The sequence below is a fragment of the Ruditapes philippinarum genome, unplaced genomic scaffold (genome assembly GCF_026571515.1).
Source record: "Ruditapes philippinarum isolate M1 unplaced genomic scaffold, ASM2657151v2 ctg4842_1_1_1_1, whole genome shotgun sequence".
NCBI classification, from domain to species: domain Eukaryota; kingdom Metazoa; phylum Mollusca; class Bivalvia; order Venerida; family Veneridae; genus Ruditapes; species Ruditapes philippinarum.
This window is the reverse complement of record NW_026854363.1, coordinates 86601-230779: the sequence shown is the minus strand read 5'-3', so window position 1 is coordinate 230779 and position 144179 is coordinate 86601. Positions and strand designations below refer to the sequence as shown.

At 31.2% G+C, this 144179-nt stretch overlaps 8 protein-coding genes and 3 long non-coding RNA genes across 18 annotated transcripts in view; 10 read left to right on the top strand and 1 right to left on the bottom strand.

The window, feature by feature from the left end:
- Positions 1–2526, top strand: part of LOC132739966 (heterogeneous nuclear ribonucleoprotein A1-like) — a gene marked incomplete at its 5' end in the record, with an annotated part of 3931 nt that extends 1405 nt beyond the window's left edge. Inside the window, 3 exons of the mRNA XM_060727818.1 lie at positions 1–136; positions 667–738; positions 2459–2526. The exon at positions 1–136 is cut by the window's left edge and continues 84 nt beyond it. Coding sequence (XP_060583801.1) covers positions 1–136; positions 667–738; positions 2459–2526 — 276 coding nt within the window. The remainder of the gene's footprint in view (positions 137–666; positions 739–2458) is intronic.
- Positions 2527–3456: 930 nt separating this feature from the next.
- LOC132739963 (keratin, type II cytoskeletal I-like) lies at positions 3457–3851 on the top strand (the record flags this gene model as incomplete). The annotated part of the gene is given in 1 exon segment (XM_060727815.1): positions 3457–3851. A coding segment is annotated over 1 exon segment (384 nt), but the record flags the coding sequence as incomplete, so codon positions are not given.
- Positions 3852–3897: 46 nt separating this feature from the next.
- LOC132739965 (mediator of RNA polymerase II transcription subunit 15-like) lies at positions 3898–4214 on the top strand (the record flags this gene model as incomplete). The annotated part of the gene is given in 1 exon segment (XM_060727817.1): positions 3898–4214. A coding segment is annotated over 1 exon segment (317 nt), but the record flags the coding sequence as incomplete, so codon positions are not given.
- A 5495-nt stretch (positions 4215–9709) lies between these two features.
- Positions 9710–14038, top strand: LOC132739962 (uncharacterized). The gene is made up of 3 exons (XR_009627082.1): positions 9710–11742; positions 13096–13204; positions 13549–14038. It is a non-coding gene; the product is annotated as an uncharacterized LOC132739962 (long non-coding RNA).
- Positions 14039–17265: 3227 nt separating this feature from the next.
- Positions 17266–21408, top strand: LOC132739956 (uncharacterized). The gene is made up of 4 exons (XM_060727802.1): positions 17266–17761; positions 19426–19857; positions 20117–20527; positions 21065–21408. The coding sequence occupies exons 1-4, from the start codon at positions 17710–17712 to the stop codon at positions 21160–21162; spliced, it is 993 nt and encodes a 330-aa protein (XP_060583785.1). The 5' UTR covers positions 17266–17709; the 3' UTR covers positions 21163–21408.
- Positions 21409–25934: 4526 nt separating this feature from the next.
- On the top strand, positions 25935–82540 carry LOC132739958 (uncharacterized). Of its 7 annotated transcripts, none has more exons than XM_060727807.1 (9): positions 25935–26121; positions 31035–31466; positions 35581–35991; positions 53801–53845; positions 54326–54436; positions 54756–54828; positions 55280–55347; positions 81357–81381; positions 81758–82540. In XM_060727807.1, exons 1-9 carry the CDS (start codon positions 26070–26072, stop codon positions 81822–81824), a joined length of 1284 nt encoding a protein of 427 aa, XP_060583790.1. In that variant the 5' UTR covers positions 25935–26069; the 3' UTR covers positions 81825–82540. The 7 variants fall into 7 exon arrangements, with proteins under 7 accessions (XP_060583790.1, XP_060583789.1, XP_060583794.1 ...); XM_060727806.1 differs by lacking the exons at positions 81357–81381; positions 81758–82540 and adding exons at positions 56534–56558; positions 56933–57121 and having other exon boundaries at positions 25937–26121; XM_060727811.1 differs by lacking the exons at positions 53801–53845; positions 54326–54436; positions 54756–54828 and adding exons at positions 36672–36707; positions 37196–37306; positions 37638–37710 and having other exon boundaries at positions 25940–26121.
- Positions 82541–87200: 4660 nt separating this feature from the next.
- LOC132739959 (uncharacterized) lies at positions 87201–99502 on the top strand. Of its 2 annotated transcripts, none has more exons than XM_060727813.1 (9): positions 87201–87392; positions 87806–88237; positions 95280–95642; positions 96149–96193; positions 96588–96698; positions 97056–97128; positions 98087–98154; positions 98704–98728; positions 99082–99502. In XM_060727813.1, the coding sequence occupies exons 2-9, from the start codon at positions 87871–87873 to the stop codon at positions 99110–99112; spliced, it is 1083 nt and encodes a 360-aa protein (XP_060583796.1). In that variant the 5' UTR covers positions 87201–87392; positions 87806–87870; the 3' UTR covers positions 99113–99502. The 2 variants fall into 2 exon arrangements, with proteins under 2 accessions (XP_060583796.1, XP_060583795.1); XM_060727812.1 differs by having other exon boundaries at positions 87203–87392; positions 95232–95642.
- Positions 99503–110955: 11453 nt separating this feature from the next.
- Positions 110956–121786, top strand: LOC132739955 (uncharacterized). Its single transcript, XM_060727801.1, has 2 exons — positions 110956–111085; positions 120390–121786. The coding sequence occupies exons 1-2, from the start codon at positions 111034–111036 to the stop codon at positions 120836–120838; spliced, it is 501 nt and encodes a 166-aa protein (XP_060583784.1). The 5' UTR covers positions 110956–111033; the 3' UTR covers positions 120839–121786.
- Positions 121787–124362: 2576 nt separating this feature from the next.
- On the top strand, positions 124363–128181 carry LOC132739961 (uncharacterized). The gene is made up of 5 exons (XR_009627081.1): positions 124363–125961; positions 126644–126679; positions 127151–127282; positions 127597–127669; positions 128120–128181. It is a non-coding gene; the product is annotated as an uncharacterized LOC132739961 (long non-coding RNA).
- Positions 128182–140298: 12117 nt separating this feature from the next.
- LOC132739954 (uncharacterized) lies at positions 140299–141998 on the top strand. The gene is made up of 3 exons (XR_009627080.1): positions 140299–140379; positions 141150–141217; positions 141787–141998. It is a non-coding gene; the product is annotated as an uncharacterized LOC132739954 (long non-coding RNA).
- An 883-nt stretch (positions 141999–142881) lies between these two features.
- LOC132739964 (uncharacterized) overlaps positions 142882–144179 on the bottom strand; it is a 6506-nt gene continuing 5208 nt past the window's right edge. The window contains exons 3-5 of the mRNA XM_060727816.1: positions 144123–144179; positions 143495–143551; positions 142882–142964 (exon numbers count right to left, since the gene is read on the bottom strand). The exon at positions 144123–144179 is cut by the window's right edge and continues 363 nt beyond it. Coding sequence (XP_060583799.1) covers positions 142882–142964; positions 143495–143551; positions 144123–144179 — 197 coding nt within the window. The remainder of the gene's footprint in view (positions 142965–143494; positions 143552–144122) is intronic.

Here is a 144179-nt window from a genome sequence, read left to right as displayed (position 1 = left end):
GACACTTTACGGGAAGAGTTTTCACAGTTTGGTACAGTGAAACATGTGGAACTTATGATGGACAAATTGACTGGCCGTCATCGAGGATTCGCATTTGTCACATATGAAGATTTTGATTCTGTTGACAAAGCTGTTAGTAAGTAAAATAGGGCGACACTGATTCCCTAACCCCCACAATACATTTCATGATGGGGATTGTAAAAATTATTATAAATATTTGATAAATGGTTTGAGTTTTATGCAAGTGTGTAGAAAAATGGATGGCAATTAGTTGTGCTTACTTTCTCTAGAAAGAACAGATGTTCCAAAAGATATTGTTCTGTATGTCAGCATTAACGTTTTACAGTAGTTCTACTTCTAATTGATATTTTATAAAATCTGAAGTTTGATGTGTAAGATTCAAAATGATGGTACCGATATGTTTAAAACTTTTGAATATAAGCAGCAAAAGTGACTTTGCTCAATGTTCACTACCTATTTGCAGCTAATGCTAACATGGCAGAGCCAGGCCAGTTTGTGCAGTCTGACCAGGCTTTAAACTGTTGCTACCTTAATATTACCTTCTGGTATCAAAGCAGAGGATTAATTTAGCTTTGTGAAGAATACATTTAATCTTAATTAAGATATGTTTTCTATAGTACCATGTTTATTTTATTCTTGTTACAGTAAAGAAACATTTAGAGATTGATGGGAAGATGGTAGAAGTCAAGAAAGCCGAGTCCATCTCTAGCAGGAAAAGTAAGTACTCATTTTATTTATAGTTTTATTTGAACTTTTATAGTCTCACTGCATTGTTTTTTTCCACATCATATAGAGAAAGCCTTCCAAAGACATTGCTCAAATTTAATATTGCATAATGTCATTAAAAATGAAAAATGTGAGTGCTTTTATAAATACTCTCAGAAATGCAATAAAAATGTTAATAACATAAACAAAGTAGAAGTGTAATAAAGCCATTTAATACAAATGATATCACCCTAATGTAATAACACTGAGAAGTGACATCATTTGTGTAGTGCCTAACTAACACAGTAAGGGCTTTTTTGGCAAACATTGTATTATGACCTCTTTGGAATGTGTAAACAACTTTCTTTGTTCACTTCATAATATTTTATTTTTAACATACATTTTCAAATTTTTCATGAAAATTGGCATGTATCTGGAGGCATGGTGCTGTAATATACAGTTTTACAACCAAATGTTGCAGGCTAAAATGTTAAACAGGGCTCACGCTGTCGGTCGCCATAGTCGCCATTTGCGATTATTTTATAAGATTGGCGATTATTTTTGCATTTTGGCTACAAAATCTGGCGATTATATTTTACTTCCAACAGTGTTTATATAAGGTGTAAAAATCGATAATGAATGCAATAGACCCAATTAACACCAAGCGGGGTGGCATTTAATTGAGTGTCAACTTTTTACCGACTATATTGCCCGAGGTGATTAAATACATGCGAGATATGTATATTTGTATAAGTACTTTAAAGATATTGTCCAGCATTTATAATAGCCATCAAATATCGCGTCAATTAGCCACAAAAAGCGTTTTAAAATTGATAAACTGGATATTGACTTACCCAAAATTTACCGTGAATTGCAGTAATTGCAATTTTGATTTTTTTTTTGTTTTAAGCTACTTGACTAAATCGCCAGTGGAAAACAATGGTAAAAATATTTAAAAAGTATTTAACTTCCAAACAACTATTTGCACAGCAACCAAAATTGTGAATATTTCTTCAGAAAACAGGAAAAATCCGATTGTAACATATTTTCGCGACACCGATAATTTTGATATTTATTTAAAGGTGAAATAAGCTATGTTCTGTTTTAAAATCTTTACTACTATGGCAGAAAATTTGTATTACATTGGTGATGATGATATTTTTTAGTAAATTATTCAGAAAAAAGGCTGCATTCTGTGAATGAGTTTGCAAACTTGTGTTATTTCTATAGGCTAATATGACTTAGATCTACTCCAGTTCTATGTGAAATGTGGAAAATTGACAGTGGTTATAGCTGACAAAATTTGATTAGAACAAACAAAAAAAGTTGTCTGATAACAGCATTATGTAATGTTATAATGAATCTTTAATATTATTGTTATACAGTAATTATACTAATTATAACGTTTTTATTCTGTTCTATAATAACAATTAAAGTTATGGTTCTATTTAAAAAAAAAGGTAGTTATCAATATACACAAATGTATCAGTTTTTTTTGAGAATCCTTATAAAACTAAAAGATATAAATGAATGTTTATTTAATCAACTGCTTATGTTGTTTAATCGCTAATTCTGTGAATATGTCCGCTGAACTTATGGCTATTATTTTTTTAAGTTGAAATTATTGGCTATTATTTTATTTGAAGCCAGTGTGAGGCCCTGGTTAATATACAATGTATTCAATGCTTGCTCAATTCCTCATATGCTTACAATTGTTGTGTTTTTTTTTCAGGTAAAAGGGATCATATGGATATGAGAATGATAAAGGTATGCATTGCTTGTTTTATTAGAGCTCCCTGAGGCCCCAAAGGGGCATTAAAAATATAAAATTATTTTATTAGATCGGACTTGGCATTATTAGATCACTTGAACACTTTAAATGCAAAAAAATATAAGATAATAAAGAACGATTTATTATTGAAAAATTTAAATTGAGCATTATGCAACCTTTTTATTTGAATTTAAAAAGCTTTTTTAAGTGCTTTTCATTTTTGGGGTATTTTTGCACAATTAAAATTATTATTTATGAAAACCGATTTGCCGCGAATGTTTTTTCATACATGTTATTATCCAGTACATAAAAAGGTGTTTTAAAATTTCGCAAATAAAATTCCCCTTTGTTTTGTCCAAATCATTTGGAGTCCTCTTTAATGAATGGTTTCTTTATAGAAAAATGATATATTCATTTAACAACCCTTACCCTCCCCTTTTTAATACAGGTTTGCCCGAAATTTCTTATGCATTTTAGTAGTTACTGTGCTAAAAAATTCTTATGAGTTGCTGCAAAACAAGCAAACAAAAAATCATTAGCCCACATCTATTTGACTGAAATTAGATAAACTGGTTTAACAAGTGCTTAGTTTAAACAAAGTCACTATATTGAGTATGTTAGCAATTTATAAACTATAAAAACTCAAGTGCCGTATGGATTCTATGTTTTGTTACAATTTGAACTGTCTTATGTTATAGGAATAATTATTATTTGTTTGTATTTTTGAATTTTGTTGGAACAAAAAAAGTGGTTTGAATGCTCAAGACTTCTTAATATATTATCTCGGTATTTCAAGGAGTATTGCATTCATCAGAAATTTGTATTCTTTTGTAGGAAATATGGGAAAAGGTGGCATGGGAATGAACAGTAATATGGGAAATATGGGTGGTGGAATGGGAATGAATAGTAATATGGGAATGGGGAATATGGGCATGGGTGGAAATATGGGAATGGGTGGCAACATGGGAATGGGTGGCAACATGGGAATGGGAGGTAATATGGGAAATATGGGTATGGGTGGTAACATGGGAAATATGGGAGGAAATATGGGCAACATGGGAAATATGGGAATGGGAGGCAATATGGGAAATATGGGGATGGGTGGCAACATGAGTAATATGGGTATGGGTGGTAATATGGGAAATATGGGGATGGGAGGCAACATGGGAAATATGGGTATGGGAAACATGGGAATGGGTATGGGAAATATGGGAATGGGGATGGGAAACATGGGCATGGGGATGGGGAATATGGGCAACATGGGAATGGGCAACATGGGAATGGGCAACATGCAAGGTGTTGGAAATAACCCACAGCCTTCAAACACTGGTTACAGATGCTAGTAACAAAGATAAATCTGAGATCATACAAAAATTTCAGTCATCTACAGGTCAGCGTTGGTAACCAGCAAGGTCAAACTGGCGCCCAAGGTCAAATGGGTCAAGGTCAGATGGGGAATATGGGTGGAATGATGGGAAATCCTATGGGTATGATGGGAATGATGAATCCAATGATGGCAAATCAGATGGCTATGATGGGTATGGGTAACTATGGTTACGGGAACATGATGGGAATGGGAGGAAACAATCAGATGCAAGGTCAGATGGGTAATCAGATGCAAGGTCAAATGCAGCAAGGTCAGATGGGAGGTCAAGGTCAAGGAAGTGGCCAAATGGGCCAGATGAAAGGCCCAAGGGGAGGTAAAGGAAACTGGTAATGGGGACGATGAAAGGGTCAAATACACAAGGTAAAACCCAAAAAATAGATGAAGGGACAGTTGGTGTATAAAGGGGAACTATGGTGGACAAAAAGGGAGCCTGGGCAGATGGGAAGTCGGACGGTGTATGGGCATTGGCTTACAAGGATTTCATACAGTTTCCAGAGTGGTAGGAACTTTTATACGTTAACAACTATTGGTAGTTTTACGGCAAAAAAATGAGTATCCGTTAGGAAATTTTGATTGTTTGGCATGTTGGGAAATTTTTTATAAGTGTTTATTATTCAACAAATAAATTTGAACAGATGCTAAGTCCCTATTTGTTGTTAGTTTGAAAATAAATTATTAATCTTTTAATTCAGAATCTAAGATTTGTTTCATGACATATCTTTTTTACCAATTTCTTTTTGTCTTTACTAACTAACAGGTTTTCTAAAGCACTGTCATTTATTAAATGATGTAATGAACTAGATTGAGACATAGTTTTTATGACCCCTTGCATAAGTTAAAATTGACATTCCTGTGGTGGTTTACTTTACTAGTGGCCAAAAAGCGAAGGATGGTTTTACATTATTTATATGGCGCAATGGGTATCATTTTTGCATTTGTAACAAGAAAATGAAAAAGGAAAACGGTTTTTTTAAGGATGTAAAAATAGATTTATGGGACTTAATGAATCTTAAGAAAAAAAATATTTATAAAGAAAATTGAAATAGGGACACAGAAATTGTAAAAATTAGTTTATTTAGGAAAAAAAAGAAAACAAAATTTGTTGTTGTGGGTTTCATTGATAAGCAGATTTCATTTAATTGCATTTTTGTTGACCAGATAAGGATGGTCTGATATGGGGGATTATTCATCAGCTGGTGGCAATAAAAGGAGACAAAAGGTCAGCGTATGTGAAAAATGTTTAGTTTAATGGCTTAAGTTACTATATTCTCTTATCTGTTATCTGACTATATATGGGTTAAAATGGACTTGTTTTTCATTTTTCAATCTGGACAAAAAAATTCATGTTTTTAAAGGAAAAATTTACAAAATTGTACTGACAGGAAACAGTACAGACCTTGACGCAACGCCAGCTCAGATTAAGTAATTTTCTTTTGAAAATTTAGGTAATTTAAATAGGGGGGGGCTGGGGAAAAAATTCCCTTTATTAGATAACCCAGTTTTACATTATTCATTTTCAGATGCCAGTTTTGTTATATTTTTTTTTTTTATGAAAATAAAAATCATTGGGGAATTTAAGATAATGTAAAACACAACCCCAAAAAAAACGGCCCAGATTTTGGGAGATGCCTTACTGTGGCTCAAAAAACAGAAAAGCACATTGGGCAGTAACAAAGTCCTTTTGTGTAATGATTCTGTACCCGGGAATATGTTTGTATGAACAAGTAGTAATAATTAGTATAATGATACCAGCAAATGTAATAATTAATTATTTTCATATTTAAAGGGGGCAAAGGGGAACCCTTTTAAAATAAGTAAATTTTTCAGTGGGTATCTTTTAAAATAAAAAAATGAAAATAAATTTTAACTGGGATTTCTTAACTCAAAAATATAGGCATTTATTTAAAAACCCCCTAAAATTGGAAATGTTTCCCCTTTTTAAATTTGGGTGGTTTTGGGAAATGGTATTTTTGGGTAGGAAAATGATAATTTTTGACAAAATATGTTTTTGAAAATATATTGAAAAATTGGTAGATTTGGGTTTGGTTTTTTGTATATTAAAAAAGGGTTGTTTATATTTAAAAAACAATTTTTTGCTTCACTTTGGGGTTTTTTTTTTGAAAACAGTTGATTAGATTGGTTATGTTCTTTTTGCCCTTTCAAACAAGTTTGATAAACCCAAAATTTGGGTTAAAGGGCTAAATTTAAGCCTGTAGTTGATTCACCTTTTGAAGCAGTTTTTAATTTATTTAAAAATTTATGAATAAGAGTACAGGGAAATATAGGAAAAACTGATTTTTTGTATCATTTCCCTATTAAAAACTAAAAAAGACCAAATTTTTTTTAGGGGTTTTTTCCAAAAACTGTAAGTATGTTATTTGAAGGGATGTGTTTGCAAAAGGGAAACAAACTTTTGATGGGGTGCTTTGTTTGTCATACAGTGGGGGACCCCTAGATTTCTGGAACCAATTTGGGGTATTTGTAAATTTAAAAGTATGTAAAAAGGGAAAAGGTCCCGAAGTTTTAAGTTTCCAAGTTGAGTGTTTTTTTATTAATTTTTTGTCATGTTTTTCCCTTTTCCCTTTTTTTAAACCTGTTTTAAGGGTTTATTTTTACCTCTGTGCCAGTAATGGGGTTAAATTTTTATTAAAATTCAATAGGACTTGCCCATTAGCACTTCTAGGTGCCGTTATAGAATGCTACAAAAGTTTAAAAACAAAGTCTTTAGAGAAAAGGCTTTTGGTAGAGTTCTTACCCCCCCCCCTCCCTCTATTAGAAGTCGATGTAAATACAAAATCTTTGCTGTTGTAGGTTTTAAATTATTTTGTGTATTTTATAAATGATGTTGTAGGTAATGGATTTAAACTGTGTAAAACTTTATTTTGTGTAGGGCACCCAGTTTGGTAAAATGTTGAGTTTGGCAGTTGGGTTGCTAGAAGCATGGTTGGAAATAGTGTCTTAATGTAATAATGTTATAATACAAGGATGGCAAAAATGTTGAGAAGCTTCTAAGTGTATTAACTATACGACAATTTAGTATATGTAGGTGTATATTTATATATATGAACAATTCAATGCTGGGGATATCCCGCGCAGCATGTAAATTATTTTCGAAAATGATTTTTTGGGGTAAAGTATATTTTAGATTTTGATATTTTGGGAGTTTTAATTTGGGTTTAGTGTAAATATTGGGAGAGGGAAAAGTAAGGGGGCTCCCCTGACTTCAAAAAACATTCAAACCCTTAAAATTTTCCAAATTTATGCTTATTAAATTAAAATTTTTATTTTTTAACAATTTTTTTTCCCGGGTTTTAGTTTAATAAAGTTGCGGGGGTTTTTTATTTTTTTGGGTTATTTTGCTTTTTTAAAGTTAATTAAATTCCCGGGAACCCTTTTTGAAAAAAGAAATATCAAAACCTTTTAAAAATTTAGTTTGGAGTCCCTTTAAAATTTTTTTTAATTGTGATTATTTTTTAGATTTGGGAGTATTGAGTGGGTTTCCCCAGGGTTTTAATTAAAAGATTTTTGGGTTGGTTTGATTGGTGTTTATATTTTATTACAGGCATCGGGTTCATTTTATGTACATGTAATGAATGACTTGAATGTAATGCATTTTAATTTCATGCAGTTTACATTGTAGCAAAATTAAAGATAAGCTTACTTTATGTTTCCTTAGGTATGTGTATTAGTAAGAATTAAAGCTTTTTTTTCAAAGCTGACTATAGGTGTGAAACTCACCTTGCACATGTTGTTAATGTAATTTGTCATCAAGGAATATGTTATTTTGTAAAGTAAAAGATGAAATTATAGCTTTTGTAATTGTATAGTCAACTTATATGCTAATTAGCCAGGCTATTTGGTAGGATTGAACAGGGATTTTGAAGTAGATATCTCTTTCAGTAATTTTTAGAAAGGCACTAGTTTTAAGATAAAAGTCCTTGTTTTAAATCATTTATTTTCTTTTCTATAATCATGTTCATTTAATATTTTTCACTCATCATTTAAGATTTAGATTAAATCAGATTACAGAGGAATCGTACACAGTTCTGTACCCTTTTTAAATAGACTTCATCTAAATATAACATGGTTGGTTTTATTTTGAGCATTATTGTTTTACAATGTTTTAAATAGTGTTGTTTATCTTTTAATATTTTGCTTGATAAAACATCAATACATACATTATTTCATATGTCTAAAAAAATGTTTTTCTCTCTCGCATTTTAGTTATGAATTTTCACCATTTTGAATAATAAATAATAAATTAACATCACCTTAGTGCAGTAACAGGTTAAATCCTTTTAAGTTTGACAGGAGTTAACCAGTTATTGTACTAAGATGACAATATAATACCAATCTCATTTACTACATGGATTTATTTCTGTTATTATGCATGATTGACTGTCATTTATAGCATATATTCCGGAGGTCTTCCTCCACCAGTAAAACTGGAATGTCATTATATGAACTAAAATGTGTTGGTGTGGTGTAAAACCCAATTTAACAAACAAGCAAACAGCATATATTCAATCATAAAAAATGTAGTGTAAAATTGAGATCAGTAAATTCCTGATTAGCAGTAAAAGTGTCATTTCTGTTGTTTTAGAACTTAGATTGTTTATAGCTTTGGTTACTTTAGTTACCACATTTTGACACACTTTTTTTGAAAAAAAACAAAAACAAAAACAAAACAAAAAAACACAATCAAGAATACAGTACTAAGCTTATTGGAAAATAATGTGTCAGAAATAATGAACAAAATTTTAAAATCATAACATGCCCTCCCCCCGTGAATGTTTTGGCTAGGAATATTTTCTTTCCAGGTTAAGTTATGAAATATCTTGTTGTGTACTAGGATTTAAAACCCACAAAATATATTTGAGCAGGAAATGAGTTATTTTAATGGGTTTTCATTGGGACCAATTTGCATTTATTTCTTTTAACAGTAGAATATAATAGACAGGAAATTAGACAGGAAGCTTCTCTTTCCGATTGTCTCTGAAAATCGATAACTAATCGGACCACCCCAAAATCGGCAACAATCGATAGTCATTTTTAACAATTGATTATTCTAATGTTCTACCACCACTGAATTGCCTAGGGCGTAACTTTTTACACACTGTCAAATAGAAGTTTCCCGACCAAATCTCTTTAATTCCAGAGGATCCTATAGTCTTTTTTGTTTGCCTTATCAAAAAAGATATACAGAAAAAACATGGCTAGTGAATAACTGGGCAATTTGAACGACTTTGTTTCCTGAACACAAAAGCAAATTCATCTTTGCGTCTCACAAAGTAGTAGTATTAGGTATTTGTGATGTTTGTTTTGAATTCAAAGAGTAAATCTTACTTTAATCAAGGAGACAAGAGCTTATTTATTCTCAAAATATGGTCACTACTGTATAAAAAATACATACAAGGATTGGTACCTTGAAGGAAAAAGGGCCAAAAAATGCATAATTCGATTATACTATCGGGAGACAATCGATTGTGGTCATCCGATTATCGATAGTGATTTTCGAGTCCGATACCCAACACTACTTCTCTTACTGCTGTATTGAGATCTTAATTGTCAACTTACATTTGTAACGTTCACTATAGATTATATAGAGGATATTTGTTTAGTTCAGTGTAAGATCGGAATATATTTCACCGAGTGAGCACCAAAAGGTATATTTCACGAGTGGCGCAGCCACGAGTGAAATATGAACTTTTGGTGTTCACAAGGTGAAATATATTTCGATATTACACTGAATTAAACAAATTTTCTTTTTATTACATGCAAAGAAACGTTTTAAAAAGACATTAAACCTAATGTAATGAAATGTTATATTTTTGATATTTTACTGAACATTGATATGATACTATGTTCTTGCAAATGTGTTAAATTTTTGTAGTGTTTATAATTATGTTTAATTTGCCAGTTTCATTCAGATCTGTACCAGTATTTGTTTAGATAAACTGTAAAACCAGTTATATGTAGCTTACAGCACATCAGAGGTTCTACTCAGGTTCCCTTATGTTCCTGAAATAATGTATCTACATTTAAGCCTGTTTGTGCCTGAAATAAAGTACAGAGTGGCACCTGAGGTCTATCTCAACCAGTTAAGCTGGAAAGTTGTCATATGACATACAGTGTTGGTGCGACATAAAAACCCAACAAAAAACAAAACAAATGTAGATATGCATCTATAGAAGAATAGCAAATAGATCTTAAGGTGTCATTTAGTTACAATGTGTAAATTTTGCTAGAACCTGTTCTATTTTGAGAAACATTTAGGAACAAAGTCAAGTATTTCTTAGTTATTTTGAAACAGAAAATGGACTTTGTATTTTTATTATGCATAGAAAGTATCATATGTATGTTTTATCATAGATAAAAATAGACTGATAATATGCCGTTAGAAGTCTATAGAAAATAAGTTAAATAACTGATTTGTTTTGGATAAAATGTATTTTGTATTTGTTGTAAGATGATGTTTATGTAGTATGAAAGTACATTTTGGAAATAATAGACTTTTTTGTGTTTTGTTATATTTACACAATGTAGAAAGTATGTGATAATTAAAAACTCATTTGGAATGAAATATCATAGTGAAAATGAATAATTATTATTAGTAGGTCAGTGGTTGAAATATACAGTACTAGATATATTTATGAAAGAAGATACTGCACTACAAAGGGAAGATAATTCAACTGTTTCCAATTTTTTTATGCATCTTGTTTGTCAAGTACAGAAAAGGTTAAGATATTTAGGACAACTCACTCTGAACCTGCCTGATTTTATGTAATGGATTTGCCTTGTTATGAATTTAGAAAAGTCCACTCATAGTTTAAGGTATTTTAATATCAAGATAAAAAATGGGCTAGCAACAGTACATAGCCTAATCAGGCTGCACAGATTTGTAGGATGTTTTGGTTCAATACAGATGCCTTAGTCTGATCATTTTTTGTTTACTGCCTAATTGATCATGTGCCAATGTTCATAGAAGAAAAAGTTTTTCTCTAAAGTAGGACATGTGTATGTTTTACTGTATATAACTTGTAAGTGACTGAAATGTTTTTAACCCTTAACCTGCTGAATAGACTTGCCTATCTTTGAAATTGGAACAGTCCGTTCAAAGTTTAAGGGTTTCAGTATCAAAATACAAAAAATTAAGCAACCACCAGTAAAGAGTCTGGTCAGATAGGTGGGCCTGGCTCCATACTGATGGCAAAGGCTAGGCAAGAAGGTTCCAGCAAGTTAAGGGTTAACTGCAGCTTAAATTCGAAACAGTTCTAGTTTGTTCTTTCTAATGCAGACTTACTGTCAGATAATAACAAAGGTAAATATGATTAAATTTAGTTCTATTGTTTGTAGACTATATCATTATGTTAATTTTTAATGAGTAGATATCTTTAGTTTTTGTATGATATATAAAGTATTTTATAGGTGGTGGTAGTTCAGTTGAGTAAGATAATGTAAAAATTGAGATTTTCAATTACAATAAAAATATGTAGACAATACCTGGTGATAGCTGTCTCTGATTTATGAGTTCCGACCCAATCTAAGCTTGCAGTCGCATTTGAAATGTTTACAAAATATTTGTACATTTGTACTTAATTAACCACGAAGGGATTATAAAAGTAATGTGATTTATATCTTATCTAAATATGATTCTAATTCATTGTTAAGAAGTCAGTTTTGCATCAAATCATATGATTTTACTGTTATAGTCAAGAATTTTTGATATACATAGTAGAGTTTATATATTAGTATACATGTTCTTCATATTCTTTACAGGTAGTTGAAAACCCTGTCGGCAAACAATGTGTTGGCACAGATGGTACATAGAATCATTTGAATCTCTAAAAGACTGTTGGTAGGTATTAGAATGTAGCTGTTATTATTTAACACTTAAAGCAGCATACCTTCAGATTCATGCTTAGTTTTATGAAAATAAGGAAAATGTATTTTTAAAGTGTAATGTTGTGAAGTGAACAAAGAAAGTAATTTACACATTGCAAACGGCACTAGCAATCCATGTTAATTACCAGACAGTGGTCAAAATATGCAAAAATAGTCTTGTTGGTCACCCAGTAGAAATATGTTGATAAATACTGCAAAATCAGTATCATGTTAGTTATTACTTTAATCTTGAAAATTTTACTTTTCGTAAAAGTTTAGTATGTTTTTAAGTTTGATTTCATAAAATATTTTGGCTCATCTGGAGGCATGCAGCTTTAACCTGCTGAAACTGACTGTAATTGTCTGGAGTCATGCAGCTTTAACCTGCTGAAACTGACAGTAATTGTCTGGAGTCATGCAGCTTTAACCTGCTGAAACTGACAGTAATTGTCTGGAGTCATGCAGCTTTAACCTGCTGAAACTGACAGTAATTGTCTGGAGTCATGCAGCTTTAACCTGCTGAAACTAACAGTAATTGTCTGGAGTCATGCAGCTTTAACCTGCTGAAACTGACAGTAATTGTCTGGAGTCATGCAGCTTTACTCTGCTGAAACTAACAGTAATTGTCTGGAGTCATGCAGCTTTAACCTGCTGAAACTGACTGTAATTGTCTGGAGTCATGCAGCTTTAACCTGCTGAAACTGACAGTAGTTGTCTGGAGTCATGCAGCTTTAACCTGCTGAAACTGACAGTAATTGTCTGGAGTCATGCAGCTTTAACCTGCTGAAACTAACAGTAATTGTCTGGAGTCATGCAGCTTTAACCTGCTGAAACTAACAGTAATTGTCTGGAGTCATGCAGCTTTAACCTGCTGAAACTGACAGTAATTGTCTGGAGTCATGCAGCTTTAACCTGCTGAAACTAACAGTATTTGTCTGGAGGCATGCAGCTTTAATCTGCTGAAACTGACAGTAATTGCCTGTGCCATAAGTATATAGTTAGGCCAGCCTGACCATCTGTGCCGTCTGACCAGGCTGTTGGCTGATATAAATTAAATCAACATCTTGGCATGCCAAAAATTAATAATACTGGACAGTTAAAAATGGTAGGGTGGCAAGTCCTATTAAGAAAATCAGCAGTTTATGGGTTAATTGAAGTAAATATTTGTGGTATATACATCATTACCTTCTGACATTTCCAATTTATGTCTGTGAATAATTTAAAATTAGAATAATTTAAACTTTTGTAAGCCAGACTTTTTATAAGAAGGGGAACCATTTGCTTAACTGTTTCCATTTACTGTATATTTCTTTTTGTGTATTTCCAGACAACGTGGTGCAAAAGATGTCAACATAACCTGTCCAATAGAGCAATTTACAGACCAATAATGCCTTCAAAGGGTCTCTTTCGGAGTAAATTCAGCAAAATATTGGAAGGTAAACCAATGTTTCAGAGAGCATTAATAAGCTATAGTAGATAGGCTTAGTAAGTTTTAATAATAATAGATCTTCTCATCATTACTGCTGTGTTCGTATAAGTCTTATCAGCATAGGTAATTCTGTCAAACTTATTTCAAACAAAATTTAGTTACAAATGCTGTTTATATATCTTGGTCTTATGTCTTAGTTCTAAAATTGTTGGGGGGGGGGGTACTTTTGATGAAAGAGTTCATTTCAAGGAATATTTTGTTAATTTATTTAGACAAACTGAGTTTTACATATATTGCACAAAAAAATCACCAAAACAATCATCACTTATTGTGTAATTATTTCTATTACAGTAGAAGGTCCTGCATGATGTTGTAGTGCGTTGTTTTCTGGAACAGATTCAATGGTCTACGGTGAAGATTTACCAGTTTGCTATCAACTTACAATACAATTTAAAAGGATAAACACCATTGTGCTATTTGATAATGGGAATAAGTCGACATTTTTATTGTGTAGACAATAAAAATACCAGCTTTTAATCACGTGCATAAAAATTGTATTTTGTTGATAATTTCTTTGGTCTATAGTGAAGTCTCTGACTATTATCGGAATATTCTTTATTTATTACATTGTCAATTGAGCGGATATGCTTCTATCAACTAGCTTTTATCTGAATATTATCTAATAAAGATTTGTTCCGCGTAGATAGGAGAAAGTAGCTAATATACAGAGAGACGCTGTTTAAAAATAGTTGCCAATGGTTGACAAATCAAACATAAACTGTTCTTGACACAGCTTTCAAGTTATCATTACATTGCACTGAAAGAATTGCAAATAAAAAGGGATCCAATTACACTTTTCTTGTTTATTTTATTGAAGAAATCCCCCATATTGATAACTACATTAAACATCCCATTGTCTGCACAAAACCCAGTCCCACCTCACACTTTACACTCAGGGCTTTAAAAGAGTCCTTAATAAAACTCTGAGTGATTTACACAATAAAACATAATTCAGATATTTTGAGATTGATGGAGGAATAGCAGCTGGTGTATGCATGTACTATTACAATTACGATATTGCAATATGATTTATGAATAACAATATCGCCAACTATCATACGTCCCACCTAATGGATTAGCTCGTTCAGGGTGATCTGAATTCCCTCTTTCGTCGTTAAAATGTTTTTTTTTATGAAACTATTTGTCATATTTTCTACTGTATCTTAGTGGTCTTTAAATTTTTTTAATAATTTCCAGAATCAATGGATATATCCTCAGTTAAATTTGTCTGATCCTAAGTATGTAATTATCAAGTTTACTGTTAACTTAATAAACTTGAAAGGCCCATTTTAATGGTTAGAGAAAGCAAAACATTATTTTATTAAACCAGATGAGATGTAGTCAAACTTTCTCGGCAGCACCCATGTATGGTCATCTATCGAATTTGCAAAAACGGTAATAATGATGATCTTCATTTCATGGGTCACTAATTTCAATAAAGATCACCTATTGCAATAAAGGCCATTTTTCAACAACCATTCATTAATTGAAGTAGAAAGACACTGTTGATACCTACTTTTCAAAAAAGAAATACGATGTTAGTACCTTTGAACGAAACCAAAAAAAAAAAAACAATTGTAATTTAAATATGCCCACTGATGTTCAATTTTAAACAAATCCGACTAAATGTCACAGGTTGGTTTTTTAGCTCACCTGTCACAAAGTGACAGGGTGAGCTTTTGTGATCGCTTTTCGTCCGGCGTCCGTCCGTCGTCCGTCCGTCCGTAAACTTTTACTTGAAATGACATCTCATAAACAACTAAGCCTATTTCATCCAAACTTCACAGGAATGTTCCTTTGGTGGTCACCTTTAAAAATTGTTCAAAGAATTTAATTCCATGCAGAACTCTGGTTGCCATGGCAACCGAAAGAAAAAACTTTAAATATCTTCTTTTAAGAAATCATAAGAGCTAGAGCTAAGATATTTGGCATGAAACATCTTCTAGTGAGTGTCTACCAAGTTTGTTCAAATAAAAGCCCTGGGGTCAAAATTGGCCCCGCCCCGGGGGGTCATTGATTTTCCCTATATGCATATAGTAAAAACTTAAAAAATCTCTCTTAAAGAACCCAAAGAGCTAGAGCTAAGATATTTAGCATGAAACATGTTCTAATAGGTGTCTACCAAGTTTGTTCAAATAAAAGCCCTGGGGTCAAAATTGGCCCCGCCCCGGGGGTCATTGATTTTCTCTATATGCATATAGTAAAAACTTAAAAAATCTTCTTTCAAAGAACTCAAAGAGCTATGGCTAAGATATTTAGCATCAAACATGTTCTAATAGGTGTCTACCAAGTTTGTTCAAATAAAAGCCCTGGGGTCAAAATTGGCCCCGCCCCAGGGGGTCATTGATTTTCCCTATATGCATATAGTAAAAACTTAAAAACTCTTCTTTTAAAGAACCAAAAGAGTTAGAGCTAAGATATTTAGCATGAAACATGTTCTAATAAGTGTCTACCAAGTTTGTTCAAATAAAAGCCCTGGGGTCAAAATTGGCCCTGCCCCAGGGGGTCATTGATTTTCCCTATATGCATATAGTAAACTTAAAAAATTTTCTTTTAAAGAACTCAAAGAGCTATGGCTAAGATATTTAGCATCAAACATGTTCTAATAGGTGTCTACCAAGTTTGTTCAAATAAAAGCCCTGGGGTCAAAATTGGCACCGCTCCGGGGGTCATTGACTTTCCTTATATGTGTATAGCAAAAACTTAAAAAATCTTCTTTGAAAAAACCCAAATAGCTAGAGTTTAGATATTAAGCATGAAATATCTTCTAGTAAGTGTCTACAAAGTTTGTTCAAATAAAAGCCCTTGGGTCAAAACTGGCCCGGCCCCAGGGGTGTCATTGTTTTTAACTATATGTGTATAGTAAAAACTTTAAAAAAATCTTCTTTTAAAAAGCCCAATGAGCTAGAGCTTAGATGTTTAGCATGAAACATCTTCTTATGGGTGTCTACCAAGTTTGTGCAAATAAAAAGCCCTTGGGTTAAATTGGCCCTGCAATGTTGGGGGGGGGGGGGGTGGTGGGGGTTGGGGGCCTATATACAGGTGAGCGACCTCAGGGCCATCATGGCCCTCTTGTTGTTCTTTCGGTTTCTACAACCATAATAATAAATAAATGAATAATGTATTGTTTGCCTTTGTACCTATGAATTCACCTATTTTAGGTGGACTTTTACTACATATATTGGAAATAAACTTGTCAACAACTCCCAGCATTAAATTACTATTTGTTTACATGTTTAGTTTCTTAGCGTAGGTTAGACCGGAATACCGGAAGACTGACTGAAAGGGCCGAGTAGTTGCGATTGCTATTGTATCTATATATGTTACTATAAATATACCAAAACGTCACTTGCACAATGAAATGAAATGCATTGCGTTTCATGTTACAAAACATGAATGTAACAACAAAATATAAAAAGTATAAAAAAAACAAACTAATTATGACTTTAAAATGAAATCTTAGGACTAGTGATAAGAAGACAAACAATAACACGGAAATAATAATAATTTTGAAAGTCTTTATATAAAAGATATCAAATACCTACAGGTTATTAATAAAAGACATAAAATGTCTAGCTGTTTATTAACATAAGAAGGAAATTTTATATCCGTAGAATACAACTTGACCCGAGGGAAGCCGACACCCCTCTGTCGTGGCAGAAAAAAATTTAACGTAATGATAAATATCCGCAGTGCAATATTTAACAAATGTAACTGGCATGCATTCGTTAGGTATTTTTAAGATACTACGAGAACAGCTTGGGCTCTGAAAAGTCGGTGCGCTCTGGTGATCATATGCTCCTTGAGTAGCGGACTTGAACTCAAGTTAGGTTAATCTAACACATATATGTAATTTGTGATCAGATTTAGTTTCTGGTGATAGAACTGATACATTACTGCACATATTATAAAGTCGTTTGAAAGATTTAGTTACTGGTAATGAAACCTGGCTCTATCATTCTATCTGTAGACGAAGCCTAAATTTCTTCTGACAGTTAAAGAGTTATTAACGCTCCCAAAATGACACCTGAAGTCGCCTATTGAGCAAAATAGAGTTAATATAAATTCTGAAGTAAATACATTGTAAAAACCAGCACCTAAAGGCTTGAGAAAGTTATAAAATGACATGGATAAATGTAAATAATATTGATTCATACATAAATTAAACGTTGATTGGTGACAACTGCTCTTCCTTGTACAAGAAAATGTCATTTCGTTACCTTAACCATCTTTGAAAAAGACTATGCAATTTAATCACTTATGTTATCTATATGAAACTTAGTATATAGCCCTTGACTTTTTGTCAAGTAATGGTTTAGATATCAGTCAAAGTTACGTAATGTTTTATAGGTATAGATGGCTACTTGCATGAATATTCAAGCGGAGATATACTTGCCAATGAATATATAATCCTTTTTATCTTACCTAATTCTAACTCGATGACGATGCACGATGGAGTACATAAGTTTTTTAGTTATGGCTATCATTCTTTCATCAACTTCAGGTACTCCTTCTCTGTTTGATTGTTTATTTTTAAACATATTATTTCTTCTATGAATTTATATATATCATGTGAACAGAAAATTAATGTTTAATTGTTTCGTCTTTAATTGTAAACATTGTTTTTAAATAATAATATTTTTATTTGATTATCTTAAATCAATCACATTAAAAGTATTTATTTTACGATAGTTTATGTGATTTGAGGTGTTAGGAGACCCCGTACAGCATGATTGATTAATTTGATGAGAAATTCCTTTAGGGTTAAATTCCTTTATGTTATTTGAGTTTAAACTCATTCGCACCAACCCATCGAAATAACATTCTTAACAGTTAGGTTGAGAAAGGATTGTAGGTTTTACCCTGTTTTCATTTTCGGATAATTAAAGATTCTGATGTTGATTCAGCTATATTTTAATATATACCCACATATTAAAATTACACTGAACTTTAATCTAAGTATGCATAATTTATCTATTTTAATAGACTATAAATTGATAAAAAACAACATTTTTCAGACTTCAGCTAGACAGTAATAAAATTCGAAAAAGTACGACCCAGTTTTATGTTTACGATTTCAATAGTGTAGTTATCAATATATTGCTATAAGATTTTTATAATCTTTGCGTAAGAAGCGTTATATATATGGACATAAATGCAGTTTATCTCTGACTTGTATATACAATGACTTATACTATGAACGACAAGAGAGAGGGAAAGATCGATCGTAAATTGTTTTATGGACTCTTTACATACTGGTTTGATTTATTGAAACTAACGTACCCTTATAAATTCAAACATGTTTAAAATGAAAAAAAAAAATGACGTTCTTTTAAAACTTTGATCTAGTAATTAAACTGCGTGAGAACAATAATAACAATAAATAGCTCAGTGAAAAGTAGCAATGAAAAAAAAAAAAAAAAAAAAAAAAAAACAACGACAACAAAAGACAACCCATAACCCCCCCCCCCCCCCCCCAAAGAAAAAAGAACTGGCATTAAAATCTTTAAAAACGAACAACATAATTGATGCGCACTGACAGTGTTAAAGACACATTATGTCCCTGAAATTAATATTTTTTATTATTTAGAAATGTCAAAAATGTGTTGAATAATATTTAAATAATGGATTTAAAGCATTTTAAATGTTTTATAGTTGAAGAAAGTAGCATTGAACATATAGTTATATGTTTTAAAGGTAGCAAAATGTAAACAAAGTAGTATTTTGACTTCCATTCATAATAATGATTCACTATAATTATACCAGTTGCCAACTGAGAAAACTGAGAAAAAGTAGCACTGATAGTTCATGACTATAGCTTATATTTTTTTTGTAGAAACTGTACCAAGATACCAAATAACGAAAAGGTTTACAGAAGTAAAATTGATAGCATTTCTGTGTAATAATGGGTATTAATAATTCAAGAAAAATAAGTTGTGATGCAGTGTATGCAAATAATATTGAAATTGTTTAAATATTAAATGAATTTATATGTCAATAGCTTTTCTAAAATCTAAACTTTTCGTGTCTCAACAACTGAATGTATAATGTATTCACTGTTTCATTACTTAGAACAAAATAATGTAGCACAATTCTCTAACTGTCATGCGCGCTAATATAACTCTTTGGATTTAGGATAGAAATATTTATATCATTCCTTTTTTCCAGTTTCGTCCGTAGATTTTACCATTTCTAGGGAAAAGGTTTTGATAAGTAGTACAGGGACTTTGACAATGTCTTGTGAAATCACTGAAACAGATGTCGATATTACTTACCTCATACAGATACGAAGACTTAAATCAACCACACTTTCTGGATCAGATCCTAATGATTGGCAGACATTAACATTAATGGAAGCAGGACTTAATGAAACTCCAACATTAGGAGAAGATATTGTAGCTGTAGCAGGTACTAAAGACTTTGTTGCTGGAGGATCATGGAATTCTACAACACCTGCTAACACGTATCTTACATTGTCTATGAACATGGAGAAGTTAGTTTGCGATGATGCCAGGTATTATAGATGTGAATTGACATATAAAAGCTCCACAACAACGGCTGAAGCATCAGTTGCAAAAAATGCAACATTCTTAGCTTTTGGTAAGATTTACATTTTTCAGTTTGTCATTGCATTTGCACTGGTCAATAAGATTATATATCAAAAATAACATAGCATCCCGCACTATCACGAACTTCAAGATCAATCAATTATAAATTGATCAAGTTTCCTCGCCAGTTTATACATACTAAATATTCAAACATGTATTGAATACTTAACATGTTAAACTTCGTTACCTCAATGACCATTAAGGTTTAAATTATGTGAAACAAATAATACCCGGTATTGTATATTTACCAGTAAAACCCAAAGTGACTTCACTGATTGCAAGGAAGAATGGTTTTATTGTACAAGGGTCATCATCAAATGAAGTTGCCCCGTTTAAAGTTGGAGACGGACTGGAACTCAGCTGTACCTCTAATATAGGCAGCCTCTCAAGCACGATTATCAAATGGCAGAGAACATCAGAAACAGCATCAAATGATGAATTTATTGAGTACCAACCAGCGCCTGGTACATTCAATGATGGCACAGCAACTAGCGACAATCAATGTGGGTATATCAGAGTGGCGACCATAAAATACAACGCAACAACTGCTGATGCCAGTAGAGAAAACCATCTTGCATTTGAGTGTTATGTTACTGTAAGTGGAGATCCTTATGGGACATCATATATATCGGAAAACAATCCAAGATATTATGCTGATGTCAGTAAGTGATGCCCCGATATTTTGCAAAATGTCAGATAATTGCAAAATCAAACGGAATTAGTTCAACAGGATAATATGTTTTTTTTTTCATTTTGTTATTGAAGGATTTTTTTTATAGATATTATAAGTACAAGATTATTGATTAAAAACACGAATATTATTAAGCTTATCAGCACGCATAAATAAAAAGCCACAATTCAATTGATTTCCCCCAATTCTTTTATTGTATACCCGAGGAAGAGGTTCGAAATGACATCGAATTATGAATATCATGGTTGTTTGTTTGATGAATAACACTATAAGACTTGTTTCATTTGATTTTTATTATCATTTTATGAATTGAATTCCTCACTTACATTTATTTTCACAGACAAATGTGACGCATCAAAAATAAATTGTGTTTCTTTTCTTTTTAAGGGTAGATAAAGTTTTGTGTATTAGAAATAAAGACTTATAAAATTTAGTGCTGAACAATCTCACGTAATTTTGAAATATTATAACATTTGTGAAAATTAATATATTTTTTTATTTATTTCAGCGGAATCATCGTGGAATGATGGAACAAGAACTTCAGCAATCAGTCTAACATTATTGGCCTGTATAAGCATTTGTGCGATCTTGGCAAATGGCATTTAAACTTTGCTGTACAAACTCAAATAGTGCAAAATATATTTGGAATAAGTTGAAAAACCACATTATCTGAAATAACAGTGGTATAATATGATTGACAGATTGAAGTCAGAGAAAGATTAATAGTTCATTGCTGAAAGAAAAACAAATGCTATATAGTGTCAAAACTACTTTTGGTATGTTTTGAACAGATTTACTAAATTAAGATATACAATATTTTGTTTTGTTTACTATAGTATTTCTTGTCAACAATAAAAATATTATTATTAAACATTATTTTAAATATTAACAAATCAGCCTAACGGAATCATGAAATTATTTCACGACAATATCAGTTGTTGTAGCCTTCATCCCATGTATTCTTGAACACAATAGCAAAGTTTTGTTATTTGTAACAAAGTCAACAATATTTGATAATTGAACAATATTTGATAATTGAAAATCTTAGACAGCTTGCTTCCATGCCTCTTTTAAAGTATTTAAAAGCTTCAAATCGCAATGCTGTAGAAGGTGCGAGGCAAGTACTTATAATCAATAGAGCCCAATGTTATGTGATGTGCTTTGCACAAATCACTGACATGGAGATTCAAATAAGAAGCAAGCCCGGCAACGAAAAAAAACACAATATGTTACTTAACTCCCCGAGACTCAACAGCTGGAATACAAATGTCCTAACCCCACGTATAAAACAGCTCAGAGTCCATCCAGCCGTTTTCACTTCTCCCTAAATCAGCATCAGGGAAATTTTCAAGAGAATTTTGATGAAAGCTTCGGCCTGAAAAAAAAACTATCATCGGATGAATATAATGTCTAGTTGTACTCATGCACACAAACACAGTGATTTGCGTTTTTCTTTTGGACAACTTAAAGTTATACACAATTGTTGAACCCTTTTGTGCTAGGACCTTGCCTGACCGAGGACATAATGGAAATAACAAACCCAGATTAGTCTGCACTGTATACACAAACAGAATAGGGTCCTTTTCCTAGTCTGAAATATACACCCTATACCCAGTTCACAGTTTTTGAGCCTTTGACGGAGATATAACGGCCTATTACTTTCCAAATGGCTGCAATTTTAGAATGTCGTTTAACAAATGCATACCACCAATGTCACCAATGTCTTTATAACCATGTCCTGAAATTCATTTCTGGTCCGTCCAAAGCCAAAACGAGCTAGTCAACTCAGCTGCAGTAAGTATTCTCGTTGACGGAGGTAACGAAGTCCTATTGTTGAGTTTGTGAAACAAAATCGACCGAGGGACTTCATAAGCTCTTGTTGCTCCACAAAGTGACATTGAAATTGACTTGGCTTCCGCAACAGCGTTGTTTATGGCAATCTGATCGTAGGTTTTCTTACTTTTACCAATTTGGCGGCTCATATCTAAACTGAATATGAATTAAAATGCAATGTAGTATACACATCATATTCAATTAAATATCAATATTTATTTATTAATCTACTCATTGATCCATTTTTATTCATTTTTTTATTTATACATATATATTATATTTTCTTTTATTCAAACAAGTGATTTACATGTATATTATTTCTCAGTTCCTTCATTCCTTCCTTCCTTCCTTCCTTTAAATAATAATAATAATAATAATAACTGATAGATTCGCGCATTACAGAGTCTTTGAATATATAGTCTGATTTTATTGACCTGTCAATTATGCATACATTATAGAACTCATTTAAATATTCGATCCCACTTCGGTTTGGTCCGTGAAGTTTACGAGAATTAATGTGGAGTATATTAGTCATGGATTGAAAGTCACGCCAGCTTAATGTGAAGGTTTTCGTTAATTCACAATAGTACAGTCGGTTAAGAGAATGCCTGATAAATTAGAGGTCTGTGGTTCGATCCTTGCTGTTGCCATTGTTTTAGTACTCTTTCTTTATTTTTGCCGTATATTTTAATGGAACAGTTTGTAGTGTGTTTTACAGCATTGAAAAGACATTTATTGATTTAAATCCGTTTTAATTTTAAACATGAATTCTTAAAACATGTTATTTAAAAAGAATATAGATATAACAAAATTAAGTAAAACATAATAAAACAAAACGAACATATATAGCTCCAATATTGTTGAAAGTATTAATAAGAAAATAAAAACATAGACCTACGCGGTCTCGAACTTAAAACACGTGTGGCACTTAGAGTATAAACTCGTGCTTTACCCTATTGCGCTATAACGCTGAGTACTTTTTGTTGAGAGATACAAATTAAATTAAATTCCATCGTACAGCGTACATCTCACGGAACTTACCGAAAATCTACCGAAGATTAATATACTGTGTGCATCGACCGTGTAATCAGTATGTAATTGACAGGTTAATAAAACCAAACAATACCCGAATATTTAAATCTTTATTCGCCAAGTATCAGACACGACGTTTGTAAATAATCAAGCCATGTAAACGCTTTATTAAAGCTTCCAAGTGACCATCATGGTCGTAAAATGGTCAGTGGGGGAAACTGTTTATCTTAGAGCATACATAACGAACTAGAATTTCATAATCATGTAAATCTTACTTGCTCAATGTAATGTTCAGTGATGCGATTTGTTATTGAAAATACGTCAGAACGTGTTAGCATAGAATACATTAATTGGCGCGTTTCAAACTACCTGCTTTTGGCGGGAAAGTTTATATTTCACGATGTTAAACAGGAAAAAAGAGACACCGTCCGAATATATATTCGAACATATTAGGCCCGAACACGCTCTAGATACATTCATAATTGTTTATGCTTCAATTTCGGTTTCATGTTACTGAATCAGGTAAAATAAGATATTATTTCAAACACGTGAGAGTTATAATTTAGTATATTTTAACGCTTGTTTTAATGTCTTTAAAAGCAAGAAAAATTTAAAAAATTCTTTCTTACGTATCGATGCACCAGGAAACACTGATACTATTAATGGTAGGATATATTTATCGGACTTTCAATGAAATTTTTACATGTAAACAACTTATTTGGTACATACAAATTAGTCAGACATATAACATGTGTTTTTTCTTTTTATTTTACTTCATTCATCTTTAAAGGTAACTTTCATACACCTGTATTTAAGCATTACAATTTGTGATGTGCTCGTGTACAAGCGGTACATTTGATCAATATGATATACCAGACTAAGTTGTCTTCTTGTGTGTGAAATTATTGTTGAAAGCGTATCACGTCGTTTTTTCATTTAACAATGTATATTTGCCTTATTACCGTTAGCAATTCCATTTGTTTTGTTTTGGAAAACAATAAGGAGCACATTGTATTATACTGTGTTTTACTTGTGAGTAGAGAATTCTTTCATAGTCTACAACTGAATATTTGCATTAGCAATTTTCAAATTTGATTTCAATTCATTCTGTTTTAAATAGTTAAAACTGATAGTGAACCAAAATGTGATTCTTTTTCTTGAACTTAATTTTATAGGAAGAAGTTTATACATGATTACCAATGTTCTAAACATTAAAGATCCTGTAACACAATTTTTATGGTTTTATATCATAAATATGATGCTCAAATTACGATTTATCAATTTTATAAGTTCCAAAAAGCATTATTTATAAAGACATTACCGAATTTGATATTTCATGCAAATAAATAGAGGATATTTGTTTAGTTCAGTGTAAGATCGGAATATATTTCACCGAGTGAGCACCAAAAGGTATATTTCACGAGTTCACTGAACTAAATAAATTTTCTTTTTATTATTTGCAAAAAACGTTGTAAAAAGGCATTAAACCTAACACTGAATGAAAAGTGCGCCAAATAATAATACAACGTGACGTCATTTACGACGTCACGGCATTAATGTGGTACCCAGTACTGTGTACGCTGGTATTTCACTGAAACAACGTAAGGGGCTTAAATTCAAAACAGTGAAATTATCAAAGTGGTAATTTCACTGTTTCAAACAGTGAAATTACCAGTTTTATATCACTGATATATTTCTATAAACCACCGAAAAGCATGTAATAAAGGGAAGTAATAAAAAATATTTTCTATAAAGTCTAGGTCAATTTTTTCAATAAGAAATGAATGCATATATTTAAATTAAAAATTTAATGATTACATATGATATGTACAAATATGTGCAGTACATATTTTACATATTCTTCGAAGTTTAAAAAAATGTTTTATAAGCATAATTATATACATACATACATGTATAATTTCACTCAAGTGTGGTATGCAACCTCAATTACAACATAAAGGATCTTTATCACACACCCGTGCCGATTTTGCGACTCCGTAAATATGGTATTGCACGGCCGTGCATATATTATGACGTGACGTCATGAGCGTTATACAAACGTATAGTGTAAAGACGCGCTAAATGTTAGCGTTATACTATAGGCGCGTCAATGAAAAATGACTCTTATTTCACTTTAAACGGTCTTTTTTTTTGGGTATGTGATAAATAGAATATTAAATTCGTGTAAGTTCATTACAGAATTTATTGCACTCGTTGAATAAAATAATATTATGCTCGCCAGAGGCTCGCATAATATAATTTTATTCAACTCGTGCAATAAATTTAGTATTGAACTTACACTCATTCAATATCCTCTATTTAAAAGATCCAAGGGTATCGCATTACCCATTTTTCGTTGTTAGTTGTCTTATGTCACGAAAACACAATATTGACCAAATGGATACTTATCCTGTTAAATTCTATCTGAGCACGGATCCATGACAAAACCTTTGTGAATCGACAGGTAGTTACTGAATGATTTCATGTAATCAGATAGAACCTAACAACGATCTATGCTTCTTATTAACAATATACTATTTATGGCTCTATTTCATTTCGTTTAACGTATGTTTACACTATACACTGTTGAAGGATATACATTTTTACACGTTGTTTAGTCAGTTTTTAACAGGAAGTTAGTATTCATAATGAAGTGTTTACGGTATTCCAGTATCATTGTAATAATTTTACAAAACTTAGGTATGATTTCTTTACTTATTATTTCTTATTTGATTTACAATGATATACACAGTAATTGATTAACATGTTATAATCATGGTATTTCACTTAAAATATGTAAATTGATACCCGGGTTGATATTTTAATTGTCCCTGAAGTACAGACCTGTTTTGATTTAATGAATTGAAGATACGTACACTCGATTGTTTAAAATGTTAAGATAAAAATATGCGAGTAAATATTGAAATGATTATTTAGGATTTAGGCAATGTACTAGTATGTCAATGTTTCTTTTAAATGACAGGTATATTTTTAGCAATTACATATCTAATTTTTTTGACTTTATAGGACTATCTAGCACCTCGTCAAATATAGGTTTGACAGCTGTCTGTTCGCCAAATATAATTAAGTATTGTACTCAAGAATGTCTAAAAACCTTATTATATCAGACAATTATTTTCTATTGCTTCATTGGTGACTTTATTTGAAACAATTGTATTCCAAACAGATCTATGGTATAACATAATAAAATGACCACCCATTGATATCTAAAACGATTCCTTTATTTGGCAAGTTTTACTAAATACATAAAGTCCTGTACTTTTTATACCAAATTATTCCTTATGTATTACACAATGTGTCGCTGGATTTTGAAACCTTATGTTGGTCAAACTGAGACTGAGGGCTTAAATACCATTTTCTCATATTATATATTCATTAGGACACAACCTATCGATCTTTAATCAATAATCATAGTGTTTTCAATGACAATATGGCATAAGGACGACAAGAATTCGTTTTCAATACACGAACATATATTAATAAAACTGTTACAGAATATATCCATAAACCGAGGAACTTAATTACTTTTTCCCCGTTTGAATTTGAATATCGGTAAAAAACTATGGTCGGACAGCTGAATACACTTGTAGATATGTCATTTCTTAGACTGAAACCCATTAAACTAACAGTTTAAAAAGTAAATCAACGTAGATGATATCCAAATTATAGGAAACATGAATTGAATCCGCAGAATTTAAATCAAGTATTTTGTCACTATTTTATTAGTACACTTTTGTGATTAAAAGAACTCTCTCAACTGAGGTCCAGAAGCCTAAAAACATAAAATTCTAATGACTGGAACACTTGAAACAGAAATATATAGACCTTTTTACAATACGATTTTGCGTAGGGCAAAAGCGCAATAAAATTCACAACAGTATATGATACTTTAAGGCTTTAATAGTCGTGATTTCATGTTATATCAACCAGAAAACAGTAATTTTGGGATGACTTAAAGCGGTAGAAACTTAAAAACGTTAATTGATATTTATAACAGATATATATATTGGACTAATAATCCAATGGTCAAAAGGCGCATACAAAAGTCGTCTGTTTAAGGTATCACTAGACGACTTTTTCATCCGTAATTTAAATTTATATATATAAACAGCAGGGTGGTAAAGATTAAATTTTATTACCCCTGTATTACACAATATTACACAATGTTTATTGTACACTTGACTTCCTTTGGATTGGCCAGGCGGTTAGTGTCAAACAGATGGAGTCAACACGCGACCGTGGTTATTTGTTTCCAGCTAGTTTATACAATATCATTCAACCGGGACGTTTTAGAACCATGACATAGTTAATCACGTACAATTATGAAAATCGTTTTACATATACCGATCTCATCAATGTTTATTGATGTGTGAAGTGACAATTAGAGTTACTTGCATTAAAAACATATTAACATGTGTTACGAGAAACCGGATAAAATGTGTGTTATTTCACTTTCCTTAAAGATTTTGAAAAATATATTTAACTATGGTGAAGCGTGACAGTACGATGGTGAAGCACGACAGCACGATGGTGAAAAGCAACAGTACGATGTTGACAATACGATGGTGAAGCGCGATATTACGATGGTGAAGCGCGACAGCACGATGGTGAAGCGTGACAGTACGATGGTAAAGCGCGATAGTACGATGGTGAAGCGCGACATCACGATGGTGTAGCGCGACAGTACGATGGTGACAGTACGATGGTGAAGCGCAACAGTACGCTTCGCGTTTTACATTCTCAGGGAGAACGCGCTGGCCCTAACGGAACACTGTATAAAATATATTTATGTGATTTAAAAATTATCTGTTTTAAATCACAGTCAAATGAAGGATGAAATCAGGTAAACTGAACACTAAAAATGCGTTATCACCGGGCCTGTTCTGACTATTTTCAGAATGATAATTAACCTCGATTTCATGTTATAAAATAACAATTTAGTTGACTCCTATTTGAATAATAGATATAATTCCACATTTTTATGCCCCGCCATATAATGGCTGGGGCATATGGTGTTACCCTGTTTCGTCATTCCGTCCTTCCGTCATTCTGTCATTCTGTCATTCCGTCATCATCAGTTTCCGTTCATTTTCTTAGTAACGGTTGCACACATTTAACTCAAATTCAGCATATTGATTTGTCATGAGAACCTACAGGTCAAGTTCAAATTTGGTCATAGTTCCATGGTTTTTGGCAGAGTTATGCCCCTTTTACTTTGAAAAGAATATGAAATTTTCTGTTTCCGTTCATTATCTCCCCAAATGTATTACACATACAACTCAAACTTGACATATGGATATGTCATGAGAAAACACAGGTCAAGTTCAAACTTGGTCATGGTTCGATGATTTTTGGCAGAGTAATGCCCCTTTTACTTTGAAAATAATATGAAATTTTCTGTTTCCGTTCATTATCTCCCCATCTATACATTCAACTCAAACTTGACATATGGATAAGTCGTGAGCAAATAATGGCAAGTTCAAATTTGGTCATGGTTTGATCATTTTTATGCCCCTGCCATATAATGGCTGGGACATATAGTGTTGCCCTGTTTCGTCATTCCGTCCTTCCGCCCTTCCGTCATTCTGTCTTTCCGTCATCATCAGTTTCCGTTCATTACCTTAGTAACGGTTGCACACATTTAACTCAAATTCAGCATATTGATTTGTCATGAGAACATACAGGTCAAGTTCAAATTTGGTCATGGTTCCATGATTTTTGGCAGAGTAATGCCCCTTTTACTTTGAAAAGAATATGAAATTTTCAGTTTCCGTTCATTTTCTCCCCAAAGGTAAAACACATCCATTTAAAACTTGACATATGGATATGTCTTGAGAAAATACAGGTCAAGTTCAAATTTGGTCATAGTTCAATGTATGTCCCTTTTACTTTGAAAATAATATGAATTTTTCTGTTTCTGTTCATTATCTCCCTAACGGTATTACACATTCAACTCAAACTTGACATATGGATATGTCATGAGAAAATACTGGTCAAGTTCAAATTTGGTCATGGTTTGATGATTTTTGGCAGAGTTATGCCCCTTTTACTTTTAAAATAATATGAAATTTTCTGTTTCCGTTCATTATCTCCCCATCGGTATTACACTTTCAACTCAAACTTGACAAATACATATGTCATGAGAAATCGGGTCAAGTTCGAATTTGGTCATGGTTCTATGATTTTTGGCAGAGTTATGCCCCTTTCACTTTGAAAATAATATGAAATTTTCAGTTTCTGTTCATTATCTCTCCAACGGTATTACACATTCAACTCAAACTTGACATATTGATATGTCATGAGAAATCGGGTCAATTTCGAATTTGGTCATAGTTCTATAATTTTTGGCAGAGTTATGCCCCTTTCACTTTGAAAATAATAGGAAATTTTCAGTTTCTGTTCATTATCTCTCCAACGGTATTTCACATTCAACTCAAACTTGACATATTGATATGTCAAAGGAATGCGCAGGGCAAGTTCAAATTTAGTCATGGTTCCATGATTTTTGGCAGAGTTATGCCCCTTTTACTTTGAAAAGAATAGGAAATTTTCTGTTTCCGTCCATTATCTCCCCAACGGTATTACACATTCAACTTAAACTTGACATATGGATATGTCAAAACAATGCGCAGGTCAAGTTCGAATTTGGTCATGGTTCCATGATTTTTGGCAGAGTTATGCCCCTTTCACTATGAAAACAATATGAAATTTTCAGTTTCCGTTCATTATCTCCCCAACAGTATAACATATTCAACTCAAATTTAACATATGGATACGAATTTTCAGTTTCTGTTTATTATCTCCCCAACAGTGTTACATATTCAACTCAAAAATGGTTTGTGTAAACATTGAATAGTTTTAAGGGCTTTGAACTTAAAATAAAAAAAAAATTAATTTGTGCAAACAAATTTGGAACTAAATATTATAACATCTGAAATTTTGGTTGCATGCGGGGGCATCCGTGGCATGATGACACATTTCTAGTCTTTAAAAAATCTCAATGTCGGGTCCGTGACCGTAAGGGGAAATTTTTAAACAATTTCCCTTTCCATGCCTTTTTATGGCAATATTGGCAACAAAGCTATAAAGGAATCTTTTCTATTTTTGTTAAAAGCTATTTTATATAGTTTTCTACCTTTGACCTTAAACTAACTCGGAATTGTCTATGAACTTCTTCTATATTTCTATGTTAGGCTATGCTTTTTACCCCTACGCAGATTGCACATGTGCGGGGAAATACTACTTCCGGTCGATTTTTCAAAGCAACGGACCGCATCGTTAAAATGTCTATACGAAAGGTAAATATGAAATACTCGTATAACTATAAATATACATTGCAGTCCGATTTGTGTGAATAGCGTTGCAACACTTTTCAATTTTGGGTCATTTTTTCAATAAGTAAAATTGTTCTAGAAAAAACGGAACTAGCTTATGATCTGAAATTTTGAATATATGTTGTCGGTTTAGACCTCAATCAAATGAATTAATTATCTCGAAAAAAAATCAAGTCACACATTTCAAAAAAAATCTCAGTGGATTCCTTTTCCCTAATTATCGTCATCATAATAGCTTTTTTATTTGTATATTTGCAGTTACTGGCATAGATTTCTTTTTTTCTAAGGATAAAGTTTTACTAGGTAGTAAAAGAACATTAACTATGAGATGTGATGTCACTGAAACAGATGTTAACAATATTTACCTCATAGAGATACGAAGAATTAAATCAACCGCACTTTCTGGATCAGATCCTAATGATTGGCAAACATTAGCATTAATGGAATTAGGTAGATATGAAAGTCCTACATTAACAGAAGATATTACAGCTGTAGCAGCTAGTAAAGATTATGTTGCTGGAGGATCATGGGATTCTACAACACCTGCTAACACATATCTTACATTGTCTATGAGCATGGAGAAGATGGTTTGTGATGATGCCAGATATTATAGATGTGAATTGTCTTATAAAAGTTCCACAACAAGTTCAGTTACATTAGCTAATAGGAATTCAACTTTCTCAGCATATGGTAAGTTTTATGTGATTTTTAAAATGCCTGGAAAACCTTTTCATAATTAAAGACAGGTTGGAAACAATTTTATTGGGTTGATAAAACTTTAATAGGTAATTTCTAGTATATAAAAATATAAATTATTTCAATAGATTTCAAGAGATTGGTTACACAAGAAAATAGAATAACCATAAGATAATGTTACTATGTAATACAATACATCAATACAACTAACTTGGAAAAATCTGTTGGGAAGTGACTGAAATTTTTGTTTGTGATGATGCTAGAGCTTATAGATGTGAATCGTCGTATAAAAGTTCCACAACAGGAGATGTTGCTGAAACTGAAAAGAATGCAGTGTTCACAGCTTACGGTAAATTCATACATATCGTTTAGGGCTATTAATATGAATAAGGCAAAGCAGCGTTGAAATTAGCTCTTTGGAAGTTATAATGCATAGCTCTATAATAATATATAGTATGTATAAATAAAATCCCCGGCGTTTGTGTAATTTCAACTGAAATTTACTATACACTTCTACACGCTATCGGTCGCATGTTTCACACACTATTTGTCACTTTCGAAGTCTATGTTATATTTGATATTAAAATTTAATAATGCAGTCGGAGAACAAAACAATTCACTTGAAATCAAATTTCGGGTAAAGGGCCCTAATTGATGATTCCATTTCGGGAAAAAGATTTCGTGAAACAGGATCATATCGGGTGTTGATGTTGACACAACGTCTAATTTCATCTGTTCTGTTTTAATGAATAAGTTGCGTAAAAAAGATAATTATTTTGACTGTAATTTATCAAAATATTGTTCATTATACTGGAATCTGTCAAATTTTATGTATTTTACGATCGTATTTATGAAACAATTGTGAACGCGCTAAGAGTTCTAATCCAGGAAAAGTACTTTTGCGAAACTTCATATTAGGATGAAAAGGTGTTCCAAATGTCAATTTAGGCGGGAACCACAATGAGGCAGAGAACAAGATCGCACTGATTCTTTGAATGAGCTTTAAAACATATTAAGTAATTCTGATGACATCTTGACTTACTTGACCTTGATCGTCCAGGTCAAATTAATAAAGCTCTCTTCAGTGTGTCTATAGAAATTTGGACCGTATGCACAGTTTTAGAGGTAAACTTACCTTTGATATCAATTGACCTAGATTTTGACGAAGAAACCTACTTTTGAACGTTGATATCAGCTGACCTAGATAATTTGACGAAGTGACATACGTGCTACGACCTATTTTTTGCCCGTTGATGTACAGTTATAATATTTGGACCTTATGGACAGTTTAAGATGTAAAATTGAAGTTTGATATCAGCTGACCTAGAGCTTCACGAGGTTTCCTTCTTGTGAACTTTGATATCACCTGACCCAGATCATTTCACAAAGTGACATACGTTCTTGTCCTTTGATGTACAGCTATTGACTTAATATCATGTGCAAAGTTTTAGATGTAAAATTGAATTTTTATATCAGCTGACATAGATTTAGATGAAGTGACCTTCATATTGATGTACAGCTATAAAATTTAAAATTTTGCACAGTTTTAGATGTAAAATTAAACTTTGATATCAACTGGCCTAGATTTTGTCAAACTGACATTCTGTTTAGTCCTTTGATACACAGCTATGAGATTCGTACCATGTTCAAAGTTTCAGATGTTAATTTTAGTTTGATCTCAGCTGACCTAAATTTTGATTAGGTGACCTACTGTTATTATTATCTTTGATATACAGCTATATAAAATGGACCAAGTGCACAGTTTCACATGTAAAACTGAACATTGAAAATTATGGAAATTCATACTTGGGAAAAAAAGCAAGTGTGACTAGACATGCTAGACCTATCTATTAAAATTGAAAAAAAAGGAAAAAACTTATTTATTTATGTACTATATTTTTTTAAATAGTTGTTTATGTGTTTAATTTTAGAGAAATTAAATAACAGTCGAGTGTTGCCCCCACCAGGCGGTGGCTCTTGTTAAAGGTAAAGGCTATACATCTTTATTCACCTGACATTAAGATTTAAATGATCCTCATGCTGTATTTTGATTAATCTGAATAAGGGTCTTTTTATGTTTTCCTCGAATCCATTTTGGCTCTAGAATAATTTAATTTAGTTTAGTTTGACAACATGTAAGGCCTGATGAAAACCGGGTACTTGATGAATGAGGAACATAGGACTAAAACATTGCACATTTACATAAAACAACTGGAATATCGGATGAATCCATTAAATCGGTTTGGTGTTGTTTTAAAAGGATATCTTCATGTTGGAGTAAAGGCATGAAAGGTATGTTGTATTTTGGATATAAAATCTATCTAATGTTTCTTTTTTCTATCAATTTGTTCACTTCATCGGTTGAAGATTCATTCCGCACAAGGGCTTGGGATGTCGAGATCGCCATCGGTTTCGAAGCGAAATAGTAATTCTGTCGGTGGCTGTAGTTAAAACATCATCAGTGAAATTTTAATTCAGTTGATCAACAATATGTGCGTAAATGTAAACCATATGAAGAAAAACACTTCAAAATATCGTTTAAATCACATGTGGCAGTATCAGTGTTTGGACACCCCACCCCTATCTGCCCCTGGACCCCTACTACAACCATAAAAAATAATTCAACACTCTAAGGCTTACTATAAGGTACCAAATACAAAACCACCGATGAACTTATATATATAAAAAATTTTACACTATCAAAATTATAGTTATAGAAAGGTGAAAAGCCTACTATATGTCCATTTGCCAAACAATGTTGAACACGGGAAATCGTCGTTTCGGCGACTGAGGCGATTCCGAAGGCATTTTGCTGCATCATTCATTTACATCAATAAAAAGAACTTGAATTCCACAAACTACTTAATTCAAGTTTAACGAATATCAATATTCTATCGATTTTTTCTATTTCACGGTAATTTTTGACTTGTCGCTGCCATTTTGGATTCTGATACCTGTGTGTTATACACGATCTGATTGGACGTCAAATTTGGCTCGTCCAATCAGATTGCGTATTTCAACCCAGGTATCAGACTGCAAAATGGCTACGACAATTCAAAATATACCGTGAAACAGAAAAAATCGGAATGATAGTGATATTCGTTAGATTTGAATTAGATAAGCTGTGGAATTCTAGTTCTTTTTATTAATGTTAATGAATGATGCAGCGAAATCCTTCCGGAATGCGCCTCAGTCGCCGAAACGACGATTTCCCGTGTTCCACATTGTTTGGCAAATGGACATATAGTAGGCTTTTCACCTTTCTATAACTATAATTTTGATAGTGGAAATTTTTTTTTATATAATTTCATCGGTGGTTTCGTATTTGGTACATTATAGTAAGCCTTAGAGTGTTAAATTATTTTTTTTCAGGGTTGTAGTAGGGGATCAGGGGCAGATAGGGGTAGGGTGTCCATTCACTGATACTGCCACCTGTGGTTTAAATGAGGTATCAACATTTTACATAGGGATATATGTACGTCACTTTCGCTTTAAGAAACCACGTGCATAACAATTAACATCCGTTTCATCTGTGTGATTTCATACAAAGTAAGGGTTATACTAAGGCAATTAATGGTAAAACGCGAACATTATGAAAATAAACTTTCTTAATTAATTTTGTTCTATAAGATCAAATATCAAAGTTTGTACATGAATATATTGACCATTGACCTTTAACATAGATTCTCGAAGTATTTGCTCTTTTGTAAATTGAGTAAATTGTATTAACTATGTTAATTTTTCGCCATGACATCTTAAAAATATTAGAATTTGAAATGTAAATAAAATTTTTAAGCATTTGAAATGTTAGCATTGTTTTATTTGAAGTGTCTTAAGCAATGTTTAAATTTAACACACGTATTGTAACAAGTATCTGTAAAGGCATAACACAGACATCATCATTTGATATATCAATTTCGTGTCATCTTTCATAATGCAGCGCGTACACAAATTTGGAATATGTACGGCTTTATATATAGATCTAATCATCTTTTAATGTATAATAATAATATATTGATAATAAGTATGAGTTTATTTGATTCTCTAGTTCTCTAATGTTTTAAAATTAACATTTATGTTGGATGATAGATTTTGGTAAATATTCCAGTAAAACCACAAGTGACATCTTTAATAACAAGGAAGAATGGTTTTATAGTGGAAGGAATGTCACCAACAAACATGGCCACAACTGACGTAGGAGATGAGTTGGAACTGACATGTACTGCTAATATAGGAAGCTTTTCAACAACCATTATTCGCTGGCATAGAACTTCTGAAACTTCACCTAGCGATGAATTTATTGACTATCAACCGCCACAAGGTACCTTTGATGAGGGCACAGCAACCAGTGACAAACATTGTGGATATACTAGAGTTGCTTCAATCAGATACAACGTGACAACAGTCGATGCTTACAGGGATAACAATTTGGCATTCGAATGTTACGTTAGAGTTAGTGGAGATCCATATGGAAACTCTTACACATCTGAAAACAATCCGAGATTCTACACTAATGTCAGTAAGTGATCTATATTAGATCTAAATAGTATAGCTATTTATGTATATAAGTTTAAATGGAGTTGAATATCAAATTGAAATGTAAGTGTCATTATCTGATTCGTTACTACGTTGTACTCAAATAACAAATTTAAAAAGAAAAGGGTCATTATTTGTACTACATATATTATTCTTTATTCTTTTCAGTTGATATAATTTAGATATTAAAGACAGTTTAAAATTGGTAACCATGATTTAGTTGAACAGTCCCAATAATGTCAAAAACCTTGTGGGACGTAGAAACATTTTCCCAAAAATAAATGGATTGTTTCTTACCCGAATTTAAGATTTTTGGATGTAAAACTCTTTGTTGATTCAGGGCGCTATTTTGGACCGACGGACAATATTTTTCGAAACAAATTTTTTTTTAAAAAAATAAATAGATTTACATAGACATTGATTGGTAGTACTTTTGTCAACTAACAAATGATATTTCAATGAAAAATAATACCTCTAGAAAACACTTTTCAACACTTTTCAATGTAAACATAGTTTTAATGATGCAGGATCATAATGCCGCTCTTGTTAAAATCTTTGATGATCACTCGAAAAGCAGTACACACAAACCTATTTGTTGAAAATTTTTAGACCTTTTTTCTGCATGTTAATTGTGTTTTTACGCTTCGTTTGTTTTCATTACAGCTAAACAAGACAATGGAAACACAAGTTCTAAAATTGGTAAAATTTTAGTTCATATATTATGTTTCTGTGTGTTTGAATGTGTACAAAAGTCGGGTTGACAGTCGAGGATGTATTGGTATCAACCGATGTTAAATACAAAGTTATGTCTTTCTTTTGTTTTAGAGATATAAAATAAGATGTTGTGAAACAAAATTAATACTAGACTTACAGGAAATTAAATGTAGTACTGATTTTGAATTACTATTTCTTTTCACTATTTAACTTTATGTATAGTAAATGAATTATTCTATGAATATTTATCGGGATTTTCAAGCTATTGTCACCAATAACGTCTTTAAGTAATGATTTCAAATATTTAATACAACTTGTTAAGCAAGTATTAGCAACCTTTAACAGCGTTTGATTCTAGAAGCAATGATATCAACAAAAAATTTGGCTCAAACGTCTGGCTTTGAAAGGTGAAATAAGGTTGCATAGAAAATATGTTTACGTTCATATTTAAGATGAGAATCCTTTCATTGCAGGTACTGGCGTTTCATCGGCTGCTTTAGTGGGGGCTGTGGTTTCCGCATTAGTTGTTGGGATTCTTTTAGGAGTGGTTTTAACACACTTTTATCAACGTTTTAAAAGAACAGGTAGTCCGTTAGATTTATTGTGATATATGACTGACATTTCACTTGTTTTAAAAAGCGAAACAAAATTGTTGATATTTTGTAGCAAATAATTGATTTTGTTTGAGCAAGGATTCATATTTTCGAAACTAAATGAATTATGTATAAATCGTTTTAATATATGACGAATGCCATTTATAAAAAGTAGCATAATGTAAGACCTGTTTCATTCGTCAAAATGACAGTTCAAATTGCTCTTCAAAAGTCGCTTGTCTTCAAAACTTTATACTGTGAATACAACTACATTCATCAGGTGTATAAAAGTTTATTTTTTATGTATGTAAATAAAATATAGGAGACAGGACGAATTATCAGCCTCAACAAATTGAGTTTCAAGAAACAGAGATAAGTGATGTGGCCCTGCCAGCGTAAGTTATTCTTTATAATTAAGATTTCAAGACTTTTCTCAACCCCTGTACATTTTGTATTTGACAAAGTTAAAGTTAGCTTTTATATCGACAGTTGCGGTATATTAATTGTAAACATATTCAAACGACTATTTTGGTTTCGTATGAATGTACAAGGTAAAGGATGATTTTTTTATAAACATAAATGCATAAATAATAATGATTCGTTTGTTTCTGAGTAAATTTAAAAAAATATATATATCAAAGTGAGAACTAAAGTGACAGCTCCAAAGTAAAATTATGTCTACAATTATGTAATAATTACGATATTCATTCAAAGTTACATTTAAGCGCTGTCAATCAAAAGCAATCTACATTTAGTGCGTATAATGCCAGGAACTATGATTTTTATATATTCAATTTGATATAATGACTATAACACTGCTTGCTCTTTTTTATTAAATGCTTATAGGAATGCGTATGAACAACTTCAAAACAGAACGAATACGGAGGGAAGAATGACCTACGACTCGCTAAATGGCATTGCTTTTCTATTTACACTGAATATAGCAGGCAAGGCATATATTAAGGAAACTTTTTTATGGCATAAAAACTACAACTGTCATGTTTAAAAAAATCCATGACTATTACAATAGACAACTTGATAGTGTAAATAGGTTTACTTTGAAAGAAGCCTAATTGAAACATGCTCCTTAAATATTTACATTAAAAACAACTTTTATCTGAATACAAAAGCAATTTTGATATAAATATGAAGAATATACATGTCTGTATAATTATTAAAAATATAGCAATGTTGCTTGTATTTCTACGAAAGGCCCTCGTACCTACTTGCAAAGCATTTGAACAGAAACAATGGATTGATTGACCATAATGTAAGACAAAAAAGTAAGTTATTTCTCTATTTACATGCTAATATAAAATTGATAAAAGTATGCTGAGACTACACTGAGATCAGGAGTAATTTTCGTCACATTTTTGTTAATTGACCGCAAACATATTGTTTAATATTGATGTATGTGATATATTGTTTCAGTGAGTTCCAGTGAATCACCAATAAGGTAATTAGAAAGCCTGCAAATTATAAATTTATTCCGAATTTAGAGGAACATAGTGTTTAAAGAGCCTTTCAAATATGATGTACTCGAAAGGTAAAAGCCAAAATAAAAATTTAGGACTGCACCATACTGCTTATAAAATGTGAATGCGTCATTTAAGATTAAAGGTTTAAATACACACAAATTGATTATCTAGATTCATTTTATTCAGAAAAAAGTATCTTATAAATTAATTTAAAAGAAATAGGGAAAATCCAATTTGAAGGTGAATTAAAGGCTGATGTCCTATGAGTAAAAGAATGATGCCAACAAGGTTACTAAAAAACTTGCACCGGCATCTTAAGGTATAACGTATTATTAAGTGCACTTTAATGTAATTTAATTCAATATAATTACATTATGTAAATCAATAAATTCACTTGTATGCCTGTCTTTCAGCCCAATAAAATATGAAGATATGGATCATGGATCAGAAATACCCAACACTTATGCCGATGTAAACTAATAAAATGGATACATTTTGAGATGACTCCTGCTGACTTAAAGCATAATGAAAGTTAGCATCATGAACACATTATTTAATGACATTATCTAGATGTATGACAATGAGATTTATAGATTCAACTACTATGAGTTATGTCATTCTTATGCCTATTCTATATGGTCATTGATTTCTGCCATTTTGTGCCTTCGCCTTCGACTTTTTAGATGCAAAAACACGAAGACTCGAAAAATTGGCCAATTATCGTGTCTTCGACTTTCGCATTTTGAGGCGAAGACACGAAACACGACAAATATAGGGCGCCGATACAAAGATTTCTACCCACCTACACGATTTTTATTTCGCTTAAAATATATCTTGTTTTTGTGTCGGCGCACTCAAAAATCGATGGCTAAGACATAATTAGTTAACATATTTTCCTGTTTTCGTGTCTTCGCCTTCGAGCTTTGAGGGACGACGACACGAAGACACGAAATAGAAGAAATCAGCCTCCATAATTTTTAGGACATTAGTAATCTCGAATGCAAATGGTTATAGGGTTTTTGGCTCATTCTAATTTTTTGAAGATATAACAGAATTATGATATCGTTTTATATTTGGCTTTTAAAATAGGTTCCTGCATGTTTTGTCAAACAATCTTATTGCTCTTTAGTTGCTATGCTGTAACAAATATAAAAAATTAAAAAAATCTGAAAAACTTTACATGTTCTTAGTCTATTTACTCATATTTTACATTAAAGGAGGGTCTGAATTTGTTTGCACTTTCATAAACATACTCAATATATTTAATTCTTTTATCTTTTTATTTATGCTCACAGCAGCAGGTGTTGGTACAGGTGCTGACCCTCTTTGACGGTAATTCCAATACTTTTACTGAGTATGCCTTTATCTCTACCTTCATGGTAAAAGTCTAGATGAGCAACGTATAACTATGAATATGGTAATCGGCTTTACATAGGGAAATTGCAATTATAAGGAACTATTAGTTTTCCAGATCAATGGCAGGAAATTTTGGGTGAATATACCTATCAAAACATATAAATACCAATGTTCTATCATGCAAAACATTCTATTACATTCACAGAACATTTGAGGCAAAGAACGGATCACAACTTGTAAATCTGGTTACTTTGAAATCTCTCATATGCTTTTCAAAAAGTTGTAACGCAAATAGATTCCTCTGACATTGGCCTGAAATAATGAACACATATTTTTTTGTTCGTATTAAACCACATAAGTAGCATTTATTCCGTTTAAATGATTTTCAGTCATATGAATTTGACAACGACAACGCAATCATAGTATTTCGTGTAAAACATTTTACTGCCTTGATCGTTAAAGTTTATCGGCCGTGGAAGTTTGTAAACTTACCTGTATCGGTATAGAGTTCTGTAACAGACAAGGTTTATATATGAGTTTTATGAAAGAAATATAGTATTGGAATTTCATTTGTAATTACAAGGCGTGTTTCTTAGCCCTACTTCTTCAACTTTTATATAAGGTTATGCATTTCAGCATCAAAATGTATGTTTCTGTTAACTTAATGATTTGATGAGTCATATATTAATATAGAACTGTGTGGTGGTTAAACAGCTGGCACATAAAATATGTATAGTATGCAGTCAAATTTAGATCGATAACTTCAGATATGTAATCATGTAATTTGTTTATTTTCATTATTTTTAAAATGTATTTTAAGACGTTCAGTCCCTACCATTATAAATAACTGTATGTTGTCCCCTTTTTATTTTAAAGATATTCATATGTTCAGATAACAGTGACTCTTGTTGTGTATATTTGATGGATATTAGTTTGTTTGTTTGACTGGGCTTTACGTCACACCGACACGGTAGAGGTGATATGGCGACGTTCCAGCTATATTGGTGGAGGAAGACCTCGGTTATCCGTCCGTGCATTATTTCAGGCACGAGTGGGCACCTGAGAAGACCCACTAACGTTCCTTAACCTAGCTGGTTAGCTTCCTCACATGAAAGAGTCCAAAATCCCTGTCGGGATTTTAACCCACAGCTGTGAGTGGCAAGTGTTTTGAAGTCACCGACTTATGGGTATAAATACCTACGTGCATTAACAATAATATTTAATGGTACCTGTGGAGATATTCTATTTATTATACCATCAATAGAATTTTACATGAATACAAAGCGTGATGACTGAGAACTGAATATGTTCCTTGGAGTATATTCTCTTTTGTTTATTGGTCAACCTTACGTATCATTTCTTTGCATGATTATTGTGTATCTTTTTAATTTCTTTTTTTAACCAAAAACTTTATTTTTATGGGAACAATGTTTAATCATTTCGACGTCTGAAGTAAATATTTTGGTTTATAATTAATATTGTTATTTGTTTTTTGATAAATCAATTCAAAATTGTTGTATTATTGAATAATGAGAATGATCTAAGCGTGATCCAATACCGCATGATTGAAACATCAATATCAAGCCATGCTGTTTATCTTTTATTTCATATGTCTTACGTAAGTTTTGTTTTTTAATGTTCATGAACTAATGTTTATAATAATTGATTTAAGATGCAAATATTAAATCAAATGCCTCAATTGTTAGATGTATTCATTTGCCATAAAAAGTATTATGACATACGTAAACAAAATAATATACTTACCATACGTTGCAAGAGTTGCATTATTTTAAGCTGACATGATAGCGCCTGCTGTGGAATTTTATATAAAAGTATAAAATATAAAGCATGTTTTTCATTGCATTTATATAATATAGTTTATGCCACAATGAACCTTGAAATATTTGTGAATTCAATTTTAAGTGCTTATGATTTCACTTATGTGGTAATTGATAATCGGTAACATAGTTTTGCGAAAGAAAAAAATAAATAAGACAGCTAAGATTAATACGTGATATAGAACTATTATCAAGATTAATTTGCTTTTCATATTTGATATTCATTTTATCGGTTTTTTGTATTCTTGTTTCAACAGCACGAATCTGATGAGCTTTATTCTTTTAACAGTTTTAGGACATTCAGCAAGGCTTTTATTTGCACTTTATTTTAGTTTGATAGTCTATTTCAACGCAAGTTATAAGCAATTAAGTGCGTTATCATAACAGAAACGCACTAATCAGTCTTTGTTTTATTTTACTGCGACGTCGATTGTTTTGTTACTTCACGTGAATTGTTTTCTACCATGTTCGTGGCGTTGCTAAATATATTGAATGAAATAAAGTAACATGGTGTTCGTTAGTAGAAGATCGGGGAAAAACAACAAAAATCTATTCCTTAAGGACCTTTCATTATTGTCCAAGTGAGATCTGCCGGACGTCAGAGGAAGTAACTGTGAGAAGAGGTGAAGCAAGTCCCAAGAGGTGCTGCAATTCTCCAAGGGTGAAGCAAGACCCCATAAGCGCAGCAAATTGAAAAGCGCAGCAAGTCCAGAAGCGCAGCAAATACTGGAGCGCAGCAAGTCCAAAGTGCAAGAAAAGCATTAGGCCCTCTGTCAAGCAATTCCCTTTCGGTAATAAGACAAAGTCACCTTTAGTAGTGGACCCACACAGACTAACGTCTGACAACAACTGCGCAAACTTAGTTTACAAATAATTATTATTCTGCTATTTTAGTAAGGTTTTATCCGTTTATCAATGATTCGTATAATATTTTAAAAATCTCAGTTTATCTCATAGCTAAACTTTCATTGTATATTAATGTATAATACTGTGTGAGCATGGGCCCAAGACGAAACCTTTAAAAATCAGTAGGTTATAGGTTGTAAAAAGCTACCCACATGATTTCTATTTATAAACAGGAAGTTAATATGCGCAATGGAGCATTTGAGATATTTCAGAATTTATGTAACATTTTTACCAGTTTTAGGTATGTTTTCTAATTTATTTTTCATATTTGTTAAACACATAAGGAATGTACGGATTTTTTAATCCGGTTAGTGAGAATTTTTTCAATATCCTTTCAACGGCCGTAGTGTAAAAAACGTAACCGTGTTTGTGTCACAAATTGGCTTCTGCACAGTCCATGGTAATGTTCCTAATTTGAACTCGGCCTCAATGGTATATCAAAGGATGTAACGTGTTCGAACTCAACAGTTATGACCATTTCAAAACTGTTTTTGCTTCGTTCGAATTGGACGAATTTTGGAAACAGAAGATACACATGTTTCTGAGCATGTAGGTGTGGCGTGTAATTTTTCCTGCTTAAATATTATATTTTTTCGAAGATTTAATATATTCACGTTAGGATAGAGAAACAATGTTTTGCATATAACAGACACCTGTACCAGGCGCCTACTTCTGACGTAACTTTATGAAACTTATGCTCCGAAGAGCCATTGAGCCATACTTCAATTGATTCCCCCCATTCTTTTATTGTATATATTATTATTCGAGAAAGAGGTTCAATAACAGTGGTATAATATGATTGAAAGAATGAAATCAGAGAAAGATTATTTTAACATTTTTTAATGAATTGAATTCCTCACTTACGTATTTTTCACAGACAAAAGTGACGCATAAAAAGATAAATATTTGATAATTGAAAATCATAGACAGCTTGCTTCTATGCCCCTTTTAAAGAATCTAAAAGCTTAAAATCGCAATGCTGCAGAAGGTGCGAGCATGTACTTATAATCAATAGAGCACAATGTCATGTGCTTTGCGCAAGTCACTGAATGGAGATTCAAATACGTAGTAAGCCCGTCAACGAAAAGAACAATAACGTTTCTTTACACTCCGAGAGTCAACATCTGGAATACAAATGCCCTAAACCCACGTATAAAACACTCCAGAGTCCATCCAGCCGTTTTCACTTCTCTCTAAATCAGCTTCAGAGAATTTTTCAAGAGCATTTTGATGAAAGTTTCGACCTGAAAAAAAACTTTCATCGGATGAATATAATGCCAAGTTGTACTCATGCAAGCTAACATAGTGATTTGCGTTTTTCTTTCGGACGACGTAAAGTTAAACATAGTTGTAGAACCCTTTTGTGCTAGGACCTTGCCTGACCGAGGACATAATGGAAAAAAAACAAACCCAGATTAGTCTGCATTGTATAGCCTAGAAGGGTTATTTAACAGAGTAGGTTCCTTTTCCTAGTCAGAAATATACACCCTATACCCAGTTAGCAATTTTTGAACCTTTGACAGAGATATTACGGCCAAGTACTTTCCAAATGGCTGCAATTTCAGAATGTCGTTATACAAATGCATACCACCAATGTTACGTGGTCTGTTATCGGTAAAGGTATTTTTGCGACCATTATCTTTTTAACCATGTCCAGAAATTCATTTCTGGTTGGTCCAAAGCCAAAACGAGCCAGTCAACTCAGCTGCAGTAAGTATAATTTCGAAGAGGGGGCCAACGTAGTGCTATTGACAAAATCGATCGAGGAACTTCATAAGATTTTGTTGCTCGCCAAAGAGACAATGAAATCGACTGGGCTTCCACATCAGCGTTGTTCATGGCAATCTAATAGTAGGTTCTCTTACTTTTTCCACTTTGGCGACTCATATCTAAACTGAATATAAATTAAAATGCAATGTAGCAAGCACATCATATTCAATTAAATATTCAATATTTATTTATTAATCTACTTATTGATTCATTTTTTATTCATTATTTTATTTCTACCTATAAATTATATTTTCTTTTATTCAAACAATTGATTTACATGTATACTATTTCTCTGTTCATTCATTCATGTATTCATTCATTCATGTATTCATGTATTCATTCATTCATTCAATAATAACTGATCGATTCGCGCATTTCAATTCTGATTTATTAATGTTTTTGAATATACCTGAATATTTAAATCTTCATTTGCCATGTATCAGACACGACGTTTGTAAATAATGAAGACATGCAAACGCTTTATTTAAGCTACCAAGTGACCATCATGGTCCTAAAATGGTCGGTGGGGAAAACTGTTTATCTTAAAAGGCTTTCTAAAAAGTATATTTTCCTTACAAATAAAACGAACTAGAATGTCATAATCATGTAAATCTTACCTGCTCAATGTTCAGTGATGCGCTATGTTAGTAAAAATATGTCAGAATAGAATACATTTATTGGCTCGTTGCAAACTACCCGCTTTTGGCTGGAAAGTTTATATTTCACGATGTTAAACAGGAAATAAGAGACACCGTCCGAATAGACACGATAACATATAAGGCCCGAACACGCTCTACATTCATAATTGTTTATGTTTCAATTTCGGTTTCATGTTACTGAATCAGGTTAATTAAGATATTATTTCAAACACATGGGAGTCAAAATTTATTAGATTTCAACGCTTGGTTTAACGTATTTAAAAGCAAGAAAATTAAAACGTATTTAAATAGATGCATCAGGAAACACTGATACTAATGATGGTCGGATGCACTGTATAGCATTTTCAATGACATTTGTACCTGCAAACAATTTATTTGGAACATACATACTAGCCAGGCATATTACATGTGTTTTTTCATTTTATTTTACTTTATTTATCTTTAAAGGTAATTTTCATACATATGTATTTAAGCATAACACTCATATCAGCGGTATATTTTATCATATGATATTCCAGAATTACAGCAAATTGTCTACTTGTGTGTGAAGTTATTGTTGTAAGCGTATCACATCATTTTTTCATTAAACAATCTATATTTGCCTTATTACCGATAGCACTTCAATTTGATTTGTTTGGAAAAAATAAGGATCATTTGTGTAGAATTATAATGTGTTTTATTTGTCAGGTTTGGTAGAGAATTCTTTCATAGTCTACAACTGAATATTTGCATTGGCAGTTTTCAAATTTGATTTCTATTCATTCTGTTTTAAATAGTTAAAACTGATAGTGAACCAAAATGTGATTCTTTTTCTTGCACGTTCTATTAACTATACTTTAATTTTATACATAATTACCAATGTTCTAAACATTAAAGATCCTGTAACACATTTTTTATGGTTTTGTATCATAAATATAATGCTCAAATTACGAATTATCAATTTTGTAAGTTCCAAAAACCATTATTTATAAAGACATTACCGAATTTAACATTTCATGCAAATAAAGGGAAGTAATGAACATTATTTTCTATCAAGTCTAGGTCAAATTTTTCAATAAGAAATGAATGCATATATTTTAATGATTACATATAATATGTACAAATATGTGCAGTACATATTTTACAAATTCTTTGATATTTGAAAATTGTTTTATATGCATAATTATATACATAAATATTATTAAGTGTGGTATTCATTCTCAATTACAACATACATGATCTTTAAAAGATCCAAGGGTATCGCATTAACTTTTTTTCGTTGTTAGTTGTCTAATGTCACGAAAACACAATTTTGACCAATTGGATAATTATCCTGTTAAATTCTTTGTGAGCACGGGTCCATGACAAAACTTTGTGAATCGACAGGTAGTAACTGAATGATTTCATGTAATCAGATAGACCCTAAACGACCTATGCTTCTTATTAACTATATACTATTTATGGTTCTATTTTATTTCGTTTAACGTATATCTACACTGCACACTGTTGAAGGATATACATTTGAATACGTTTTTTTTAGTCAAACAGGAAGTAAATATTCATAATGAAGTGCTTAAAGTATTCCAGTATCATTGTAATAATTTTACAAAACTTAGGTATGATTTCTTTACTTATTATTTCTTATTTGTTTTACAATGATTTACAAAGTAATAATTATTGATATACATGTTATAATCATGGTATTTCACTTAAAATATGTGAATTGAAACCCGGGTTATTTTTTTAATTGTCCCTGAAGTACAGACCTGTTTTGATTTAATGAACTGAAGATACGTACGATTGATTGTTTAAAATGTTGAGATAAAAATATGCGAGTAAAACATTGAAATAGTTATTGGGGATTTAGGCAAATTGCTAGTTTGTCATTGTTATTTTAAATGACAAATATTTTGATCTTTTACATTTCTTAAATCTTTTGACTTTATAGGACTATCTAGCACCTCGTCAAATATAGGTTTGACAACTGTCTGTTCGCCAAATATAATTCAGTATTTTACTCAACGATGTATAATCTTATAATATCAGTGATTTCTATTGTTTCATTGGTGATTTCGTTTGAAACAATTGTATTTCAAACAGATCTATGGTATAACATAATAAAATGACCATCAATTGATATATAAATGATTCTTTTATTTGGTAAGTAGTACTAACTACATGAAATCCTGTACTTTTTAAATCAATTTATTTTTTATGTATTACACAATGTGTCGCTGGATTTTGAAACCTTATGTTGGTCAAACTGAGACTGAGGGCTTAAGTACCATTTTCTCATATAACATATTCATTAGGACACACCCTATGATTATTAATCAATAATCATAGGGCTTACAATGACAATATGACATAAAGATGACAAGCAAGCGTTTTCTGAACACGAAGGTGATGTGCTAATGTGATCATATATTAATAAAATTGTTACAGCAAATTTCCATAAACCGAGGAACTAAATTTTTTGCCGCGCTTGAATATGATTATCGGTAAAAGCTATAGTCGGACAGCTGAATACACTTATAGATATGTCATTTCTTAGACTGAAACTCATTAAACTAACAGTTAAAAAATAAATAAACGTAGATGATGACACTTGAAACATAAATATAAAGAAAAAGTAAATATGAAACTTACCTATAAACATATATTGAAAACCGTATGTTTGTACTAGTATCAGTCCGATTTGAGTGAAAAGCGTTGCAACGCTATTCAATTTTGGGTAATATTTCACAAGTAGAATAATTGTTCGGGAAAAACGAAGAGAGCTAATGATCTGAAATTTTGCATATTTGTTGTTGGTATAAATCTTAATCAAATGAATTAATAATCTCGAAAATAATTATTTCTAGTCCAACATTTCAGAAAAACCCTCAGTGGAGTCTCCTTCAGTACAGATAAATTGAACAAATAAAAACTATTTTATTTGTAATTCCCGATTAGTGACTTGCAGTCCCTGCAATCATTAATTATCTAATTCTAATTAATCGGTACAAGTAAAGTCTGAGGTAAATGTACCGTCTACGAAACAAAATTATTTATGCTGAAAAATTGTCTTATAATTAAAAGTCATCATTTGTATATTTGCAGTTACTGGCATAGATTTCACTATTTCTCAGGATAAAGTTTTACTAGGTAGTACAGGAACAATAACTATGAAATGTGATGTCACTGAAACAGATGTTGATACTATTTACCTCATACAGATAAGAAGACTTAGATCAACTACACTTTCTGGATCAGAACCAAATGATTGGTTGAGATTAGCATTAATGGAATTAGGTAAAAATGAAAGTCCTACGTTAACAGATAATATTGCAGCTGTAGCAGCTAGTTAAGCTTATGATGCTGGTGGATCATGGGATTCTGCAACACCTGCTAACACATATCTTACATTGTCTATGAACATAGAGAAGTTAGTTAGATATTATAGATGTGAATTGACTTATAAAAGTTCAACAGGTTCAATTACATCAGCTGTTAGGAATTCAACTTTCTCAGCATATGGTAAGTACATGTATTATGTGATTTTAAAAATGCATGGAAACCTGTCCATATTTGAGACAGGTTGGAAACATTTTCATTTCATTTCATAAAACTTTGTTTGAATAGGTGGTTAGATAAAAATAAAAAATATTTCAATACATATCAAGAGATGGGTTGCACAAGAAAATTGAATAACCATAAGATAATGTAACTTTGTAATACAATTCATCAATACAACTAACTTGACAAAATGTGTTTGAAAGTGACTGAAATTTTAGTTTGCGATGATGCTAGAGCTTATAGATGTGAATCGTCGTATAAAAATTCCACACGAGGAGGTGTTGCTGAAACTAAAAACACAGCTTACGGTTAATTCATACATATCGTTTAATATGAAAAAGGCAAAGCAGCGTTGAAACTAGCTCTTTGGAATTTATAATGCATAGCTCTATAATAATATATAGTATGTATTAATTAAATCCCCGGCGTTTGCGTAATTTCAACTGCAATTTACTATACACTTTTGCACGATATCTGTCGCATGTTTCACACACTATTTGTCACTTTCGAAATTCATGTTATATTTGATATTGGAATTTAATTATGTAGTCGCAGAACAAAAATTCACTTGAAAGTAAGGGATCCTAATTGATGATTTCATTTCGGGAAAAATATTTCGTGAAACAGGATCATATCGGGAGTTGATATTGACTCAGCGTCTAATTTCATCTATTCTGTTTGAATGAAAAAGTTGCGTAAAAAGGTAATTATTTTGACTGTAATTTATTGAAATATTGTGAATTATACTGGAATCTGTCAAATTTTATGTATTTTACGATCTTATTTATGAAACAATTGTGTACGCGCTAAGAGTTCCAATCCAGGAAAAGTACTTTTGCAAAACTTCGTATTAGAATGAAAACACGGTGCATATCCATTTCGGTACCCTCTTTGCGAAATCTGATGAAACGGTACCCTCTTTGAACATGCACAGGTCATTCTCTGCTAAAAACAAACCAGCGATGGATACCAATCCAGTAAAATTTCATTGTAATAAGGAAAGGAGGTATGTCATGTAGAAAAGATGTATACCACGGAACACTATATAGGTACCATCAAAGCACGGCATATGCTTTTGTGTACGTTAATCGCTAAATAAGTAATATTTACATAAAAGAAAGAAATATTACATATTCATACTTAACGATTAACGCAAATAAAATCATATGTCGTGCTTTGAGGGTACCTATGTGTTCAAAAAATGAGGGTACATGTGATATAAAAAATTAAATGAAGAGAGGTAGCCCGTGCCGCTGCAAAACCGAAAGTAGGGTGTTTTTATGAATTTTACATTTATTTTTGACAATATACTGCCATTTGTCCGAAGATGATATGTATATGAACATATTAAATATGTATGATGCATATATAAACAAGCCACAGGTTCATTTCAGCCCGAAAAATATGTCGAGGTGATGTGCGAGGCAAGACTTGTCGATTTTTTGTAGCTTATTGTGAAGTTGCAGTACATGAAAATCGGGCACATGACATAAATAAAACATTCTAGTGTACCGTGGTATACATGTTTTTTCGTATCATACCTCCTTTCCTTATTACAATAAAATTTTACTGGATTGGTATCCATCGCTGGTTTGTTTTTAGCAGAGAATGACCTGTGCATGTTCAAAGAGGGTACCGTTTCAGCAGATTTCGCAAAGAGGGTACTAATATGGATATGCACCGTGGAAAATGTGTTCCAAATATTAATTTAGGCGTGAACCACAATGAGACAGAGAACAAGATCGTACGGATTCTTTGAATGAGCTTTAAAAACATATTAAAAAAATTTGATGACATTTTGACTTACTTGACCTTGATCGCCCAGGTCAAGTTAATAAAAGCTTCAGTGTGTCTATATAAATTTGGACCGTACGCACAGTTTTAGAGTTAAACTTACTTTGATATCAGCTGACCCAGATTTTGACGAAGAAACCTACTTTTGAACTATGATTAATATCTGCTGACCTTGATAATTTGACGAGGTGACCTACTTTTTCCCGTTGACGTACAGCTATAAAAGTTTGACCTTCTGCACAGTTTTAGATATAAAATTGAACTTTGATATCAGCTGACCTAGAATTGTACGAGGTTACTTACTTGTGAACTTTGATATCACCTGACCCAGATCATTTCACGAAGTGACATACGTTCTTGTCCTTTGATGTACAGCTATTGACTTTGGATCATGTGTACAGTTTTAGATGTAAAATTGAATTTTAATATCAGCTGACATATATTTTGATGAAGTGACCTTCTTTCTGGTCCGTTGATATACAACTATGAAATTTAGACACAGTTTTAGATGTAAAATTAAAATTTGATATCAGCTGGCCTAGATTTTGTCAAACTGACATTCTGTTTGGTCCTTTGATGCACAGCTATGAGATTTGTAGCATGTGCACAGTTTTAGATGTAAATTTGAAGTTTGAATTCAGCTGACCTAAATTTTGATGAGGTGACCTACTGTTATGATTTCCTTTGATCAAAAGCTATGTAAAATGAACCATGTGCACAGTTTCACATGTAAAACTGAACATTGAAAATTATGGAAATTATTCATATTTGAAAAAAAGCAAGTGTGACTAGACCTATTTATTAAAATTGAAGAAAGGAAAAAACTAAATTATTTTTTTACTATATCTTTTTAAATATTTGTTTAAACCATTTATGTGTTTGCTTTTAGAGAAAGTAAACAGTCGAGCATTGCCCCCACCAGGCGAGGTTACGGCTATTTATATTTTTTCACCTGACATTAACTTTTAAATGATACACATGCTGTATTTTCATAAATCTTAAGAAGGGTCTTTTATGTTTTTCTCGAATCGATTTGACTCTAAAATAATTTAATTTAGTTTACTTTGAAAACATTTAAGGCTAACTGTTTAATGAGATGAAAACTGGGTACATGATGACTGACGAACATAGGACTAAAACATTGCACAGTGACATAAAACAACTACATGTAGTATATCGGATGAATCGGTTTCAATCGCTTTGTTGTTGTTTTAAAAGATATATTAATGTTGGAGTAAAGTGATATTGTATGTTGGATATAAAATCTATTTAGTGTTTCCTTATTGAAGATTTATTCCGCACAAGGGCTAGCTAGGGACGTCGAGATTGCCATCGTTTTCGGAGCGAAATGGTAATTCTGTCGGTGGATGTAGTTAAAACATATAACATTAAACTACAAATGGGTCATCATCAGTGCAAGTTTAATAAAGTTCATCAACAATATGTACGTTAATGTAAACCATATAAAGAGAAACACTTCAAAATATCGTTTTCATGAGGTATCAATAGTTTACATAGGGATATATGTACGTCACTTCCGCTTTGAGAAACCACGTGCATAACAATTAACAACCCTTTCATCTGTGTGATTTCATACTTAGTAAGGGTTATACTAAGGTAATTACTGGTAATTGGTAATTTAACGCGTACATTATGAAAATAATCTTTCTTAATTTTGTACTATAAGGTCAAATATCAAAATTTGTACATGAATATGTTGGCCATTGACCTTTAACTTGTTTAACATAGATTTTCGAAGTATTAGAAGTATTATCTCTTTTGTGAATTGAGTAAATGGTAAAAACTTTGTTAGTTTTTTCTCATGACATCTTAAAAATATTAGAATTTGAAATGTAAATAAAATTTTTAAGCATTTGAAATTTTAGCATTGTTTTATCTGAAGTGTCTAAAGCAATGTTTCAATTAAACACACGTATTGTAACATGTATCTGTAAAGGAATAACACAGACATCATCATTTGATATATTAATTTCGTGTCATCTTTCACAATGCAGCGCGTACACAAATTTGGAATAAGTACGGCTTTATATATAGATCTAATCATCTTTTAATAAATAATAATAATATATTGATAATAAATATGAGTTTATTTAATTTTCTCTAGTTCTCTATTGTTTTAAAATTAACATTTATGTTGGAAGATCGGTTTTGGTAAATATTCCAGTAAAACCCCAAGTGACATCATTAATAACAAGGAAGAATGGTTTTATAGTAGAAGGAACGTCACCATCAAACATGGCCACAACTGAGGTAGGAGATGAGTTGGAACTGACATGTACTGCTAATATAGGAAGCTTTTCAACAACCATTATTCGCTGGCATAGAACTTCTGAAACTTCACCTAGCGATGAACTTATTGGCTATCAACCGCCACAAGGTACCTTTGATGAGGGCACAGCAACCAGTGACAAACATTGTGGATATACTAGAGTTGCTTCAATCAGATACAACGTGACAACAGTCGATGCTTACAGGGATAACAATTTGGCATTCGAATGTTACGTTAGAGTTAGTGGAGATCCATATGGAAAATCTTACACATCTGAAAACAATCCGAGATTCTACACTTATGTCAGTAAGTGATCTATATTAGATCTAAATAGTATAGCTATTTATGTACATATATTATTTTTCATTCTTTTCAGTTGATATAATTTAGATATTAAAGACAGTTTAAAATTGGTAACCATGATTTAGTTGAACAGTCCCAATAATGTCAAAAACCTTGTGGGACGTAGAAACATTTTCCCAAAAATAAATGGATAGTTTCTTACCCGAATTTAAGATTTTTGGATGTAAAACTGTTCATTGATTCAGGGCGTTATTTATGACCAACGGGCAATATTTTCCTTAACAAGTTTCTTTTAAAAAATAAATCGATTAACATAGACATTGATTGGTAGTACTTTGTCAACTAAAAAATGATATTTCAATGAAAAAGACAACCTGTAGAAAATATTTTTTCAATATTAGCATAGTTTTAATGATACAAGATCATAATGCCGCTCTTGTTAAAATCTTTGATGATAACTAGGAAAGCAGTACACACAAACCTATTTGTTGAATTTTAGATCTTTTTTCTGCATGTTAGTTGTGTTTTTTACGCTTCGTTTGTTTTCATTACAGCTATTACAGCTAAGCAAGACAATGGAAACACAAGTTCTAAAATTGGTAAAATTTTAGTTCATATATTATGTTTCTGAGTGTTTGAATGTGTACAAAAGTCAGGTTGATAGTCTAGGATGTATTGGTATCAACCGATGTTAAATACAAAGTTATGTCTTTCTTTTGTTTTAGAAATATAAGATAAGATGTTGTGAAACAAAATTAATACAAGACTTACAGGAAATTAGAAGTAGTACCGATTTTGAATTACTATTTCTTTTAACTATTTAACTTTATGTATAGTAAATGAATTATTCTATGAATATTAATCGGGATTTTCAAGCTATTGTCACCAATAACGTCTTTAAGTAATGATATTTAATACAACTTGTTAAGCAAGTATTAGCAACCTTTAACAGCGTTGATTCTAGAAGCAATGATATCAAAAAAAATTTTGGCTCAAACGTCTGGCTTTGAAAGGTGAAATAAGGTTGCATAGAAAATATGTTTACGTTCATATTTAAGATGAGAATCCTTTCATTGCAGGTACTGGCGTTTCTTCGGCTGCTTTAGTGGGGGCTGTGGTTTCCGCATTAGTTGTTGGTATTCTTTTAGGACTGGTTTTAACAAAGTGTTATCAACGTTTTATAAGAACAGGTAGTCCGTTAGATTTATTGTGATATATGACTGACATTTCACTTGTTAAAACTTTGTTGATATTTTGTAGTAAATAATTGATTTTGTTTGAGCAAGGATTCATATTTTCGAAACTAAATAAATTATGTATTAATCGTCTTAATCTATGACGAATGTCTCTTATAAAAAGTAACATAATGTAAGACCTGTTTCATTCGTCAAAATGACAGTTCAAATTGCTCATCAGAAGTCGCTTGTCTTCAAAACTTTATACTGTGAATACACCTACATTCATCAGGTGTATAAAAGTTTATTTTTTATGTATGTAAATAAAATATAGGAGACAGGACGAATTATCAGCCTCAACAAATTGAGTTTCAAGAAACAGAGATAAGTAATGTGGCCCTGCCAGCGTAAGTTATTCTTTATAATTAAGAAATTCAAGACTTTTCTTAACCCCTGTACATTTTGTATTTGACAAAGTTAATGTTAGCTTTTATATCGACAGTTGCAGTATATTAATTGTAAACATATTCAAACGACTATTTTAGTTTCGTATGAATGTACAAGGTAAACGATGAAACATTTTATAAACATAAATGCATAAATAATAATGATTCGTTTATTTCTGAGTAAATTTTAAAAAATATATCTCAAAGTGAGAACTAATGTGACAGCTCCAAAGTAAAATTATGTCTACAATTATGTAATAATTACGATATTCATTCAAAGTTACATTTAAGCGCTGTCAATTAAAAGCAATCTACATTTAGTGCGTATAATGCCAGGAACTATCAATTTTATATATTCAATTTGATATACTGACTATAACACTGCTTGCTCTTTTTAATTAAATGCTTATAGGAATGCGTATGAACAACTTCAAAACAGAACAAATACGGAGGGAAGAATCACCTACGACTCACTAAATGGTATTGCATTTCTTTTTAAAACTGAATATATCAGACAAGGCATATATCAAGGCAACTATTTTATGGCATAAAAACTACAACTGTCATGTTTAAAAAATCCATGACTATTACAATAGACAACTTGACAGTGTAAATAGGTTTACTTTGAAAGAAGCCCAATTGAAACATGCTCCTTAAATATTAACATTAAAAACAACTTTTGTCTGAACTATATCTTTTAAACAGAAGCAATTTTGATATAAATACCTTATCATGCCGAGTAAACTACCACTGCTAACTACCTGCAGTGCAGAATTAATTTATGTAAACAACAGCTGGGTTAAGGTTAATTGGGGTTAGGTGATTTAAACCTCTCGTTCTACCTTATTATTATTATTTGATATTTAAACCTATACATTTTTTAAAAGAAGATTAAAATATCTACGTAATGATATAAAAATATTTTATTTCATTGAGTTTGAGTTTATAAATTGCTTACAATTATCATAAGAAATGTAAAAATGTACCAAAATTATCAAGCAAATTATATACTAAATCCTCAATATATTCCTGCTCATTTTCTGACTGATCAAAATAATTATCAGTGTCAGTAGAACTAGAACTACTTCTGCCATTTTTCTGAACTTTTTACAAATGAATAAAACTGAAAACATTTGCACCATCCTGGATTATTTATGTTTAACTTGACCCTAGATTATAGAAACATTTAAGATAATTTCTCCTGCAGTTATTATTTCTTATCAGTATGACAGTGCTGATTAGTGTATTCCCCGTTGTGTATTTGATTACTAACAAATCCGTGATATCTCGGTGTTGGCAGCTGTGGTAAGGACATAAAATCCGGGATATGTCGGTGTTGGCATGATAAGGGTTATATAAATTATAATCAATATTAAATTAAGAATATACATATCTGTATAATTATTAAAAATATAGCAATGTTGATTGTATTTCTACGGAAGGCCCTCGTACCTACTTGCAAAGCATTTGAACAGAAACAATACATTAATTGACCATAATATTAGACAAAAAAGTAATTTATTTCTCTATTTACATGCTAATATAAAATTGATATAAGTATGCTGAGACTGCACTGAGATCAGAAGTAATTTTTGTTAATTGACGTAAATAGTTTTATGCCGCAAACATATTGTGTAATATTGATATATTTGATGAATTGTTTCAGTGAGTTCCAGTGAATCACCAATAAGGTAATTAGAAAGCCTACAAATTGCAAATTTATTCCAAATTTAGAGGAACATAGTGTTTAAAAAGCCTTTCACACATGATAATGTACTCGAAAGGTAAAAACCAAAATAAAAGTTTAGGACTGCACCATACTGCTAATAAAATGTGAATGCGTCATTAAAGATTAAAGGTTTCAATACACACAAATTGATTATTAGATTCATTTTATTCAGAAAAAAAGATGTCCTATGAGTAAAAGAATGGTGCAACAAGGCTAAAAAAAACTTTCACCGGCATCTTAAGGTATAACGTATTATTAAGTGCACTTTAATGTAATTTAATTCAATATAATTACATTATGTAAATCAATGAATTCACATGTATGCCTGTCTTTCAGCCCAATAGAATATGAAGATATGGATCATGGATCAGAAATACCCCACACTTATGCCGATGTAAACTGAACATATGGATACATTTTGAGATGACTCCTGCTGACTTAAAGCATAATGAAAGTTAACATCATGAACACATTATTTAATGACATTATCTAGATGTATGAAAATGAGATTTTTAAATTCAACAACTATGAGTTATGTCATTCTTATGCCTATTCTATATGGTGGTTGATTTCTGCCATTTTGTGCCTTCGACTTTTTACATGCAAAAACACGAAGAATCGATAAATTGCCCAATTATCGTGTCTTCGACTTCCGCATTTTGAGGCGAAGACACGAAAATACGACAAATATAGGGCGCCGATACAAAGATTTCTACCCGCCAACACGATTTTTATTTCGCTTAAAATATATCTTTTTTTTTGTGTCGGCGCACTCAAAAGTCGATGGCTAAGACATAATTAGTTAACATATTTTCCTGTTTTCGTGTCTTCGCCTTCGAGTTTTGAGGGACGACGACACGAAGACACGAAATAGAAGAAATCAGCCTCCATAATTTTTAGGACATTAGTAATCTCGAATGCAAATGGTTATAGGGTTTTTGGCTCATTCTAATGTTTTGAAGATATAACAGAACTATGATATCGTTTTATATTTGACTTTTCAAAAAGGTTCCTGCATGTTTTGTCAAACAATCTTATAGCACTTTAGTTGCTATTCTGTAACAAATATAAAAAGTTAAAAAAATCTGAAAAACTTTACATGTTCTTAGTCTATTTACGCATATTTTACATTAAAGGAGGGTCTGAATTATTTGTTTGCACTTTCATAAACATACTCAATAAATTTAATTCTTTCATCTTTTATTTATGCTCACAACAGCAGGTGTTGGTACAGGTGCTGACCCTCTTTGACGGTAATTCCAATTATTTTACTGAGTATGCCTTTATCTCTACCTTCATGGTAAAAGTCTAGATGAGCCACGTATAACTATGAATATGGTAATCTGCTTTACATAGGGAAATTGCAATTATAAGGAACTATTAGTTATCCAGATCAATGACAGGAAATAATTTTGGGTGAATATATCTATCAAAACATATAAAATACCAATGTCCCATCATGCAAAACATTCTATTACATTCACAGAACATTTGAAGGCAAAGAACGGATCACAACTTGTACATCTGGTTACTTTGAAATCTCTCATATGCTTTTGAAAATGTTGTAACGCAAATAGATTCCTCTGACATTGGCCTGAAATAATGTACACATGTTTTTTGTTCGTATTAAACCACATTAGTAGCATTTATTCCGTTTAATTGATTTTCAGTCATATGAATTTGACAGCGACAATGTCGCAGGATAGAAATTTATATAAAATGTACATTGCCTTATGTTTTGTTATACATTTCAAATAAAGTATATTAACTGTATCTTAATGTGTTATATATTATTTGACCCCTGATCCTATACCGTTATATCTCTCTCTATATTTCTATTATTCTTCTCTGTCATTGTTAGTAACCTGTCACCCGTAAACTTGATATGTTATGTTCGGGTATGTTTTGTGATGCTCCATTGCACTTCATATCTGACCATTACATGTTAAAGTTGTGTAATATATTTATATTGTGTTTATATATTGTTTAATAAATATCTTGGATATTTCAGGTTAGTAATCTCTGACTTATTACTTAAATTATTAAATTATTACAGAATGTCATTATTGGTTAATATATAGAGGTTTTTGATAGATAACAGAGAGATATATTCACAATACTTAACTGGAATATTTACAATACTTACCTGAAATTGTACATGTAGTTATTACATTCCTGTATCACTCATTCAACCTTATCTTATAATTGTTAATGGCACTTCATATCTGACCATTACATGTTAAAGTTGTGTAATATATTTATATTGTGTTTATATATTGTTTAATAAATATCTTGGATATTTCAGATTTGCATTTGTTGTGTCTGTCTATTACCCCACCTGTAATACAAATAACTGCCGACTGGGCTACGTCGACAATGGCGCCCAACGTGTTTCAACTGTAACATCTACAAGAGATCAGTTGATAAGACTTGACCAACAGATGATTTATTATTGTTTTCCAAATGTTTGATGCATTTGATCTTACATACGTGAATAGTATTCTGTGTACTGGATTATCTAGTGTAAGATAAATTCATTTGTGCAAAGAAGGATTTTAATTGGATTTTACTCGTGCGGCATTTACATATGACCTAGTTACCTTCTTCCCGCCGAGATTCTAGTCATTCTATTGGTTTTTAAAACCATGTGATTATTGACGTCACCAGATTTTTGGATACCCTGTCCATAATTGTGTATATTGTAAACATTGTCACGTGCGTGCAAACTCCTTCGTTATTGATAGGGCCCTTACTTAATTATTCCATGGAATCTAACTCGAGACGTCGAGTACCATAATTACGTACCGGGAAGGCTAGCCTCAACGCAGGATCACTTCTCATCGTCAAAGGATTTGTGCCACGGACTCTTAAACTTTCTCTTCAAGTGAAAGTGTGTTTTTCTTATTTAGTTTTGTTTATATATGTTAGTGTGAAAGTGGATGTAATAATTATGTGATATTGTGTTCTTGACTTGGATTATTTTTATATAGGATATTTTAATAAAAGGTAACAACTTTTGTTTTATTTTTGCATATAGATTTTTGAAGAAAACTTAGTCATTTTCTGTAATTAGCATTTCTATAGATTTTTGAGTAGACCTTTTCTTAAGTAAATTTTTGTTCAAGAATTTTTGATAAATAGACTTTTCAAAACTTTTATACATACAAAATACTTTGTAACTTACGATACATGAAAGAAAAATAACATTGTATAAAACTTATTTCTTCAACCCGTTGCAAAAGGTGTTAATATACTGTACTGCTATTTACTATCTTCGCATACCAATTCCCCGACAGCGCAGTGGTTAGCGCGTTTGCTTGTCATCCCAAACATACAGAGATCGAATCCAGCTGACGTCGTATTTTTTTTTGTACATTTTTGTTTCTGCAATTGTGTTTGAGTTGGGTTTTTTTGTGTGTCCCTCGCTTTTAATTCTTTTTCTCTTTAGAAAAGAGAATAGAATTAAAAAAAAAGAAAGTCGACTTGATTATATATTTACATACCTTATTTGCAAATTTTGTAAGTAAGGTTGTGTCTTAGACAATATAAATCCTTGCAAGGTTCGGAAAGTAACGCGTATTTTTTGTTCGTTTGAATACAATAAGTTAATGTTTACAAAACATTAATTTGTTATATTTGGTAAAGTTTAATTGTTTCTTGAATAATTAGAAACTAATATTAAACTTTATACGGGTTGTTTTCGTCGTTGTGCTACAAGTAAACGGTATCAGATAAAATAAGACATGCATACATTATCTTTCGTATACTGTCTAATCGAATACGTACTGTAATAACTGGTGTATTGGTACAGTGGTAAGTGCGGTCGACTAGTGAATGAGAGGACTCGAGTTCGAATCTTGATCGAGCTGATATTTTTTTTTAATTGTAAAATAAAAATAGCAGCTTTATCTTATTTATCTTACTATATAGAAGACTAGTAGTTCATTTTATAATAATCTTAAGTGCCGATTATTATAAAGTGTATTACATCTTACTACATAAAAATATAAATATTGTGTATTAAGTTACAACACAATATAAAAATTTAAAAAAAGATATGTTAAAAGACTGAAACTGTGGTTTATACGTCAAAATGTTTTATGATGTGTGATTTGTATGGTGACACATAAGGGACATGTAAGGAAAGTTTATGTGACTACGGTGTTTTGTGATTATGCTGTGTTACGAGGGATGATCAAAAATAAACCCGACTGTGACTGTCAATTGAAGAATTTTCAATCTATCACTTATTGTTATATATCACACTTAATCGGAAAACAATACCTGTAAACTGATGGTATATCTAATCTGATAACGCAAATAGCGTGTCCGTAACAGTGAATTAAATAACCATGGTAACGCACACCCGGCGCAGTGCGTAAATTCGCTTTGACATCCGGCGCGTTAAGCTGCGTATATTTAACAATATGGCACATTTAGATTTCAAAATACGCCAAAACGTCATGAACCGTATCTTTGACATTGTCAGTAAAAATTACTTCATTTAAACCATATATATATTTGCAATCACATTTCGAACGTCACATGTTAATGAAATATTCCCGTTAAAACTATGTTGTCAGAATGTCACGAAAATCAATCAATAAGAAACATTTGTCAAAAAATAAGACGAGAAACTGTTTAAAACGTAGAAAAAGATTATGGGTATCAAGGGAAAATTTCCAGAAAGCCACAACCTATTTATTTGATTAGCATAAAGAATTAAGAAAGGGTAATAGACGAATAGAAAGCAAGTATGGGAGAAACAGAAAAAAGAAATTTTCAAGGACGTTTGTGACGTCAATCGCCAAGACGTTGAAAAATGACAACCGATTGACTGCGGACATTGTCAACGATTTTCGACAGTAGCTACGGGACGGTGCAGTCAACTCTGAGGATTTTTAAATGATAATAGTTAATGCATTAATTACATATATTGTATTCTTGGGTACAATTGTATCAATTATTTTCTTATTTTACGCAGTAGTTTTATGGAGAAATTGTGTCAACAATTTAACAGCCACTGTTCAAATTGGCTATGCGTTTTATTTATTTTGAAATAATGACAATTTTGTTCAGAGTTGTATTATTCTTTTATTTTTTCTTATGCACGATACATTATCATTCAGCAACATTATTTTACATTATTTGTAATACATAATATAGTTTATTGCTAGTGCGATTTTTCCAACAATCAAGTTACAGAAGGAAAGAACGGAAGTTTGCGTCATTACAGGAGCTCTTTATCATCATCCATTCTTTTACAAGACAATAATTATGATACCCACTTGTACAGATATATATAGGCAGTGGATCCGCCGCATCAATAACATGACCGTGCCACATATTTGCCTACTCCGTGAATGAGTAAAAAGCTGCTCCGTTAAGGAAAATACGCATGTGACGTCGTTAACGTCAATTTCAAAGTTATACCGTGCGCCGCATTGCTTTGCATGTACATGCCAATAACAGCATAACTTTTTTCTTTGTTAATATTTCTTGTTGGTATTTTTTGTATCATTCAGGAGATAGATTCCGATTTATTTTCTGTGTATTTTTATGTAAATTCATTTAACAGGTAAAGAATCATTTACAAAGTCCGGTTAATTTTTGATCATCCCTCGTATACGTAATGCTGTAAATAATATTGTGTAATATATATGGAGTGTAGTATTGGACATAAACAGTGTTATAGAACTATTTTGCATAGAATTATATGTATGGTGTGGAATACGAGACACGTTACAAATATACTATATAAAACATATCATTTGAAGTGTATTGTGGTTTTGTGCAGTTATTCTGAAAGGGATATTGTGTAAAAAGTAAATATGGCAGAAGCTTTAACTGAACGGGAATTGAGAAGAATATTAAGAGAAAGAACAAGAGAAAGACAACTGCAAGAAGAAATGACACGGAGGGATAGACAAAGATTAGAAGAATTAGAAAGGTTTGAAACTCAAACTGTTCAATCTCAACTTGAAAGAAATTATGGTGAACAGGGATATATGGATAACAATGGTGACCATGAGAGTGACAAAGAAAGCAATATATCAGATCTGAATACGATTGATGAATTTTTACATTTGTCCACTTTACATGATATTCAGGGATTGAAAGCTCATGAAAAGGATCAAAACAAATCATTGGAAAGCAATTTTGCGTTTTTGGATAATCACATAGAAATGCTCGATAAAACTTTAGGAGAATTAAGAGAGGAAAAAGAAGGATCTAGAGGAGGATTAGAGGAACAGTTACGAACATCAAGCAAACGAATCACAGATAGGAAAGAAAAAGGAAAATCAATTGAATATGAGGATGACTTATCAAATACAAGTACAACACAGTTGAAACGTTATAGAAAAGATCAAAGTGAAATGAATTTAAGCACCAGGTTAAATGAAATAAAAAACGAAAATGAAGAGATAAGAAGTCAGTCTAGTTCTGTTGAAAGAGAAAGTTTGAAACTAAGGAAACTACAAGAAATAGAAATGAAGAAAAACAGATTATTTATTGAGAATCAATCGAGACTTGAAGCTGAAATTGAAAATAAGAGGAGAGCGGAGAGAGAATTAAGTGAAAGAATAAAGCTATTAGAAAGTCAGGAAGCAGATTTGAATATGAAACGGAATGAGAATGAGAGGCTTGAAAGATTAATGTTAGTTAAAAAGAAAGAAGATGAAGCATTAAGAATGAAATTGAAGCTTTTATCGGAGAAAGAAAAGTTGTTAAAGGATAGAGTAGAGACAGGAATAGATGAAATAAGAAAAAGAACAGAGAAACAAAGAGGAAATGATATATTTGTAGACGAAAATGTAATACTGCGAAGAGATGAGAGAGGTGCAACAAGAACATTTGAAGAACCTTATATTCCGGATAGAATTGGAATGACAGAGTTAGATAACAAGACAGGATTTAATGATGGCAAGTATAGACAGAAGAAGGAGGATTTTCCTCTATTTAAGGTTGGACAACCTAAAATACCACCTTTTAATGGAAATCATTTTGAACAGTGGAGGATGAAAATATCGTGTTTAGTTGAATCTATGATGTATCCAGATTATGCATTAGTACAGGCTGTTCGCAACTCTCTTCAAGGTGAAACACGTCAAGTATTGTTAACTTTGAAACCTACAGCAACAACAGAGGAGATTATTGAGAAGCTTAATGACTTGTATGGAGATATTAAAACTGGTGATAAGATTGTTCAAAATTTTTATTCATCAAGACAAAAAGAAGGAGAATCATGTTCACTATGGGGAGTAAGGGTTGAGACACTATTCCAACGAGCTGTTGAGCAAGGTGAGATAGATAAGAGTAAGAGGGATAGTAAGTATAAGGAAAGATTCTGGAGAGGATTAAGATCAGAGAAGTTAAAGATGGCCACAAGAGTATCATATGAATCAACAGATGCGTTTGAAAAGTTACGCAAGAAAGCAAGGTTAGAAGAGGAAGAAGAGAAAAGATGTTTAGATGAGAGTAAAGAGAGGCATATTAGTGCGAATGTGAATCAACAAGAAACAGATGAAAAGCTGAATGTTTTGCAGGAGGTACTTGATAGACTTAAAATAATAGAAACTGATGTTGGAAAACTCAAAAGTCAAAACCAAAACCAAAGTTTGAACTTTAGAAGTGGATATACATATCGGAGACCATACAGAGGTGGATTTAGAAGTCAATGGAGAGGAAGAAGAGACATAACAAGAGATGGACAGCAAGAATCAACACAGAGAAAGGAGACAGATAAAGAAGAAGTGAAAAGTGATTTAAACGTGAAGCGGCTTTCATCGGAGGGCTCGATGGGAGCACAGAAATAAAATGCCCAGTTACAAATAAATTAAAAGAAAGAATTGTTGGAGCAGCAAATGAAAGTACTATTGTCATAGAAAATGTGGTTGCAAAAGCCTTAATTGATACTGGATCAATGGTCAGCACTATTTCGGATACATATTACAATCAAATGGAAAATAAACCAATGTTACATCAAATAGAAGATTTTGAATTAAATGTTACCGGAGCAAGTGCTACATAGAATTTGAAGTGAAAATACCCAATAGTGAAATGGAAGGAATATTTGTACCACTTCTAGTAGTGGATGATACTGAATATAACAAAACAATCCCAGTAATTGTCGGAACAAATGTCATTCGGGAGAGTTCTCGATGGTTTCAGAGAAATGCGAACATGATTGATGATGTACCACCTGAATGGAAAACAGCATTTAGTGCAATTGTCAATTCATGTGTGGGTAATGTTAAGTCGACAAAGGAGTTTACTTTGAAACCAATGGAAGTGAAAACTGTAACTGGACTTCTGAGGAAGACATCTAACACCAATTCAGCTGTCACGGAAAATATAGACACTACTAATTTTGACAAACCAACAGTATGCCCTCGTGTTGTTAGATTAGACAATCCTGGAAAAACTGCTAGAATTCCCGTTCGATTATGCAACCTAACAGCAAAACCTTTAAAGGTCAATGCAAGAACCGTCATATGCCAATTACATGAAGTAGTAGTCTTGGATAAAGAGCCTTTAGATTATGCAACTACCCGATCTGAAAAAGAGAAAATACTTACCTGTGAAGATCCTCCATCGCCTGCATCTGAAAAAGAAAACATACTTACGTCGGAAAGATCATATGTTAACCAAGTGTCTGCATCTGAAAAAGAAAATGAAGAAATTGAAAATATAGACGTATCTAGTAAAACGGCAGGCTGCGGAGATATTTTAGTCATTATACTATCAATAGAATTTTACCTGAATACAAAGCGCGATGACTGAGAATTATATATGTGCGTTGGATGTTTATTGGTCAACCTAAGGTATCATTTCTTTGTATGATTATTGTGTTTCTTTTTAATTTCTTATTTTAAACAAATTGTTTATTATATGGGAACAATGTTTAATCATATCGTCGTCTGAAATAAAGTTTTTGTTATATAATTAACATTGTTATTTGGTTTCTCTGATAAATCAATTCAAAATTGTTAAATTATTGAATAATGATAATGATGTAAGCATGACCCCATACCACATGATTAAAAAAATAATATCGAGGCCATGCTGTTAATCTTTTATTTCATATGTCTTACGTAAGTTTTGTTTTTCTAATTTTCATGTACGAATGTATATAATCATGACTTGAGATGCAAATAAAACAAATGTCTCAATTGTAACATATATTCATTTGCCATAAAAAGTATGATATTAACATAACTAAACAAAATAATACACTTACCATACGTTGAAAGAGTTGTATTCTTTTTAACTGACATGATAGTGCCTGCTGTGGAATTTTATATAAAAGTATAAATATAAAGCGTGTTTTTCATTGCATTTATATAGTTTATGCCACAATGAACCTTGAAATATTTGTGAATTCAATTTTAAGTGCCTATGATTTCACTTATGTGGTAATTGACAATCGGTAAAATAGATTTGCGAAAGAAAAAAATAAATAAGACAGCTAAGATTAATACGTGATATAGAACTATTATCAAGATAAATTTGCTTTTCAAATTTGATATTTTTTTTTATCGTTTGTTTTGTATTCTTGTTTCAACAGCACGAATCTGATGGGCTTTATTCTTTTAACAGTTTTAGGACATTCAGGACAGCTTTTATTTGCACTTTATTTTATTTTGATAGTCTATTTAAACGCAAGTTATAAGTAATAAAGTGCGTTATCATAACAGAAACGCACTAATCAGTCTTTGTCTTATTTTACTGCGACGTCGATTTTTTTGTTACTTCATGTCAATTTTTTTCTACCAGGTTGGAGTTGCTAAACTTTATATATTGAATTAAATAAAGTAACATGATGTTCGTTAGTAGAAGATCGGGGAAAAACAACAAAAATCTATTCCTAAAGGACCTTTCATTATTGTCTAAGTGAGATCCGCCGGACGTCAGAGGAAGTAACTGTGAGAAGAGTCGAAGCAAGTCCCAAGAGGTGCTACAATTCTCCAAGGATGAAACAAGTCCCCATAAGCGCAGCAAGTTGAAAACCGCAGCAAGTCCAGAAGCGCAGCAATTCATGAAACACAGCAAAGCCAAAAACGCGAAAGGAAAATCTGAAATGAAAGTCAACTTGTATTTTAATTTTATTACATGCAATGTAGTAGTTAAGTGAAGCTTTTAAGTTGATATGTAGTTCAAACCTCATTTGCATTTATTCTATATAAGTAATACGTAGATAGAAATGATAATACTTTACATTTGGTTACCTTTTAAAGGTTTGTATTGAAAAACAGAGTCTATTTAAGGGGTAGAAAGAGGATAGGGACACCCCAAAAGGGTGAACGGTTCCATCGAAACGTGCTTTGGTGAGTTTGCAATGGAATCGATTGTCCAAGGGTTTCGATTTCCAAATCCTTTATCTAACCAAATAATTGATTATTTTACTCACTCACCTGGACACATTTCAGAATATAAAATCAGTTGAACTACTTCTTATGCACATTACAACCTAGTTTGGAAAGCCGGGCGGGGCTCTGATAGTTAACGTTCTATATTTGACAAAAAGCATTTTACCGTTCGCAAAAGTCATTCAAATGGGATTCGTCATCAAGAATTATAAAGGTTAACACAATGAAAAACTTCAATGTTCAACGCGGAAATGTCATAATATTAGTATTAGTAAGGAATATACGGGTTTTTTTTAATCCGGTTAGTGAGATTTTTTTTAAAAATTCTTTCAACGGCCGTAGTGTAAAAAACGTAACCGTGTTTGTGGCACATATTGGCTTCTGTACAGTCCATGGTAATTGAACTCGGCCTCGATGGTATATCAAAGGATGTCACGTGTTCGAACTCAAAAGTTATGGCCATTTCAAAACTGTTTTTGCTGCGTTCGAATTAGACGAATTTGGAAACAGAAGATACACATGTTTCTGAGCATGTGTGTGTCACGTAACTTTTCCTGCTTAAATATTATATTTTTTCGAAGATTAAATATATTAACGTTAGGATAGCGAAACAATGTTTTGCATAAAATATACACCTGTACCAGGCGACTACTTCTGACGTAACTTTATGAAACATATGCTCCGAAGAGCACCTACCACCAAATAATAAAACCCTGAAGTTGGAAAACACCTGTTTAGTGCATATTCGGGCAGAGAAACGTTTTGGAGTCTCCATGAAAATGTAATAATAATTCAATGAAACTTAATTTTCATTGGTTTGTTGTTATCAAAGTTTGATGTAAATAAAGTTTATTTGCCAAGTAGTATTATTTCACGTATTTATCTAAATTATCCCAAACCCTTCATTTTGATTCTGTAAAAAATAAATGTTTCACCGTTTATCAATTAAGACATTAATAAAAAGCAATGGCAGTTAACAGTTGAATTCACAAAAATGCCACGATTAATTTAAACAGATACTATTTTATGTATTATGATAGAAATGCAATGAAAACATTTTTCATTTTATACTTTTGCAGTTACTGGCACTGAATTCACCATTATTAAGGAAAAGATATTGATTGGTAGTACAGGAACATTAACTATGAAACAGATGTTAACAATATTTACCTTATACAGATACGAATAATTATAACAACCACACTTTCTGGATCAAATCCTAATGATTGGCAGACATTAGCATAAATTGAATCAGGACTTAATGAAACTCCAACATTACTACAAGATATTTAAGTTGTAGCAGGTACTAAAGACTTTGTTGCTGGTGGATCATGTGATTCTACAACACCTGCTAACACGTATCTTGCATTGACTATGAACATGGAGAAGTTAGTTTGTGATGATGCCAGGTTTTATAGATGTGAATTGACATATAAAAGCTCCACAACAGTGGCTGTAACATCAAACATTCTCAACTTTTGGTTGGTCATTGTACGTTTACTTTTCAAACTGATCAATAAGATTACCTACCAAAATAACATAGCATCCCGCACTATCACGAACTTCAAGATCAATCAATTATAAACTGATCAAGTTTCTTCGCCAGTTGATACATACTAATATTCATACATGTATTGAATACTAAACATGTTAAACTTCACACTCAATGACCATTAAGGTCTACATTATGTGAAACCTATGATATTGTATATTTACTAGTAAACCCAAAGTGTCTTCATTGATTGCCAGGAAGAATGGTTTTATTGTACAAGGGTCATCATCAAATGAAGTTGCCCCGTTTAAAGTTGGAGACGAACTGGAACTCAGCTGTACCTCTAATATAGGCAGCCTCTCAAGCACGATTATCCAGTGGCGGATATGATGAATTTATGGAGTACCAGCCAGCGCCTGGTACATTCGATGATGGTGTCATAGGGTTAATGTATAACTATGTTATAACATGATTGTTTTTGTATACCTTAATGTTTATTCTGTTTCAGATACATAAAGAAATATACGACTAGTCATAATAACATAATATTGCAATTAAATATTAGTAAATCTGAACACCAATTATATAGATAGTAGCTTGTGTAGGCGTAGTGGTAGTCGTAGACCTGTATTAGATATTGGTAGTCGAACACCTGTATTAGCTATTTACCAATAGTTATCCCTTTTACACCTGTAATGTATCTAACGTTTTGATTTCCCCGCACGAGCATATTAACCAATCACATTCGATCAAGTGATATCCGCCATACTTTGAAAATGTAAACAAGATATTTTTTGCTGAAAAATTAAACATCCATTATGTAGTTAGATATAAATATATCTACAGGTAATCATGTGTATTTGAAACTATAATAATTATGTAATGTTTGTCGTGCATTGCTTTGATATTATGAATGTGTATTGCTAATCTCCTATTTTGACATTGTATTTATATTGTTTTGTCTATGTCATTTATTACAGGAGCGTATCTTTCCATGTTTCCATGACGATGTTAAACCCATTTAAAATCTGTCGACCCATGTTGTCATTATATCCCCGAATGAGTGGCCCGGCGACAATGGCACAGCAACTAGCGACAATCAAAGTGGCGGCTCTTATCTAAAATGAATGTACACAATATATTGCAATGTAACGTGCATATTATATTCAATTGAATTTTTAATATTCATTTATTTATCTACTCTTGATTTTTGTATTTATGTATTCATTTATTTGATATATTTTCTTACATTTTATCTAAGTGATATATATTCTTTACCAGTTCATTCATTCATTCGTTCGTTCGTTCTTTCTTTCTTTCTTTCTTTCTTTAAGTTGTTCTATCAGTCAATTAATCACTGATCGATTCGGGCATTTTTATTTATTTAAGTCCCGAAAAGATCCGACTCCTGATGAAATCGTCATTCGCCAATTATCGAACAAGACGTTATTTAACAATCTAGCCATACAAACGCTTTATTAATGTTTCCAAGTGGCCAGCATGGGGTGGTGAAATTTGTTTATCTTAAAATCCTTTCTAAAAAGCATATTTTGCTTGCAAACTAAACGAACTAGAAATTCTATATCATGTACATTACCTGTTTAACGTTCAGTGATGCAATTTGTTATAGAATACACATATTGGCGCGTTATTAACTACCTGTCTTTGGCGGGAAAATTTATGTTTCACGATGTTAAACAGGAAAAAAGAGACATCGTCCGAATAGACACGATAACAAATTAGAACCGAACCCTCCATACATTCATAATTCTTTTCAAAACGGTTAACACGGTACAATTTCAGTTTCATGTTCATCTGGTTGAATAAGATATTATTTTTAACATGTGGGGGTCATACTTTAGGAGTTTTTAACGCTTTGTAAAGCAAGAAAAGATAAATATCTATAATTATAACGTATTTAAATAGATGCACCAGGAAACACTGAAACTATTGATAGTAGGCTGTATTGTAATGAATTTTCAATGAAATGTTTACCGGCAAACAACTTATACAATCTAATAAGGCATATAACATGTGTTTTTCAGTTTATTTTACTCTATTTATTTTAAAGGCAACTTTCATGTCATCTGTATCTAAATTTAACACTTGTTATTTGCTCATATATAAGCGGTGCATTTAATCAATATTATATTCCAGAATTGTTCCCAATTGTCTACTTGTGTGTAAAACTATTGTTGTTGAAAGTGTGTCAAGTCTTTTTTCCGGCGGAATTTACAGGGGAGAGCTGATGATATGTACAAGTGTCATTGGTCAGTTTGAAATTACAATATGAACTCTCGGAATATGATTGGCCATTAATATGGTATTCGCGTCAAATTTTTTATAGATCTAAAGGAGTCTGGAAACGAACTACATCAGCATTCATAAGTTCTTTTAATAACAAGTTAAATTTCAGAAACATTAACGAAACCACCACTTACAAACTTGTACGTCCACGCTCCCGTTTTCTCACGCGCATGAAAATAGTGAAAATCTCACAAGAAAATAAACTTTTCCGGTATTATCAGTTATATTTTGTGATATGGATACAAAATTTATAATTTTCATGTATTTTACATATTTATGAAGTATCTATATGTCTGCTAACGATTTAATGGTTAGTTTATAATTAATGTTTGTCAAAGATTAGAAAGCTTTCTTTTTGTACTATTTTCGGATTTTAGGTTTCTTTCGTTATTTCCAAAGGTGTTGCAAATCTGTTGATTCTGGTATTTTCGTATCAACAAAACGTTGACATTTATAAACTTTCTATAAAAATTTCGATTTAATTACTTCAATTGCTTTAATGATTTTCTTTGAGCTAAAACGACATTCACAATTAAAATAGAAATAAAATAATTACATGGCAGTAAAAATGAAATGAGACGAAATAAATTGAGCACGAAATGAATTGTTTTGTTTGTACTCCTTTACTTTTAAATGATTTACTTCAAACTTTACATTTTATACTTTGTATGGGCCAACATGTGCATATGGTTCTAATATCTAAAAAATTTAAACGTAAAATTCAATCATAGGCTCATTATAACAATCTTTATGATTCTATTTCCATGTTTACTAAGATACTATATGCAAAATAAACCAGTTAAAGTTCGGTCTGCCGAGTATCTTTTTTAAGTTACTTATTGTTTCATTTAACAATGTACATTTGTCTTATTACCGTTGATAAGTTTCATTATGTTTTACATTGGAAAGAAATCAGGAGCAATTACAATATTCAACATTTAGGATTTATTATTTTGTGTTTTATTATTGAGGTTAAGTATAGTCTACAACTGAACATTTGCGCTAATAATTTTCAAATTGGACTTCAATTTTTTGTTTTAAATTGTTAAATTTGATATTGAACCAAAATGTGATTCTTATTCTCGCTCGTTCAATTAACCATAACTTAATTTTATAGGAAGAAGTTTATAAATAAATACCAATGTTCAAAACATTGAAAGATCAAAGGGTATCGCATAACCCACTTTTCATTTTTAGCTGTCTAATGTCACGAACCACAATTTTGACCAATTGGATAATTATTCCGTTTAAATTCTTTGTGAGCACTGGTCCATGACAAATCTTTGTAGATCAACAGGTAGTAACCGAATGATTTCTTATAATCAGATAGATACCGTCAATGATCTATGCTTCTTATTAACAATAAACTATTTGTGGCTCTATTTGATTTCGTTTAACGTATATTTACACTACACACCGTTGAAGGATATACATTTGAACACGTTTTTTAGTCAAACTGGTAGTAAATATTCATAATGAAGTGCTTAAAGTATTCCAGTATCATTGTAATAATTTTACAAAACTTAGGTAAGATTTCTTTACTTATTATTTCTTATTTGTTTTACAATGATTTACAAAGTAATTGATATGCATGTAATAATCATCGTATTTCACTTAAAATATGTGAATTGATACCCGGGTTGACATTTTTATTGTCCCTGAAGTACAGACCTGTTTCGATTTAATGAATTGAAGATACGTACGATTGATTGTTTAAAATGTTGAGATAAAAATGTGCGAATAAAATATTGGAATAGTTATTGGGGATTTGGGCAATGTGCTAGTTTGTCTTGTTTCTTTTAAATGACAGGTATTTTGAGCAATAGCATATCTAAAATCTTTTGACTTTATAGGACTATCTAGCACCTCGTCCAATATTATAGGTTTGACAGCTGTCTATTCGCCCAAAATAATTCAGTATTGTACTCAAAACCTTACTATATCAGACAATTATTTACTGTTGCTTCATTGGTGATTTCATTTGTAATAATTGTATTCCAAACAGATCTATGGTAACACATAATAAAATGACCATCCATTGATATCTAAATGATTCTTTTATTTAGTAAGCGGTACTTACTACATGATATCCTGTCCTTTTTAAACCAATTTATTCCTTATGTATTGCACAATGTGTCGCTGAATTTTGAAACCTTATGTTGGCCAAACTGAGAGAGAGAGAGAGAGAGAGAGAGAGGGCTTACATATCATTTTCTCATATTACATATTCATTAGGACAAATACAATAACAATATGACATAAGGATGACAAGCTAGCGTTTTCTGAACACGAAGGTGATGTGCTAAAGTGATTATATGCCAATTATGTTGTTAGAGCATATATCCATAAACGGAGGAACTAAATTACTTCTGCTCCGCTTAAATTTGAATATCAGTAAAAATCTATAGTAGGACAACTGAATACATTTATAGATATGTCATTTCTTAGACTGAAATCCATTAAACTAACAGTTTTAAAAAAATAAATCAACGTAGATGATATTCAGTTTATAGGAAACATGAATTAAATCCGCACGATTAAAACCAAGTATTTTGTTATTTATTTTATTAGTACGCTTATGTGATTAATGGAACTCCACTGAGGTCCAAAAACCTCAAAACATAAAATTTTAATTTCTCACAGAGATCAACTTGAAACAGAAATATAAAGAAAAGGTAAATATGAAATTTACTTATAAATATATATTGAAAATCGTATGTTTGTACTTGTATCAGTCCGATTTGAGTGAAATGCGTTGCAACGCTTTCCAATTTTGGGTCATCTTTCACAAGTAGAATAATTGTTCTGGAAAAAAGGAGAGAGCTAATGATCTGAAATTTTGCATATATGTTGTTGGTATAGACCTCAATCAAATGAATTAATAATCTCGAAAATAGTTATTTCTAGTCCCATATTCCAAAAAAACCTGTGTGGAATCCCTTTCAGTACAAATAATGGAACAAATAGAAACCATTTTATTTTGTAATTCCCGATTAGTCCCTGCATCATTAATTATCTCATTCTAATCAATCGGTACAAGGCAAGTCGGAGGTAAATGTACCGTCTACGAAACAAAATTATTTATGCCGAAAAATTCTCTTATAATTATGGTCATCATAATAGATTTTTCATTTGTATATTTGCAGTTACCGGCATAGATTTCACTATTTCTCAGGATAAAGTTTTACTAGGTAGTTCAGGAACACTAACTATGAGATGTGATATCACTAAAACAGATGTTAACAATATTTACCTTATACAGATACGAAGACTTAATCAACTACGCTTTCTGGATCAAATTATAATGACTGATTAGGCTGACATGAAGCATATAATGGTGATATCAGGTAATAGATGAAACTTATCTCTAAGTTAACTACAAGATATTCATACAGCTATAAGAACAAAGCTAGTAAAGATTATGTTGCTGAAGGATCATGGGATTCTTCAACACCTGCTAACACATATCTTTCATTGTCTATGAATATCGAGAAGTTAGTTTGTGATGATGCTAGGTATTATAGATGTGATGTATCTTATAAAACCACTACAGCAGGAGGAGGAGGCTTCCTGTTATCTAACAAAAATGCCACATTTTCAGCATATGGTAAGTTTTTTTATTATAGATGTGAATTGTCTTATAAAAGTTCCACAGCTAATGCAGTTACATCAGTTGAAAAGAATTCCAGTTTTATGTGATTTTAAAAATGCCTGGAAAACCTTTTCATAATTAAGACAGGTTGGAAACAATTTTATTGGTTTGATAAAACTTTTATAGGCAGCTTCTAATATAAAAATTATTTCAATAGATTTCAAGAGATGGGTTACACAAGAAAATATAATAACCATAAGATAATGTTACTATGTAATACAATACATCAATAAAACTTACTTGGAAAAATCTGTTGAATTTTTGTTTGTGATGATGCTAGAGCTTATAGATGTGAATCGTCGTATAAAAGTTCCACAACAGGAGGTGTTGCTGAAACTGAAAATAATGCAGTGTTCACAGCTTACGGTAAATTCATACATATCGTTTAGGGCTATTATATGAATAAGGCATGGCAGCGTTGAAATTAGCTCTATGGAATTTATAATGCATAGCTCTATAGTAATATATAGTATATATTAATTAAATCCCCGGCGTTTGCGTAATTTCAACTGTAATTTACTATACACTTCTACACGCTATCGGTCGCATGTTTCACACACTATTTGTCACTTTCGAAGTTCATGTTATATTTGATATTGGAATTTAATTATGCAGTCGTTGAACAAAACAATTCAATTGAAATCAAATTTCGGGTAAAGGATCCTAATTGATGATTCCATTTTGGGGAAAAAAATGTGAAACAGGATCATATCGGGAGTTAATATTGACTCAGCGTTTCATTTCATCTATTCTGTTTAAATGAATAAGTTGTGTAAAAAAGGTAAATTTTTGACTGTAATCTATTAAAATAGTGTTAATTATACTGGAATCTGACAAATTTAATGTATTTTACGATCGTATTTATGAAACAAGGTGAACGCGATAAGAGCTTAAATCCAGGAAAAGTAATTTTGCGAAACTTCGTAATAGGATGAAAAGGTGTTCCAAATGTCAATTTAGGCGGGAACCACAATGAGATAGAGAACAAGATCGCACTGATTCTTTGAATGAGCTTTAAAAACATATTAAGTAATGTTGATGACATCTTGACTTACTTGACTTTGATCGTCCAGGTCAAATTAATAAAACTCTCTTCAGTGTGTCTATAGAAATTAGGACCTTATGCACAGTTTTAGAGGTAAACTTACCTTTGATATCAATTGACCAAAATTTTGACGAAGAAACCTACTTTTGAACGTTGATATCAGCTGACCTAGATAATTTGACGAGGTGACATACGTGCTACGACCTATTTTTTGCCCGTTGATGTACAGTTATAATATTTGGACCTTATGGACAGTTTAAGATGTAAAATTGAAGTTTGATATCAGCTGACCTAAAGCTTTTCGAGGTTTCCTTCTTGTCACCTGACCCAGATTATTTCACGAAATGACATACGTTCTTGTCCTTTGATGTACAGCTATTGACTTAAGATCAAGTGCACAGTTTTAGATGTAAAATTGAATTTTTATATCAGCTGACATAGATTTAGATGTAGTGACCTTCTTATGGTCCGTTGATATACAGCTATAAAATTTAGACTTTTTGCATAGGTTTAGATGTAAAATTAAACTTTGATATCAGCTGGCCTAGATTTTGTCAAACTGACCTTCTGTTTTGTCCTTTGATACACAGCTATGAGATTCGTACCATGTGCAAAGTTTCAGATGTAAATTTTAGTTTGATCTCAGCTGACCTAAATTTTGATTAGGTAACCTACAGTTATTATTATCTTTGATATACAGCTATATGAAATGGACCATGTGCACAGTTTCACATGTAAAACTGAACATTGAAAATTATGGAAATTCATACTTGGAAGAAAAGCAAGTGTGACTAGACATGCTAGACCTATCTATTAAAATTGAAAAAAAGGAAAAAAACTTATTTATTTCTTTACTACATTTTTAAATAGTTGTTTATGCGTTTACTTTTAGAGTAATTAAAAAACAGTCGAGCGTTGCCCCCACCAGGCGGTGGCTCTTTTTAAAGGTTACGGCTATATATCTTTATTCACCTGACATTAACATTAAAATGATCCTCATGCTGTATTTTGATAAATCTAAATAAGGGTCTTTTTATGTTTTCCTCGAATCGATTTGGCTCTAGAATAATTTAATTTAGTTTAGTTTGATAACATGTAAGGCCTACTGTTTAATGAGATGAAAACCGGGTACATGATGAATGAAGAACAAGGACTAAAACATTGAACAGTGACATAAAACAACTGGTATATCGGAGAATCCATTGAATCGGTTTGATGTTGTTTTAAAAGGATATCTTCATGTTGGAGTAAAGGTATATTGTATGTTGTATATAAAATCTATTTAATGTTCCTTTTTTCGATCAATTTATTCACTTCGTCGGTTGAAGATTCATTCCGCACAAGGGTTTGGGACGTCGAGATCGCCATCGGTTTCGGAGTAAAATAGTAATTCTGTCGGTGGCTGTAGTTAAAACATCATCAGTGGAATTTTAATTAAGTTGATCAACAATATGTGCGTAAATGTAAACCATATTAAGAGAAACACTTCAAAATATCGTTTTAATGAGGTATCAATATTTTACATAGGGATATATGTACGTCACTTTTGCTTTAAGAAACCACGTGCATAACAATTAACAACCGTTTCATCTGTGTGAATTCATACAAAGTAAGGGTTATACTAAGGCAATTAATGGTTAAACGCGTACATTATGAAAATAAACTTTCTTAATTAATTTTGTTCTATAAGATCAAATATCAAAATTTGTACATGAATATGTTGGCCTTGACATTTAACCCATTACTTCATGAGCATTTTGTAAAAAATGGCTGTTTTCATTGAAAAGTCTCCCGTTACAAGTTCAAATTGCTATAATACTATAAAAACTGCTTCAACACTAATCAAACTTGGCACAAATGTTGACTGGACCATTGCCCTTGAAACAACATGCTCAGGCTTAAATTTTCTGTTTCAATGGCAAAGAGGGGACATCTCAAAATTGCCAAAAATTACTATTTTGTGTTGATTTTTTCCATCAAAGTTGATTTCAAAGTGCTGCAACTTCTCAATGGATTGAGATAGAGTCAAATGCTTTTCAGCGTTGGTTACACGTTACCTTATGATCAATCTGGGGTCATTTATAGCCTCTCAAACCCCCAAACAGAAGGGGCACATCCCCCTTCAGGCAACCCCCTGATGTATCTTTTGGTTGGGGGGCCGCGCCGAAAAAGTGGTCACTTTTTAACAACATTTCTCAAACAAAAACAAGTGTTGGGGGACTAAATAAGGCATTTTTTTCACCATTAGAGACAACAAAAAAAAAAAAGGGGGGGGGGTGAAAAATGCGTTAAAAGGTGTGCATATAGCGTAATGGGTTAACATAGATTCTCGAAATATTAGCTCTTTTGTGAATTGAGTAAATTGTATTAACTATGTTAATTTTTCGTCATGACATCTTAAAAATATTAGAATTTGAAATGTAAATAAAATTTTTAAGCATTTGAAATTTTAGCATTGTTTTATTTGAAGTGTCTTAAGCAATGTTTAAATTAAACACACGTATTGTAACAATATCATCATTTGATATATCAATTTCGTGTCATCTTTCACAATGCAGCGCGTACACAACTTTGGAATAAGTACGGCTTTATATATAGATCTAATCATCTTTTAATAAATAATAATAATAATATATAAATAATAAGTATGACTTTATTTGATTCTCTAGTTCTCTAGTGTTTTAAAATTAACAATTATGTTGGATGATAGATTTTGGTAAATATTCCAGTAAAACCACAAGTGACATCTTTAATAACAAGGAAGAATGGTTTTATAGTGGAAGGAATGTCACCAACAAACATGGCCACAACTGAGGTAGGAGATGAGTTGGAACTGACATGTACTGCTAATATAGGAAGCTGTTCAACAACCATAATTCACTGGCATAGAACTTCTGAAACTTCGCCTAGCGATGAATTTATTGACTATCAACCGCCACAAGGTACCTTTGATGAGGGCACAGCAACCAGTGATAATCATTGTGGATATACTAGAGTTGCTTCAATCAGATACCACGTTACAACAGTCGATGCTAACAGGGATAACAATTTGGCATTCGAATGTTCCGTTAGAGTTGGTGGAGATCCATATGGAAAATCTTACACATCTGAAAACAATCCGAGATTCTACACTTATGTCAGTAAGTGATCTATATTAGATCTAAATAGTATAGCTATTTATGTATATAAGTTTAAATGGAGTTGAATATCAAATTGAAATATAAGTGTCATTATTTGATTCGTTACTACGTTGTACTCAAATAACAAATTTAAAAAGAAAAGGGTCATTATTTGTACTACATATATTATTCTTTATTCTTTGCAGTTGATATAATTTAGATATTAAAGACAGTTTAAAATTGGTAACCATGATTTAGTTGAACAGTCCCAAAATTTCAAAAACCTTGTGGGACGTAGAAACATTTTCCCAAAAATAAATGGATAGTTTCTTACCCGTATTTTGGAGATTTTTGGATGTAAAACTCTTCATTGATTCAGGGCGCTATTTATGACCAACAGGCAATATTTTCCATAACAAATTTCTTTTGAAAAATAAATATATTAACATAGATCTTGATTGGTAGTTCTTTTGTCAACTAACAAATGATATTTCAATGAAAAAGAATACCTCTAGAATACATGTTTTCAATATTAACATAGTTTTAATGATGCAGGATCATAATGCCGCTCTTGTTAAAATCTCTGATGATCACCCGAAAAGCAGTGCACACAAACCTATTTGTTGAACATTTTCAGACCTTTTTTCTGCATGTTAATTGTGTTTTTTACGCCTCGTTTGTTTTCATTGCAGCTATTACAGCTAAGCAAGACAATGGAAACACAAGTTCTAAAATTGGTAAAATTTTAGTTCATGTATTATGTTTCTGTGTGTTTGAATGTGTACAAAAGTCGGGTGGACAGTCGAGGATGTATTGGTATCAACCGATGTTAAATACAAAGTTATGGGTTTCTTTTGTTTTAGAGATATAAAATAAGATGTTGTGAAACAAAATCAATACTAGACTTACAGGAAATAAGCTGTAGTACCGATTTTGAATTACTATTTCTTTTCACTTTTTAACTTTATGTATAGTAAATGAATTATTCTATGAATATTTATCGGGATTTTCAAGCTATTATTACCAATAATGTCTTTAAGTTATGATTTCAAATATTTAATACAACTTGTTAAGCAAGTATTAGCAACCTTTAACAGCGTTTGATTCTAGAAGCAATGGTATCAACAGAAAATTTGGCTCTTGAAAACGTCTGGCTTTGAAAGATGAAATAAGGTTGCATAGAAAATATGTTTACGTTCATATTTAAGATTTCACTGCAGGTACTGGCGTTTCACCGGCTGCTTTAGTGGGGGCTGTGGTTTCCGCATTAGTTGTTGGGATACTTTTAGGAGTGGGTTTAACACACTTTTATCTACGTTTTAAAAGAACAGGTAGTCCGTCCGTTAGATTTATAGTGATATATGACTGACACTTCACTTGTTTTAAAAAGCGAAAAAACTTTGTTGATATTTTGTAGTAAATAATTGATTTTGTGTGAGCAAGGATTCATATTTTCGAAACTAAATGAATTATGTATTAATCGTTTTAATCTATGACGAATGTCACTTATAAAAAGTAGCATAATGTAAGACCTGTTTCATTCGTCAAAATGACAGTTCAAATTGCTCTTCAAAAGTCGCTTGTCTTCAAAACTTTATACTGTGAATACAACTACATTCATCAGGTGTATAAAAGTTTATATGTATGTTAATAAAATATAGGAGACAGGACGAATTATCAGCCTCAACAAATTGAGTTTCAAGAAACAGAGATAAGTGACGTGGCCCTGCCAGCGTAAGTTATTCCTTATAATTAAGATTTCAAGACTTTTCTCAACCCCTATGCATTTTGTATTTAGCTTTTATATCAACAGTTGCGGTTTATTAATTGTAAACATATTCAAACGACTATTTTGGTTTCGTATGAATGTACAAGGTTATGGATGATTTGTTTTATAAACATAGATGCATAAATAATAATGATTCGTTTGTTTCTGAGTAATTTAAAAAAGAAATATTCCAAAGTGAGAACTAATGTGATAGCTCCAAAGTAAAATTATGTCTACAATTATGTAATAATTATGATATTTATTCAAAGTTACATTTAAGCGCTTTCAATCAAAAGCAATCTACATTAAGTGCGTATAATGCCAGGAACTATCAATTTTATATATTCAATTTGATATACTGACTATACCACTGTTTGCTCTTTTTTATTAAATGCTTATAGGAATGCGTATGAACAACTTGAAAACAGAACAAATACGGAGAGAAGAATGGCCTACGATTCGCTAAATGGTATTGCATTTCTTTTTACACTGAATATATCAGGCAAGGCATATATCAAGGCAACTATTTTATGGCATAAAAACTACAACTGTCATGTTTAAAAAACCCATGACTATTACAATAGACAACTTGACAGAGTAAATAGGTTTACTTTGAAAGAAGCCCAATTGAAACATGCTCCTTAAATATTTACATTAAAAACAACTTTTATCTGAACTATATCTTGTGAACAGAAGCAATTTTGATATAAATATTAAGAATATGCATGTCTGTATAATTATTAAAAATATAGCAATGTTGATTGTATTTCTACGGAAGGCCCTCGTACATACTTGCAAAGCATTTGAACAGAAACAATGGATTGATTGACCATAATGTAAGACAAAAAAGTAATTTATTTCTCTATTTACATGCTAATTTATAATTGATAAAAGTATGCTGAGACTGCACTAGGATCAGAAGTAATTTTCGACACATTTTTATTAATTGACACATTTGATGCCAAAACATATTGTGTAATATTGATATATTTGATATATTGTTTCAGTGAGTTCCAGTGAATCACCAATAAGGTAATTAGAAAATCATGGTAATGTACTCGAAAGGTAAAAGCCAAAATAAAAATTTAGGACTGCACAATACTGCTAATAAGATGTGAATGCGTCATTAAAGATTAAAGGTTTCAATACACACAAATTGATTACTAGATACATTTCATTCAGAAAAAAGGATCGTATCAATTAATTAAAAAGAAATAAGGAACATCCAATTTGAAGGTGAATAAAAGGCTTATGTCCTATGAGTAAAAGAATGATGCAACAAGGTTACAAAAAAACTTGCACCGGCATCTTAAGGTATAACGTATTATTAAGTGCACTTTAATGTTATTTAATTCAATATAATTACATTATGTAAATCAATGATTTCACTTGTATGTCTTCCTTTCAGACAATCACAATATGAAGATATGGATCATGGATCAGAAATACCCCACACTTATGCCGATGTAAACTGAAAAAATGGATACATTTTGAGATGACTCCTGCTGACTTAAAGCATAATGAAAGTTAACATCATGAACACATTATTTAATGACATTATCTAAATGTATGACAATGAGATTTATAAATTCAACAACTATAGAACCGGATATCTACGAGTTATGTCATCCTTATGCCTATTCTATATGGTGGCTGATTTCTGCCATTTTGTGCCTTCGCCTTCGACTTTTTAGATGCAAAAACACGAAGACTCGATAAATTGGCCAATTATCGTGTCTTAGACTTTCGCATTTTGAGACGAAGACACGAAAACACGACAAATATAGATTTCTCTCCGCCAACACGATAATTCTACAGAAAAATATCTCGCCTATAAAATATTTTTATTTTGCTTAAAATATATCTTGCCTTTGTGTCGGCGCACTCAAAAGTCGATGGCTAAGACAAAATTAGTTAACATATTTTCGTGTTTTCATGTCTTCGCCTTCGAGTTTTGAGGGACGACGACACGAAGACACGAAATAGAAGAAATCAGCCTCCATAATTTTTAGGACAAATGGTTATAGGGATTTTGGCTCATTCTAATTTTTTGAAGATATAACAGAATTATGATATTGTTTTATATTTGACTTTTCAAGTATGTTCCTGCATGTTTTGTCAAACAATCTTATAGCACTTTAGTTGCTAATGTGTAACAAATATAAAAAGCAAAAAAATCTAAAAAGCTTTACATGTTCTTAGCCTATTCTACTCATATTTTACATTAAAGGAGGGTCTGAATTTGTTGCCCTTTCATAAACATACTCAATAAATTTAATTCTTTCATCTTTTGTTTATGCTCACAACATCAGGTGTTGGTACCGGTGCTGACCCTCTTTGACGGTGATTCCAGTTATTTTATGCCTTTATCTCTAACTTCAGGGTAAAAGTCTAGATGAGCAACGTATAACTATGAATATGATAATCTGATCTGCTAATAGAAATTACAATTATTAGGAACTATAAGTTTTCCAGATCAATGGCAGGATATTATTGGGTGAATATATCTATCAAAACATATAAATACCAATGTCCTATCATGCAAAAAATTCTATTACATTCACAGAACATTTGAAAGCAAAGAACGGATCACAACTTGTAAATCTGGTTATTTTTAAATCTATCAAATGATTTTCAAAATAGTTGTAACGTAAGTATATTTCATTGACATTGGCGTGAAATAATTAACACATATTTTTTTTTCAAAATACTTAATCGTATTAAACACATAAGTAGCGTTTATTCCGCTTAACTGATATTCAGTCATATTATTTTGACAACGCAAAGATATTGTTTCGTGCAAAACTTCACTGCCTTGATCGTAGAAGTTTAGCGATCGTGGAAGTTTGTGGAATAATCGGTAATTGGCATACACTTCTGAACCGACAATGTATGTATTTGAGTTTTATGAAAGAAATATAGAATTGGAATTTCATTTGTATTTACAAGGCGTGTGACTTACTCTTACTTCTTTAACTTGATACATCACGGTTATGCATTTCAGCTTCAAAATATATGTTTCTGTTTGATTTGTTTGATGCGTCATATATTGAGAAAGCACTGTCTGGTGGTTAAACAGCTGGCACAAAATGTTATGTTATATGCAGTCAAATTTAGATCGAAAACTTCAGATATATAATCATGTAATTTGTTTATTGTAAAATGTTTACTTTCATTATTCTTAGAATACTTTTAAGACGTTCAGTCCCTAGCATTATATATACATGTTGTCTCTTTTCTTTTTAAAGATATTCATATGTCCAGATAATAGTGACTGTTGTTTTGTATATTCAATAAGTATTTGTTTGTTTGTTTGACTTGGTATTAAGTCAAACCGACATGGTAGAGGTCACATGGCAACGTTCCAGCTTTACTGGTGGAGGAAGACCTCAGGTGCCCATCCGGCATATTTCAGGCACGAATGAGCACCTTAGTAGACCCATCAACGTTCCGTAGGCTAGCTGGTTAGCAACCTCACACGAAAGAGTCAAAACTCCCTGTCGGGATTCTAACCATCAGCTCTGAGTGCCAAGTGGTTTGAAGACAACGACTTATGGATATAAATACCTACGTGCATTAACAATAATATTTAATGGTTCCTGTGGAGATGTTTTATTTATTTTACCATCAACAGAAGTTTACTTGAATCCAAAGCGTGATAACTGAGAATTGAATATGTTCGTTGGAGTATATTCTCCTTTGTTTATTGGTCAACCTAAGGTATCATTTCTTTGCATGATTATTGTGTTTCTTTTTAATTTCTTTTTTTTAACCATAAACTTTATTATATGGGAACAATGATTATATGAGTAAGTCTACTATAACCTATGTTTCTTTTCTATTACTTGTCAACTTAGTTTTGTCTACTCTTATAAAAAAACTGTCAATTTTTGTAATAACACTGTTATCATACTGTTGATACCTGTATTCTGTATAGTTTAAAACGTAAAATACTTTCTCTGTGTGTATTTGAAAGATGTTTATTTAACATTTCTAAAACGATTGAATAGTAATTACATCTATCAGTATAACAATAATCATATTTTGTAAACTTATTATGTTGATGATGATGATGATTATATGTTTTTAAACATTTAACATGGTCGGATTATGAAACAGAAAACAAAACAATATTGGTACTGCTTTCCTGAACGATTTAAATAGATACGGCAGAAGAAAAAGACAAAACCGTGACGTTTATATGTCAAGATACACCCATAACATGATCTCTACTACAGTTGATCATTAAATCCATTGAATTTTCGAGCAGAATTTGAATTAAACTTTAATTATATTTGACAGAAATATTATTACATAATATAGTAATGCGTTTTGTTTAATTCATTTAATTATTAAAATGCCCCCATCAATTGCCTGGAAAGTATAACAAATAAACATTAAAATCTATGGGTCTTTTTATTTTCCATCATACAATTTAAGCAGAAATAGGCAAGGAGAACATAAACTATCTATTATAATAGTTAAAACAAACAAATTAAGAAGAGCAAAACTAAACTTTTCCCCATTGCTGAATGGACGAATGCATATCTACTAGCCGCCGCATGTACACGGCGTCTAATCATGTTTATAATGATAATAATTATAACAATTGTTTAAAGTTTTTATTTTAAACGGCAATCATTTGGCACACATCTATTAATTTTCAATCATTTACATCAATTTGTTGCGGGCTATAATGAAAGAAGAATGTATCCAAAATATTATCAAACATGGTCGGATGATGAAACCCAAACGAAACTGAGTTGGAACTGCTATCATGAACCATTCAAATAAACACGGCAGAAAAAAGAGACAAACTACACTAATATTATATAATATTATGATAGCATACGTTATTACTTTATTTTATTCATTTAATTAGTATGATGCCTACATAAAATCATTTAAGATGCACGCACTGGCAAAACTTGATGATGAATTGCTTGTTGTAATATAGAATTGGCGGGGAATTTTGTTCAAACTGTGGCACAAATAAATTTAAAACGGAATAACTTGTGATACATACATTGTTTTTAAGAAAAACGAGTCCTTTAAAGCACATTCCACACTGTAACAACCTGTTTGGTTTTCCATTTCTGTCTTGTAGAGAAGTTGCTCGTAAATATTTCTTAAACGTGATAATTGTGTTACTTTCAATATCTCAACATTGTAAACGTTTCAAACATTACAGCATTGTAATTATTATAGACATAGAAAATTTGTGACAAGCTTAAAACATTATAATGAGGAGATTATTCAAAGAAGTGAAATAGAAAGTTGTAAAACATTTGCTTTCAAGTTAAATTTACTGACCATTTTGCATTACATATTGTCCAGTCCTCGTATGGCAAATCTAATTGCATATATACTGTTTATCTCTCTATATTGCTTATACATTATTGACACATGCTTTGTTATTGATGTTGTTGATGTTTTTTGTTCTTGTCAACGAACAAATAAAAATAAAAAAGTTTTGAAAATATTAATTTTTAACATTACCACTCATTTAGCATTATGTAACATTTAGTGATGTATCACAAGATTTTGCGGCGTGTGTGCGTGAATATTATGTCACTTTTTAAATAATTACAGTCCATTTCAAGTGAAAAATACGGCTAATGTTTACAAATAACCTTGATGTATATGATTAGAGCCATAAGACTTATTGAGCTGAACACTTTTCGAGCTTATCTAATCATTCACATAAAAGAGTAAACACAAACAGAATAAATGAACATCATTTAATTTTATATGTATGATATAACGATAGCGTTTGACACAGTTATACTTAGGCCGCCTTTACATTATGCTATTATACATGGCACATTAAATCACGCATATTTAAACCTGCAACTCCGTTCACTTTGATGCATGTTTCTTCTCAGTTAAAGATGCGCACAACGTGCGCAAAATTTGTTTGTGCAATAGTGCTCGATTATTTTGTCCTGTGTGGGTCTAGGTACATAAACCTAAAAAAAACTAACAAGCTTGAATTGATTTGTATCTTTACTTTAATATCAATTAAACAATTGCATTTTAGGTAATCTCCAAGAATATAATAGTTATAATGAAAAAAGGTGGACTTATCTTTCCTTTCGTTGAATTTTTCATTTTTTTAAGTTTTGTAATGTTTAGTTTTATATGCAATAATTGATTTCGTTTTAACAAATGAATTATAAAACCGTTACGTAAATAACGGTCATTAATAGCATTTTCCGTACCGTTATGCTATGTGCCGATTTCGATCCGCGCAAACTAATATTAACAAAATTGGTTGCTTCCAGGAACGGATTCGAAAGTGTGTCTTTAAGCTTATAGCTTCCTACACAATCGAACTAAAATAAATTCTGTATAAACCAATATTAACAAAACCAAGGAACGATCTTCTTCGCAATTATAAATCAAAATTATAAATAAAAAATGGTATGTGTTTCCATTCCCTTACAATCACCTTAATATTCCACGAGTGTTATGTAACGGGTACATTTTTCTTTGTTAGGTAACTAAAAATAAAGCTGAAACAAATTGTTTGGTTGTACAAGTTATCAGTCATAGTCTATTCCTCGAAAGCAATGATAAAACAATCTTTTTTCAAAATTAAGTCGTATTCATTACAATTACTACATACGAACGTACTGATGTCTTAGTAGTAATAAACTATGTATTCCCAATAAGTAAAAATGTACTGTTGTAATAATGTAGCGTGATGTTCATAATACTGCACGATATAAGATTGTCGTGTTAATCTTTCTTTCAAACTACTTAAGTTCTATTTAAATTTTACTTCGAGTACTTCCTTATCGTGATACAAGTCCAACCTGTACGGAGATGCAAATGCTATATTTATCTCGTATACGTAGTATTTTATGCTATTAAATCATTCTGGTATATTTTATAATTACGATACTTCCTTTTTCAAAACTAAGTTTACGTTTTATGTAGATGTAAGATTTATAAAGAGAAAGTGGATTATTTAAATCTTAAACATGTCGAATTTTTTTTAAAAAGTGTTGTCTTTGTTATCGCTTTTACTAATTTTGAAGGTAATACGTCTGATGTTAAATTGAGTCCACTTTAAATTCTTTAAATACTATATCCATTGTTTATCGCCATTGTTTAATTGTGCAACTTTTAACAGCTATATTGCGTGCGTGTCTATGTTTGTGTATATCTTTATATTGATAACTATATATTTTTATGCATACTCGTACGTGTATGTTTATACCATATTGTTCATGTATATCTCTATATTTTAGACTATATTTTTCTAAACTCTCTTGAAATATTTGTTCATTATCATTGATTGTTTAATCTTTAGTACATTTAATGAGTGCAAGCAATTTTTCTAGAACATCTTGTTAGACAAGAAATAGGGTTGCATTATAATTCCACTTTTTCATGTAAGATTGAAAATACTTTCAAAATACTGTTTTTATTTCAATTGTTACGTTTACAGTAACTGGTGTGGATTTCACTCTAAACAAGGAGAGAGTTCTTCTAGGCAGCACAGGAACATTAACTATGAGATGTAGTATCACTGAAACAGATGTAGATCGTATTTACCTTATACAGATACGAAGACTTAAATCAACCACGCATTCTGGATCAGATCCTAATGATTGGCAGACATTAGCATTAATGGAAGTAGGTAGAAATGAAAATCCTACGTTAACAGATGATATTACAGCTGTAGCAGCTAGTAAAGATTATGTTGCTGGAGGATCATGGGATTCTACAACACTTGCTAACACATATCTTACATTGTCTATGAGCATGGAGAAGATGGTTTGTGATGATGCCAGGTATTATAGATGTGAATTGTCGTATAAAAGCACAACATCAGGAACAATTGCTAATGTTTACAGAAACGTCACGTTTTCAGCATATGGTAAATTTTATGCAATTTTAAAAATGCCTGGAAAACCTTGTCATATTTAAGACAGGTTGGAAACAATTTTATTGGTTTGATAAAACTTGAATAGGTAGCTTTTAGTATATAAAAATAAAAATTATTTCAATAAATTTCAAGAGATGAGTTGCACAAGAAAATGACCATTTTATAATGTTACTATGTAAAACAATTGACCGATTCAACTGCCTTTGAAAAATCTGTTGGGAAGTGACTGAAATTTTAAATTGTGTTAATGATAGAGCTTATAGATGTGAATTGACGTATAAAATTTCCACAACAGGAGGTGTTGCTGAAGATTGAAAAGATTGCAGTGTTCACAGCTTACAGTAAATTCATACATACGAGTATCGTTTAAAGCTAATGATATGAATAAGGCAAAGCAGCTTTGAATTTTACGAGCTCTTTGGAATTTATAATGCATAGATCTATAATGATAGTATATATTAATTAAATTCCCGGCGTTTGCGTAATTCCAACTACAATTTACTATACACTTCTGCACGCTATCGGTCGCATTTTTCACACACTATTTGTCACTTTCGAAGTTCATGTTATATTTGATATCGAAATTGCATTATGTAGTCGCAGAACAAAAATCCACATGGAATTTTAATTGCTGGTAAAGGATCCAAATTGATAATTTCATTTCGGGAAAAAGATTTCGTGAAACAGGATCATATCGGGAATTGATATTGACTCAGCGTGTAATTTCACTTATTCTTTTTTAATGAAGAAGTTGCGTAAAAAAGTAATCATTTTATTGTTATCTATTAGAGGATTGTTCAGTTTACTTGAATCTGTCAAATTTTAGGTATTTAACGATCGTATTTATGACACGATTGTGAACACGCAAAGAGTCGCAATCCTGGAAAAGTAATTTGCGAAACTTCATATAAGGATGAATGATAATCGACAAGGTGTTCAAAATATCAATTAAGGTGGGAACCACAATGAGGCAGGCGATTCTTTAAATAGCGAGCAGGTCCGTAGCTACCGTTTACTAACATTTCATGATATATTGCAATTTTTGTTGTATTATCAGTAAATCAGTAAGTTCTAAGGCAATTACTTAAATAAAAAAATGGTTTAATAGATGCAACGGTCCATCAAAATGGAAAAAAAATGTTGTTTGTAAATGTCTGTGAAAGCGATCGGAGATAATGTGATATTAACAAACCCTATTTTCAGTATCAGTTGATTGTCTTGTTAGGGAGTTGTCTTATCCTATATCATTTATGTACCTGAGTTAAAGGTTTCTGGCCAAAAGAAAGGCACATTTTTCTGTTAATAATAATGTGTTTAAGGTGCCCTTATATGAAAAAACCCACATAACAACAACAGCAACAAAAAAAATTTTTTTTTTTTCGTAACGCAATTGGCAATTTCCTCCACCCTTTTCACCCAATCGCAACTTCTGCCATTTCCGTCAGTCTTCAAACAAAAGTTCTGTAGTATGAATACACATAACGGATTCGATATTTTCGTCCAACCTTCGCTAAAAACTAAACGTGTAAACAAATAGTAATTTACTGCTGGGAGTTGTTAACAATTGTGTCCCAATATATCAAGTAAAAGTCAACCTAATAAAAGTGAATTTATAGATACAAAAACAAACAATACATTATTAATATATTTATTATTATGGTACAAAATGCCAACCTGTTGACATTAAATCGGATTTGTTTAAAATTGTACCTCATTGGGCTTAAGAAATGATTGTCAGACATATTTTCAATCATAGTTGATCCGAAACCAATATTATCTTCGTTTGACTGTCAAATATATACAATCGTTTTACATTATCAAAAATTATACATTCTGTTTCTGTTTACATCCGAAACCACGATGTAGGGCTACTTTCAATCCGTATTAACTCCGAGGTTATTATAGACAATAGCCGAGGACGTTCCGATTGCCTTTTCACCAATCCCGTAGGAATATCCCTACCTACTTTTATTGACATATAAGTGCAAATATTTCGCACCAATACATCAAAATATCCATTGTGTTATTCAGCATATTACACATTTTTTTTAAATATTCATTATAAACGAAAAAAAATGTAAATGAAATTTCATGTTGTTTTAGATGATAAGGTGACATAACTAAACACGATTTTGCATTAACGCCGCCGATTTGTAAATCATAAATAGTCATTTGTATTAGCTCTGAAAAATAAAGGTATTGTTAAAGTCATGTCGGCGTTGCCTTCCCCAAAACTTTAACGTTGATCAAGTATATTGTCTTCATACTTGGTCACAACAAACCTTGGGACAAGACTTTTAAATAGACCAGACTAAACTTGACCTTCATTCATTAATGACCCTGATCTTTAAGGTCAAATATCTAAATGTTACTTTATTTTTGGTGAGTTTTGCTATCAATGACTACAACTGTGTTATCTATGAATTGATGGTAATAGATCTTCAAGTAAACCAGACAGACCTTGACTTTCACTCATTTATAACCTTGTTTGTTTCTGTAACTGGCTTTAACTTTGTTATCATTGACTGAATTGACTTCATATTAAGACACAACATTTTTTAGCATAAGACCTCCTGTATGTATATGAACCTCAGGTTGCCGCTTTTCATGGAATGGCACTACTGTGTCACATTGAAGGTTCCATGATAACCGCTGTATGAACACATCTGCGGATGTTTCTAAATTCAAAATTTAACCATTTTCGTGTTAAATGTTGAATTCTGCTTAAGCCGGTGCTAGGGGGCGTGGACGGTAACTTGCACTTTCCAGCACCGTCCATGAACAGGCTCAATCAAACCGAGCCTGCAACATTTTCAATTTTGTTGTGTTGGACTTTCTTTAGGGATTCTGTTTTTCTCTATTTTTTGGCTTATTTATAACATTGACATTGAAGGTTTAATTATTGAATTTTTACTGATTTTGCTATATTGGCTGTAACTCTGTAATATTATTATTAATTAGATTATCTTCATACATGAACACAATAGCCTTTTGGAAAAGAACCTCTTAAAGGCTAAACTGACCTTGACATTGAGCTTTACATGACCTTGATCGTCAAGGCAAGATTATTGAATTTTGTCATAATTTTGTTATTTATGTACGGATTTGAGTTATATTTTGACAAAACAAGACTTGCTACTAAGTAAACATATTGAATGATTTAGACGAGACAATTACCTTAATTGATTTGGACCATATGCGAAGTTTTCACTGTAAAATTGAACTTTGATATCAGCTGCCCTAGATTAGTTTACAAACTGACATAATAACTTGACATTTGATGTACAGTTATGGAATTTGGACCATATGCACAGTTTTAAATGTAAAATTGAACTTAAATATCAGCTGAATTAGATTTTGATAAAGTGACTTATTTTCTTGTCCGTTGATATACAGCTATAAAATTTAGAATGTGTGCACAGTTTTTCAAGTAAAAGTAAACTTTGATTTCAGCTGGCCAATATGTTGTCAAGCTAACCTACTTTCTTATCATTAGATGTACAGCCATGAAAATTGAATCATTTGCACATTTCTAGATGTGAATTTGATCTTTGATATTAGCTGACCTAGCTTTGTACAAAGTAATCTACTTTTGAACTTTGATCTCAGCTAACCTTGATAATTTGACAAAATGACCTACTGTACATCTATGAAATTTAGACCATGTGCACAATTTTAAATATAAAATTGAATTTTGATATAAGCTGACCTAAATTTTGATGAAGTGACCTACTTTTGTTTCCTTTTATATACAGGTTTGTTTACTGTAATAAACTGAATAATTAACATAATGGAAATGATTCATACTTGGAAAAAAACAACAAATGTGATTAGACATACATATAAAAATTAAAAAATGGAAGAACTATTCTGTTTCTTTAATATTTTTTTTAAGATTTGTTTTAACCTTTTAGAGAAAGGCCTTGGCTGTTGTTAAAGTTAATAGCGATATATCTTTATACATCTGACATTAACTTTTAAATGACCCACATGCTGTATTTTGATAAATCTAAAGAACGGTCTTTTATATTTTTATCGAATCGATTCGGCTCTAGAATCATTGAATTTGAGTTTGATACAATTTAAGGCCTTCTGTTTAATCAAATGAAAACCGGGTGCCTGACGCACTCAAGGGGGTCATACGATGCGCGTACAGCCTCAAAATTCTGATACCGCGAACACTTTTTCAACCGGTATTTTGAACAAAAACAAATCATATAAAACAAGCAGAATTGATTTGAATTTAATTTCTTTTGCAAAGAAGATGTCCTTACTTCTAATTTTGATATTCCAAATGCCTTGACAAAAGTCTTCCCTTTCTCATGAATGCGATTTGAATTCAGGATACTGTGTACACCCGGCGTTGAAATGTTATAGAACTTGAGGAATTATCGATTAAACTGAAAGTTTCAGACAGCTAGAAGTTAGTTTATTGTAGAATATATTTCATGAATTTATTTTCAATCTTTGTTATTTTTCCTTTGTATGTCTTAAAACGAACAATTAACAGGAAATAGACATTATGATACTGCGTACTCTCTAAAAAATCAATATACTGCATACACATTTATGTGTTATTGATTCTGCGTACACTTTCTTCGGAGCAGTTTAAGTTCATAATGGGATCAAATGGATAACACTGGCGAACAAAACAAAAATAAATAGATAAAAAATTAAAATGAAAAATATAATAAAATGAAATATAAGATTCAAATCTTGTGATAAAGTTTGCTCCCTTAAAATGTTTAAATTGTACATCCTCAAAAAGGTTTGAGCTTAATATTTTTTAATCAATGTGTTTACTCATTTATGTAGCACTCTATACTGATAAATTGTTTCGTACACTGCATTTTTAAACTTGTTATAGTCAAATATTTAGCTCATTTATTAAGAAAATAAATGTATGCCGATTATGTCGCGAATTCTTCTTCAGCCAAACTGAAGGACAACATCGGCATATGTAAGGAAAGTAAACTGGAATCAGTTTGTCCGTCCGGCCGTCCGTCGGACTTTAGAGATTGGTCATGATTAGTAAATGACTCCAATTAATTTTGAGGACACTAGGTCAAAGATCAAGGTCATAGGGGACTTGACTACAAAAAGCTTATCCTCCAAATAACTTAAGATTCCTTTGACCCACATTCTTCATATTTGGCATAGAGGTCTGTCTTGATAAGTGGATGACTCCTATTGATTTGACTGTCACTAGGTATAAGGTCAAGGCCACAGAGGCCTTTAGTTTCAAAAGGACCGTGACTCAAAAAAAATTGTCCGCCCAATAATTAAAGAATCCTTTGACAAACAGTCTTCATATTAAGCATGGAGGTTGGTCATGACCATTTGGTGACCCCCTTAGATTTTGTTGTCACTTGGTCAAGGTCTATGTCACGGGGGCTTTAAGTTCAAACAATTTGTCCGCTCAATTGCTTTAAAATGCTTTGGTCAACAGTCTTCATATTTGGTATTAAGATTATTTTTCGCCAGTTATGACCCCTTTTGATTTTGAGTTCACTAGGTCAAAGGTAAAGGTCAGAAGGGCCTTGAGTAAAATTAGCTTTCCACCCAATAACTCAAGAATCCTTTGACCCACAGTCGTCATATAAACATGGAATTAAGTCATGATCATTAAATGACTCCTGCCAATTTTGCAGTCACTGGGTCAAAGTTCAAGGTCACAGGGACTTTGAATTTAAAAAGCTTGTTCGCTTTATAACTAAAACATCCTTTGACCCATACAAACATAGCGTTAAGGCGCGCTAAATGTTAGCGTTATACAATAGGCGCGTCAATAAAAAATGGTTCGTTTTCACTTCAAAAGGCTTTTATTTTTGGTATAATTATGATAAATAGAAAATCAAATTTTTGTAAGTTTCATACTTAATTTTTTCAGCACGTTCAAGAAATTCTGTATTAAACTTACACCCATTCAATATACTCTATTAATCACATACCCGTGTCGCTTTTGCGTCTCAGTAGAAATGATATTGCACGGTCGTGTTTATTTAACGCATATGTCGTCACGTCAAAATATATTAACGACCGTGCAATACCATTTAAAGCAGAATGGTATGTGATAAACAGAGTATATTGAATGAGTGCATCAAACCGATTTTGGATATAAAATCTAAGTTGTGTGTTTCCCTTTACCATAAATTTATTCATTTCATTGTTTAAAGCTTTATTCCGCACAAGGGCTAGGGACGTCGAGATCGTCATCGTTTTCGGAACGAAAAAGTAATTTTGTTTGTGGCTGTGGTTGAAACATATAACATTGAACTAGAAATGGATATTCATCAGTGGAATTATCCACGATATGTACGTTAATGTAAACCACATTAAGAGAAACAATGCAAAATATCGTTATAATAAGGTGTCAATATTTTACATAGGGATGCATGTATGGCACTTCCCCTTCGAGAAACCACCTGCATAACAATTAACAACCCTTACGTCTGTATGATTTGGAACTCTGTGAGGGTTATTCTTAGGCAATTACTGGTGTTTTTACGTGTACATTGTGAAAATAAACTTACTTAAATTTGTTCAACATGATTTAATATTAAAATTTGCACATAAATATGTTGGCCATTGACCTTTAGCATAGATTCTCTGAGTATAAACTATGTTACTTTTCGTCATGACATGTTAAAAATATTGGAATTTGTAAAGAAAACTATTAAGCATTTTAAAATTGAAGAATTAAGCATTGTTTCATTTGAAGTGTCTAAAGTATTTTTTTTAATTAACCACACGTAAAGTAGCAAGTATGTGTAAAGGCATAACACGGACATCATCATTTAATATATGAATGTCTTGTCATCTTTCACACTGCAAGCGCGTACAAGAATTTGGAATCATATATAGATCTAATCATCCTTTAATAAATAATAATAATTACATTGATCATAAGTATGACTTTATTTGATTCTCTAGTGTTTCAAAATTAAGATTTATGTTGGATGATACGTTTTAGTAAATATTCTAGTAAAACCTCAAGTGACATCATTGATAACAAGAAAGAATGGTTTTATAGTAGAAGGAATGTCACCATCAAACATGGCCATTGCTGACGTAGGAGATGAGTTGCATCTTACGTGTACTGCTAATATAGGAAGTTTACCAGGAGCCCCTATTCGATGGCATAGAACATCAGAAACTTCCAAAAATGATGACTTTATTGGCTATCAACCACCAGAATATACATATGATAAGGGCATTGCAATCAGTGACAGTCAGTGTGGATATACACGAGTGGCTTCAATCAGATACTACACAACAGCAGCTGATGCCAATAGGGAAAACAATCTGGCATTCGAGTGTTTTGTTACAGTTAGTGGAGATCCGTACGGACTATCTTACACATCTGAAAACAATCCAAAATTTTATACTGCCGTTAGTAAGTGATCTACAGTATTTGTTTATATAAAATTAAAAGAAATGAATATTGTGCATTAAACAATAATTTGCCATACCAGCAAAACTCATAGTTTCCAAACATCTAACATGGAAGACACTTTGTGGTATTTCTAAATGGCAACTAACAAATCGACCAACAATATAAGAACGAATATTTCAAAACATCTTGCAGCGAACTAATCAAAATCAATATAACACTAATTGTTTTGTTTTGGTTTGTTTGGTTATACGGCGCACCAACAAATTATAGGTCAAATGGTGCCGAAACAGGTAAAATGATTTTTACAAACCTGGTGTGTTCCAAGCTTCAAAACAACAGCAGGGTCAAATATTTGTATTGGTAATGCAGAGTCATCTTGTTAAAAGTTTCAAAATAAACATGGGAAAACTGTACCTGCGGACTAATAAAGATTCTTTTTTAGAAGAAAATCTTTAGAAATGTTTTAGCATGTTGTGTAATAAAAATGTCACCATTCTTTATTACAGCTAAACCAGACAATGGAAACACAGTTTCTAACATTGGCACAACAGGTAAAGGTTAAGACTTTTTGTTAATTTATGTAACATGAGGAACAAATTGAATACCAGACTAACAGGTGATTAATTGTAGTACCGATTTAAATAATATGTTCTATATTACTTTTTAAAACGATTAATAGTAAATTGATGAATTTTTATCAGGATCGTGAAGTCATTTTCACCAATTACATCGCTAAATAATATTCTCAATACTTCAACTATAATTGCGGAACGTTTTGTCAGATACAACTTGTTTGAAATTTGCATACTGACGTATCGTAACTATCGTTTACGACAAATGAATCGCTAAGCAGTGATGCCTTTCAAAGGTTATGAAAGAATACGTAGAAAATATGTGTAATTACTACAATATATATACATGTAGATGGGAAATTTGTTAATGCAGGTACTGACGTATCACTGGCTATTTTCATGGGGACTGTGATTTTCGCACTAGTCTTTGCGGTTCTCTCAGGTGTGGTATTTACGCTCCGTTGTTTAATAAGGACAAAAACAGGTATTCACGATTGTTTTTATATAACATTAATCGTATTCTTTGATAAGAATTGTTAACTAAGAATAGTCACTGGTATATTTGTATTGAATAATTGTTTTGCGTGAGCAAGGATTCAGATTTCCCGCAAGCAGTTGTAGGAAGCACAACTATTGTAATATTCATACAATGATTTTATAAATTGCTGAATCATTGTTATTTTGATATGATTAGTTTACCTTTAGGCCCGTTTATTCTTCAGAATTGATTAGTCTTATTGTTCCTTAAATGTTGATTGTCTTCAAAACTCTATACCGTAAATGCACATTAATATATTTGGATATAAAAAAGTATATTTAATATGTCTGTTAATCAAAATAGGTCATACAACTCAAGATCAGCATCAACATATACAAATTCAAGAAACTAGGATAAGTGACGTTGCCATTTCAACGCAAGTTTTTCTTTATATATGTCATTATTATTATTAGGATATTTGCTCAATCTATATACATTTTGTATTTATCGATATATTCAAAAATTAATAATTAAATTGAAAAGTTACTACCTCGAATAAGTAATAGAAAGAGCACCGAAACACGAGGCTATCTGATTTGTACGAGGGGGCGAACACGGTTAAATTCTTGCTGGTAAATGCAGCAAAATTTATATTATGTCTCGTTTTTTACGGTAATGAACATTGGCGCAGTTGAATAATTTTGTTTTATATGAATTTACAAAGTAATCAATAACTATGTTGTTATAACATGAAAGCAGAGAAAAATATTCGTTTAATTCGAAAAATATTTCACTGAGTGAGAACAAGATGCAATATTGACACAACTGTTATTCCAAGTTAAATTGTGTATATATTTGGTGTAGAAATAATTACAACTGTGCCACTATTATGGTGGAATGATATTCAAAATTACTTCACGTAAGCCAAAGACATTTACAGTTGATTATTCTAGAATGGCTAAATTTCAATAAATATTTCAAATATTCAAATATTCTTATAAATAATTATGTCTTGAACAAAATTGTTGATCTTGTTAAAATTGTTGATCTTGTTCTTTATGATTTGATATGTACATTATAATGAATAATATTTTTTTCTAGAACACTTTATTACAATGCTACATGTATATATTTATTTACTATCATATTATATCATGTAGCTCATATTTATCGATATAATCTATATATAATTCTTTAGTAGTCAGTGGTACTAAATACTATGAACATAATTATTTATAGTATTCTTCAGACCATTTCACTCTAAGAACAGATTCTAAATATATATTAAGTATAAATGAACGGACACTTGAGTTCTGATATTGATGTACTGACAATAACACTGATATTTAATTGCTCTGGTTACTAAATCTTTTAATCAATAATTATGCTTATAGAAACACGTACGAACAACTTCAAAACAGAGGGGATACGGAGGGTAGAATGACCTACGACTCACTTAATGGTATTGCATTTCTTCCTACACTTTATATGTCAGAAAAATATTTTATATGGCAGTTAAAATACCAAAACTGTCATGTTAAAACAAATCCATCACGAATACAAAAGACAATTTGACAGTGTAAATAAGTTAACTTTGAAAGAAGACCAATGGCAACATGCTCCTTAAAATATAAATATTAAAAGAAGTATATTTAAACTATATTGTCTACAGAAGCAATTTTAATATATATATTTAGAACGCACGTGTCTGTTTAAGTATCAAAAATTTATAGCAATTTTGACTGCATCATTACGATAGGTCCCCGTACCTACTTGTAAAGCATTTGAACAGACAAAATACATTGATTTACTTCAATGTTAGAAAAAATGTAATTTATGTCTCTATTTAAATGCTTATATAAAGCGAATTGATAACAATATGCTGATACTACATTAAGAGCGCAAGTAATTTTCGTAACATTTTGGTTAATTGACACATTTGACGTAAACATTTCAATTTAATGCCGGACACATATTGTGTAATATTGATATATTTGATATATTGTTTCAGTGAGTTCCAGTGGATCACCAATCAGGTAATTAATCACGGAAAGCCTGCCAATTACAAATAATTTAAATTTAGGGAAATTCTTTCAAACACGAAAATGTACTCTAAATAAAAAATGAGTATAACAAATTAGGACTGTGTCATACTGCTTATAAAATGTGAATGCATCATTGAAGATTAAAGGTTTAAATACGCACAAATTGATTGTCTAGATAAATTTTATTCAGAAAAATTAAAAGAATGATGGCAACAAGGTTACAAATAAAAACTTGCACCGGCACCTTAAGGTATAACGAATTATAAAGGGCACCATAATGTAATTTTTATCAATATAGTTACATCATGTAAATCAATGATTTCACTTGTATGTCTATCTTTCAGCTCATCACAATATGAAAATCTGACACATTGATAAGAAATACCTCACACTGATGCAGATGTAAAACACAACTGATAAAAATGGATACATTTTGAGACTTTAAGCAAAATGAAATCCAACATCGAGAACACGTTATTAAATGACATTATCTTGATGTATGACAATGTGATATCTAAATTCAACAACTGTAGAACAAAACAAAAAAAACACTACATGTGACGTCATTCTTATCCCTATTTTTCAGGACATTTGTAATCTCGAATAGGCTTTTTGCCCATTTTTATTTTTTTTGAAGATATTATAGAATTATGATATTGTTTTATATTTGACTTTTCAAATATGTCCCTGCATGTTTTGTCAAGCAATCGTATAGCACTTAAGTTGCTATTGTGTACAAATATAAGAACTATCTGAAAAACTTTACATGTAATCAACTTATTCTAATCATATTTTACATTAAAGGAAGGTCTGAGTTCGGGACGTGCGAGATGTTGCACTTTCATAAACATACTCAATGTCTTTCATCTTTTTGCTTATGCTAACAGCAGCAGGCGTAGGTACATATGCTGACCCTCTTTCACGTTGATTCCAATACTTTTACTGAGTATGCATTTATCTCTAACTTCATGGTAAAAGTCTAGATAAGCAACGTATGACTATGGATATGATTATCTGCATTGCAGCTCAATTGCAGCAAATTATTGGATGTATTAAAACATATAAGTACCAATGTCCCATCATGTTAAGCATTCTATTACATTAACATAAAATTTGAAGGCAAAGAACGGATCACAACTTGTAAATCTGTTTTTTTTTTTTAAATATTTCAAATGATTTTCAAAATAGTTGTAACGCAAGTACATTTCATTGACATTTGTGTGAAATAATTAACACATATTACTTTGTTTCAAAATACTTAATCGTATAAACCACATACGTAGCATTATTCCGTTTAATTGATATTCAGTCATATTAATTTGTCAACGCAATGATACTGTTTAGTGTAAAACTGTTTACTACCTTGATCGTAGAAGTTATTCGATCTTGGAAGTTTGTGGAATTAACGGTAATTGGCATAAACTTCTGCACCGACAATATATGTATTTGAGTTTTATGAAAGAAATATAGTATTGGAATTTCATTTGTATTAACAAGGCGTGTGACTTACTCACACTTCTTTAACTTTGATAAGTCATGGTTATGCATTTCAGCATCAACATGTATGTTTCTGATAGATTTGTTTGATGCGTCATATATTGAGAAAGCACTGTCTGGTGGTTAAACAGCTGACACAAAAAATATGCTATATGCAGTCAAATTATGATCGAAAACTTCAGATATATAATCATGTAAATTGTTTATTGTAAGTTGTTTACTTTCATTAATCTTAAAAAACTTTTAAGACGTTCAGTCCCTAGCATTATATATACATGTTGTCTCTTTTTATTTAAAGGTATTCATATGACCAGATAACAGTGATCGTTGTTTTGTATATTTAATAAGAATTTGTTTGTTTGTTTGACTGAGTTTTACGTAACACCGACATGATAGTGGTCACATAACAACGTTCCAGCTTTACTGGTGGAGGAAGACCTCAGGTGCCCATCCGGCATATTTCAGGCACGAATGAGCACATTAGTAGACCCATCAACGCTCCTAGGCTAGCTGGTTAGCAACCTCACATGAAAGAATCAAAAATTCCTGTCGGGATTCTAACCATCAGCTCTGAGTGGCAAGTGGTTTGAAGACAACGACTTATGGATATAAATACCTACGTGCATAAACAATAATATTTTATGATTCCTGTGGAGATATTTATTTATTTTACCATCAATAGAATTTTACTTAAATACAAAGCGTGATAACTGAGTATTGAATATGTTCGTTGGAGTATATTCTCATTTGTTTATTGGTTAACCTTAGGTATCATTTCTTTGCATGATTATTGTGTTTCTTTTTAATTTCTTTTTTTAACCATAAACTTTATTATATGGGAACAATGATTAATCATTTCGTCGTCTGAAGTAAAGTTTTTTTTATATAATGATTAATGTTATTTGGTTTCTTTGATAAATCAATACAAGCGAAAAGAAAATCTAAAATGAAAGTCAACTTGTATTTTAATTATGTTACATGTTATGTAGTAGTTTAGCGAAGCTTTTAAGTTGATATGTAGTTCAAACCTCATTTGCATTTATTTTATATATTAAGTAATACGTAGATAGAAATAATAATACTTTACATTTGATTACCTTTTAAAGGTTTGTATTGCAATACAAATTTATAGAGTCTATATTAGGGCTAGAAAGAGGATAGGGACATCCCAAAAGGGTGAACGGTTCCATCGAAACGTGTTTTGGTGAGTTTCCAATGAAATTGATTGTCCAAGGGTTTCGATTTCCAAATTCTTTATCTAACCAAATAATTGATTATTTTTCTCACTCACCTGGACACATTTAAGAACTTAGATATAAGAATCATTTAAACTACTTCTTATGCGCATAACCTAGTTTGAAAAACCGGGCGAGGCTTAGAAAGTTAACGTTCCATATTTGACAAAAATCATTTTACAGTTCGCAAAAGTCATTCAAATGGGAGTCGTCAGCAAGAATAAAGGTTAACACAAAAAAAAACTTCAATTTTAAACGGGGAAATGTCCTAATATTAGTATTAATAAGAATTATACATATTGTTTATCCGGTTTGTGAGTTTTTTTTATATCCTTTCAACGGCCGTAGTGTAAAAAACGTAACCGTATTTGTGGCACATATTGGCTTCTGTACAGTCGATGGTAATTTTCCTAATTTGAACTCGGCCTCAATTGCATATCGAAGGATGTCACGTGTTCGAATTCAACAGTTATGACCATTTGAAAACTTTTGCTGCGTTCGAATTGGGCTAATTTGGAAACAGAAGTAACTTTTCCTGCTTAAATATGATATTTTTTCGAAGATTAAATATATTCACGTTAGGATAGAGAAACAATGTTTTGCATATAATAGACACCTGTATTAGGCGACTACTTCTGACGTAACTTTATGAAACATATGCTCCGAAGAGCACCTACCACTAAATAACAAAATCATGACGTTGGAAAACACCTGTTTAGTGCATATTAGGGCAGAGAAACTGTTTGGAGTCTCCATGAAAATGCTTTGCAAAACTGGCTTTAGCTCTAAGAATATCTAAACATCCTGATCTTTTTATGTAAATGGAAGATTCTGTTATGCACTCACAAGATACTAATAACGGTACAGAACCAGATCCATAAGTCTTACCACAACCTAAGAATTGGAACAAATGAAAGAAGAATAAAAATTGTCATTCAAAGAAAGTGAGATAAACAAATTTAATAAGAATTCAATGAAATTTAATTTTCATTGGTTTTTTGTAAGAAAAGTATGATGTAAGCCAACTAGTATTATTTCACGTATTTATCTAAATTATCCCAAACCATAATTTTTGATTTAAAAAAAAAAAAAAAATATTCCACCGCATCAATAAAGACATTAATAAAAGGCAATGGCACTTAACAGTTGAATTCACAAAAATGCCAATGTTTATTTTAACAGATACTATTTTATGTATTATAATAGAAATGCAATGAAAACATTTTCATTTTATACTTTTTCAGTTACTGGCACTGAATTCACCATTTCTAAGGAAAAGATATTGATTGGTAGTACAGGAACATAAACTATGACATGTGTTATCACTGATACAGATGTTAACAATATTTACCTCATACAGATACGAAGAAATATATCAACGACACTTTCTGGATCAGATCCTAATGATTGACAGACATTAGCATTAATGGAAGCAGGACTTAATGAAACTCCAACATTACCACAACATAGTCAAGCTGCAGCAGGTACTAAAGTCTTTGTTGCTGGTGGATCATGGGATTCTAACACAATTCTTACATTGTCTATGAACACGGAGAAGTTAGTTTGTGATGATGTCAGGTATTATAGATGAGAATTGACATATAAAAGCTCCACAACAGCGGCTGGTACATCAGTTGCTAAAAAGGCAACATTCTCAGCTTTTGGTAAGAGTTGGTCATTGTACGATTTTTCAAACTGGTCAATAAGATTATATATCAAAATAATATAGCATCCCGCACTATCATGAACTTCAAGATCAATCAATTATAAACTGATCATGTTTCTTCGCCAGTTGATACATACTAAATATTCAAACATGTATTGAATACTTAACATGTTAAACTTAACACTCAATGACCATTTAAGGTCTACATTATGTGAAACCTATGATATTGTACGTTTACCAGTTAAACTCAAAGTGACTTCATTGATTGCCAGGAAGAATGGTTTTATTGTACAAGGGCCATCATCAAACGAAGTTGCCCCGTTTAAAGTTGGAGACGAAATGGAACTCAGCTGTACCTCTAATATAGGCAGCCTCTCAAGCACGATTATTCAGTGGCGGAGAACATCAGAAATAGCATCAAATGATGAATTTATTGAGTACCAACCAGCGCCTGGTACATTCGATGATGGCACAGAAAACCATCTTGCATTTCTGTGTTATGTTACTGTAAGAGGAGATCCTTATGGGGCATCATATACATCTGAAAACAATCCAGGATTTTATGCTGATGTCAGTAATGATGCCCCGATATTTTGCAAAATGTCAGATAATTGCAAAATCAAAGGGATTTAATTCAACAGGATTATATGTTTATTTAATTTTGTTAATGAAAGATTTTTTTATAGATATCATAAGTACATGATTATTGATCAAAACATGAATATTATTAAGCATATCAGCACGCATAAATAAATAGCCATAATTCAATTTATCCCCCCCCATTCTTTTATTGTTTACCCCAGGACGAGGTGCGAAATTACATCGATTAATGAATGTCAATGATTGTTTGTTTGAGGAATAACAAACTTATATCAAATTTAACATCTTTTATGAATTGAATTTTTCACTTACTTCTTTTTCACAGACAAAAGTGACGCATAAGAAATACATTGTGTTTCTTTGTTTTTTGATGGTAGATAGGGTTTTGTATATTGTAAAGGTTTAAAAAAATAGTGCTGAACAATCTCATGTAATTGTAAAATAATATATTATTTGCTATTATTGATATATTTTATATTCATTCCAGCGGAATCATCGTGGAATGATGGGACAAGAACTTCAGCAATCAATCTAACATTACTGGTTTGTATTGGCTTAAGTGCGATTTGGACAAATGTAGTTTTCCATTTGTTGTACAGACTCAACTAGTACGAAATATATTTGAAAGAAGTTGAAAAAGCACATAATCTTAAATAACAGTGGTATACTACGATTGAAATATTGAAAAGTCAGAGAAAGATAAATAGTGCACTACTGAAAAGAAAACAAATGAAAGTGTTTCTACTTTTTGTATATTTTCAGATGGTAAACTAAACTAAAATATACAATAGTTATTTTGTTTACTTGATTGTTGTTTGTCAACAATTAAATTTTATAAAAAATATTAACAAACCAGTATCACGAAATCATTTCACGGCAATATTAGTTATGTTATTGCCATCGTCATCCATATATTCTTGAAGACTATAGCAAATTGTTGTTTTCGATCACCAGTATTTGATAATTGTAAGTCTCTGGCAGCTTGCTTTCATACACCCTTTAAAGTACTTAAAAAGCTTCGAATCGCAAGGTTGTAGAAAGTGCGAGGCATAATTATTCTAGTTAGGAAGTAGATACAAATGTATCAATTTTGAGCATAATGCATGGTGCGAGTTCAAATAGTGCATTGCTATACTATAATACAATTCAAATTAATGCCTATTTCCATTCTAACATGCTAACAAAAGAAAATGGAAAAAATAATTTCGAAAAACTTTGAGCGTAGAAGTAATTTTCCTGATGTCATTTGGATAACTGACATCATATCGGTCGTCATATGACGTGTAAACATTCCCTTTGTCATGCTATGAATATTGTGTTTAATAATGCAATTGACCGTCCTGCTTGTTTAATTGGAGAATACTGTTAAGCGTGTTAAAATAAACAACAGAGCACAATGTCACGTGGTTTGAAGTAATCACTGACGGAGATTCAAATGCGTAATATGCCCGTCAACGAAAAGAACAATATGTTTCTTGACTCCCCGAAACTCAACAGCTTGAATGAACGTGTCCTTAACCCACGTATAGAACAGCTCAGAGTCCATCCAGCCTTTTTAACTTCTTTCTAAAATAACATAATAACTTCAGGAGAACTTTCAAGTTTCAAGTTGATTAAACTTTTGATCTGGAAAATCTATCATTGAAGGAATATGATGACCAATGCACTCATGCACACTAGCATAGTAATTTGCGTTTTATCGCACGACGTAACATTATACACATTAGTAGAACCCTATAGAATGCAGGACCTTGCCAGACTGAAGACATAATGAAAAAAAAAAAACAAAACACAACAGATTCGTCAGCATTGTTTAGCCTAGCAGGGTCAATAAAGAATGCAGGTTATTCTCTGCTTCGTCAGTAATATAGGCCATATACCCAGTCAATTAGTTTTTTACCAGTGATGAAGTTACTAGTATTACATTTTGCCGTGGGTGGTGTGCGCTCTGCAATTTCGGGATGGCGTTTAACAAATGCATATCTCCAGTCTTTACCTGGTTGGTAAATGGATGTTGCGACCATCATAATTTATTATCTTTTTAACATTGTTCAGCAATTCATTTCTGGTTTGTCAAAAGTAAATGCTACCCATGTGTATTGTCCAGTCAACAAAAAAAGAGAAAAACAGATCCCTAAACAAAGCCGAACACGGCAAAATTGACGATGTTGCAGACTCGGTTTGATTGAGCCTGTTCATGGACTGCAGTGGTAATTGTAATCTATCGCCATCAACGTCGATCGGGGGACTTAATACGCCATTGCTGCTCCCCGAAGAAACATTGAACATGGCTGGACTGCTGAAATCGCGTTGTTGACGGCAATCTGATCATATGTCCTCTTCTTTTTAGAGATTCGGCGGCTCTTATCTAAAATGAATGTACATAATATATTGCAATGTCACGTATATATTATATTCAATTAAATTTTCAATATTTATTTATTTATTCATTTGTTTAATACGTTTTCTTATATTCTATCTAGTGATATATATTCTTTACCAGTTAATTCATTCATTCATTCATTCATTCATTCATTCATTCATTCATTCATTCATTCATGCATTCATTCATTCATTCATTCATTCATTCATTCTTTCTTTCTTTTTTTCTTTTAGTTGTTCCATCAGTCAATAAATCACTGATCGATTCGCGCATTTTTATTTATATAAGTTCCGAATAGATCCGACTCCTTAATTCGTCATTCGCCAATTATCGAACACAACGTTTGTTAACAATCTAGTCATACAAACGCTTTATTAATGTTTCCAAGTGACCAGCATTGGCGTAAAATAGTGGGTGGTGAAATCTGTATATCTTAAAATGATTTCTTAAAAGTATATTTTCCTTACAAACTAAGCGAACTAGAAATTCTAAATCATGTAAACTTTACCTGCTTAATGTTCAGTGATGCGCTTTGTTCGTTAAAATACGTCTGAACGTGTAAGCTAAGAAAACAAATGTTGGCTCGTTGTAAACTACCTGCCTTTGGCGGGAAAATTTATGTTTCACGATGTTATACAGGAAAAAAAAGAGACATCGTCCGAATAAACATGATAACAATTGAGCACCGAACCCGCTATACATTCATAATTCTTTTCAAAACGGTTAACACGGTTCAATTTCAGTTTCATGTTAATCTGGTTAAATAAGATATTATTTTAAACATGCGGGAGTCATATTTTAGGAGATTTTAACGCTTTGTAAAGCAAGAAAATTAAATATCTATATAACGTATTTAAATAGGTGCACCAGGAAACACTGAAACTATTGATAGTAGGCTGTATTGTAATGAATTTTCAATGAAATGTTTACCGGCAAACAACTTATACAAACTAATAAGGCATATAACATGCGTTTTTCAGTTTATTTTTCTCTATTTATCTTAAAGGCAACTTTCAGTCATCTGTATCTAAATTTTACACTTGTTATTTGCTCATATATAAGCGGTGAATTTAATCAATATTATATTCCAGAATTTTTCCCAATTGTCTACTTGTGTGTGAAACTATTGTTGTTGAAAGCGTGTCAAGTCTTTTTTTCCGGCGGAATTTACAGGGGAGAGTTGATTATATGTACAAATGTCATTGGTCAGTTTAAAATAACAATATGAACTCTCGGAATATGATTGGCCATTGACATTGTATTCGCGTCTAATTTTTGATTGATCTAAAGGAGTCTGGAAACGAACGACATCAGCATTCATAAGTTCTTTTAATATCAAGTTAGATTTCAGAAACATTAACGAAACCACCACTTACAAACTTGTACGTCCACGCTCCCGTTTGTTCACGCGCATGAAAATAGCGAAAATCTCACAAGAAAATAAACTTATCCGGTATTATCAGTTATATTTTGTGATATGGATACAAAGTTTATAATTTTCATGTATTTTACATATTTATGAAGTATTTATATGACTGCTAACGATTAAATGGTTAGTTTATAATTAATGTTTGTCAAAGATTAGAAAGCTTTCTTTTTGTACTATTTTCGGATTTAAGGTTTCATTCGATATTTCCAAAGGTGTTGTAAATCTGTTGATTCTGGTATTTTCGTATCAACAATACGTTGTCATTTATAAGCTTTCTATTAAAATTTCGATTTAATTACTTCAATTGCTTTAATGATTTTCTTTGAGCTAAAACGACATTCACAACTAGAACTATCGCTGAATGCGATTCATACCCCCACCAATGTCCTTGACAGAAGACCACTTGGAAAGGTGGTTAAGGGAATAATTTATGTGGCACAAATACATTAAAAGAAATTATCTCAGGTGAAAAAAAGACTAATTGTACAGGTAATAGTATAAATATATGTTATCAAAGCATGTTCGAAACAGTTAAAAATAACCTTTCATTTTCCCAATGCATTAAACATTTTATTTATAAGTCAATTTTTGACCTTCAAGTATGGCCTTGACCTTAATCTGACACAAGGGTAAGATGGGTTTTGCACATCGCCCAGTTTGGGTGAACGTTTGGGTGAACATTTGAGTAAAGTTTGAAGAAAATTCTTCCATTAGTATAGAATTTATAGAGTAGACACAATATATTGTCTAGTATTGGTTGCATGTAAATTTGAAGACTTAAAAAGGGGCATAACTTTGTCAAAATGCAATACAGAGTAATGAAACTTGACCTGCATATCTTATTTGCCACACCTCATATATCTTTTAAGTTTCAAGCAAATGCCTGAGCTAGTTTCAGAATTATTCAAGTACATGTTAAAATTTAAGAACATTTTCTAAGTCAATTTTTGACCTTCAAGTGTGACCTTGACCTTTAGCCGGCACAAAGGTGACATGGATTCTGCACATAACCTTGTTGAGGTGAACATTTGAGTAAAGTTTGAAGGAAATTCTTCCATTAGTATAGGATTTATAGAGCGGACACAACATAATGTCTAATATTTGATTGTATGTAAATTTGAAGACTTAAAAAGGGGCATAACTTTGTTAAATGCAATACAGAGTTATGAAACTTGAACAGCATATCATATTTGTGACCCTTCAAAAATATTTTAAGTTTCAAGCAAATACCTTTTCTAGATTTAGAAATATTCAAATAAATGTTAAAATTTAAGAATATTTTCATAGTCAATTTTTGACTTTCAAGTGTGACCTTGACCTTAAGCCAGCAAAAAAGTGACATAATTTCTGCACATCCCCTGGTTGAGATGAACATTTGAGCCAAGATTGAAGAAAATCTTTCAAGTAGTGTAGGACTTACAGAGCGGACATGACATACTGTGTAATATTAAATTGTTTGATATTTGACCTTCAATTGTGACCTTGACCTTGAGCTGACACATGGGCAACATGGGTTCTGCACATCCCCTGGTTGAGGGGAATATTTGAGCCAAGTTTGAAGAAAATCTTTCAATTAGTATAGGACTTACAGAGCGGACACAACATACTGTGTAATATTTGATTGTTTGATATTTGACCTTCAATTATGACCTTGACCTTGAGCTGGCACATGGACAACATGGGTTCTGCACATCCCCTTGTTGAGGTGAACATATGAGCCAAGTTTAAAGAAAATCGTTCAAGTAGTGCAGGACTTACAGAGCGGACACGACATACTGTGTAATATTTAATTGTTTGATATTTGACCTTCAATTTTGACCTTGACCTTGAGCTGACACATGGGCGACATGGGTTCTGCACATCCCCTGGTTGAGGTGAACATTTGAGCCAAGTTTGAAGAAAATCTTTCAAGTAGTGTAGGACTTACAGAGTGGACACGATATACTGTGTAATATTTGATAGTGTTTGATATTTGACCTTCAATTGTGACCTTGACCTTGAGCTGACACATGGACAACATAGGTTCTGCACATCCCCTGGTTGAGGTGAACATTTGAGCCAAGTTTGAAGAAAATCTTTCAAGTAGTGTAGGACTTACAGAACGGACACGACATTCTGTGTAATATTTGATAGTGTTTGATATTTGACCTTCAATTTTGACCTTGACCTTGAGCTGACACATGGGCGACATGGGTTCTGCACATCCCCTGGTTGAGGTGAACATTTGAGCCAAGTTTGAAGAAAATCTTTCAAGTAGTGTAGGACTTACAGAGCGGACACGACATACTGTGTAATATTTGATAGTGTTTGATATTTGACCTTCAATTGTGACCTTGACCTTGAGCTGACACATGGGTAACATGGATTCTGCACATCCCCTTGTTGAGGTGAACATTTGAGCCAAGTTTGAAGAAAATCCTTCAATTGGTATAGGAGTTATAGAGCGGACACGAAAATGGAGACGGACCGACCGACCGACGGACGGACCGACGCGACAAAGCGAATCCATTATAGCCCCCCCCCCCACATTTTGTGGTGGGGGTATAATTATAATAGAAATAAATTAATTACATGGCGGTAAAATGAACTGAGACGAAATAAATTGAGCACGAAATGAATTGTTTTGTTTGTAATCCTTTATTTTTAAATGATTTACTTCAAACTTTACATTTTACACTTTGTATGGGCCAACATGTGCATATGGTTTTAATATCTAAAAAATTTAAACGTAAACTCAATATAACAATCTTTATGATTCTATTTCCATGTTTAATAAGATACTATATGCAAAATAAACCAGTTTAAGTTCGGTCTGCCGAGTATCTTTTTAAAGTTACTTATTGTTTCATTTAACAATGTACATTTGTCTTATTACCGTTGATAAGTTTCATTATGTTTTACATTGGAAAGAAATAAGGAGCAATTACAATATTCAACATTTGTGTATTATTATTTTGTGTTTTATTATTGAGGTTACGTATAGTCTACAACTGAACATTTGCGCTAATAATTTTCAAATTGGATTTCAATTTTTTGTTTTAAATTGTTAAAACTGATATTGAACCAAAATGTGATTCTTATTCTCGCTTGTTCTATTAACCATAACTTAATTTTAAATGCAGAAGTTTATAAATAATTACCAATGTTTAAAACATTGAAAGATCAAAGGGTATTGCATAACCTATTTTTCATTGTTAGTTGTCTAATGTCACGAACCACAATTTTGACCTATTGGATAATTATCCTGTTAAATTCTCTGTGAGCACTAGTACATGACAAACCTTTGTAGATCAACAGGTAGTAACTGAATGATTACTTATAATCAGAGAGAAACCGTAAACGATCTATGCTTCTTATTAACAATAAACTATTTGTGGCTCTATTTGATTTAGTTATATATTTGATTTCGTATATTTACACTACACACCGTTGAAGGATATACATTTGAATACGTGTTTTTAGTCAAACAGGAAGTAAATATTCATAATGAAGTGTTTAAGGTATTCCAGTATCATTGTAATAATTCTACAAAACTTAGGTATGATTTCTTTACTTATTATTTCATATTTGATTTACAATGATATACAAAGTAATTGATATACATGTTATAATCATGGTACATTTGTATTTCAATTAAAAATGGGAATAAATACCCGGGTTGATATTTTAATTGTGTCGTGCAGGTCTGTTGAAGATACGTACGAATGATTGTTTAAAATGTTGAGATTAAGATATGCGTGTACATTATTGAAATAATTATTGGGGATTTAGGCAATTTGCTAGTTTTAAATGACAGTTTTTTGAGCATTAATCAATCTTAAATCATTTGACTTTATAGGACTAGCTATCGCGTCTAAAATAGGTTTGACAGCTGTTTATATGCCCAATATAATTCAGTATTTTACTCTAAATGATTATTTTATTTGGTAAGTGGTACGAAGTACATGATATCCGGTATATTTTTTTACCAAATATCTAAAAATGTTGCTGGATTTTGAAACCTTATGTTGTCAAAGTGAACTAAAGGGCTTAAGTACCATTTATCATAGGACACTCCCTATCGATTATTAATCAATAATAATATTTCTAACAATGACAATAAGACAAAAGGATGATAAATAAGCGGTTTCAGAACACAAATGTAATGTTCTAAAGTGATCATGTATTAAAAATGTTATTACGGAATACATCCATAAACTGAGGAACTATTTCCTACCTAAATTTCTTTTGTGAATATCGGTTACAAGAAACATAGTCGGAAAGCTGAATACACTAATAGATATGTCATTTCTTAAACTGTAATCCATCAAGATTATTAAATCAACGTAGATGATATCTAGTGTATACGAATCATTAATAGCATCTGCAAAAATTTAAACAAGTATTATGTCACTATTTTACTAATATGGATAATTTGTACAAATATATATTATAGGAAACATTAATAGAATTTAAACAGTTTCAAGTAAGTATTATGCCACTATTTTATTTATATAAATTATTTGTTTTGGAAAAAACTAATGGTACCATTATATAAGAGCAGTCAGAATTTTTAAAACATAGTGAAATATTTTATGAAACACTGTATACAAAAACTGATTCTCCTGATGATTTTAATATTGAAGAGTGCTTAGGCAACATAACTGTCCCAAAATTGAGCAGAAATCAATCAGATTCGCTAGAAGGTCTCTTTACCTTTGAGGAAATTCAGAAACACTTAAGAATATGAAAAATGACAAAAGTCCAGAGTCTGATGGTTTTACATCAATCTTCTTTTTTTTTTTTAAAGTTTTTGGAAATAAATTGGACATTTTGTTGTCAGAAGTATTAATTATTCTTTTATTAAAGGTGAATTATCACTTACCCAAAGGCAAGGTATAAATACCTGTATTCTTAAAGAAAACAAACCAAAACAGTATTTAAAAAACTGGCGACCGATAACTTTATTGAATTATACTTTAAAACTAGCCTCGGGCACATTAGCCAAAAGACTTAAGTCAGTTTTAAGTTGTTTGATAGATACAGACTAAACAGGATTTCTAAAAGGAAGATTTATCGAAGAGAATATACGATAAGTCTACGATATAATGAATTATTTAGAAGAAAAAACTTGAATGCCAGGACTATTAGTAATGATATCTTACTGACTTTGAAAAAGCATTTTATATAGGGTGTGGTTGTCGTGGAGACCCAATCAGTCCTTATATTTTTATCTTATGTGCCGAAATATTAGCCATTAAAATAAGAACTAATAAAAATATAAAAGGTATATATAATGGAGCAGAGTATAAGATTTCACAGTATGCTGATGATACCTCATTATTTTTAGATGGATCTGATCAGTCTCTAAATTGTTCGCTTGATATTTTAAATGATTTTTCTATTATTTCTGGATTAAGAGTTAACTTTGAAAAACACATGTAATATGGATTGGCTCTTTCAAATATAGCATTAGAGCAATAAAAAATAGGTGGAAATTAATTTGGGGTAGTACATCATTTAGATTACTTGGTATCAACTTTCACATATAACATTGAATTATACTGAAAAATTGAAAATATCAAAAAATATATCCAGTGTTGGAAAAGAAGGACTTTAACACCTATTGGTAGAATAACTGTTGTAAAGTCACTGTTACTTCCTTTATTAACTAACTTGTTTATATCCCTTCAAAATCCTAATTCTCAGATGATAAAGGAAATAAATGATATGTTTTAGATTTATTGTGGCAAGTGGCAAGGTCCGCGAAAGATTAAATCTTCTGTATTGGTGAAGGAATATGTAAATGGTGGTCTAAAAATGATTGATGTATGTGCGTACATGAAAGGTTTAAAACTTTCATGGTTAAGAAGAATTGTATCATCTGAATGTGATAAATGTTACACTATTTTAGATAACTTTTTAGATATTAAGAAGCTATTTAATTGTAGAAAGTTATATACAAAAGTCATTTTGGAAAGATGTTTTAGGTGCTTATGTAGAATTTGTAGAAAAAATACCGATTATTTCTATGGAAATGTTGTTAGAAATGCCTCTGTTCTATTACCAATATATTTTGATGGATAGAAAACCTATTTTTATAAAAACATGGTATGATAAAGGTATAAGGTTTGAATTGGAAGCAAGATTAGGTATTAAAGTAAACTTCATTTACTATGAATTAATTACCAGTGCTGTCAAGAAATGCAGAAGTGTATTAAGTTTAAAGTTATGTGATAATTATGAAATTGCTTCCTTTTCTCCCATTATATGTTATTATCTAAAGCCTATACTACTTTGTGTTAAAGGTACATCAGACATGTACAATATATACATAAAAATGATGATATTCCAACTTGTCAGACTAAATGGAACACTTGCTTTCAATTAAGTCAATCTGACTGGAATAAAATACATAGTTAGGTTTTTTACATTACCAATGATTATTACTTGCAATTGTTTCAGACAAGACTAACACATAGAATATTAGCTACTAATTACCTTCTTTTGAAAATGAATTTATCAGTTTCAAGTATGTGTACTTTTTGTAAATCAGAACATGAAACATTGTTACATCTATGCTCATTTGTCAAAATATTGATTACAGAAATTATTAAAATTGTTAGGAATCATGATGCTTAATTTGATATTGATTGTCAAACTTTTATATAAGGTAATACAAAAAGAGCCAGTCAAAGTACAATATCCTATGTCTTGAGATAAAGAAATATGTTTATTTATGTAGAAGAAAAAATATTTTACCAAATATAGATGATTAGTTAGAAGTTTTAAATTAGCCTCTTCAATTATTGATGCATGTGCAAAAAATACAAAAGATAACATAATGAATTGGACAATTGTTCAAAAAATCATCTTAGACAAAGAACAAATCATAGCAATTCACAGAATACCAGGAAAAACAGGTGATATTAAACCAGTGCTGATGAAATTGAAAAATAATAATGCAAAAATTGAAATAATGAGAAAACGCAAACCCCTGAAAGATGATGACCACATGCTAATTGATGATGTAACACAACTTAACCAGGGTTTGATCAACAGGTTGTCACTTCATCAAGATATTATAAGTGCTTGGTTTTTTAATGGCAGTGTCTATGGTGCTACAGATACATGAAAAAGATACAAATTTGACATTTATGACAACTTAAACTCTATAATTAATTGAAAAACAGAACTATAAAATAAAACATAAAACATGTGTACAAGAACTCTCATGTTTATAACAAAAGGAGTTTATAGTAATTATCTTGATACTGACTTGGAAATAAACATTTCTTGCGTTCAAATGCATGAATCCCAAGCTGTTTTTACAACTGCAGATCTCATATAAAACGCTGTTAAGTTATATAATGTTTTATTTGCGTACTTCGACTTGAAAAAGTATAAATGTTATCCATGAATGTATATTAGTAAAATATTGGATTGCATGTGTATATTTGAAGATATATATACTACATGTAAAAGATGATGTTAATCATGTGGTGAATGGTTGTGTGGGGGTCGTTGGCTTGGTGCATTGGAGGGTCAATTCCCTTTAAATTTAATCATAGTTGGCCCGTTGCTGCGCTGGACTGAATGATACGTGCTATACTGCCATGTGTATATATTATAGGTACACTATACTATCATGTGTACATGTACTATATAATCATGTATTTATGTGCTATACAATCATTTGTATATGTATATTTAGAACTGTATAATCTTTTATGTTTAAGTTGTATAATCATTTATATAAGTACTATAAAATCATTTATATGTGATATAAAATCATATCATACATTATTGTTTATGTACTGTACACAGTAACCTTTTTTTCACATATTCTCAAATAAAAATTGTGATTATATACAAGTATACAAAAATGCTTGTTTCAGGATACAACTATATTATAACCAGTCATCTGCTTATCACACTTATATTATGGAACATCTACAAAATTAGAATTTGATGATATTTATTTAAAAGATGTCTTTATGTTGCACATAATATCATACTGTAGAAGACAATTCTTCGCAATTCTAGTTGCAACATCATTAACTATATAACATTTCTTTTTCTTCTTTTTTTCTCTTTAGTTTTAAATTCATTGTTTTAAAGACATTTTAAAATTTTCTTTTCACTGAGATTATGTATTAATTTCAGACAAGTGTTGTTATTTTGTACAATGGATATATAATGATGAATGTATTAAAATATCAATTGTCAATGAGTAATCTTAAGATTTTCTCTTATAATTGCCGAGGTTTAAATGATAGCATTAAGAGGCGTGATATTTTTAACTTATTCCATACCAAAAAAGCTGATATACTCTGTCTACAAGAAACACATTTTATTAAAGAAATTGAAAAAAAAAGTTTACTCCGATTGGGGTGGATTATGTTTTTTAATCATGGAAGGTCAAATGCTAAGGGTGTAGCCATTTTATGTAGGAAAAATTTAGGTATTAAAACTAATTCAGTTAAAACTGATGACTCTGGAAATTTTATAATTTTACAAGTATCAGTTGATTCAATAAATTTTCTACTAGTTAATGTATATGCTCCAAATATTGATAGTCCTTATTTCTTTAAAAATATTCTTGATGTTTTAGATTCTTTCAGTGATAATGGTTCATTAATTTTTTGTGGAGACTTTAATCTTGTTCAGAATCCAGACTTAGATTACCATAATTATAAAACAAAGGTTCATAATATTAAGGCTAGAAATTTTTTATTACAAGCTATTGAAGATAAAGACCTAATAGACCCTTTTAGAGAATTACATGGTGATGTCAGAAAATATACATGGAGACGAACTAACCCTATACAACAAGGCAGATTAGATTTTTTTCTTGTAACAAGTAATCTGTATCAGTTTGTACGTAAATGTGACATAGATGTTAGCTATAGATCTGATCATTCAATTATATATTTAGATTTTTGTTTTGTTCCTGTTAGTCATGAAAAAGGTTTATGGAAATTTAATAATGCTCTTTTACATGACATTGAGTTCCTTGATATAATAAATAACAAAATAGATGAAATAAAATTACAATATTGTTTACCAGTTTATGAAATAGATTTTATTTTAGATATACAAAATACAAAAATAGATTTTGTTATTAATGCTGAACTTTTTTGGAGACACTTTTAATTGAAATCAGAGGTAAAACTATTTCTTATAGCTCATTTAAGGCAAAGGAAAGAAATGTTTATGAAAAACAACTAATGGAAGAAATTATTCATAATTAACAAAATTTAACAATTGAAAATAAAGAGAAAACTTTTACATTTACAAAATGAATTGAATGAACTTAGATGCAATAAAATTAAAGGTGCTATGATCAGGTCTAGGTCACAGTGGATTGAATTAGGAGAAAAACCTACTAACTATTTTTTAAATTTAGAAAAATCACATTGTTTAGCTAAAACAATTCCTTTCCTAGAACTTGATGACGGAACTTTTATATATGATCAAAAACATATACTTACAGAAACTTGTTCTTATTATGAACATTTGTATAAAAATGTTGTTTTGACTAATGACTCTGATATTGATAAAGAATTAGATAATTGTGATATTACTATGTTGTCTCAGGATCAATCAGCAAAACTAGAAGGTCTCCTTTCGTACGATGAAGTCTCTTTAACATTAAAAAATATGAAAAATGATAAAAGTCCTGGATGTGATGGATTTACAGTTATATTTTTTTGGAATAGAATTGGACATTTTGTTGTGAAAGCTATTAATTATGCATATAATGCTAATTCATTTTCTAGAAATCAGAAATTAGGAACCATAAGATGTATTCCGAAAGAAAAAAGGCCAAAACAATTTTTAAAAAATTGGAGACCAATTACCTTATTAAATGTAGTATATAAATTAGCTTCAGGTAGTATATCAAATAGATTGAAAACTGTTTTAGATATTTTAGTGTCAAAAGATCAAACTGGATTTGTTAAGAATAGATATATTGGTGAGAATACTAGATTATATTATGATATAATGGAATTTACTGAAGATAATAATATGCCAGGTTTAATTATGATGATAGATTTTGAAAAAGCTTTTGATACTCTGTCTTTTACATTTATTGAGAAATGTATTTCGTTATTTTGTTTTGGTCCTATGTTAGGAAATGGATATCTCTGTTTTTATATAATACTGAAACTTGTGTCATATTAAATGGTTTTTTATCTATTTTTTTAAAGTTAGACGAGGTTGTAGGCAAGGCGATCCAATTTCACCGTATATTTTCATTTTATGTGCAGAGATATTAGCAGTAAAATAAGACAATGTAAGGATGTTAAACGCATAATTATAGATGAGGAAGAATATGAAATTAATCAATTTGCAGATGATACATCACTTCTATTAGATGGTTCAGAAAAATCTCTAAATACTGCTTTAAAGTTATTAAGTAAGTTTACAGAAATTTCTGGATTAAAGAAAAATTTTAACAAAACTAAGGTTATTTGGATAGGCTCTCTTAAAAATAGTACTAGGACAATTAAGACAAGATTGAAATTAACTTTGGGTGATACTCAGTTCAAATTGTTAGGTTTAATATTTGATGTTGATTTAGAAAAAATGATTGACTTAAATCTTAATGAAAAACTTCAAAAAGTAAAAAATAGTATCATTCACTGGAAAAAGAGAATATTAACTCCAATAGGAAAAATTGCTGTTATTAAGTCAATATTGCTTCCTTTATTTACTCACTGTAACACAAGCCTACCAATACCAAATACTGTAGTTTTGAAAACACTTAATGACTTATTTTATGACTTCATTTGAGAAGGCAAGGCAAAAATAAAACAATCACTACTTATTAAAACATACATAGAAGGTGGTTTAAACATGGTTGATATTTATAGTTATATACATAGTTTAAAGATAAAATGGTTTAAAAGATATGTTAGTAATAGCAAAATTAAATGTTATAAGCTAGTAATTACATTGTGTAATTTGATAAAATTTTTAACACTGGAAAGATGTTTTGTAATTTGATTATTAGTAAAATAACAAATAATTCTTTCTGGATTGAAGTTTTAAAAGCTTATATGGTGTTACTAGATAAACTTTGTATAGATAATATAGAGCAAGTATTACATATGCCACTTTTTACAATCACAACATTTAGCAGGAAATATATATATTTATATTCAGACATTATATAATAAAGGAATCAGATTTGTAAAAGATATTATAAATGAACAGGTTGAATTTGTAGATTTGATATATTTAGATCAGGTCACAGGTAAACCTGTGAATTTTTTTACAGTATCATAGTTTAAAACAGGCAATAAAAATGTACATGCAAAAGTTAAATACTTTTATTAGCAACAATTTGCTTAATGTTCAATATAATATAATAAATTGTTATGTTAAACCTATTTTAACTATAATTAACAATAAGAAATATGTTTATGAAATTATAGCTAAAAATTCAGACATACCTACAAGTCAAGAAAGGTGGAACACATGTTTTAAAGATAATAACATTAATTGGCAGTTAATATATAGTTATGTTTTCAAATGTTCTAAAGATTCATGTATTCAGTGGTTCCAAACAAGAATTATTCAAAGAACTTTAGCTACAAACTCACTTTTGTTTAAAATGAAAATTGTTGACAATAAAATGTGTACTTTTTGTAAATGCTGTGAAGAAACACTTTTACATTTATTTTGGGAATGCCAGAAAATTCAAAGCCTATTTCAATACCTTAGAGAAAAATTACATAATTTTGATGATGTTCTTTGTTGTAAATCATTCATATTAGGTACAGAAACTAAAGATTTTAAATATGACATATTGTTTTTAGAATTGAAAAGATGTATTTATTTGTCTAAGAGAAATTTTTTTTTAACCTACATGTATTGGTTTTAAAAATAGTTTGAAATTAGCTTGGAATATCTATAGAAATACACATTTGACAGATGATGAAAATAATAGATGGTCAATTATAAGATCCTTAATTGCTTAAACTACACTTAATATGTGAAACAAAACTTTACCTCGTAACAGATTGTTTAATAATAAGTAGCTTTTTTATTGGTAAAATATTTTTGGAAAATAGATGGGTTTTTATTGTATGTTTGTTGATTATATTTATATGCAAACTTATTTTGCAACATGTATATTGTATATTAACAATGTAAGGTATGATGGAGGATAACCTTGACCCCCTCATACCTATTACGGGGTAAATAAACAGGGTTACCCAGATGGGGCCTCAAACAAAAATTATTTAATTCTTTTTAAATTAATGTAAATTTATAATTCATTAATATGCAGCCATTGCTTTTTGTTAAAAGTTTGAGTATAAGAAACAACTACATAATGTTTTCTCTGTTCAATGTATGAGCTACCTTTCCTTTTTTCTCTTCTTTTATTTCCCTTGTGATTTTGTTTGTATATTATTTTGTGTATGTACATGTGTATATATTATTGTGGAAATGTGAAGATGTGATTAATACTCAACGACAATAATTGTTACTTTATCAACAAATATTTGATACATGTGTGTATATATATATTCACACATACATACATATTTATATGATAAATAAAATCTTTTTAAGGTATTGAGGGGGATGCCCTCGACCCCCCACATACCCAAGACGAGGGAAATAATAAAAAAAAATGTGTACAAATATAAATTATTTAATTGTGATATTCCCGATTAGTGACTTGTAGTCCCTGCAATTATTAAGTATCTAATTCTAATTTAGAGGTACAAGGAAAGTCGGAGGTAAATGTACCGTATACGAAACAAAATTATTTTAAAAATTGTCTTATGATTAAAGTCATCATATATACATGTATTTAGAAGCTTTTTCTTTTTGTGTATTTGCAGTTACTGGCATAGATTTCACAATTTCTAAGGATAAAGTTTTACTAGGTAGTAAAAGAACATTAACTATGAGATGTGATGTCACTGAAACAGGTGTTTATTATATTAACACCATACAGATACAAATACTTAAATCAACCACACTGTCTAGGTCATATCCTAATGATTGGCAGACATTAACATCAATGGAAGCAGGAATAAATCAAACTCCTTCATTAGATGGTGATGTAGTAGCAAATACTAAAGATTATGTTGCTGGAGGATCATGGGATTCTGACACACCTGCTAACACATATCTTACATTGTCTATGAACATGGAGAAGTTAGTTTGTGATGATGCTAGAGCTTATAGATGTGTATTGATGTATAAAAGTTCATTAGTAGGTGTCGTTTCAGTGCATGAAAAGAATGCCACGTTTACAGCTTATTTAATTTTATACATATCGTTTTAAGCTAATAATTATTATACATATCGTTTTAAGCTTATAGTGTGAATAAGTCAAGGCTGCTTTAAAAATAGCTCTTTGGAATTTATAATGCAAAGCTCTTTAATAATGGTATGTATTAATTTAATCCCCCGGCGTCTGCATACTTACTAAACACTTATTCACACTATTGGTAGCATGTTTCATGCACTATTTGTCACTTTCGAAGTTCATGGTAAATTTGATTTCGAAATTGAATTATGCCGCAGGAGAACAAACATTCACTTGGAATCATATTTCTGGTAATGCGTCCACTTTGATAATTACATTTCGGGAAAAGGATTTCGTGAAACGGGATCATATCGGGAATTGATTTTGACTCAGCGTCTAATATTGTTTATTCTGTTTTTAATGAATTAATTGCGTAAAAAGTGTATTTTGACTGTAATTTATTAAAATATTGTTCAGTATCTGCAAATTTAAGGTATCTTACGATCGTATTTATGACACGATTGTGAACGCACCAAGAGTCTTAATCCAGGAAAAGCACCTTTGCGAAACTTCGTATAAGGATTAAAAGTAATCGACAAGATGTTCCAAATGTCAATTCAGGCGGGAACCACAATGAGGTAGAGAACAAGATCGCATTGATTCTTTGAATAGCAAGCAGGTCCGAAGCTAACGTTTACTACCATTTCATTATATATTGAAATTATTGTTGTATTATCAGTAAATCAGTAAGTTCCAAGGCAATTAATTAAATAAAAATATAAAAATAAATATGGCTTAACTTTTACAAACAAAGAGGCAACAGTCCGTCAAAATGAAAGTATGTTGTTTGTAAATGTCCGTGAAAGCGATCGCAGATAATGTGGTATTGACAAACTCTATTTTCAGTATCAGTTGATTGTCTTGTTAGGGAATGTTTTATTATGTTATCCTATATTCATGTACCTGAGTTAAGGTGTCTGGTCAAGGATAGACATGTTTTTTTCTGTTTTTAATAGATTTTGTTACGAAGATTCCTATTAACACAGTACAAATGTATTTAAAGATAACCAAACGTAAAAAAAAAAAAAAAAAAAAAAAAAAAAAAAAAAACGTTGAAAGTAATTTTTCAGTTCTCTGCAAATTTAAGGTATCTTACGATCGTATTTATGACACGATTGTGAACGCACCAAGAGTCTTAATCCAGGAAAAGCACCTTTGCGAAACTTCGTATTAGGATTAAAAGTAATCGACAAGATGTTCCAAATGTCAATTTAGGCGGGAACCACAATGAGGTAGAGAACAAGATTGCATTGATTCTTTGAATAGCAAGCAGGCCCGAAGCTAACGTTTACTACCATTTCATTATATATTGAAATTATTGTTGTATTATCAGTAAATCAGTAAGTTCCAAGGCAATTAATTAAATAAAAATACAAAAATAAATATGGCTTAACTTTTACAAACAAAGAGGCAACAGTCCGTCAAAATGAAAGTATGTTGTTTGTAAATGTCCGTGAAAGCGATCGCAGATAATGTGGTATTGACAAACTCTATTTTCAGTATCAGTTGATTGTCTTGTTAGGGAATGTTTTATTATGTTATCCTATATTCATGTACCTGAGTTAAGGTGTCTGGTCAAGGATAGACATGTTTTTTTCTGTTTTTAATAGATTTTGGTACGAAGATTCCTATAAACACAGTACAAATGTATTTAAAGATAACCAAAAAAAAAAAAAACAAAAAAAAAAAACAAAAACAACGTTGAAAGTAAGTTTTTCTTAACGCGATCGGCAATTTCCGCCAACCTTTTTTACCGACCTATATGTCGGTTATACTAATATATAAATAGTTCTCGCTAATATATCAATCTATCCATTGTATTTTGTTATTAAGCGGGTTATAGATTTTTTTTATTTATTACAAAGATTATGTTACATACATAATACAATTTCATATTGTTTACGATGTTACTTTTAAAGTGCTGTAATTCAATAACGCCGCCGATTTTTAAAACACAAATAGCCATTTTTATAAGATCGACTGATTTTCGAAGAAAAAAAAATACATGACATTGTTACAGTCATGACGGCGTTATCGTCGACATCCCTAAACCTTCACGATGACCATAACTTTTTAAGCGCTAAGTATATTGTCTTCATACCTGTCCACAACAAACCTTTGGACAAGAACTTTTAAATAGACAAGACTAAGCTTGTCCTTCATTAATAAATGACCTCGATCTTGAAGGTCAATTGTTTAAATTTTACTTTACTTTTGCTGAGTTTTGCTATTATTGATTATAACTTTGTTTTGTTTGAATTGATTGTCTTTAAAATTGAACACAGCAATATTTTAGGATAGATATTCAAGAAAACATGACAGACCTTGACCTTCATTCATAAATGACATTGACCTTGAAAGTCAAACTACTGATTTGTTTTGTTGTAACTAGCTATAACTTTCGTTATTTAGACTGGATTATTTTCATATAAAGGCATAAAGATATAACTTTCTAAAGGATAAGACCTTGATGTAAATAAAACACAAATTGAAATGGCAAATTTGATCTTGGCATTCAAGGTTATATAATTTTTTTGATTTTTGCTATTTTTGCTGTATAAATCGATATTTTTTGAAAAGGAACTTCTAAAATGCTGAACTGACATTTACATTTAGCTTTAAATTACATTGACCGTCAAGGCCATATTACTGAATTTTGTTAAATTGTCATAATTTTTTTATTTAGTATGGATTTGATTTATACTTGGAAAAAACAAGACTTGCTACCAAACAAACATATCGAATAATTTAGATGAGACCTTGACCTTAAATTGACTTTGATCGTCCAGGTCAAATTTATGAAATACCTATAGTAATGAGATTTGGATCATGTGAACAGTTTTAGATGAAAATTGAACTTTGATATCAACTCACGTAGATTTTGACGAAGTGATATTCTTTTGAACTTTGATATCAGCTGACATAAATAATTTGACGAAGTGACCTACTTTCTTCCCCTTTGATGAACACATATGAAATTCAGACCATATGCTAAATTTTAGATGTTAAATTGAACTTTGACATCAGCTGACCTAGACTTTTACAAAGTGACCTTCTTTGAAACTTTGATATCGCTTGACCTATATAATTTGACGAGGTAAGATACTTTCTTGTCCTTTAATGTACCGCTATGGAATTTTGACCATGTGACACGGTAAAAATGTATTTTATGTTTTGCAAAATCAACGAATATACCTTTAAGAAAATTAAGGCAATCTTTGGAAACATTGTGGTAAATTTTAGGGATATTTTGAATAAGGCTTTTTACATACGGAAATGGTCAAATAAGTGTTTAAAGTAGGTGGGGTGGGGTAACATTTTATACATATTAAAACATTTAGAAACAATCATGCATCGTGTAATTCGCTACCTGAATGTTATTATTTGTGAGCAATAGGAAAACATTTTTCATAATGATGATATTAAAGATTATTTAGAGTTTCTTCATATCTGAAAAAGAGCCCTTCTAATAGCAAAGATTTAGTTCTGAAAAAATAAACCGCACGGTAGATTTTGCTATATGTTTTCATACAGGTTTCCTTTAAGGGATATAAATACCCTATGTTGTCATTTTTACAGTTCCTTATAGTGCCCATGAGGGGTGTTTTACATGACTTAGATTGTGTTGAAGTAACCGACTGTCTTGTCTGTTAATATACAGCTATAAAATTTAGACTATGTGCACAGTGTGAGATGTAAAATTACACTTTGATATCAGCTGGCCAAGATTTTATCAAACTGACCTTCTTACATGCCATTGGATGAACAGCTATTAGATTTGAACCATGTGTACAGTTTAAGGTTATTGTTTCCAGCACTTTTAAGTGTTGAGAATTGAGTAACACTCAAGTCGGTGCTCTGATGCGTGAGGGATGTTGCACTTTTTCATTATCCCTCATGTACAGACTTAATCAAACCGAGTCTTCAATTTTCGTGTCATTTTGCTGTATTTAATGCTTCCGAGGGATAAATTTTTCCAGGTATTTGATATCAGCTGACCCAAATAATTTGTCGAAGTGACCTATTTTCTTATCTTTTGATGTACAGCTATGAAATTTGGACAATGTGCACAATTTTGTATATAAAATTGAACTTTGATATCAGCTGACCTAAATGTTGATAAGGTGAGCTACTTTTATTATTTCATTTGATATACAGCTATATAATATGGACCATGTGCACAGATTTACAATCAACAAATTGTTCTACATGATCTAATATCAAAATTTTCACACGAATATGTTGGCCATTGACCTTTAACATAGATTCTCTAAGTATTAGCTCTTTGTGAATTGACTAAATGGTAAGTGCTACTAGTGTAATTTTTTTCGTTATGACATCTTAAAAATAGTATTCATTTGTAATGTAAATAAATTTTTTAAACATATTACGTTTGAAATTTGAGCATTGTTTTATTCGAAGTGTCTAAAGCAATGTTTATATTAAACACACGTATAGTAACAAGTATCTGTAAAGGCATAACATAGACATCATCATTTAATAGATCAATTATGTGTCATCTTTCACAATGCAGCGGGTACACAAATTTGGAATCAGCACTTTTGATATAGATCTAGTCATCCTCTAATTAATAATAATATATTGATAATAAGAATGACTTTATTTTATTCTCTAGTGTTTTAAAATTAACATTTATGTTGGATGATGGATTTTGGTAAATATTCCAGTAAAACCACAAGTGATATCTTTAATAACAAGGAAGAATGGTTTTATAGTGGAAGGAATGTCACCATCAAACATGGCCACAACTGAGGTAGGAGATGAGTTGGAACTGACATGTACTGCTAATATAGGAAGCTGTTCAACAACCATAATTCGCTGGCATAGAACTTCTGAAACTTCACCTAGCGATGAATTCATTGACTATCAACCGCCACAAGGTACCTTTGATGAGGGCACAGCAACCAGTGATAATCATTGTGGATATACTAGAGTTGCTTCAATCTGATACCACGTTACAACAGTCGATGCTAACAGGGATAACAATTTGGCATTCGAATGTTCCGTTAGAGTTGGTGGAGATCCATATGGAAAATCTTACACATCTGAACACAATCCGAGATTCTATACTGATGTCAGTAAGTGATCTATATTAGATCTAAATAGTATAGCTATTCATGTATATAAGTTTAAATGGAGTTGAATATCAAATTGAAATGTAAGTGTCATTATCTGATTCGTTACTACGTTGTACTCAAATAACAAATTTAAAAAGAAAAGGGTCATTATTTGTACTACATATATTATTCTTTATTCTTTTCAGTTGATATAATTTAGATATTAAAGACAGTTTAAAATTGGTAACCATGATTTAGTTGAACAGTCCCAATAATGTCAAAAACCTTGTGGGACGTAGAAACATTTTCCCAAAAATAAATGGATTGTTTCTTACCCGAATTTTGGAGATTTTTGGATGTAAAACTCTTTATTGATTCAGGGCGCTATTTAGGACCGACCGACGGACAATACTTTCCTAAACAAATTTCTTTTAAAAAATAAATCGATTAACATAGACATTGTCGGTAGTACTTTTGTCAACTAACAAATGATATTTCAATGAAAAAGAATACCTCTATAAAACACTTTTTCAATATTAACATAGTTTTAATGATGCAGGATCTTAATGCCGCTCTTGTTAAAATATTTGATGAAAGCTCGGAAAGCAGTACACACGTACACACAAACCTATTTGTTGAAAAATTTTAGACCTTTTTTCTGCATGTTAATTGTGTTTTTACGCTTCGTTTGTTTTCATTACAGCTAAGCAAGACAATGGAAACACAAGTTCTAAAATTGGTAAAATTTTTGTTCATATATTATGTTTCTGTGTGTTTGAATGTGTACAAAAGTCGGGTTGACAGCCGAGGATGTATTGGTATCAACCGATGTTAAATACAAAGTTATGTCTTTCTTTTGTTTTAGAAATATAAAATTAGATGTTGTGAAACAAAATCAATACTAGTCTTACAGGAAATTAAATGTAGTACTGATTTTGAATTACTATTTCTTTTCACTATTAAACTTTATGTATAGTAAATGAGTTATTCTATGAATATTTATCGGGATTTTCAAGCTATTGTCACCAATAACGTCTTTAAGTAATGATTTCAAATATTTAATACAACTTGTTTAGCAAGTATTAGCAACTTTTAACAGCGTTTGATTCTAGAAGCAATGATATCAACAGAAAATTTGGCTCTTGAAAACGTCTGGCTTTGAAAGATGAAATAAGGTTGCATAGAAAATATGTTTACGTACATATTTTAGATGAGAATCCTTTCATGGCATTCACTGGCGTTTTAACGGCTGCTTTAGTGGGGGCTGTGGTTTCCGCATTAGTTGTTGGGATTCTTTTAGGAGTGGTTTTAACAAAGTGTTATCAACGTTTTATAGGAACAGGTAGTCAGTTAGATTTATTGTGATATATGACTGAAATGTCACTTGTTAAAACTTTGTTGATATTTTGCAGTAAATAATTGATTTTGTTTGAGCAAGGATTCATATTTTCGAAACTAAATGAATAATGTATAAATCGTTTTAATCTATGACGAATGACTCTTATAAAAAGTAGCATAATGTAAGACCTGTTTTATTCGTCAAAATGACAGTGCAAATTGCTCTTCAAAAGTCGCTTGTCTTCAAAACTTTATACTGTGAATACAACTACATTCATTAGGTGTAAAAAAGTTTATATGTATGTTAATAAAATATAGGAGACAGGACGAATTATCAGCCTCAACAAATTGAGTTTCAAGAAACAGAGATAAGTGATGTGGCCCTGCCAGCGTAAGTTATTCTTTATAATTAAGATTTCAAGACTTTTCTCAACCCCTATACATTTTGTATTTGACAAAGTTAAAGTTAGCTTTTATATCGACAGTTGCGGTTTATTAATTGTAAACATATTCAAACGACTATTTTGGTTTCGTATGAATGTACAAGGTTATGGATGATTTTTTTTATAAATATAGATGCATAAATAATAATGATTCGTTTGTTTCTGAGTAATTTTAAAAAAAATATATTTCAAAGTGAGAACTAATGTGACAGCTCCAAAGTAAAATTATGTCTACAATTATGTAATAATTATGATATTTATTCAAAGTTACATTTAAGCGCTTTCAATCAAATCAATCTACATTTAGTGCGTATAATGCCAGGAACTATCAATTTTATATATTCAATTTGATATACTGACTATAACACGGCTCGCTCTTTTTTATTGAATGCTTATAGGAATACGTATGAACAACTTCAAAACAGAACGAATACGGAGGGAAGAATGACCTACGACTCGCTAAATGGTATTGCATTTCTATTTACACTGAATATAGCAGGCAAGGCATATATTAAGGCAACTTTTTTATGGCATAAAAAACTACAACTGTCATGTTTAAAAAAATCCATGACTATTACAATAGACAACTTGACAGTGTAAATAGGTTTACTTTGAAAGAAGCCCAATTGAAACATGCTCCTTAAATATTAACCTTAAAAACAACTTTTATCTGAACTATATCTTATGAACAGAAGCAATTTTGATATAAATATGAAGAATATACATGTCTGTATAATTATTAAAAATATAGCAATGTTGCTTGTATTTCTACGAAAAGGGCCCCTCGGTACCTATTTTGAAAAAAACCCAATTTGAAAAAGAAACCCAAGGGGAAAATTGAATTGACCAAAAAATGTAAGACAAAAATTTGGTTATTTTAATTTCCTTTTATTTAAAATTCCCAAAATTAAATTTGATAAAATTTAATCCCCTTAAAGACAAAACGGGGAAAAAAAAAGTTTTAATTTTGGCCAAATTTTTTTTTAATTAAAAACCCAAAAAACATATTGTTTAAAAAAATTGATTGAAATTGATATTAATTGTTTCAGTGAGTTCCAGGGGAATAACAAAAGGTAATTAAAAAGCCCTCCCAAATTAAAAAAATTTTTAATTCCGAATTTAAAAGGAACAAAAAGTTTTTTAAAAGGGGGAGCCTTTCAAATATGAGGGTTGCCCCCGAAAGGGTTTAAAAGCCAAAATAAAAATTTTAGGACGTAAAGCCACTAAGAGGACTTATAAAACGTGAATGCGTCATTAAATATTAAAGGTTTCAATACACACAAATTGATTATTAGATTCATTTCATTCAGAAAAAAGGATCGTATCAATTAATTAAAAAGAAATAAGGAACATCCAATTTGAAGGTGAATAAAAGGTTTATGTCCTATGAGTAAACGAATGATGCGACAAGGTTACAAAAAACTTGCACTGGCATCTTAAGGTATAACGTATTATTAAGTGCACTTTAATATAATTTAATTCAATATAATTGCATTATGTAATCAATGAATTCACTTGTATGCCTGTCTTTCAGCCCATCACAATATGAAAATCTGACACACTGATCAGAAATACCACACACTTATGCAGATGTAAAACACAACTGATAATATGGATACATTTTGAGATGGCTCCTGTTGACTTAAAGCATAATGAAATCCAACATCGTGAACACATTGTTAAATGATATTCTCTTGATGTATGACAATGTGATTGATAAATTCAACAACTGTAGAACCAAAAAACTACGTGTGACGGCATTCTTATGCCTACTTTTTAGGACATTGGTAATCTCGAATAGGCTTTTTGCCCATTTTTATCTTTTTTGAAGATATTATAGAATTATGATATTGTTTTATATTTGATTTTTCAGACATGCTCTTGTTTTTTTTTGTCAAGCAATCTTATAGCGCTTTAGTTGCTATTGTGTACACATATAAAATATCTGAAAAGCTTTACATGTAATCAGCCTATTCTACTCATATTTTACATTTAAGGAATGTCTGAATTCGGGGCCTGCGAGCTGTTGCACTTTTATAAACATACTCAATAAATTTAATTCTTTCGTCTTTTGTTTATGCTCACAGCAGCAGTTGTAGGTACAGATGCTGACCCTCTTTGACGTTGATTCAAATACTTTTACTGAGTATGCATTTATCTCTAACTTCATGGTAAAAGTCTAGACAAGCAACGTATGACTATGGATATGATAATCTGCATTGCAGCTCAATGGCAGCAAATTATTGGATGTATTAAAACATATAAGTACCAATGTCCCATCATGTTAAGCATTCTATTACATTAACATAAGATTTGAAGGCAAAGAACGGATATCAACTTGTAAATCAGTTTTTTTAATCTCTCAAATGATTTTCAAAATAGTTGTAGCCCAAGTATATTTTACTGACATTTGTGTGAAATAATTAACACATATTACTTTGTTTCAAAATACTTAATCGTATTAAACCACATACGTAGCATTTATTCAGTTTAATTGATATTCAGTCATATTAATTTGTCAACGCAATGATACTGTTTCGTGTAAAACTGTTTACTACCGTGATCATAGAAGTTATTCGATCTTGGAAGTTTGTGGAATTAACGGTAATTGGCATAAACTTCTGCACCGACAATATATGTATTTGAGTTTTATGAAAGAAATATAGTATTGGAATTTCATTTGTATTAACAAGGCGTGTGACTTACTTTCACTTCTTTAACTTTGATAAATCATGGTTATGCATTTCAGCATCAAAATGTATGTTTCTGTTAGATTTGTTTGATGCGTCATATATTGAGAAAGCACTGTCTGGTGGTTAAACAGCTAACACAAAAAATATGTTATATGCAGTCAAATTAAGATCGAAAACTTCAGATATATAATCATGTTAATTGTTTATTGTAAGTTGTTTACTTTTATTAATCTTAAAATACTTTTAAGACGTTCAGTCCCTAACATTATATATACATGTTGTCTCTTTTTTATTTAAAGGTATTCATATGACCAGATAACAGTGACCGTTGTTTTGTATATTTAATAAGAATTTGTTTGCTTGTTTGACTGGGTTTTACGTAACACCGACATGATAGTGGTCCAGCTTTACTGGTGTAGGAAGACCGCAGGTGCGTGCCCGTGCACGAAACCACCACGAACGTTTCGTAAGCAAGCTGGATAGATTCCTCACACGAAAGAGTCCAAAGTCCCTGTTGGGATTCTAACTCACAGCTCTGAGTGGCAAGTGGTTTGAAGACAACGACTTATGGGTATAAATACCAACGTGTATTAACAATAATATTTTATGGTACCTGTGGAGATATTTTATATATTATACCATCAATAGAAGTTTACTTGAATCCTAAGCGTGATGACTGAGAATTGAATATGTTCGTTGAAGTATATTCTCTTTTGTTTATTGGTCAACCTTATGTATCATTTCTTTTTTTGTATGATTATTGTCTTTCTTTTAAATTTCTTTTTCTTTAACCAAAAATTTATTATATGGGAACAATAATTAGTCATTTTGTCGTCTGTAGTAAATTCTTTTTTATATAATTAATATTGTTATTTGGTTTGTTTGATAAATCAATTCAAAATTGTTGTATTATTGAATAATGATAATGTATATATATTTGATAGGGGGAAATAACCCCATACCGCATGATTAAAAAAATAATATCGGGGCCATGCTGTTAATTGTTTATTTCATATGACTTACGTAAGTTTGTTTTTTCTTATTATCTTGTACGAATGTTTATTATCATATAATATTTAAACAAACGCCTCAATTGTTAGAAATATTCATTTGCCATAAAAAGTAAGTATGATGACATATCTAAACAAAATAATGTACTTACATGTACCATACATTGCAAAAATTGCATTCTTTTTAGCTGACATGATAGCGCCTGCTGTGGAATTTTCTGTAAAGTATTAAATGTAAAACGTGTTTTCATTGCATTTATATAGTATATTTTATGCCACAATAAACCTTAAAATTTTTGTGAATTCAATTTTAAGTGCCTATGTTTTTACTAATGTGGTATTTGATAAACTGTAAAATAGTTTTCAGAATGAAAAAAAATAAGACAGCTAAGATTAATACGTGATATAGAACTATTAGCAAGATTGATTTGTTTTCATATTTCATATTTTTTATCGTTTCATTGTATTCTTGTTTCAGCAGCACGCATCTGATGGGCTTTATTCTTTTAACAGTTTTAGGACATTCGGCACAGCTTTTAATTGCACTTTATGTTATTTTGATAGTCAATAAAAACGCAAATTATAAGTAATTAAGTGATTATCTTAAAAGAAACACACTTTTGTTTATTTTACTGCGACGTCGATTTTATTGTTACTTCACGTCAATTGTTTTCTATCAGGTTTGTGCCGTTGCTAAATATATTGAGTGAAATAAAGAAACATGATGTTCGTTTGTAGAAGATTGGGGGAAAAACAACAATAATCTATTCCTAAAGGAACTTTAATTATTGTCTAAGTGAGATCTGCCGAACGTCAGAGGAAGTTACTATAAGAAGAGGTGAAGCCAAGTCCCCAGTGGTGCTGAAAATTCTCTCTAAGGGTGAAGCAAGTCCCAAATAAGCGCCGCAAGTTTAAAAGCGCCTCAAGTCCAAGAACGCGCAACAATTTCCTGAAGCAGCAGGCAAGTCCAAAAACGCGGCAATACTGAAGGCGCACCAAGTTCAAAGTGCAAGAAAAAGCATTAGGCCCCCTCTGTCAAAGCAAGTCCTTTTCGGTAATAAAGACAAAGTCACCTTAAGTAGTGGACCCACGGTTAGACTTTAAGTCTGACAACTTCTTTCCCAAATTAAGTTTACAAAAAAAATATTTCTGCTATTTTATAAGTTTTTTCCTTTTGAATTTTTTCATTTTTAAAACTTTTTTTCAAAGTTTAAAGAATCTCAGTTTATCTAAAAAACTTAATTTTTAAAATGTAAGCATCCTAAAAGAAAAACTTTTTTAAAATTTAAAAATTTTTAATTTCTGTGGGGAGCGGGTTCCTTTCGAAACCCTTTTTAAAATAACGGCTGGGATAAGTTTAAAAAATACCTTTTTTTATAAAAACAAAAAATTCCGAAAGGGGCCTTTTTTGGAAAATTTTCAGAAAATTATGTTTTTTTACCAAATTTAAAAGGGGGATATTTTCAAATTTTTTTTTAAATTTTTTAAAAAAATTTTTTGAATCATAAAATAAATTTTATTTAAAAGTTATAATTTTTTTTGTTTTCCTTTAAAATATTTAAAATTTTAAATTTATTATTAAAAATTTTAAATTGTTTTAAAGCCCCGGGGAATTTGTTAAAAACTTGAATTGGGAGTTTTTAAGTTTTAAAAATTTGAATAAGTAAGGGGTTTTGGAAAAAGTTCTAAAAAAATTGTTTTAATTAAAAAATTTAATTTTAAGTAATTTTAAAAAACCTTAAATAAAAAGAAATAAATATGGTAGTTTAAAAATTTTTTGGGCTTTTTAAAAACGGCGGGGGGGAAAAACCTGGGACGGGCCAAACCCCCTTTTAACCCCATTGCTTAAGTGGGTTAAAAAACCCCCTTTTAAATTCAAAAGGCCCGCAAAAGGAAAAAAAATTTTTAAACCCCTTTTTTTTTTGCCGAAGTACTTTTTATTTGAATTTTTCCCTTTAAATTAAAAATTAAAACCCCCTTTTTGCTTTTTTTGGGTTCTTTTAAAAAAGGTTTTTAAATTTTTTCTTGTTATTTAAAAAAAACAACAAAAAAAAGCAAAAAGGGCCCCCCCAAAAAAAAGTTTTGAATTTTTTTTAAATTTAAAAGTCCTTTTGGGTTTTTTAAATTTTAAAAAAAAGGAAAAAAATTAATTTAGGCAAAAATGAAAAATAAAGGGGGCAGTGAAAAATTTTTTTTACTTTTAAAAGTAACTGGTGTTTGTTTAAACCCTTTCCAAGGAAAAAGCTATTTAAATTTGGAAAAGTAAAAGGAAAAAATTAACTTTTGAGATGGGTTTAATTTAAACCTGAAACGATGGTTTAACAGTAAATTTTCCCTCATTCCAAAAATAAAAAGGGAAGGGCCTTTAAAACAACCCAGTTTCTGGACTCAGAATTAAAAGATTTTTGGGGAAAAAATTTGCCCTCCCAAAGGAAGAGGACTAAATGAACCTACATTACCCGGGGAAAATAATTTCAAGCTTTTAAAACAGGTAAATAAAGGACTTTTTGGTTGGGTGGGGGGATCCCTTTTTGGGGTTCACAACCAAACCCGCCCAAGGCACGGGATCTTTTTCATGTCTTTTTTGAATTTTTAGGAGAAGGGAAAATTTGGGGAAAGATGCCGGGGTTAAAAGATTGTGAAATTGTCTTATTTAAAAACCCACAACAAGGGTTCCCGTTTAAAATTAGCTAAATTTTGGGGAAATTAAATTTTTCAAACAATTTTTGGTAAGTTTAAATTTTAATTTTTAAAAAAAGTCTGGCAATTAAAATTTTAATTGAAGACAAAGCGGTAACTAATTTAATAGTTGATGATCAGAATGGAAAATGAAATTGTCAATCAAAATATATTTCAACAGAAACATGCAAAACAATGGAACAGAGATGCATTGCAAAGGCAAATGCCACAGCTTATAGACTTTAACTTTCTCATAGGACGACTTAAGGAGATGTTGACTGCTAAAAAATGCAACTTTCGCAGCATATGGTAAGGTTTTTATTTCGTTTAGGTGTGACATTGTATTAACTTTTTATGGCAAATGAAATATATATTTCTAATGTTAAGGTGAAGCAATAATTAAAAAATAAAAATTGTTGAAATTTCATTAATATGTATATCAAAATACCAAAATAGAAAATGGGATGTTTGTGTAATGGCTGTTAAAGCGAGCGACAATTGCGTGTAATCATAAGCACACACTGCTAAAAATAAAAGTTTATTTTGTCAACGTTAAAATATCCGTTTTATTGTATTAGAATAAAGATTTATTTGATAATGATCATCTTTAAATGTTTAAAAACTTTTGTTCTTTAACTTTAGAACTACGGACAGATCGAGGCACCAATATATGTTTATTCTCCTGCATTATGGACAGTTTAAGGAGTTTCTTTTACACAAAACTATGTTCCCTATTGTCCTTTAATAGATAGTTGTAGAGATCCGTGAATTGTATGCAAGATTAAGAAATTAAAAACCAAAAACATGTACACTGTTTTTAACGTTTTGAACAAAACCAAAATTCGTAACTTAATTTTGGAGAAACATATATTGGTGAGAAAATCAATAAAAATTTTGTTTTGAGATACACTGTATATATAGTTGAGCCTGTTCGAAAAATAAAGTAGTTTGATTTCACTAAGTTTTCTAAAAATTTAAAAGATAAAAAAAAAATAGAAACAATGTCAATTCCAGATGACACTAAAGATAACGGATTTTGGCTTTTTTTTTTTAAATCTTGGCGATGCATCGGTTTTAAAATCATTTTTGACTTTTTATCGACCGGAATAAATCAGAAAAAGCAAATGGGACAATTTGCTTATTTTAGTTTTATGAAATTGGGAAAAGGAAATTAAGGCCCAAAATGGAAAATTATTTTTATTTTTTCACCTGTTCAAATTTAATAATAAACTTGGATTTGGCATAATCTCAAATTTTTTAAACTTAGATGGCTTGAAAAGGAAAAAATACCGGGGGCGGATTTAAATGGGATTTTAAATTTTTTTTTACATATTAAAATTTCAATTTCAGGGGAAAATTCGCAATTGAAATTCAGAAAATTAAACCCCTTGGGTGAGAAAATAAAAATGCTCCCCCCTTTGTATAAAAAAGCAGTTGTTTGTTCGAGAAAAATGGGATCTAAATTTTATTTTTTTTTTTTGGGGAAACAAAATAAAAATACCCCAAGGGGTAATAACCCAAGTTTTAGAACAATTTTTTCCCAAGTTTTTTAAAAAATTTTGATTAATGGCAACGGTTTTACTGCTCCCAAAAGTATACAATTTATTTCCGGGAAAATTCCCCCAAATTAAACCCAACGGAGCAAGAAAAATAAAAAAGGTTGTTTTCAAGTTTTAAATTCCCTGTTTTTAGATATTTATTAAAAAAGGGGTCTCCCGGGATTGCTGGGATTTTTTTTTATTTTTCTTTGTTTAAAACATTGAGGTTTTTTTTACACAGTGCAGTAAATCCTTTTTCACCGGCCCATTTGAAATGGTTTTACCCAACCTTTAAAACAACGGATTTAAGGGCCCGGGCCAAATTTAAAAGTAAAAAAATCCATTTCCATCGGGCTCGTTTCGTTAAATATATTTTTGAAGGGAAGGATGGGGTTCCCCGTTTTTTATTGAATTAATTTATTTTTCCTCCTACAAAATTTTATTAAAAAAATAATAAAAATAAAAATTTGCAATTAAAAATTTTTAGCTAAATCCCCCAAATTTTTTGTATTATTTCCAGGAATAAAAAGAAATAGTATCTATAAATTTTACTTAAAACAACTACCTATTTTACTTACTCTCATTAATGCAAATGGTTCGCCAAGTTTAAAAATTTTTGTTTTTGCATCTAACAAGAAAAGGGAAGGGGGAAGGAAAATTTGGATTTGTTAAAAAAATATTTCTTGGTTAAATGTTTTTGCAAACTGGGAAAGGTTTCCCCCTCTTATCTGGCCCTTTTTACGCATCAAAGGGCTAAAAACTTTTAATCCATTATTAATAAAAACGCCTTTAAAAATTTCGGCCAACAAGTTAAACCATCCGGAAATTGAAAAAATAAATAATTAAAAGTTTTTAAAAATGTGGTTTAAAAAAAAACAAATTGAATATTGTAAGAAATGTTTTATTCAATTTTTAATAAAAAATTTAAAAAATTTTACAAAAAAAGTTTGAGGAGAATGAAACTGTTTTTTCCCCTAAAATAACATAAAATTTGGAAAATTTTAAAACAGTGTGTTTGTAAGAACCCAAAATTTTTTTTCCCAGGTTTGGGGAGTTTTAAAGCTCCTACAAGGTAAAAAAAGGGTTTACACCCCAAACAAACATATCCTTGTTTAATAAAGAAAATTTTTTTAAAAAAAACAGGGGGTATCCTTTTTAAAAAAATAAAAATTTTTGTTACATGAAAAACGGGTTTTTGCCTTTAAATTATTGAATGTACTAAAATTTTAAAACATTTGGGTTCGTTTTCCTTAAAAATTTAAAAAAAAATTTTCAGCAAAAAAAATTTTAAGGTTTACATCAATTTTGGGTTAACAAAAAAAAAGAACGGTTTTAATAATAAAAGGAAAAGTCCTCCCCATTTAACATGGTTCCCCAAAGGGGGGAGGTAAAAGAATGAGTTGGAAAATCCATGTACTTTTCTAAATGGGAAGGTTTTCCCCAAAAGATTTTTTTCGATGGCGAAAAAACCATCTGAAAAATTTTCCCCAAAGCGAAAAGACTTTTATTAGCTTTTCAACCACCACAAAAGGGATTTTTAGAAAAGAAAGGCCCCAGCACCCCCAGTGATGAAAACAAATTTGATAAAAATTTTAGGCCCTTTAAATCCCAAGGGACAAAAAAAACAAAACAGCTTTATGCCCCTTTAAAATTTTGGAAAACAAACTGGCATTTGAGTGTTATTTTAACAGTTAGTTGGAAAAATCCTTAATTTGGAAAAATCTTACACACTGAAAAAATTCCAAAAACTTATTAAAATTTTTATTTAATTTAAAGGGGTTTTGTTTTATTTGTAATTTTAAAAGGTTAAAAAAACCCCGAGAAATTTCAACCTTTAATGAGAAAATAAAGGGGCCCAGGGTTTTAAAATTTGTTTTAGCAAAGGGAAAAATTTTTAGCCCCAATTTTGGTATAAGAAAAAAAATTGAAAATTGTAATTAACGATAAAAACGGCAACATTGGACCGTTGTCAATTAAGCAGGGGAAACAGACACAGATAATTAAGTAAATAACGTCAGACACTCAACGGCTACGCTACGTGAATAATAAAAATAATTCAAGCATGAAGTTATAACTGCGGTGTAACTTTCAACTATTTTGAATCAAATATGCCATAAATACGGAAACATCCTGGTGCCAATTAATCATGTTCTATAAAAAATGATAACTCCTACGTTGGAGATAAAAAAAAACCTAATTATGAGTTTCTAACTTCTACGTAGGATTTTAAAAGTCCTACGTAGAACTTTTAAACTCATACATAGGACTTTTAAACTCCTACGTAGGACTAATGAAGTCCTACGTCGGAGATATAAACTTCTTATTATGCTTTTATATCTCCTAAGTAGGAGTTTTAAATCCCGCGGCCCTTTATAAATCAGCTTTCCCCTTTTAAAATTCCCATTTTAAATTTTTGTTTTGCGCCCATTTGTCCCATTTAGGGCAAAGCAAAATTTTTTTTCTTTTGGGGACCATAGCCGCTTTTCCCTGGAATTCCCCCTAAAAAGTGTCACATTGGGGAAAAAGGTTCCCTTAAAAACCGCCCTAAAGAACAAAAATTTTTGCGGGGTTTCTTTAAAATTTTAAATATTTTCACATTTTCCCTGTTAAATGTTGAAATTCTGCTATAAGGGCCCGGGGGGTGGACGGAAAAATTGCATTTTCCCAATTTCCCGTCCCCAAAGAAACAGGGGCCCCCAATAAATTTTAGCATTGGGAACATTTTCAAATTTTTTTTTTGTTGGGCTTTTCTTTTTCTCTAATTTTTAAAAAAGTCCTATGGAGGAAATTAAAAAGGGCCGGGTTGTAGGGAGATAAAAATTTCCCCCAAGTAAAGGAGTTTATAAAGTCCTAACCCTAGGAGTCATAAAATCCTAATAAGAACTTTTTTTTATCTCCTAAAACCCGAGGAGCTATTCATGTTTTTTTAGAACAAAAGATAAATATGCACCCCAGGGACGCTTTTCCGTACCATAACAAGAAAAAGCAAAAGCACACAAAAGGGGAAGATAACTTTTTAACAAAGTTTTGAATACATAAAGTTATTTTAAAGCGTGCTTTTGGATCTTCAATGATATTATGCCATAAAAGGTGTAAATTCTGTTCATATTTTTAGCCAAAATAGTTGAAGACGAACAGGGAGCAATAAATCTTTCCCAATGTTGATTTAAGGAACATTAAGATATTCACAAAGTTGTTTCTGTTCCCATCAGCCCCTTATAGTTATGATATTGAGAACGGGTTTTGAATTGGAAAAAACGATACGTTTTGCTAATACTGTTTATGGTTCTGTTTAACAGTCCTAATAATGTCAAATAGATTTTTTTCACAAAAATAAATTAAAAAAATAAAATTTTTAAAAATGAACCTTTAAAAAAAGGATTACATTTTTTTCAGCTTTTTTTTTGGGGAAATTTGGGACCAAAAAAAAGCCAAAATTATTTTTGGGAAACAACAATTATGTTTTAACACATAAAAAGTCAAACCGAATATGAAAAGACAAAATGGTCCCTCCCTTTTTTTTGTTTAACTAACACATGAACTTAAAATACACACACAATACACACATGCAGTATAGAGTCCTTTTCGTTGAAAGTCTTTAAAACATTTTTTGCATTCTGTGTAATAAAGTTCCTTTCTTTTCATTACAGTCAAGCCATGCCACGACAAAACAATTTCTGATATGGGTGCAGCAGGTAAAAGGTTTAGAATTTGTGTTTGTTTATGTATATATAATGTTTTTGTGCTGTTTAAATGTGTACAAAACGTTTTGAGGGGAGGCATGGGGATCGAGGGTGTATGGTTATCAGCTTATAAGGTTTAGAAACCAATTTAAAAATATTTTGACAAATAAAAAATCGAATGTGAATGTAGTACCGATTTTCCAAAAGAAATATATATTTCTATTTAAAATAACTGTAAAGTAAGTCAATGAACTATACCAGTATCTTGAACTCATTGTCAAGTCAATAAACTCGTTAAGTAATTACCTTGAATATTTCAACTTTTTAGGAAATTTGGTCCGACGTGACTGACATATAAGGATACTGACTTGAAATATCTATGGTTCTCTAGGCCGTGATATCCACAGAAAATATGAATATACCCAAAAAGACAGGCTTTTAAAGTTTATATTATGCCGCGAAGAAAATGTGTTTACATTCGTATTTAAGATGGGCATTTTATCATTTTAGGTACTGACGTTTCATTGGCTGCTTTAGTGGGGGCTATTTTTTCTGCATTAGTTGTTGGTTTTCTTTTAGGAACGGCTTTCAGGCACTTCTATAAACGTTTAAAAAGAACTGTAATAGGTATTCACTTCCTGTTTAGTGATATATGAGAGTTATCTCTTTATTTGTTTAATAATAATGAATTCTGTATTATTTTTCTTAATAAATTATTGCTTTTGCGTATGCATGGATTCAGCTGTTTGGAAATTAAATGAATCACAACAATTTGTCAAACAATGTTTTATTTTTTCGATGGTCTTGTAGGCTATAAAAGTAAGCATAATAAAGGAGGACTTGTTTCAATCGTCAAAATGACTAGTATAATGCGCTTTAAAAGTCGCTTGTCCCAAGAATTTTTACTGTAAACTGGTAAATACATCTAATTATGATATTGATAAAGTTTATGTTAATAACTTATGTTTGTTAATAAAAATAGGCCACAAGACGCAAGCCCAGCACAAACAAAACCAATTACAAGAAACAGAGATTAATGTCGTGACCCTTCCGACGTAAGTTTTCTCTATAATCATCATTTTTATAACATTTTGCTCAGTTAATGTACTTTTTATATTTGACAATAAATTTGGACACATTTTAAATATCAAGATGAAAAAAATAATGAGAAGAATTCAGCGAAATAAAAGCATTGTAAAATAATAAGATGAAGCAAAGTTTAAGATTGAACACCACTCAAGCCGGTGCTAGCGGGCATGAGAGATGCTGGACTTCTATATTATATCACATGAACAGACTCAATCAACCCGAATCTTCAATTTTTATACAGTTTAATTGTTTCACTGCTGTCTAGTGATCTGCTTCCGAGGGATCACCCCTATCAAGATTTTTATGAATTTACAAGGAAAACAATGAAACATGTTCAAGTAATGTAAACATAAAGAATAATCATTCTTTTATTTAAGCGTCAAATAAAAAATATTGACAATTAGCTGCAGTTATATGACAGCTGTTGTATAACCTCTTCAAAGCGACCCTCTGTTGATAAATTACACCTTAACAGTCATAATGATGTTAACCTCTTTTGAGCAACACCTATCAACAGCAAACTTTAAATCTTTGTATCTCAAAGAGTGTCTCTCAAACGTGGAATTACTATTCAAATCTATATTTCATTGTTATTAATTGACGTTAAAGAATTGAGCAAAAAAACTGTATTGAGAAAAAAATGTAGAAACTTATCGATCTTTTAACTTTTATCCTGACTATAACACTAATTTTAAAATAGTTTGATAACTACATCTTTCGGTAATTTTGCTTACAGGAATACGTACGAACAACTTCGAAACAGAACAGATAAGGAGAGCAGGATGACCTACGACTCTCTGAATGGTATAGCTTACAGCTTTCTTTCTTTACTGAAACAAATCTTAAATTGTTGAATATCACAACATTATCACAAGCCTTCCTAATATATAACAATTCACTTGAACGATGGATCATGCATTATTGTACATTAAGATAAAAAGAACATTTATCTATTTTTGCTTTAACTTACATTCAGAAAGAGAATTGATAAAATATGTTGAACTACATTGAACGGATAGGTAATTTTCAAGGCACCACATCTGACGTTATATGACATGTACACATTCCTTTTTTGCCTTGCTTATATCGTGAAATAATGTTTTGACTGACTGTTTCATATGGTTATAGTATGAAACGTGTTAGAATGTTACAATCGATTGGCATGACTGCTAATGGTATATTGAATATACAGTTTCAATAACGAAATAAGGAAATTACAGATATAACAAAAGACTGGTATCATATATGTATTAAAATGCTGCTTACAATATGATTTGCAAACATTCATATTTAAAAGTATTATAAAAATGTACTATAATTTTATGATAAAACTACATTATTTAAATTGATAATTTAACTGATATGTCTTTCAGTCAATCACAATATGAGAATCTGAAAAAGGGATCAGGAATACCTAACACTTCAAGTCTAAACACATCGGATAAAATGTAATGAAATTCAAGATTGCGAACACGATGTTTCAAGACATAACATAAGTATGACTACGTGTCATATCATTCTTCTGTTTTATGTTACGACTTTGGTACAGTGAATGCAATTGTGGTAGTAAATTTGCTGTCCGCTATTTTCTTTATTACATTTCTATTTTTTCTTGGAAGATGTTTTATGTTTTACTTTTTGCATATTCTTTTCTACAATCGTATTGGATACAACAACATTGTCATTTGATGGTGTGTTCATAGTTTTAAAGAAATTCTAGATATGTTTTAAAGGTTTTTAACTTACATTTTGTTCAATGACAGCTTTGTCACTATAATGATAGTACGCTAGATCTAAAATAAGCCGTGGATTAGATTATGGTAATGTCAAATTGCAGATTCCAGTACATTCTATTGAGCATTGTAATGAAAACTGGTGTTCATTGATGCTAATCAAATGAAAGAAAAAACGAAGGCTGAAGAGTTCTGCAAAAGAATTGAATGTAGTTATTAATGACTTTAAGTAAAATTTTCAAGATCGTGAGCTCACTGAAAGTTCCTGCTCGCGAAAAAGACCTTATTCTCATCAATTTTTTTAAACTGAAAGAAGATCTACACTTTGTTTCTGTAAATGAAGATCAAAGTTAAAATTTATATCCCCCAATGTTCAAAACCAGTTAGATATTTTCAGTGACACTCTATTTATATTCTATATGAGATTTGCGTTATCTTGAGACAAACAAGGTTTTTTCGGGTCTTCTCATTGACCTTGCTTTTAATTAAAGAAGTTTTCATCAATTTATATACAAAATTCCAATTAATGTATCTTAAAAAATAATACATTCTCACGACGATTAACCTTTTAATCAATTAACTACACTCATATGTTAAAGACAATTTATTTATTACTAAGTAAGCTAGAACAAAACCAAAAAAGACAAATACACAGAAATATACATGGATATATTGACAAAATCAAAGCTATCTAAAAACATCGAACGCTGTTTCCTTTTTCATCAACGTTAACGCTTAGGAGATACCACATGCGAACAGACATACCACTAATGCTAAAGGATATAGCACTTCAACAGCTGTAGCACCGTTCATCATCCCTGAAAAGGAATTCATCGGTATCTAGAAATGAATAAATTATAGAAATTATTGGATTGTGTACATTTATATAAAACCGCAAGCAAATCATGATAAATGTTGTGTATGCATTTTGGATATTAAAACAAAACAGTCTTTGTGGTTGAGGTTTACGTTGCACCGACATTGTATAGGTGATAAGGAGGCTTTCCAGCTTCCCTGTTGGGAGAAAACGTCAGGTGCCTCTTTAAGCATTATTTCACCTGAGTAGAACAACCGACGTTCCGTCAGCTAACTGGATAGCTTTTCTCACAGAAAAATCCCCAAAAAGTCTTTTTTATGCTAACTTTTGTCACAAAACACTGAATTTCCGTCGATGCCTTATGAGTTTAAAGAAGTTAAAAGAAGCTATGAATTACTAAAAAAAAGAATATATGTATTTAAAGCAAATTTATTCTACTGATACATCCCTTAAATACTTTCAGACATAATGTACATGCTTTCAAAAAGATACATTTTAATGTTTCAAAGGTTTATTTGAACTGATAATTACCTGTGGTGTTGAGCGGTTGATATGTTGATAGTTCAATAGTCGAAGATGTCAGGGTAACTACAATTATAAATAGGAATTGCATAGACTTCGGATTTCTGCTAACATTATTGTTTGGGACTGCAGACCTAAACAAATAAAATGTGTTGCAGATATTGTTTTTCTAAACATCACAGCAGTATATAAGTATCATACATACCTATATAAACTTTTTTTCATAGGCCAAATGTTTAATGTCCAATATGTGTCAATGACTATAAATGAGGTTGAGTAAACTTATAATTTTTGAAAAATTAGGTAATTTAACTTGAATTGTTCATTTGTTGTTGTTGTTTTTGTTTTGCATTGGCGATTAATAATATAACAAGCTAGATAACAAAGATTCATTAAGACCACTTCTTTCGAGTATGCGGCCTGTCCGCATATGTAACACGCCCAACGAAATATTGTATACTTAATTGTATTATAACATTGGGTTTTTGTGAGGATCTGATGGAAATATTTTGTTGAAACAATCATAAAAATAGTTTCTTCATGGCTGTTTTTATTAAATCAGAACTTCGTTTTGAGTTTTTGAGTTTTGGTTAACTGGCTAGTTTATCAGGAGATACAAATGACTAATAATATTTACTAAAATCGTAAACATCAGTATAAAACTTTGGGTTATTTTCAGTTGTTGTTGAGTTTC

Bases quoted from the DNA above. Each gene is read 5' to 3' on its own strand.
- LOC132739958 (XM_060727807.1), top strand. From the start codon at position 26,070: ATGAAGTGTTTACGGTATTCCAGTATCATTGTAATAATTTTACAAAAC. The intron at 31,467-35,580 runs GTAAGTTTTATG...TAAATATTCCAG, and splicing joins TTCAACTTTCTCAGCATATG to TAAAACCACAAGTGACATCT. The intron at 54,437-54,755 runs GTAGTCCGTTAG...AATAAAATATAG, and splicing joins TCAACGTTTTATAAGAACAG to GAGACAGGACGAATTATCAG.
- LOC132739956 (XM_060727802.1), top strand. From the start codon at position 17,710: ATGGAGTACATAAGTTTTTTAGTTATGGCTATCATTCTTTCATCAACT. The intron at 17,762-19,425 runs GTACTCCTTCTC...CCTTTTTTCCAG, and splicing joins CATTCTTTCATCAACTTCAG to TTTCGTCCGTAGATTTTACC. The intron at 19,858-20,116 runs GTAAGATTTACA...TATATTTACCAG, and splicing joins TGCAACATTCTTAGCTTTTG to TAAAACCCAAAGTGACTTCA.
- LOC132739959 (XM_060727812.1), top strand. From the start codon at position 87,871: ATGAGATGTAGTATCACTGAAACAGATGTAGATCGTATTTACCTTATA. The intron at 96,699-97,055 runs GTATTCACGATT...TAATCAAAATAG, and splicing joins TTTAATAAGGACAAAAACAG to GTCATACAACTCAAGATCAG. The intron at 97,129-98,086 runs GCAAGTTTTTCT...TTATGCTTATAG, and splicing joins AGTGACGTTGCCATTTCAAC to AAACACGTACGAACAACTTC.
- LOC132739955 (XM_060727801.1), top strand. From the start codon at position 111,034: ATGAAGTGTTTAAGGTATTCCAGTATCATTGTAATAATTCTACAAAAC. The intron at 111,086-120,389 runs GTATGATTTCTT...GTGTATTTGCAG, and splicing joins AATAATTCTACAAAACTTAG to TTACTGGCATAGATTTCACA.